Source organism: Lycorma delicatula, chromosome 10 (assembly GCF_047948215.1).
Source record: "Lycorma delicatula isolate Av1 chromosome 10, ASM4794821v1, whole genome shotgun sequence".
Classification (NCBI taxonomy): domain Eukaryota; kingdom Metazoa; phylum Arthropoda; class Insecta; order Hemiptera; family Fulgoridae; genus Lycorma; species Lycorma delicatula.
Window position 1 is genome coordinate 37466111 of NC_134464.1, and position 134853 is coordinate 37600963.

Sequence of the window (134853 nt, forward strand, 5' to 3'; positions counted from 1 at the left end):
TCCCGTTAACTCGGTACATTTGGATTAAGGAGAAACAATAGCTTCTTTCTTCTTTTAAATATTGCAATAGTAGTACCCAAATTGTGTACCGTACTACGCAAAGACGCCCCCATAACTAGTTAGAAGTTTTATGATCACTGAGATTCTTTTATTAATTTTGCTCTACTACTACTGTTCTGCTACTTAGATTTATGTTAACATATCTAAATTTAAAATTTTTAAATTACTATTTCTTCTTTTTTTAATTTTGTTTTTATCTGTTTTAATTTACGAGTATTTTTCGTTATCTATATAAATAAAAATGTAAATCTTCATTTGTTCAAAATCTTAAATCTCCGTAAGTTCTTCACCGATTGTTTTAAAATTTTGACAGAACGTTGCACTCGAATACGCGCGTATTTTATATACCTAAGTTTTCACACCTGTGACAGGTAAAAACATTCTTTTTTTTTTAAACAGCGCTATCTGTTGGACATAAAAGCAACACACGCTATACTAAATATTTTACGATTCCATTTCAGTGTTTCCGATATATGTGTCCGCTATAGACTAAAAAACTACTGGTCCGATTTACGCGCGGGGAAAAATCAAAAAAGGTAAAAAGGGAAGAAGGGGAAAATTAAAATAATAAAAAAGGGAAAACGGGGGCAAATAAATACCGGAAAAGGAGATGGAAATGGAAAGGAGCAAAAAGAAAAAGGGAAAGGTGAAAAGAGGAAAGGGGAAAAGGAAATAGAAATTGGGGAAGGAACGGGAAATAGGAATAAAAGGGGAAATCTGGAAAGGTAAAGATAATGTGGTAAAAATTAAAATGGGAAAAGGGAAAAGGGGCAGGGAGTAAGGAGAAAGGGTAAAAGGAAATGTTAAATTTTGTGAAGTTCCGTAATGTTCATTTTGTTAATGTTTCATCAAACTTTCAATTGTGTTCATTTAATTTATATATATACTCAAATTTAACAATAGCGAAGCATTGCCGGGTCTGCTAGTAGTACTATGAAATTAATTTTAATAAACAGAAAGAGACGTGGAAAATTTCATTATTAGGCGTGAACTTGTGACCCTGCGCCTCACCAATACGATTCAGATGGTCTCCACCAATAGATAAATTCTGGTTCGCACCGGAAACTCGTTGCCTAAGTAACAATAGTACCGCCTATAGAGCGCTAGCCAATTAGCGTTCACCTTAAATTTTCTAAAATAATTCGGCTGTTCTAGGTTTTTAATCTTCTAAAACTCTGGGATATTGTATATAAAACTCTGATTAGCTGACTTTCTTTGTCCAGTCGGATAGCAAGAAGCAATTAAGAGCTATTAAATAGCTCCAGGGTTGAAATCCCGGTTACGTAAGGCATTTTTCAAACGCTACAAAATTCCATTTCCAAATCCAACGCACAAGCTTCTAACTTATGTGACGATATCATCAAGCAAACAAAGACAAAAAAAATATATATTCCCTTAATATTTTTTTAAATTATAGTAATAAAATAAAATAAGTACATAAATAAATATGTAGATAGGAGGAGAGCCGCGAATCTGAAAAGTCTGGAATACATTGCGTTACAAAACGATCCTGAAACATTCAAGTGGAGAATAAGTAATGTCTTTTCCAGTGGTTTGTAGTAATTTTAGCACTTTATACGAGATTGCCTATATTAACATAGTTCCCTTAACATATATATTCAACCAGGATACGACAGCCACTTGCTCATATATCCTTTTTTTTAACCTCTGGGACTACCGTTAGGTATTGCTTCAGAGGATGAGATGAATGATTTTTAGCGTGTGAAAATGTTATGCTTGATCGGGATTCGAACCCGGGACCTCCGGATACTCATACATTCTAGATTCGCTTTCTTCTTACAGCTAATATCTTACCCTAAGGAACACAAAAAAGACCCTAAAATGGACTCTTTCTCTAAGCAAATAGTAAATAATAACATTTCTTGTCACGACTGTATGCCACACAGCCAATATCGAAATCAATCAATTTTCGATTGTTTTTAATTTTTATCTCCATTTACCAAGTAAAGGAAGTATTTTGATCGCGAAATATGTCGGTTTTCAGATTTCAACGGAAATATCCATTTTTACCATTCCCGAATCCATTTTGTCTAGTTTCGGCTTGACGTCTGTTCGTATCTCGCATAACTCAAAAATGATTAGTCGTAGGATTTTTAAATTTTGGATCTGTTTAACATCTAGTTGTACACTTCCCTCTTGACTGCAATCGACTGAACCAAAAGTATCCAAAAAAAAACCAAAATCAAAAGAAATTGGATTTTGGACATTTTCTTAACTGCAGTAATCAGCCCTCATTGAGAGATTTTCAACGATATATCATAAGTGGTACTTATTTTCATTGGTTTCAGATTTATAGCCGAATAAAATTTGTATTAATGAAATATTTGGATCGTACAAGGGCACATCGGTTCGAATCCGACTTCATATTCTTTTTTTTTTTTAATTTAAATATATTGATTTATTAACAATTATTAACCTCTGATTGTAAAAAAAAAAATGAGGATATGTAATTTAATAGGTGGAGAAGGAAGTCATATGGTGTCCACATCAGATTTTTAATATTGTTAATATTAAAACAATATTTAATAATTATTAAAAGAATGTTATTTTGATATCGAAAACAATCATTTTTAAAATCGTATAAAATTTGGTTAAAAATTGTACAAATTCAAAAATTCATTTAGATTAACATAAAAAAATTAAATCAAAAGCGTCTTAGTTTTGCCTATTAAATCTAGAAATAGTTTCTTGCAAGATTGAACTTTAAATTGGAGATTTTCTGATCAATAGCATTTATCTAACTGGTCTTTTTGTATATTTTAAACAATGGCCATTCTCCTATTAGGAAAATCACTTTTACATTTTCATCTTTTTGTTCATATAAGTTCATAAATTTAAAAAAAGTTTAAAAACTTTTTAAAAATCTAAAACGATCATTTTTAATAAAACAAACTCTTTCTTTGTATTCTCTACTCATTTTTTTTGTGTTAGAAGTTTTTAAAAAATGAAAAAAAAAATGTATTTTAAAATGTATAACTTTTATATAAAAAGTTAGTAATCCGAGCAATACAATATTTAGTAAATCAACAAAAATAAAATAGGACGCTGATTTTTTGTACCTTTTTGTAGTCTAAAAGTAAACTCAATTTTATCTTATTAGTGATACAGGACTGTGAGATCAAAAACAAAGTTCTATTCTCAGTTTTATTAAATTTTCTATATGATCATTACATTAAAATATATAATTTAAGTAGCTAGGTAAGATGTTACTAAACTAAAAGCAAAAAAAGAGAAAAATGAGAAACAAACATTGTTAATAGAGAAGTTTTATATTAAATCAAATACAAAATTGTGTTAAGAAAAGTAAAGTAAAAATGTATAAACGAATAACCTGTAACATTTTTAATTTTCTTTGAAAATAATGGAATAAAATAACAAACAGGATTTTATTAACTTTAAAATAATTTTATAAAATTGCTTCGCGTAATCTTATTTTTCTTTAAATTTTTATATGCAGACAAGTAATATAAATTCAAAAAATTCTTCTAAGATACATATAAAATCACTTCTGTTTGTGTGTACATGCACGCAAACACGCGCGGCACCCGTAAAGAAAAAAAAACAATATGTGGATAAAATCGTCAATTTTTTTTCTCCTAATGTTTACGTTGCAATCTGTTCAACTAGTGTACAATAAGCAACCCCCCCCCCCCGGGCCAATGAGTTGAGAATGATATGTATAACATATAAATGAGGTGTCATGTACAGACTCAGGATGACCATTCCTGAGATGTGTGGTTAATTGAACCCCAACCATCAAAGTACACAGGTATCCATTGTCTAGAGGTTCAAATAAAATAAACTAACTTTTACTAGGATTTGAACCTTAGAAGTTTCGACTTCGAAAATTAGCTGTTAAACAACTGGATGCGACAACGAACGAATCCGGTGGGCTAAAATCCCCAAGTAACATAACAAGAGGTAAGGCGCATATATATATATATATTCTGATACCCGTAATTTTGGCCAATCGTTATATTTTCCCTTTTATAGTTGTGCTACTGCACCAGCACCAAAACTACCCAGGGAAGTAAGCATTACATAGATTTTCAGTTTAAAAAATGAATCTATGCTATTTTATAATTCAATTCTCAAAATTTAAAGGTAAAACGATGAAGATATTGTCCAACTCCATGTTCAACAATTAACTTATTCATAAACTAAAAAAAAAAGATTAAATAGTAATTACAAAATGTAATTCTTGATTCATGTTTATTAATCAAATACAGCCTGAACTGTGTATATATATATATTTAGAGTGTCCAAATAGGCAAAATTTTTGTCGAAAAACGTGCACCCCCCTGATTTAAAAGTACTCTCAAAAACAAAATTTTTGACGCGTTGATGAACCCTTTCCGTTCGAAAAAAGTCATCCCCCACTCCACTTGAATTTTAAAGGGGATTTAACATGGGTTTTAGGTTATTTTCAAGTCGTGACGATATAGCGCTAGCATGTTTCATCACAAAACTTCAAAAATAACGTATATAAGGGTTTTTGGGGTCGGAGAACACGAATTTGAAGTCAAAAACTTATTTTGACACATTGTAACTGTCAAAATCGCTGTCAATCAATTGACAACTAGCGTTCATATGAAGGAAAATCAATGTTTGACATTACAGACAACGTTAATAAGTGTTTTTGGTGTCAGAGAACACGAATTTGAAGTCAGAAAACTCATTGAGTTTGAGTTGGAGGATATAATACTTTCGGTTTGCGTGAAATTGGGATATTCTGCCATGGGAAGGAATTCATCCGCAAGTCTGCGATATCCTCACCACTTCCACAGGTGTCACTCATGTTACCGATGACATCACTGATATTGTCTACAGTGTTGTCCCTTATAAACTTGCGCCGCGAAAATTTTCTAGAATCCCTGTCCGAACACATTAAAGGTCCTCTTTTCTTGTTTGTTTGAACACTTTTACTCGAATTTATCAATATATCGTTGTCTTTACTTGAATCACCAGACAGCTAATCAATAACAGCTCCCAAACAGAGTAATTATAGGTTAGCTTTCTTTTTCCTGTTTCTCCGGGAATAACCGTACACGTATTACTTCAGAGGATGATATGTATGAGTGTAAATGAAGTATAGTCTTGTACATTCTCAGTTCGACCATTCCTGAGATATGTAGTTAATTGAAACTCAACTCCAAAGAACACCGGTATCCACGATCTAGCATTAGCATTCAAGTCCGTATAAGAGTAATTTGCCTTTATTAGGACTTCAATACTGGAATTCTCGACTTCCTAATCAGTTGATTTGGGAAGATGAGGTCACCGCTAGACCAACCCGGTGGATTAATTATAAGCTAGCTAGGTTAACCTATTGAATATGATTTAGTTTAATTTAAAAAATAAAGTCTTAACAGTAAAAAAGTATTATAATTATCGTACCTTCTGATTTCAAAATTACGGAACCTTAATCATTAAAATATAATTCAATAAATAATATTAAATGACAGCAAAAAAACAAAAGAATTCATATATTATCAGCTGACCTCATTAAATAATATAGATACATAAATATTTCATATACTCAAATCTACACACGAAAATTCTTTCATATTATACGTTAATGTATAACTGGGTAAAGAATAAAATTAAAAGCAATTTTTTAAATACCGTACAGTAAATTAGATGATTGACAATGTTAAAAATTTGGCAAATTAATGCATGTGTATCCCGGTTGTCTTATATGTAAGCCGAAAGTTTGTTTGTCTACCTGTCTGCCCACCTGCGAGAGAAGCGAGTTCTGCGACACTGGAGTAGGCGCTATGGCTCCGAAAGGCGCCGGAGTCAGCCCCGGAAGCCCTGGATCTTCTTCGGGGTTCGCCTGGGCCTCGGAGTTTTCGGGAGCGGACCCTCCTAGTTAGTCAGTCGGGTGAGCGAAGTGAGCCTGACCGGCTAACTAGTTAATATTTTTTTAACTATTTATAACAAAAATTAAAAAAGTTAGAACCAAAAAACAAAATATATATTTATTGAAGATGGGAAATCAATTTTAAGAAAATCTTTTCTAAAAATATTCATATATAGGTTAAGCTTAACAAATTTGCTTAAGTAAAGATTTTTCTAATAACAGTAACAACCTCTTCAATAAAGATTAATAAACAATAACAAATTTTCAAAGAACTTTTCTGCATCTTTGTTCCAGGGTCTATAATTTAAAAAAGATTGTTGACATTTCATGATATCGCTGTATATGAAGTACAAAATACTAAAATATTTTTTGAAAAATATTTAAATCGAAGGAAGATAGGACCAAAAGAGCAAAAAACATACATTTCAATTTTAATAGGTGGGGATTGATTTTTTGAAGAAAACCTTTAGATAATTTATACTAGTATATGTAAAGTAGGTTTGTAATATTTGTAGATATAAAATGTAGAATTTACCAAAGTTTTTTTTCTAAAGAACCCTGAAGAAAATCAAAATTAGTATTTTCATGATACCCACACCTCCTTATAGAATTTCGAAAAGAAATTTATCAGATCAGTTCCACATACATATTTGAGCCAAATTTGAAGAAAATCTATTCATTCAATCCTGAGATATATGGCCAAAAGCAAGAATTACGACAACACACACACACATACACGCATATTAAAATTTTATTTTGTATTAGTACACTTCAAAAAAATCAAATGTAATAAAAAGCCCACCGGGCTGGTCTAGTGGTTAACTCGTCATGACAAATCAGCTGACTTCGAAGTCAAGCGTACCAAGGTTCAAATCGTAGTAGACAGTTACTTTTATACGGATTTCAATACTAGACCGTGGATACCGGTATTCGGTATTCGAACCCGGGACCTCCGGATGAAAGGCCGAGACGCTACCACTCGTGCCACGGAGGCCGACGTTCTTTTTGGTTGGGTTTCAATTAACCACACTTCTCAGGAATGGTCGACATGCAACTGTACAAGTCGTACACGCTTCATTTACATTCATATATATCATCCTCATTCAACCTTTGAATTAATACCTTACGTTGGTTCCGGAAGCTAAACAGAAAAAGAAAGAAAATATGTACAAAAAAAAAAAAAGACAACGATAGTTTGAAATGTAACTTTTGATGTCTTTTGATTGTATTAGTAAACCATAATATCATTTCAGATAAAAGAATCGTTTTTATTTAAATACAATTAATTATTAGATTCTTTTATCTGAAATAATATTATGGTTTACTAATACATATGTTGATACGTATCAGATTTAAATATTTATATTTAAAATAAGTCAACCATACACATACAATAATAACAGACACACACAACTTAACTTAACTTCTTAACACTGCAGTGGTCGCGCGGTTCAGCAGTACGCGGTTGGTCGCGCGAAGTACTATTGAAATCCATGAGGATTTTTTTTAGTCCTAAATTCTTTTAAAATGAACTTTAACGGAGTTGGTATTGTGTAAAACAAAGTAAAACACAAATCTTAATATAACTTTTAATTATAATATAAAATATAATTGAAAATTATAATAATTATTAGCAAAAAACAAAATATATGTTGGTTATAAAACAACTGTACTTGTAAATTCCAAAATCGATTAAATATTTAGAACACAAAATAATAATACATATTACACATTTAGAATATAAAATAAATGACAAACACTGTTACTTACATATTTACAACAAAAAAAAACAGATCTATGAGAAAAACAGTTTGCTGTCTTAATTTTTATGTAAGTTGAAAATATTATAATTTATTAAAAAATAAAATTTATGGTATTTACAAAAAAACTTCAAAATAGATTACTCATTTAGAACACAAAGTGACAAACAACTCTATTATATATTTAGAATAAAAATAAAAATCTCTGACGAAAAATACTTCGCTGTCATAATTTATATAAGTTTAAAACATTTATCTTGAAAATATTATAATTATTACTAAAAACCAAAAGCAAGTATAATAGTGAAACGTGGTGTTCGTGATGTAGGTGGCACCTGAGTTTCTAAATATCAGCGATTTGGTTCTGAATTATTTCCCTACCAATATAGAACTCACGTTTATTAAGGTGAGATTGAGAACTTTGCTCTTTTACAGGAGTACTTTCTTCTTCTACTTCTATATTTTGAGTTACCTCATGATCGTTCTCAGAGTCACTATCCTGAACTATTTCTTCAAAAACATCTTCCTCAACTTCGTTTGGATCTTCGATACCAATTACACTTTCACTCTCACTTTCGGCCCCTTCCAACGATTGTCGCGTCTCTGATAATTTTCTGACATTTTCAATACAAGTACAACATTATTTCTACAAAAAAAAAAAAAACGAAAAATTGACAATAACTTATTTCTAAAACCGAGATTCGGTTATTCGGTTGTATTCGCGTTCGCGCGAAGTACAATGGTAATCCAATGGCAAACAAAAACACTCAATACATACACAATGTTAGCATGAACGCTGAAACTGTACTCGCACATCCGGTGAGTAGCGACGGAAAGGTATATTACCGCTCAAGGTCATACATACTGCCAACTTCTCATGGCGACTAAAAAAAAATACATGGATTATAATAGTAATCCGCGTGACCACTTCAATGTTAAACAAATGCTTGCAGATTTAAAAAAAAAAAATCATGATGTGGCATATGCTTCAGAACAACAAGCAAAACAATACACAGTATAAAATTACCAATAAAATACAATGGAATATATTAAACTGAACTGTTTTGATTACATTTACTGAAATGTTCTAAATTTATCAAACGGGATGCAGCTTCAAACAAAGATTCAATAAACACTTAAAAGCTCTCCATAACGTCAACAGTTGCTAATCATATCGTAAGTGGCTTATAAACAGGGAAAGTAAAATGCGATAGTAGTGTCGATAAGAAGTGGCTGCTATAACTTTCTGTCTACTACTTATCCAGTCCATAGAGGTACTTTCCTTTGAGAAGGAAAGTATTAAGTGGCGGCGAATAACATTGAACAACTTTTGTGGTAATTGAGAAGACAAGTAAGGAATCACGTGACCTACTTGCGGTTCCAGGGTAGTATCCCTGTTTTAGTAACCACTTACTTCGCCAATGCGAAGTTCGCCGCTGTGTAGTTGTCCTTCGACTCAGTATTGCTCTCTATTAAAGGCCTGACTTGTAACGATCTGAAAACATAAGATCTTAAACTTAAACGAGTACTAAATTGATACAGCAGTAGCAACAAGGTAAGATTTTACAGAAGTTTATTTAAAACTATTAACCATTATGGATTACTGCCATAGAAATTACATAGATAAAAAAAATTAAAAACAAATACCTCGGTGACTTTCAGTTTATTGAGTTAATAAATTAGCGCCCATAAAATTTCATGTACATATGTAAATAGGCGGACTTTCGGGTATCAATTAGAAGCCATTTCTTACGCCACTACTTTCCCTGGATATAAACCCGTTTAGATACAAATTATAACTTCACAATAACCTTGATACAAAAAAAAAACTGACAACACAATTGTAGAAGCTTCCCATCACGCGGCTAAATCCGCGTCTCGGAAAAGTCCTATTACTATGGGTTGTTTCTGATGCACGGCTTACACACACAACTTAATTTAAAATATTTATAATTTTATTTAAATATAAATTTTTTTCGTTTATTTAATTCAATGATTCTTACTAAAACGCGCGGCGAGCATACCGTATTTAATTCGCGCGTTATGGCGGTACTAACGGCGACGGTCGGCGCTAACTAAACTAATGTAATTTCATAACTTACATGGAACGAATTTCGCTTGTACCGTCGGCAGACTGGTGTAGCCGCGAGGCTTAACGCACCAGGTACCAAGTCAGTCGTACAACTGAGTTCGAGACCCACCCAGACCAAGTTACTTTTTTACACTTTAAATACTATTAGTTTATTTAATTCTACCGCTCACCTGTGATATCACAATATAGCAAACGACTTCAACAGCATTTTTTTGGATGGGGGTACAATTTTGTAAATATTGTTATTTTTTAATCGCTAACAAATGTCTAAGAAAAATATAACCTTAATTAGGTGAAATCTCGAGTTACTGAGGGTGATCTTGTTCTACAGCCCTTGTCCTTTTGATTTGAAACCTTAATGGAATCAATGCCCCATATATAGAAGTAATCTGACCAAGTTTGGTCAAAATCGGCCCAGTAGTTCTGGATATATAAGTTGATTTAGAGGCTAACACTGAACACACGTACATACGGACATTAACATCCTGAAAATTTCCATCTCGTTTTTTGGGTTCCTTAGGTGTCAAAATGTCAAGATCCGATGAAAACCGCATATGCCCAAATTGAACCGATCACAATACTTTCCCTTCTAGAGCTAAAGCTCTGATGTAGCGCTATCTAGACGGGAAATTAAAGAATTATATCTTAGCATGCTTGATCATTAAAGAAATATATAAACATACAAGAGTTACATAATACATAGACGTAGTTCAAATCTATATATCCGTCAGCCTAATTAAAAAAAAAAAATCGTTAGTATTAACATCAGCTGATTACCAACCAGTCATTAAAAATGGTCGCAGCAACGACTGAAAAAGTACTAAAGTTATTAAAAATGTTTTATTATGAAATTTGGTTAGGTTTGCAGTTAAAAAAAAGTTTATACTTTTAAATAATCATTATGCTTCGAAGAAACGAAGAAACATTATGATTTATTTATCATAACATTCTTTTTACAATCACAAGGGCAATTTTTAAAATTTTCGATTCTGGCCGTGCAAGAGGATTTTTAAATCTGCTGAACTATTGAGATAGAAACTCTTTAATTGATCGAGTTGATGAATAGTGATTGGGCAGAAAACGACTTCTCTGATTAGTTGTCGTGAGTCAAAACAACAAATGTTCCAGCTCGCTGCTTCATTAAAGCTAGTAGACAGTAATTTAATAATACTCGCAGCCTTACCAATACCCCACCTTGAACTGAGTTGCCAATCTCAATCAAAGCCGACCATTCATTATTGGATCCGCCTAACTTCAAGACGGGCTTTCTTATTTGCCTTCGAAAGATCTTAGTTACCATACGGTTTGTTCTAAGGAGTGAAGCTTATGTGATTCTTCCTCTTTACAGTTTTCAGTAAATTATTAAAGTTTTCTGTACAATTTTTCAGATGCCCATTTCATGAAACTGTTGTTGACGCTGTCGTGAGAGTCTCCGCTTTTTGAACTCGTTGTACAAGTTAACATCGCGTTGTTTTCCTCCAGCATGTATTTTGATTAACCGATCACCTTTATTAATCGGCCCATTTACTTCTGCACGACTGTTATTCGGATGTCTTCTTTCTTGTTTAAAAGTTTCCTGTTATTTTACACCACGAAGCGTAACTCTTTCACGATAGTGTAATTCAAGAACCTTTAAATTGAACACTCTTTTAAAGTTCTTCGCGTAATTTATTTAATGTAAGCAGTTCTTTATGTTTTGCGTGAAACTCGTTAACTGTTCTTAAAATGGCTTAATCAAAAATGTCTTATCAACTAGTTTTGAACGTTGTTTATACTTTTTTGGTGTGTTGAATAAGTACGACTGTGATTTAGATTTAAAAAGATCCTGCTTTTCTTTTCGGTGTTTTTGAACTTGTGATTTTAAAATACCACAAGCTGCAGCTGCAGCGGTTTTTTCTTCACATTTTTGAATGCATAATCTATGTTTATTGTCTTCCAATTTTCCTAACTTTATAGTTTCTTTCTTCATGAAATCGTGTACATTATTAACTATTTCACGTGCTTGACGAAAAACTACATATTATTAACTTGTGATGTTGATGTCGATGTCGATGATGTTGATGTTGAGCATTTTACTCTCGTCGTTAAAAATACGTACAATAAATATCACCTTAAATTTGTTCATGGCTTCCACCCACCCTCCTTTGCTTTTAAAGCGGCACATGGTGCAATACCGTGACAAACATAAGTTCCTCCAGTCATCGCTGGTAAATATATACGCGATCGCATCTGCTTGAATTCGAGGTGGTGAAAGTATCGAATATTCGTAGCAATTTGCCACCCGCCATGAAGCGGTTCGTTTCGATTTTTCACTTTTATTGCGGTGCCAGTGACGTATTAATGTGGCGTCGTAGCTGATAACATACAGGTGACGTCATGGTTTATTTCTTTGTAACGTCACATGACCTTCGGTAAAAAGAAACCGTGGTTATTATTTTTTGCCGTGGTCAAAGATCAAGGTTGCACCAGAAGGAACATATACTAACTACTCACTAACATCGGGAAACCCTAGACGTCCTTCCGTTCCTTGGTAGAATTATGATTGCCGAAACGCTATTAGCAAACGACGACAAGCACTGGGCAAATTTAACCGCAGGCTTACAAATAAACATCTAGATTTTTGCCGGAAGAATAGAGCGGTATGTCGTCGGCTATTTCTGGTAGTTAAGAGGAACACATGGACGAAATATATGGAACTATCTCACGCACTACCGCCACGTCTACTGTGTGGAAAAAGATTGATGCAATTTATGGATCACCGAAACAATTTATTCTCGAACTCATTCATGAAGGAGAACTCTTTTCATCACCTTCTGCAGTGGCAAGTTTGGCAGATTTTTACCGTTTGGTATCTCACTTCATCTTACACTTATGAATTTCAGAGGTACAAGATACAGATGAAAATATTATCGCTAAATTCGGTCGGTGAATTAAATGCTCCATTTGCGTTCAATGCCTTGTCACACACACTAAAAAATTCACGTGACAACTTCCCTGGACCTGGACAACATCCATCTTGGTACGCTGTCACACCTTCCTAATTTGGCGCTATAACACCTATTGAGTATTTATAATTGTTTATTTTCTGCACAACTCTTTCCACCCCTCTAGTTAGAAGTTATTGTCGTACCAGTACTTTAGATGAAATAAATTTTATTATGGATGTCATATATATTTTTTGTAGTTCACGGGGTGCGCCTACTCACTTTAGCAAATATATGACAAGTGAGCGGTTGGGACACAACCGCTATGTGGCACCGCGCTTAGTCTGCTCACACTGTTAGGTTAGCTCTAGGAGCTAACTTAGGATACTGATCGCTAAACTGTTCGAGGCTCAGTTGCTGTTTGTGGCACAGACATTCAGTCTTATGCTTTAGGGTGACCGAATGGGGTGGTGGCAGGAGAAATGCCAAGCAAACCAAAATATCGTGGTTCACAATGCATGAACATATTAAAAATAGACTTAGTTTGAAATAGCCATAAGTTAATCTTTTTAAGAAACTTTTGAGAATGCGGGTGAAGACAGCGAGCATGTTGCAGCCTGCCTGTGTTTTATTAACACGATTTTTATTGAATAATTTATTCCCATAATTCCAGAAGAAGAGAAATACATCCACTAAGGGGATTAACAGCATTCCCTATCTGAACTAGTAAAATATAAACAAAATACTAAATTTATTACTCTCCAACAACTGTATTTTGTCCACTACTTCTTTTTTATAAAAATCTGTACCTAGTCATACACCTTGAAGAATTCAGTAATAAACATCAGGTAAACTTTACGTACACCAATAATACCTACATGTCAACAATGATCAATAAAAATTACCAAATTTTGAATTTACTTCAATCTGAATGCAATTTCCCATACTCACATACATACAGATCTTCCTCTTATGAGCAAACCAAAATAGTATAGCAAATTTCATTCATACAGTCCCCACATGATACATCATTAACAGTTCTTGTTTTCCCTAACCAAGTTTTGTATTTTAATATCCACTGTATTAACTATGGTCTATGGCCATATATCATAAATATATTAGATTCCACATGGTTAAAGATGACCTCATGTGTGACAAAAGTCACTTCCAGACCTAAGCAGCCATTCTCAGGAACACAATAACTCAAGAGGTGGAGGAACCCCATTTACAGGTGCCTAGGCAGTATCAGTCTCACTATTAAGTGCATATGTATACCTGCGCATTACCAACTAAACCTCCACCCCTAGCTTCCCACCCTTCTTGGAACAGATTAGGGTTGCTTTTCATCAAGAAGGGGGGTGATACATCCTCACACAAAGTCATACACCATTCATGCACAGAGCAAGGAAAAACAAAAATCACATTACATCAAGCCACAAGCTCACCACAATAGATCATCAAACACGCATCATACACATCAAGCACACAAGTCTTTCACACTACTTACCGAAGGCTGCCACTGAGTACACGGACAAAGTAACTCCAGCCTCATTGCATCCAGGCGATCCCCACATGCATGGGAAACCCCCTAGGTGCTCAGCTGAGGTGCCCCAGGTGCTCAGGCTGAGGGGCCTGTGTGCCCCTGCACCCTCCAATGTCTTGTTCCTGAGTGAAACTCTTTTTAGGTCCTTAGTTCTTCCATGACCTTGTTTGTAAATCCAGACATAGCCTTCCAGTTACTCTCCGATTCAAGTAGCACAGCCTGGATCTCCTCAGGCATGAACATAGTCTCTCTATGGATATTACTCAGCAATTCCACTCTTGCATCTTCAAATGTGGGGCAGGAACACAATAATCCTAGAGCAAGCTTACAAGGAAAAATGAGTAGTAAAGTGGATTTTTGTTTCCTTTATCATTAAGGTGAGTGTACTATAATAGCATACTAAAATCATCAAAGTGTTGTAAATTTTCAGCCTGAAAAATGTACTGTCATTCTGTTCACAGTAGGGACTGATTGTGCAGTGAACACCATTAATTACTCTTACGGAAAGTAACTCAAAGACAATCAACCTACAGTCAGACTGCCTTCATAGATTAGGATAGTTTATAGTGTTGCCCATTTTCTAAATCTAAATGTACGCTTTACAAAGCAACTTTTGTGTAGAAGTTTCATAATTAAACTAATCATTATAGTATCTGTAGGTTCTTTCCAAGAAGTAATACAAATGCAATATTATTAAAATCCAAAAGCTTTACTGGATTTTATTCTGTTTGTGCAAGAAGTTTTATTTAGTAAGTTGTAAGTGGTATCAGTGCTATTGTTGTTATTAATAAATACCAAAAAGATTCCGGGAAATTACATCCTATTTTATTAACTTGAGTGAAAGAGTTTATTCTATTTGGCTTTTACTATTGATTTATAAGTAAACTTGTTAATTAACCTTAGCAAGGTTAATAAACAATGACACAGCAAATACATAGTCTTCAATTTATAGGAGACTGCTCCCAGAGATATCTCAGGTCCTGCAAAATCATCAGATTTGTTAAGAAAACAGTTTACTCTTTTTTCCATAAACTGATAGAAAGTAAAATAGACTGCAGTATTATGTCAAATTATATAACCTTAATAATACATGGAAGGAAATCAATCAAAGCACAAAAATTTTATGTAACAATATGAACTTAATTTGATTGCATATTCTTTCTTTCATCATTACTGATTCTTGCTTTGAATATAAGACTGTTGATTCAAAAAAAACATTTTGTGTTGAAATTTATACAATACAAGATGTTATAAGATGTTTCAGGGGTTTGTGTGTGTGTGTGTGTGTGTGTGTGTGTGTGTGTGTGTGTGTGTGTGTGTGTGTGTGTGTGTGTGTGTGTGTATATATATATATATGTGTGTGTGTGTACATACACACACAAACCCCAATATATATATATATATATACACACAAAGTAATATATATAGGGAAAGTAATATACATATATTAATTTCCTGGTGAATACGTATGTGTTGCACTGTTTTTGGCCTTATATCTCAGGTCTGACCAAACCGATATTCTTCAAACTTGGCACAGATATTTCTATATATTAATTAAAATCACATTATTTTTTTTAAATTATAGGGCCATTGATCATATTAATGTTTTTTTAAATTTATTCAGGGGTGAGTATATCACAAAAAAAACAATTTTGATTTTCTTCAGTCACTTAAGGAAAAAATTTATTTGGCAGATTTGTTACGTACATTGCATATATAAACAATCCAAAATGTTTTTAAAAAATCAATCCCCACCTCTTAAAATTGTAATATATGTTTTTCTGTTTCTTTTTTCTCTGTATCTCCCTTCAGTTTTAATAATTTAAAAAAATTTTTTTGTTATTTCATACATCATATATAGTGCTATCAAGAAATGTCCACAATTTCCCAAAATTATAAATCCTGGACAAAAAACCACACACAAATTTTTTTGAAAATTTTTACATTTTTGTTTTTGCCTTTGTATGTTGTTACATTTAGAGAAAAGTTACTTAAGCAACTGTTAAACTTAACCTATATATTAATATTTCTTGAAAACATTTCTTAAAATTTATTCCCACCTATAAAAAAATATATATTCTGTTTTTTTTTTGTTTTTTTTTCGGGGGTCTCTTAATAATAACTCTTAATTTTTATTATTAAAAAAAAAAATAAGTTACTTTCTCACTTTAAAGGCAAATTAAAATTTTAGTAGTTTAGGCCTCTACCTACATATATCTTGGATGCAAAATAAGGTGCATTTTTTCCATTACTATCATAAAAGTTATACTTTATTTTTTCAATATTTTTAAACAATTTTTTTGAGGATCTCTTCTTTACAAAAAAATTTTTACTTAATTGTAACCTCAGAGTAAGGAAGCCGCCAAAATCAAAAATTTTTTATTTAAAATTTGGAATCTTTTATACTTAAATGTTATTTTGGTAATCATTATAATCAATAAAAATATCCCCATTGATATAAGGCTCCATAATTTTTTTAAAAATTCAGAAAATCTTTTTTTGTTACTTATATTTAAATGTATATTATGAAAATAAAAATAACACTTCTATTGATTGAATTGCAAAGACCTTCCAGCAAAGCCAGAAAGGTTTTGCCATGATAAAGCTGCAAGGTTTAACCTGCATAGTCGGGAAGCATAAAAAACAGAAGTATCTTACAAGATTTTATTTTACTTTAAAATAAAATTGAACATTTTTCACATCTGCTCATTCAAATAATAGCAATTAATACTGCTAATTCTTTCTTGGTCTCAGAAAGAATTGTTTAGTCAGTCACAGATGAGTTCATCATTGTCTGCTTTATTAGTAATAAACATTACACTACTCTGTTACCTTATAATCAGTGCTCTTAAAGAAAGAATTTTTTTTAATTTTTTTTATTTTTAAACAATCTAATTATTTGTTTTATTTCATAATATTCTTTTATTTTAAGCTAGTGTAAAAAAAAAGTAACTATAAAAAACATTAATTATTTTCCACTATTTTAAAATTAATATAAATTGTATTGAAAAAAAATTAAGGAACAAGAGCTTTACAAGTATACATCTAAGCTAATAGTTTAATAGTTAGCTTTTTGTTGACCTCTTGAATAGTTCTATATGAAAAAAAGAAGGTTTCTACCTCAGTGAGTCTCAATAAAAAATAACAACTGCCTAAATATTTTTTTAAAAAAATGATTAATTATAAAATATTCTTTCTTATCAATTCTACCAGCTGTTATAAGGTAGAACCTGGGCAGTAGCTAACCCATTCTTTCTGATACTCTTTTAAAAAATTAAATAAAAGATAAGCAAAGAAGAAAGTATAGAAAGTACATGACCGCACACAGAGAGACTGCCTCTGGCCATGACAGATTGGAATACCCACACAAATTTCACATAATTTACTTATATTGTTCTTAAAAAGAATATTTATTATTAACATAATAATTTAAAAGTTAAATCTTCTAAAAAAAGGTAATTTGTTCTTGTAAACAAGATTTTAGATCAACCTGAGGATTGGTCTTGTTATTGTAAATTAGCTGATTTCAAAGTCGAGAGTTCCCAGGTTCAAATCCTAACAAAAATAGTTGCTTTTATTTGGATTTGAATACTAGATTGTGGATACTGATATTCTTTGGTGGTTGGATTTCATTTAATCACAAGTCTCAGAAATGGTTGGCCTGAGTTTGTTCCAGACTGGAACATTACATAACACTGGTAAATCACTAATGACTTTAATTGTTGATGCAACTATAAATAAAAATATTAAAAATGTAAGCTTTTAAATTATTGCAGTTTAATAAAATTTAAACAGACACTGTCATCTCTGTAACAGAGTGGTAATGTTTGTCTTTCATTCAGATGGTTTTGGGTTTGATTTGGACAGGCTTGAAATTTTTCACAAGTTAATTTTCTGATCCTAAAAAACAGAGCAGTGTAACTGAATTTATGTTGTTACCACATTCATAAATAAGTATTTACTCAGCACATAATTAGAATATATTTTTTTAATCTGAATTTACAAAACAACTTGTCCTGACTGACTGGCTCATCAACTCCTAACAAAAGTTACTGAAGTTAAATTGATGGGAATTTTTATATAAATTTTTCTTACTGTTTAAATACACTAAGAAAAGATTTTTTAAATTCTGAGTTTAAAGGGTTAAAATGGAGTAACAATGAAATTTACAATTTTTTTTTAATTTCTCAGAAGCAAATGAAGTTATCAACTTTATTTTTGGTATGTGCAATCTTCATGTAAGTATCTAAAATCCAATTACTATATTTTTTTTAAATTCCAAGTTTAAAGGATTAGAATGGGGTAAAATTAAATTTTGAATTTTTTCTTTAAATTTCTCTATAGCTAATGAAGATATCAACTTGATTTTGTATGTGTAATTTTTATGTGAATATGTCAATTTCTAGATGTTTTGAAATACGATCTTGTATGGGTTGATGAAAGGTAAAAGATTCAAATTCTTTATTTTCACTAAAATTCACATGTACAATATTATACATTATTCTACAACTAGTATTCATAAATAAAAATATACAATATAATGCTAAAAATTCACAATTTAAATACAAAAAAACTACTTTTAGTCATGTACATTGGTGAAAAAAACTGGTTAGGTACTTCATGTATTAAAAAAATTGTGTTGGATCACCTTCAGAACAATTCAAAGAACAAGTAAAAAGAGGTGAAAAAAAATACTAAAAGAAATCATTAATAAAGTGAGTATTACTCCATAATTTATTACAAAATTTAGTTCCTGGCCACCACGTAATGTATTTCCTGTATTCCTTAATTCAGCTCAAGCCTGCGACAAGAAAGCTTCATTATCAAATATAAAATACCAAACTTTAAGCTCCTTCAAAGATCCCTTCAAATTAGCTAAATTTGTAATGTACAAGGGCAGTTTATTGAAAACGCTGGATGCAGTATATGTAAAAAATCTTTTATAAGCCTCAAAATTTGCTTGTGACACAACTAAGATTTTCAAATGATTGCAAATCTTCCCCATTTCCAACTATCCTAAGTGAGATATTCATTCAATTTGAACTTACAAATACTCTTCAGATAAATATCTAACAACCATTTTGGATTTTTTGAATTTTAATAATTTAAAAGGTAAAAAACTTAATTGTTTTTTATATTTTTGCCTTTTTACCACTACCACAATTGAATCAATCTTTAGAACATTGGTAACATTGTAATGGTAATTTATGTTTCTAATTCATTATGTATTTTGTGAGTGAAGTTGCAATGGGAAATTTAAAAACCAATTAGTACAACCAAACTGCTGTTCTGAAGAAATTACAATACACTGATAGTTTTTATAAATTGAACAGGCTTTAATTTTTATTTATCATTATTGTTCTCACAAATATGAGTTTAATGAACACAGAGGTGTACAGAGGATAGATCCCTGACTGGTTAAACATCCCCTGACCATTACAAGAAGCACAAGTAACCATATAGGGTAGAGGAAGCCATGATGGGGATGCTGGTATTAAATAGATTCTTCACAAATATACAAAACTCAACAGAGAAACAGATAAGAAATAAAAAAAGTGTACTATCTAATAAATTAAAAAAAAAATTAATTTAAAATTACATACTTCAAAAAATTGAAGAATAAGCAAACCAAAATAAAATTAAGGTCTTTGATTGTGCATGAGTGCAGTGCTCACTTACAGAACAGTCTATGTGGAGTGAGTCTAACTCAATTTGACACAATTCTCACAAAGAAACGCCAACATTTCCTACTCTTCAACCAGCAATTGAATAATGTCACCAGCTAGAAGAACAATTTCTAATTTAAAAGTATGGAATTTAGTTTGAAATTGAATGTAACATCATCTGAAATTTTAATGGAATGTTAAAATTAATAAAAGATTAACCACTAACAAATCTGAGGCCATTATCCATGACTTACAAAAACATAAGATTAAGGATTTTACCCCTGGTATATGAGATTCCATCATATTTTAGAAGCCTCTTCTATAGTTCTTAAAAAAATTTAACAAAAATTAGATGAAAAACTAGACAATTTAAATAATTCTTTAGCTGGAGTGGGCTTGATAAGTCCATCAACTACATACTGTTGAACTTGCATGTCAAGTGCATGTTCACCAACAGTCACATGGGGCAAGAAATCTTTGGCATTCAATACTCTGGCCTACCTACCAAATGCACCAAGCATTGCAAGAAGTTACTGTCACCAGCTAGCAAAACTCTGACCTATTCTGATGACGACATTCAGGCAGAGGCTTCAATGCCGAATATGCAATAGGGGTAACCGCTTGATTTTGCTACAAATCGATCACTACCTTGGTTAAAATGCTCGCATACTATAAATTTCCTGTTACCTATGTCTTGAAATGATATTGTTCATTTTGTTTGATGTATTAATTTTGCTGTGACTGATTGCAAGATTGCTTTCAGTCACTGTTTGATTTGCCACTGTTCATTTTGGAATCAGCTTGCATGTTAGCATACAAGTGACTGTTATCCAAGAGCCATTCAAGCGCCTTTTTTTATTTTATTAGCATCGACGCAAATAGAGTTTGCCACTTAATGGTCAAAATCAAAAATGCTGGATGGTTTTTAAAATTTGCATTTACTTTTCAAATGAGTGCATTCTGAGCATGTTAGAGCGGGTGAACCCATCGGGTTGGTCTAGTGGTTAACGCATCTTCCCAAATCAGCTGATTTGGAAAGTCGAGAGTTACAGCGTTCAAGTCCTAGTAAAGCCAGTTATTTTTACACGGATTTGAATACTAGATCGTGGATACCGGTGTTCTTTGGTGGCTGGGTTTCAATTAATCACACATCTCAGGAATGGTCGAACTGAGAATGTACAAGACTACACTTCATTTACACTCATACATATCATCCTCAATCATCCTCTAAAGAATTATCTAAACGGTAGTTACCGGAGGCTAAACAGGAAAAAAAAGAGAAGAGGTGAGCGGTTGAACCTACCGGGATGGTCTTGTGCTGAATACGTCTTCTCAAATCAGCTGATTTGGAAGTTCAGCGTTCCAGCATTCAAGTCCTAGTAAAGTCAGTTATTTTTACATGGATTTGAATACTAGATCATTGATACCGGTGTTCTTTGGTGGTTGGGTTTCAATTAACCACACATCTCACGAATAGTCAAATTGGGACTGTACAAGACTACACTTCATGTACACTCATACAACATTCATACATATCATCCTCATTCATCCTCTGAAGTTAAATCTGAACAGTAATTACCAGACAGGAAAAAAAAAGAAAGGTGTTCGGGTGACAAACATTGGTCTTTAATATAAGATAATTAAAGAATGTGTGGGTGACAATTTTGTTATACATAATTTTTTTTTAATTTTGTAAATTTATTTAAATATATATATATATATATATATATAGCCTATGGTACTGCCAGTAATGTAAGGATTCCAACGTGGGGTAACACATCTAGATCAGTTCAGCCATTGAGCTGATATAGTGGAACAAACTAATATACATACATACACCCTAAATACATTACACGCCTTTTTGGAGATTCGTGTAATTATTAAAGGAAAAAAATTATTTAAATGAGCAAAGAAACAATTTGTTTCAAACTCTGAATTTTTTTAAGACCTTGAAACTGTTTTCTGTATTTATTGCATAGATAATACATTTTAATTATTGAATTGGTTAAATTTTCAGGTTAATTTTATTTAATGGAATAGGAAACATAAAGAAAGCCAAAATACATTTATATGTATATGAACCAATATTTTAATAAAGATCATTTTTTATCATTTCCTTCTTTTATTTGTTATTTCCATTAAATGTTTTCACAAACATTTCTGGTATTAGAACACATTTTTTTTGTGCTATGTGATTGAAAACAATTTAAAATGTTAAACGATAGTAATATATTTTTTGTTATCTCACTGACTGAAATAAAATATATTTTTGTAAATAAAAACTACTCTTTACAAAAATAAAATTCTGATAAAACAGAAATCTTTGTTAAAGTATTTATCAAAGATAACAATTAAAAAGCAGTTAGAGAAAGTGGTTCATTTTTTAATTTTTTTGCTAGGATTCAATTTGCTATGATGTTAACATATGAAAACACTAGGAGTTTTTTTTTAATAAATGCTGTTTTTTTAAAGAAACAATATACCTAATATGAAATATTGTGAATCATTAAATCCAGGATAAAGAGATGCCTTTTAAGTAAAAGTTTTACTCATAAAAGAGAATAAAAACTGAGAGTTTTTTATGTAAAAATTTAAATATAAGACCGTTTTTATACCCCATAAAAAGTATTTAATTATGACTAGAATCATGAAAAAAATGCATATGTTAATAAGTTGCATTGTTTATGCAATTTGCATGTGCATTGTTGCAATGCATATATGTGTTAATTCTTTCATTTTCTTTGGATTTGAAGGCAACAATGGTACTTATGTATTAACGCCACCGCAGCTACAGCTTTATTTAAAAAAGTGAGTGTAGGTTAAGTTTGGTTATATATTTATATAAATAAATATAAATAACCATTTATTAAAATTAATAAAGAGACTGTTTTGAATCTATGTTAAACTCTATATCGCCCCATTTTCCACCAAAATCCGATTGACTAGTTTGTTTTTAAATAAAGCTGTAGCTGCGGTGGCGTTAATACGTAAGTACCGCAACAATTATAGAAGGCATTAAGCAGATATATATATCTGCTATGTAGTTTCTTCCCTGTTATTCTCAAAAGCACACAACTCACTTGCATGCACTCTTAACATACTTGTTCACTTATTCATTTATCCATGTTAATTCATTTATACTTGATGGAATAAATTAGACACTATTAATTTCTTTTCATATTTATGTTAAATATTTTTATTAAGATTTATAGTTAAAATCACTTTACACAAAGTTTAAAAGACCTTATGCAGTGTAGGACACAAACAAACATGTAAATATGTATGAATATGTTCACTCACATGTTTTTATGTATGTGTGTGCATGCGTGCATATATATATATATATATATATATATATATATATATATATATATGTGTGTGTGTGTGTGTGTGTGTGTGTGTGTGTGTGTGTGTGTGTGTGTGTGTGTGTGTGTGTGTGTGTGTGTGTGTGTGTGTGTGTGTGTGTTAAAAGAGTTGCAAAATTGCAACTCTTTGCACAGCAATTTCAATTTTGCACAGCATAATGCTGTATCTTAAAGTCTTATCGTAAGTGTGATGCTTAACATTTTTCAGATTAATTCTCATTAGAAATAAGGTTTGAAAAGTTTTTACTTAAATATAATATTTCTTAAATGTTACAAATTATTTTTATTTTTCTAAAAAGAGTGAGTCATATGATATTCTTACTGTGATTAGGATATCTGTTCTAGTTTTATTTAATTGAAAACTTTATATACCTTGGTTATATATTAGCTTTTAACAGGCTAGCTAATGCTCAAGTCAATGAATGCTTATCTATTGCCAATAAATTGATCAAAATAACATCCTCTTTTAATATTATTCAACATTCCATAGAAACGTCATTCAGACTAGTAAGTCTTAATTAAAAAAACTGATAAACCAATTAACCAGAAAAACCAATATACCAGTTATCAAAGAAATGTTGCTTTCTGTTCTTCCTGCCACTCATCGAACAAAAGAGCAGAAGCATCTCTCTTTCCCTTGCCTTCATAGATGCGTTTTCTTCTGCGGGCTTGTAGCTGCAGTGGTGAGACCCCCAGCAAGGACTCTCGCTGCTGCAGCGGAGACAATCTTGTATGCTGACACCACCTGTAGGTTCATTCTCCGCTGCAGGGAACCCAGCTTATCAGCCATACCCTTCGCCTGCCTACCACTGCAAGCGTTTGTCTTCCTTGGGGTGAAGGACATGTTGCTGGCCTGCAGTCACTCACTCATCTGGTCAATGGCTTGGTTCGCAGCCTCATCCACTTCTTCCTCTGTCAGCCCCGACACTAGCATCGCAAGATCATTGGCGTACGCCATTAAGGAAACTCCTGCTGGAAAACCAACATATCAGTTATTAAAGAAACCAAAAAACTGAATTAGTCAACTTTTAATTTATTTCTATCCATCACACAAAAATGGTGTAATTACATTTTTACAGATCTTATAGAATGAGTTTATGTTAATCTTGATTGAAATCCAAGTTATGTAGCTTTTTATTAATATATCCACAACAATGGGCAATTCAAAATGGTAGAATTTGTAGCTATTAGAATCTACATGAGGAAATCACTTATGAGTGAAATACTGTGAACTGTATTAAGTAAACTGTGTAACTTCAATGAATGAGTAAACTGCATGAGGAAATCACTGTTCTCCATAAGGAATCACTTAATTCTGTGAAAATTTGAGTTTGGTGTCCTACATCTGCTAGTGGAATTATTAATCAAAATGTTTTTCTCATACAAAATGGCATTTCAATGTTACTAACAATTATCATAAATTCTGTAGACTTACTAAAACCTCATGAACCATAATTAATTTTGTTAAACAGGTTTATGACATTCATACATATTGCCACACAAATTCAAATAATAGTTGCAAATTAAAATAAAGCAAATGTCACTTGGCATTCATTTGTTCTGAAATGCAAAAATAAGATGAAAATTTAATGCATCTCATTGACATGCATAGACAATTGCACTACAAAACAGAGGTAGCATTTGTTATAAAAAAATCATGCCATTTGCCTACCGATGAAAATCACATCTTTATGATTTGTGTAGCAGGAATTAAAGTATAATCTTATTAAAAATAAGATATTTTAAAAATAAAGATATTTTAAAAATATAGATATTTTATAAGCTATTTGTTATGTTTAATTGGATATTGTTTTTAACCATATAAAATATCTAAATAAAACTTAATGTAAACTTATAGGATAGAAGCTCTGTTAAAAATTTATCCCATTAACATTATTTTATTTAATTTTGCTTAAGGAATACATTAAATGATAACATTTATCTTCAATTAAATAAATTATTTAAAAAGAAATAAAGCTGACTTCAAAAATTTACAATAAAAACTAATACTTTTTCAATTGTTATTCAAATAGTGTTTCTACCTTACATCTAAAAAGTTCAGGATTCAAATCCCAGTCTGACTTATTTTTTTATATGCAATAAAATTCATCAAACATCAAGAAATTGTAATTTGGCAACAGTCTGTGGTTTACGGAATAAATAAATAAATTTTGACTTCAAGAAGTTGGCATCAAATTAACAACTTACTAACTTATTAACCCATAGTTTAACATCTTTGAAAATTTACTTTTGTTTAATATTAACAAGAAATAACATTCAGAGATTTTTTAAAATCAAGCAGAAAGTCATATATATTATTACACCTATTATAAATATATTACTTGCAGAATTAGGAGTAGATTGCAAATTATGAAAAAATATTATGCAAATTATGAAAAAATATCTTTTACATTTTTCCTAAAATAATTTAAAAAATTAATTTAATTTAACAAGAAAATTATTGTCTTCAAAGATATGAAAAGTTTTTTTTAGAACATATATAAATTAAACTTTTTATTACAATTAGTTGGCAACAATGCTTTTCTTTTTATTTATGTTAGTAATTAATGTAAACAACATTTTTATTGCATGTAGTTGGATAGTTTTTTGCCAGTTTTTTAAAGATAACATTTATTTACTTTATTTTTATGTAGGAATAATCTTTCTTTAGCATTATAATATATTTTTAATACAAAAATATTATCTATTTTTTACATACAAATTACATTGTATGTATATTTTTTGTTAATTTTTTTTTATATTTTAACAAGTATATAATAATTATTTTGAGGTACTGCTGTAATGAAAGTATTATGATTAAATTTCTACAGAACTCATGGTCAATAGTAAAACCAGTTCATTTAAATGAAATCATTAAATCATCAAGAAATTATCATCGTCTTGAAGAAATCGGTGAAATGGTATTAAATAGAGCTAACAGTAAATATTCATCAGGGCAGTGTTTTATAAATAAGTCATTTGCATATAGAGGAATAATTATATGTCCTTGGAGAGCTATAATATTTAACAAAAATGATAAAGATAAAAAACCTAAAACAGAATTATATTATCAGGTGTTAATTGATGAACGTGATTTACCGTATATAAAAATACAAACAGACTTTGATACAAATAAACTTAGCAAAACAAACCTAATGTTTTCATTGAACGGTTTAGATCATATATCTTACAATGACATTATACCTTATAAGTCAACAAATTATTATCCAATTAAACATATACTATTTCATAAATTATTTCAAGTTTTAATAAGTCAAAAAAGTAATTATAAACTGATAAATATTGTACCGAAATTAAAATTGTATGAATGGAGAAGAAAATATTCACCTTGGTTAAATACAACACAAGTACACAGATTTATGAAAGATAATATAAGAATTACAGCAATGTCATTTTACATGGGTAAAAAAATTTCATTACATTGGTGGTTATTAAATATTAAAATTGAAAATTTAAGTAATGATATTGTTATTTTACAAGGACAAGAATGGGAAGTTTATGATAAAGTTGATGATGACAATGAATTACGTATTGAAACAATTAAATTTAAAGGATTAAATTTAATGCGTCATGAAACGGTACTATCTCCAAAATCACCAGTGATACAATATAATAATTATATTAATTTATTAAATCCATCTGGTCGAGTATGGAGCAATTATCAAATTAAAAGATTAAATGAATACACACCATTTTTATCTCCGACCGTTTTATTTGCACTTAATAGTGAAATCACAGACTATAATTTAAGTGAAAATATTAGTATTGACATTGAAATTGTTGATAAAAATCAATAACAAACAACAGAATTTTAGACTCAAAGTATTGATTATAATATTATATAATACTGCAAAAAAATTTTATGTAATTTTTTTTATATTGATTTCTTTTTGTTATTTACTTTATTTAATATTAACAATTACTGACACATTTAAAAATATAAACTTTTGTAACAACAAACTGAACCAAATTTTGTAATAAATGTTTTTAATTATTTATTTCAAAACTTTTTTCCAGCATTAGCAGTTAATGCAGGCAGTTTTTTTTTTAATTAAGTGAACATGTATTTAGAATGCAGTTAAGAATTGTATCAATTCAATTAGTGTTTTGCAATTTGTAGATGTTTTTATAAATTTCATAACATGTAATTATATAAATATGTGGTCCTTTTTTGTGTATACATAGGATACCAAGTTTATTGTCATATGTTTGTGGATTTATAATGTATCTATGAGATGGTTTTTTGAACATTGAATCTATATTATTCTGAACAATTTTCACTTGAAAAATATCTATGACATATAAATGAATTAAATTATATTTTAGAAATTTTTATTTTCACATTAAAATTGCAACTGTTACAAATTATAAAAGGAAATCGCACTGTAGAAATAACACCAAATATTTTCTCCATTTGCACTCCAAATGGAGTGTTTGCCTCCATTTGCAAGAATTTATCTGTAATAATTTATGTTCAGAACATAAAAATCATGTTCAATCATTAAAATCAATTGTGGTCTCATACTACATGCAGAGAATTTTTTTATTAGCCTAACAAATGACATAATCTTATACTTTCAGTATTACAATACTGCTCAGATTAAAGCCAAATTTTAAATAACTCAGAAAATATCATTGTTATCTGAATCAACATTACTAGTCTGCATACATAAACTGATTTTTGAACAAATTTTTGATTAATACATAAATTTGTATAAATGAAGGACTGCAATTCATTTTTATTAGACAGAATTACAACCAGTTTGTTTCATGATTACAAACAATACAATATAATATTGCCACTTAGAATATGGGGTGAAATTCTATGTGGCTATACTGTTTCCAAATCTCAGTCCTATTTGAGCTAGGTATGTATGTAAATGTATGGAAACAATTACAAAGTGCAACTATTAATTAGCATAAGTGTATGTTCATTCTTCAATAAAAAAAAGTAAAAGTCATTTGAGAAGGAAAAATAAAAAAACCGATAATGTGGAAGCAGTACATAATGAATAAAATACTATGTTGACCATGTAATGGAAAAATGTTATTTGTGGCCATGTAAACTATAGATTCAGTTGTTTTCTATCAATGTCCTAAAATGGTATTCATCAGTAACTTACAAAAAAGTATTATTTTTAAAAGTCAATCTTCATAGATGTAAATTTATTTAAAAATGGATAGTTTTAGAAGATGAAGTTTTAGAAAAAATAGATAGTTTTATGGATAGATGTAAATCTTAACATCAAACTTGTGGATGATTCACTGATGTGGCAGTTAAAATTAATTACATTGTAGTTTTAAGAATGTGTACTATTCTGTTAACAACATAATGAAAACAAATTTATGTGGTACATTATAATATTGGCTGCCTTGAACATTTTATCGTAAGTTGAAGAACTGTGTAATAAATAAAATAATGTATAATTATATGCTTTAAGATGTTAAGTAAACTGTATCCTTTTACTGACACCTTGTTTAATTAACATTAATGCAAGCAATCAAGTTGGGTTCAACTAGGATGAATGTGGTAAAAAGATCTGGTTTTTACTTCGACTTTGTTTTACATTTACGTTAACTGGTTAAAATAACTTGTTATTTCAACAATAAAATAAAAATTTGTTATTTTTGAGATGGACAGAACCGAATTTGAAATTAATGGTATTTTTTAACTTAAACGTTTTAAATGAAATCTGTTTTGTTATTTTTAAAATATTTGATATGTTTATGCACAGCTATATTTTTAATTTGAGTATGATTTTTTTTGTGATAATAACAGTCAATTTTAACGAGAATAATCTTCTGCGATCAGATTTTTATATCATAATGTTAAGTCAAAGCTTGCTGGTACAAGTACCGGCGAAACTTAAAAGGACACCGTGGAAGATAACACAGCGGATGACGTATTTATAATCAATGATGACAGTTATTACGTTTGGCAGTACTTTCAAATCCTGATTGTTATGTTAATCTCTACTGTGAAAAATTAATCATCAATTCCATACTGTTACAATAAAAATTATGAAAGTTTGTTTAATTAAAGAAATGAAAATTTAAAACAAATTTAGGGTACGAATAATGCAGGGCCAAAACCTATTTTTTAAACTCATCTATTGACGTTTTTGAATGTTGGCAACACTGGATTAGCTTTAACGTTAATAAATTTGTGTTTCGTGCATACAATAACGGTAGTATTTTAATTGTGTGATTGTGGCTGAGCATTTTTAATTATTATTGAACTTCCAGTTTTTAACTTATTTATATTTTTACTAAATGTAATTGTGCTACGTCGTCTTATTTCTTCAGTGTTATTTAATTAGGTAATGTAGTTAGGTATTTTGTTTCGTCTGTTCTAAGTAAATAGATATATTAGTTCTTACCAAAACTGCGGATACGATGGTTGGGTTTTAATTTAAATTAAATCTCACTGATTTACTATAATTTTACGAAGATTATTCGTGTTGTTGTGTACAAAGGATGTTGGTTAAAATGGCGAAAAGTAGGTTATATTTTCTGTATAAAATGTCTGATGATATTGATTTAATTAGCTTCATTTAATTTACTTTGCTTATCTAAGAATTATTACCCTTTTTATAACCTATTTACTAGCTTTGATATCAAATAATTCTATGAAAGAAACATTCGTGTGTGTTAATACAATATTACGGAGAAAGATATTTTAATTTCTGTGATTACTTCTGCTGTTAGTTATTATTTATTTAAGGAAAATTAAGTAATTTATCTGCTTTATTAAAAATTACGATTTCGATTATTTATTTTAACATAACGTTACGTACCTAAACAAGCTATTTATCCAGCAAGGTGCATACAATATATTATATTTGTTCTTGCTATTTAAAAAGTCATATTTGAAACTCTTTCCAAAATTTGTTTATTGTATTGTATGCTTACTTTATTTATAGTTATAATAGTCATTTTTATTTTTATGGTGCTAAAAAATGTGGGCCATTATAATTTTTTGAACATTATTTCTGGTATAATATTACACCCAATAACTGTTTTTATATTCAAGTTTGAGCAAAATTAGAAGTCATTTTATCAAAGTAGACCAGTTTATTCATGTAATTTGTGTAAAATACACTTATTTAATATATAATTCTATATTTAAGTAAAGGAAGTTTATACTTTAATTGAGTACAGGCTATCACTATACCATTCGTAGCTGTATTCTTGTGTAATATAAAATTTAAAATTAAAATGTAAAAAAAAATTATGTAAAAAATGATTTATTTTATTGGAAATAATTCATAGTGTGGGATCCATTTTTAAAGAACAACTGAGTATCAAATCAAAATAAAATTGTTCATGGTGACATACCTTACATATGCATTCAAAACTAACATTTTCTTCATTATATACAGAATAAAACCTAACAATATTTTACAATGCTTGGGTTCATATGTATTGTGTTTTTGTTGCCCAATATAATTAAAAAATTGTTTACAGTTTTTTTTTATACTTCAGTTAGGTTTAATTGTTTCAGTGGAATCTTTTAAGAGATTTAGTCATTGTGTTGTCAGAACAGCTTTTAAATAATAAATAAAACTTAATGAACTGTACACTTGTTTGATATATGCCTATATTGTTTTTTTTTTTTTTTGTATAATTTATATTTAAAATTCTTTTATGTAGTATGAGTGATTTTTGTAGTATGAGTCTGTAGTTATAGTTGTGCATTATAAATTAACATTTTTAAATCTTTTAAATAGTTTATTAGTTAACTGAAATATACTGATAAAAATTAATCCTAAGCAAATTTTTTATTTAACAGTTGATTTCTGAAATTTATAAACAATTATAAGAATTGTTTATAACATATAATGTTAAGCAAAGTGTGGTTAATTTTGATCAGTTAGATAGTTTTTTCTAACATGGTCATTACTGGAGCTAGTTAATTTGAAATTGTCTAATAAAAACAGATTTAAAATTTTAGTCTTGTTCATATTTTCTTTATTGTATGTATTTGCCATGTTGGATGTTGAATGAAAGTGTTTCTACATTGGAATACCTTGTTTATTAACAAATTAAATAAATATTACCAAATTCACTGCTAACATTTCTGATTCTGTAAAAAAAAATGTATGACACCTTCAAAAAAATATCCAAAAATATCATAACAATATAAAATTTACAGAAATAATAAATTTCATAAAAACAACATAAATAAAAAAAAAACAACATAGATAAAATGCAATTATTTGACTACCGAGCTAGCTCATATTTGAAATCTGATCACTAGCGTTACGTAAATTGTATTATTGCGTGAAAGTAAATTTTTAAAGACTTTTTTAATGGCCTATTCTACAGCTACAAGAGAAGAAACACTTTTTTTAAGTATTTTTTCAAACATTTTTATGGTCTCTATCTTTGACGATTGAGGATGTTTTTGTTAATGTTCATTTTTTGCATAAATAAGGTATTTACTGTTTAGGAATTTCCTCTGCCAGTAATAATGATTAGATATTTTTATAAAGCCCATGTAATTACTAATGGGTCATATGCTGTCTTAACTAAATGCAGTTTTTAAATTGGGTTGATTTAATCATGTAAAATGGAGATTATTTGCCTCTTATTATATAATTATGAAGCTGGTCATTGCTCTCTCTAACATATAAAAATTATATTTCCTGATCATTCATAAAATTATAAAAGCATTGCCAGTTGATAAAAAGATTCCTTTTGTCAATTATTTTTAGGTAATTTTTTTTTAATGTTATATAATCTTGCAACTCTTTTAGTTGTTTTTTTAACCATTGTGTACTCTTATGTCCACATAAATTGTAGCCCTTACTAACCTAGAAATATTATACCTAAGACATATAAAAATATGTAAATCATACTTTTATGTTATAATATTAATTCTTTTATAATATTTTTGAAAGTAAATGTTAGATCAAAAAAATCTACTTAAAGTTTTTGTAATTAATTAAATGGGAAAAGGGAAGGAAGCATTATGGCAATTTATCAATGATTTTTTCCTAAATATTTTTATGGGGGCCATAATCCTGATGGTTGATTGTGATGCAATATGAAGTCATTCTCAAAATGGTATTACTGCATGTTAGAATGGTGTTATTCAAAATGGTGTCTTTCATTCAAAAGGTACCAGGTTCACTTGCTGATCAGATGTTAGGCTTACCTCATGTTAGGCTTGCTAATGAAAGTGAGGAATGAAGTGGTTTATTGTTTCCTTTAAGGAATTTATCTCTTTATTTATAGATTTGTTTATTTCTAGTTAGGTAGAGATACAGATTTGCCCAATAGTTTTCCCTCCTATTTTCTACATTCTTCAATGTAAAATTGAAAACAATCTAACAAAATATTTTGTTGCAACATTTTATAAGAGTTAGAACATTTTGATTTACCTAAAGTTTTTTTTTTTTATTTTCATAGTCTTATTATAATTTTTACACCTGATCTTTTAACAGAATTGACAATCACCATTTTTTTTTTAATCCTTATACTATTCAAATTTTTATGCCAGTTAGTTCAATTTTGCTTTTATGTCTGTAAATGTGTGATGAATCCATAAATCATTATCCAAACTTTCAATTATTAGTTCAGTGTAAACTAATTTCAATTATTTAGAATAAAGTAAATTTTTTTCATAAAAAAAAAATAACATATTAATAAATAAATAAAAAAATGTTTGCTTTGTAAACTGTCAAATGTTAAATAATTTTTTTTCTAATAACTAGTAATATGAGTAATGTTTAAATTTGATTAAAGTATTCCTAATTTATAATGTATTTAGAGGAATCGGGTGTTTAGATAAGATAATTAATGATAATTTATAACATTAATTGATGATTACATTCTAGATTTGCTTGCCAAATCATGAAAACCTAGGTGCATATATATTTATAAATTTAAAAATTTTATCCCTTTATTATTAAAAAGTGATTAAAGTTACTTAGTTATCATTAAATGTGGAGTATAAGTTTAATTATATAATTAGTTATTATATATTTTGTTAAAGTCTTTTTTTGTGCTTATTATTGTTCGGTTGTAAAATAAAATTATTACAAGTAAATCTGACGAAGTGTATTTTGAATGTGTGAAAATAAACATAGCTGATAACAAAAAGCAAGGGAACTTTGAATTTATTAACTATAGATTATATAAAATTGTAATTTAAACGACTTTGTGATGATATTTTCTAAATGTGTTTGTCTAAGTAAGTTTTATTTTTTTATTGAATGCAATAAACTATGATAATTCATATATATTTTAAATAAACATAACAAATTAATAAAACTTATGAAAAATGTACAGAATGTTGTAAAATTAAAAATCCGTATGAAAAGTTAAAGAAATAATCCTTCTTCAATGTTTATTTAAAAATAGTGTTTTTTTTCTCTTTAGTCTATGAAACCTTCGTAAGGTATCACTTTAGAGAATGATTGAGGATGATATGTATGAATCTAAATAAAGTATAGTCTTGTATAGCCTCAGGTTAACCACTCCTGAGATGTGTGGTTAATTGAAACCCAACCACCAAAGAACACGAGTATCCACGATCTAGTATTCAATTCTGTATAAGAGTAGTCTGTGCAAAATTGAAATCTACAAAACTACTAACCTACCTAACCTGCTAACTCTTAATTTGACTCCAAAAAGGCAAAATTTAAAAAATAGAATTTTAGTATGATGTTAGTTTTTAGTATTTTTTTTTTAAACAATGCCTGCATGAAAAAAATTGTAATGAACAAGATGAGAAGCTGGTTTGATAAAAAAAAATCAATGCAGAGAAACAGAAATGAGATAATTACTAAAGTGAACTAAGGCTGTGGAATGTAGTGGAGAAACGTATTTTCCCCTTATGTTTTCCAAATAATTTTCTTTAATTTTTATTGCAAAACAATTTAAGTATCATAAGACATCAATATATTTCATTGTACTGCATAACTGTAGTGATGTAGGCGACTAGCATGTCAGATGATGCTTCCAAAAATGATAAGCTATCATCAAGATTGAAGCACGCTACTAAGTAGGGAACGTGAACAGTGAGGTGATTTTCCATTTCCTTAAACATTTTTAACTATTTGTTATCTGTGTAAGGTAAAACAATAATAATTTTTTATTACTCTTTTTATGATATACAAAATATTTATATATTTATAATATTATATGTATAGTTTTTATATTTAATAATTTTTTATATTTAATTTCTAATCTTTTTTTTCTGTGTATCTTAATTTCCATTGTGAAGTAACGTGCATGTGCCGTACAATAAATAAATAAAACAATTATCCAAATAAATCAGATCAAGGCTATTTTGAACGTATAAAAATAAATAGTAATTAAAAAAAAAAAAATAGTGATGTTGAATAGACTAACCTAGACTATATAAAATGACAAATTAAATTAATGTGTAACAAAATTTTTTTTAAATGTGCTTATCTAAGTCTATTTTATTTATTTATTTTTTTTGTTTTTAGTTAAGACTTTTACTGTATGTTAAAAGGTTAACAAAAAATTTTTAAGTAGTTAAATTTGGCATATTCAGCCCTTTCTTTCCGATGTACATACATTTTTTAACATTGTTTTATTTTTCAGCATTAAAAACAAAAATGTTACACTTTCTGAATTTTATGAACACCAAGTTTTTAGAAATATTTATAAAATCAGTTCTTAGAAACCAAGGAGACTGCTGTTTTGTTATATCAGCTACGATGCCATCATCCTTTTATCTATCTTCTTCTGTTCAGAATTGATATCAAGGAAAGAACAAGAAAAAATCAGCTGGTGCCAAATCAAGAAAGTATGGTGAATGCTCCAGAGAGATGTTATACTGTGTCATAGAAGATACTGTTCTAATATCATGGATGATGACCATTTTTGAAACAGTATGTTGACAAGATGATTTGTATTTAGATCATGGTGACATTGTGAAAAGTTAACACGAATGCTCAATAATGTAAAATAAATCCATGAAAGGTTTGTGCTTGCTAAAAAACATTACCAGAAACAGTAACTTGATCCTCACATTTATGCTTGTGCTACTCATAAGTTTTTGTCATTGCTATTTAAGCTTATACTTTTTTAAGCTACTTTTAACATCTTTTATGGGGAGTAGTTGAAATATACTAGAACGGTATTTTTAACTGTGTATAGATCTCGTCTAGATTACATAAACACACAGCTGTTCATGTTGCTAGAAAGGATAGAAAGAATGTAACACAGGCCATATGGCTATATGAAAACTACAACTTATCAAACTATAATATGCCTTGTATAAATTAAATTTCCACTTACCAACAATGTTAATAAGTGGAAATTTAATTGTATAAATACCAGTGGTGCTAAATGCTTAATAAATTAATTATAATCTGCTGTCACAATTATTACTATTTCCAAAAGGTGTTCGTACAAGTAAACTTTTGAAGCTACTTCATTCATCTGCTAAATTAGAAAATAAATTTTTTTAATTGTTGGCATTTATTATGTAATTTTATTAACCATTTCATTTTTTAAATTCAATCTCTTCATTTCGGTCTTATCCTTATTTTAAAATATTGTTGTTTGTTTATTGAAGAGTTCAGCCATGTTATTGCACCTGATAGAATCGGATGTTATATTTCTATCAAATATTAACTTCCCAGGTCATGGGCGTCATCTAGTTTGACTGGTTGTATTACAGATGTGGGTTAAATGTTTTCTTTTTTATTAGTAATTACAGTGTTGATGCATTGGTCTTTTTAATTATATTTTTTTTTTATACAGAATGGAAACAAAAAAATTGGCACCAAGAATGAAAGCTATACCTCTGCCAAAGAAAAAAAGGAAAAGTATTGTAAACAGTAGTAATCTACGCAGAAAGTATCAGAGTAAAGTTTTAAAGAGAAATAATAATACTTATAAAAATTTTAAAATTATAATTTCTTTCCAAAGAAGGAGAATAAGTCATATGAAAAAACGCTATTCTCTTAAATTGGGTATGTTCATTTCAGTTGGTGTATTACTTTGTTTATTTTAAAATACATATTTAAGTTATCCTATATTAAATTTTATTTAAAAGCTCTTCAACAGAAAAATTTGTTTTTTGAAAGAAAAATTTTAATCTTTTTTTAAAAATAAATTGATTGGAAAGTCTTTTAGATCAAGAGATAATAATTAAAATTAGAAACAAATGCAATAGGTCCTTTTTCATTGGCCTAAATATTACTTTTAAATTAAGAACATATTACTTAGTTTTAATCTGTATCCTTTAAATTAACGTAAACCTTAATGAACATTAAGCTAAATTATACGTGTAATGTGTTTAAAATTAAATTTTAGTACTACATTAATAACTAAAGTAGTAAAATAAATCATTAATTAATTAAATGAATATTCCTACATTTATTTGATAATCCAACACCTCTATGGCGTGATGGCCTCTTAATACACTAAGAGGCAAGATTCTTAAGTGAACTTTAGTCTTCTGGGCTGGATTATAACGATATAGGAAATATTCAACATAATCATTCATGAATTTGTATCAGTTTGACTGCTTCTTAGTAGTCATAACGTAACATCTTTATTCTATCTATATGTAACTATAAACTAATCTTCAAACTTTCGTTTATTATGCCAGACTTAGTAAAGTAACTATTAAACTATTATTATAAGCATGACTACCGAATCAGGAAATATACATTTCCACTTATTGAAATAAAGAGAAACGACAGTAATAATTTCATCTGTAACTAGAATAAAAATGTTTGTCATATGACACAACTTAAACTTATAGTGAATAATCTTCTAATATCAGTTATTAAGAATTTGTTTTGCCAGTCTTACGTTAGAGTCTCATTTTGAAAACTATAATTTTAATATACATTGTGCTGTAATACAAAACCTGACTACCATCTGAATTCTTTAACGTTACTTATTTCAAACTGCCCAAAAATTCATTTCTAGCCCATCCAAGTTTTTCAACATTCCATCCGAAATTATTTTAATTAGTATCCAATTCTATCTTGATCTCATAAAATCAAATAAATTCATACGCAGTTATCAATATTCGATAATCAAAGAAACAAGATTATGTTATATACAAGCTGGAAACTTGCTTGTTAACTATCAGTTCAACAAGCTAACTTCAATATTCTACGCTTCAAGACACGATTCTGCTTGCTCATCTCATTGAAAGGTTCTGGGTTGTTGAAGAGTGTAGTGTGCCTTATAAGTTACATGAAAATCACATTTGTGAATTTCATTTTTTTTAAAATACTTGTTGAAATGATCGTGGAAGGTTCAGTGTTACATTCTCACATAAACCTGAGACAAACTAGGTGTTTCTCTAAATATTGTGAATAAAAATTTTTAAATGTAGAAAACAAGCTGAATGAAGACCCTTCTGATATTTCAAAGAAGTTACACTGATTTCATAAAACTTGGTCATATGTCTGTACTTAACTTACATAATTGATTAATTAAAGAACCAAATGTATTTTACTTAAGGATTTAAGCTTAACAATCATTATCGAGTTCCGAGTTGTTTTTGATGGTTGTAAATCTTCAAACAACTCATCTCTTGGTGATACATTACATGTTGATCCTATTATTCAGCAAAATCTCTTTTTTAAAATCCTTAAATTCAGGTTCCATAGTTATGTTATTACATCTGACGTAAAGAAATGTGTAGACAAATTTTAGTTACGCCAGAAGACAGTAAACTACTAAAGATCGTATGGCAAGAGTCTGCCGACAAAGAATTAAAACACTATGCGTTGTAAACTGTGACTTATCTTTCCTAGCTACTAGATGTCTTATGTGATAGTTGCAAATTAACAAAGATCAGTTTTCTTCGACTTGTAAAACTATATTAATGACTTGTATGTCTACAACCTTATAACGGGATGTGACAACTTAAACATATTAAAGGGATTAAAGTCAGAAATAACCTATTTGTTAAATCATTGTGGATTTTCATTACACAGGTTGTACACCAATGTTCCAAATATAATTCTGTTAAAAATGATAACTGTAATATTTTGTTAAATAAAGATGAAAACATTCACACATTAGGTATATTATAGAATAATGGCTAAGAAACATGGACATCCCAGTTTAATAATGCATTAACTAAGAGAAATGTTTTATATATTATTGCTGGTATTTATGATTTGAGTTTGGTTGGACGGATATTATTCTTAAACACTTCATGCAACAATTGTGGGAAATTATAAGTCAATTTAACATATAATTTTTTGATATATTACCTGATTACTTATCATAATGGAGAGATCTATTTACTCACTTAAGTTCAATTAACAACATTACTATTTATGGATCAGTTAAAAAATAATTCTGTAAAATCTTTCTAATTCATGGATTTGCAGATGTACCGCTGAAAGGTTATCCAATTTTTATGCGTCAGAATCTTTTTTATAATGGAAAGATTTTTTCCAACCTACTTTGTTCCAAGTCTAGGGTTTCACCACTCAAACAGATTTCTCTGCCAAGACTTGAATTATATTCTTATTCACTACTAATGCGTTTGATTAAACAAGTACTTAATTTTTAAAAAATCCCATCAATGAAATTCATTTATATTCCTATTCCGTGATTGGACCTTGCATTCTTGGTGATTCATCAAGGTGGAAAATATTTATTTCTAATTGAGTTTCGGAAATTCAACAGTTTAATTCTAATGCCAAATGGTGTCACATTAGTTCATCTGAAAATCCTGTTGACATCTTGTCGTAAGGTTGTTTCCCTGAAAGGTTTCAAAAATTTAATTTATGGTGTTATTGTTGGTTCTCTTTGATTGTTACAAGATTCAGACCGTGGGAAAATAATAATTTTTTTTCTTATGACTACTTTTTCATCTCAGTGTGATATTGAAGAGTACAAAGTAATTCAAATCTTGTTTACTACTACTACATTACTTAAAGATATTACTGACGATTTTTTTTTAACCGTCTAGTTTGTATTTGTTAGCATTATAAGAAAATGATAAGTGCTTTTGATAATTTTTCTCTTGCTGTCTATATTGAAGGTATCTGTTTAAGATAATACATTCTTATCTATTTCTTCCAATCCATTGTTGATATCCACTAGCGATTACTTATGTAGGATATCCATACAAGCGACTACCATCTAAGAGATCTGTTGGTACAATGATTATAAACTAATTTTTCTACCTGTACAAGCGATTGCTTCCAACCTCTATCAGATTTACCTATTAAGAAATCCACGTATTCAAGAAATTCATTCTATTAAAAATATATATTCAAGATGTCTGTCTAATTGGTAAATTCTTTTCTGGCTTAGCTCGATCCATTGCAGATATCTAGTTATAAAGGCAATTTGCTTATTAGGAAGTTAGCCAGCTCTATTTCATATTGCCTAAATTAGAAACACAAAAAAAAAATATTTGTAGTCTGCTACCCTTAATAGTAATTTTCATATATAGTTATACATTTGTAATTATTTTTATCAAGATATTCATACAAGACTGTTTCCACTATTCTCTCAAGGGTATTTTGCGTTACTCAATTATTGATTTCAAGATCAAGTTTACATTCGAGGTTACTTATGCCATGTACTTATTCAACCTCAAATTTGTGTCTATTCAGTGCTCATTTTGCTATGCACCTATTTATTTAACTACTAAATTTTTTTGAGGCCTGTCTATTCCATGCACTTATTCAATCAAGAATTATGCTACTCAGAGCTTACTTATTCCTCAGATGGTTATTGCATCTATTCTACAGTTGATGGTTACACACTCAATTAATTCACTGTTGATCTAATGCAAGCATTATTTGTTCTAAGCACTAATCTGATTTAGAATTTGCTTTTTGAAAAACTTAACTGTTATTCAAATTATTACTCAAGAACTATTGTGACTTGTGCTTAATTTACTACCTGTGCATGTGTTCAATTATTATTATTCATTATGTATATAAAAATTAAAAAAAAATCATATTTTTGGCATGCTGTATGTGCAATCATAGAAGCATGTTATTTCTTCTTATTTAATTAGTTTGTTATAAATTGCTTCTTAATTGTTACATTTAAATTAAGAATATATTGCCTAGTTAGTTCAAATTTGTATTCCTTGAAATTAACATAAAACTAAATGGAAATTATGTATGTAAATTGTTTAAAATTAAATACTATGCGTAATACTAAATAATTAAAATAGTAAAATAAATCATTAACTAAATTATATGAATATTTCTACATTTATTTGATAATTCGGCAACTCTATGGTATAAAATATCTTTTTGCGGGGTATAAAAACAACTTCTGTACAGAAGTACAGCATTAAATTCTTCATTAGTAACCTCTGCTCGGATCTCTCCTTGTACTGGTTCTGTGTCATCATTGCCTTTTCTCCTGCTTTCTGCCTCAATTTTCTTTCTCATGTTTTTTTTATGTCCTTGAAATATTACACTTCTATCTCTTCTGTTATGTACATATAACAACTTTTTCTATAGCTTTTCAGAGTCATTTGAAAAAGATTTTCAATATAAATACCAATGAGACAGGTTCTGTAGGCTTGTAATAAGCTGCCCTTCTTTATTTTATTATAATTTGAATTTCACAGAAAAAAAGTTAAAACAGAATTTGTTCATTATCTGTTAAAAAATCTGGTTTAATATTGCTTATTTATAAAAAATAATTTTATTAAATATTTCAGAAATTTGCGTGTTACTGATAATATTATTTTCATTATTTTTTTGCAGATAGATTAAAGAAGTCAAATAGTGAAATAATTCACAACCTACAAGAAGTAAGACATACTAATACTACATTAAAAAAGGATTTTGAAGAACAAAGAAATGCTTATGTTCAATTATTAATGGAAACTAATGCAATCAAGGTTTGTTTAATTTTGTTTGTAATTAATAGTGTTTAAAAGTTTTGTGTTTGTTTAAAAGTGTTTCCTTTTTTTCTTTGTTTATAAGATATTAAGATGCAGATCTAAATGTTACTTCTATTACAAAATTGAAATATTGAATAAAAACTTATTAAATTTTATATGACAATGTTAATAATAATCATTATTATTATTATTTTTTAAAATAATCATCAGGTGTAAAAAAAATTATCATGTAGAAATATTACTGCCCTTAATGGAGATTCATATTGCAGATGACTTAAGGTTACAAGGTAGAAATAGATTTGGTTGTAAGATACATCAATGTTAATCGGGAAAGAATAGTTTTTATTTAATGGAGTTTTGTATAAGTGGGTATCTCAACTTATATACTGTAAAATTTAGTTATTACATTTTTCTCTAATATAAAGAAAAATACTTTGCAAGTGGCAAATTCTTTTAAGTGAAATGTAAGAATAGGTATTTTTGGGCTTCTTAATGTACAAAATCTAATCTTAATTTTTCCTTAACTTCTACATGGAAAAATATAAAAATAAAACAGTACATATTGCTTTTATTGGGATCATATTGTTTTCATTACTCTGTCAGTTCTGTGTTGTATTAACTAACTATGAATAATTTAGATATTTACAAATTTTAACTTTAATCCTGTGACTTTCAACTTTTGATTTTAATCCTTTGATATTTTTTCATATATTAAAACATTGTGAAAGATTGATTAAGAACAATTTTTTTTATGGGATCTCAATTAATTTGAGATTGATTTTTGTACAAGAATCTCTCTACTACATCCTATATCACTAAGTGTCTCAGATTAAATTAATGGTTATTTTTGTAAAACCTTCATGAATTGATCTCTCTATAACTCGCTTATCTAATAAGTAAAGATCCACAGATATATTTGAAAGTTAAACCAAATATAAATATTTTTAATGTGAAATTGTTGATATGCTTGTAATTGCTTCAGCTTATGTTTAATCCATGTATAGCAACTTTTATATTTATCTTATTTTAAAAAAATGTGTAAGCATGTGAAAAAATAGTTTATTTTCTTCTCTGAATCTCTTGTGAGTTAATAATATGAAATATTATACCAGCATGTTGTTAATACATGCTGGTACATTCGGTATACCCCTTACATCCTGCATCCCTAACAATTTGTTTTAAATATTCCAAACGTTGCCTGCCTGGACAATTTTTCCCAACTACCTGTTCCTCCAATATTAAACTATTTCAGTATGTGGTCTGTAAATCTGTCTCTTTTAACTATATTTTTCCAAATGCTTCTTTCTTCATCAAGATATATTATCATATGTGTGTGTATATATATATATATATATATATATATATATATATATATATATATAGTAAAATATTAGTTTTATTTGTCATCTAAATATTAGTATTATTATTAATTAACAGAATGTAATAATATCAAAGTGGTGACTTTTACTTCAGTAACTTTGGTAGTAAACGAATATCTATTATTTTTATGGTTTTAATTGTTTTCTTATAATAAAATTTGTTCTTAGGAAGTATCTTTCTCCGTGAAAATTCTTAGCATTGATAACAAAAGTAATAAGTAAAAATAATTCCATTCTGCTGATAGTCTGCAATTTATTCCGCTTTTATTTTTTAACATTATTATGATTTCTTTCTCGTAGGAAAAACTGAACTACTACGAAAACACCTTCTTTGCTTTAAATAGAAAAATTGATGATCTTTTTCCTCCAGCATTGAGATTTACAGAAGTATTAGGTGAAAGTAAAAATATTCTAAAGGAATGTTTAAATAAAACAAAAAGATCTATTAAAAATGCATGTTTTGGTAAGTTAACTGTTAATTTATTTCTGTATATACTGAATTTGTATGTTTTCTATATCACTTTAACTGTTAAAAATGAGTTGTCTGTTTGTTCAGTTTTTAAATAGAAATTGAATTTACGTTAGTAAATAGTAAACACTAGTATTTACAACTTGAATGCTGGTATATTAAACAATTGATTTTTAAGAAAAAGATTATTATTTTCATGGCTTAATATTAAAAATTATATTGTTTTGTGTTGTTGGCCCTTTTGAGGAGGGGATGCAGAAGTTGTATCCTCATTTCGTACCTGAATCTCAGCAGTTGCTATTGATGGTTCTGTGTTTACAACTGGTGGACACCCAAGATCACAGCATAAAATATCTCTGTAATTTTCATCATAGTAGCAATGAATTTATCAAAACGACATTTTTTTTAAAGAAAATCCTGTTAAGGGAACAGCTCCAGGGAAGTCCACTTGAGTCTCAATCTCAGTTGTCACGTTGTGTTTTACAGGAGAAGATTCTACTTACTTCTTTATAAAAATAACTCTTTTTTTTCTGTTTAGTCTCTGGAACCACTGTAAGGTATTACTATAAAGGATGAATGAGGATGTTATGTATCAATGTAAATGAAGTGTAGTCTTGTAAAGTCTCAGGTCAACCATTCCTGAGATGGGTGGTTAATTGAAACCCAACCATTAAAAAAAAACTGATCCATGATCTAGTATTCAAATCCGTATAAAAGTAACTACTGCCTTTACTAGGATTTGAACCTTAGAACTCTTGCCTTCGAAATCAGCTGATTTGTGATTACGTGTTCACCATTAGACCAGTCCAGTGGGTTTAGAAAATACTCCTTTGTTTTCATAAGAAAAACAGAAATGGCTGAACTGTTTGATAATTTTTATTCATTATTTGTAAAATATGTAAGTTAGTCGTAAACTCTAACAAAAATATCTCTGCTTTCACTTCCTGTGATCACAGGATGGTTTAAACCGGATGTAGTAGAATTTTATACAATTTCTGCCAGCTGCGTCAGTGAAGTAAATTTTCCTTTACGACCTTTTATTATCTTCACATATGTAAATCATATGAGTGAAGTTAAGGTCCCTTTTGTGTTTGGTAGAAGTGTTCACAATAATAACATTTCACGCTATCTAACGTTGTAATTATGAAATAAATGAGATTTTAGTTGTTTAGAATGAATGTATGTTGTGGTTTTACAATAACCTAAAACCACATTTTTTTACCTAACTTAGTAAAAACAGCTGTACTGAGAATTCTACCTGGTGATAATTTTTTTTTTAAGTTTATTAGTAGATGATAATTAAAAATCTTGAATTGAAGTCCTAATACAAAGGCTAGCCAGTATGTATAGTTTTCAGCTGTTAAGACTTAATCCTTGACTAAATTCCCTACAAGGATTTGGCAAATTATTTTTGCATTTTCATCCTTGATATATCTGTACTAATAAAATTGAAGTAATTATCTCTAAATTGACATTTCAAAGAATTTAATAATTTTCCTTTTTAGTCTTATGCCATAGGGATGTTTTCCATAATTTTTCTATGCCTGTGTAACTCCTTTATTTGAAGGACTTATTGGCTTGATTTTAATGAAACTTTTCACTGATGGAAATTGATTATTAGAAGAAGTTACAGACTATATAGCATTTAAAAAATCCCTTTCGGCACGCCGGAAGGTTTCACTGGTGCCAAGTTGGGGAGAAAAAGGATTTGCACCTTAAAGTTAAAAAAAAACTTTAAATTTTCATAACAGTGGTTGCATGTGAAAAAAAGTTTCACATGTTTAGCATATGAACCCAATCTTCTTACACTTCCAGCAACATTTTGGTTATCCCGTTCCGTAAGGGTTGTCATATCAAAAATTGTTTCAGACAAAAGTTTTAGGTAATGTTTGAAGGACTAATGACCACTTTAAACCGATTTGATACTGTACCTATTAAGGGAAACCCCAGTTTTTCCACTCCCTGGGCCAGTGGTTGGTGATATCAAAAACCTTTTCTTAGATTAGTTTTAGGCACTTATCCAAAGAATATTAGGAACTTTAAACGAATTCGTTATTTTACTTAATAAGAAAGTTATAGTGATATTTTGCTTTTCAAAAAAAAGAATCCCCATTTCCACCCCCATGATCTGATTTTGCCCATTAACGAACTCAAGCGAGATTTTGGGCCATTATATTCTATGTAAAATTGAATAGTGGATTAATTAAATTAATATTATGTATTAGAAATAAATATTATGCAGAGTTGAGGTTTTGGTAAATATTTTTGAATTGGACCATCAATTTTCATAATGTATACATCAAAATGAAGATGATATATGTATGTATTTCAAAAAACGAAAGTTTAAAAATCCACACTTGAAAATTAAATAAAAACAACTAGAAAACAAAACATATACAAAACCTAATAGAATAACAAAAATTAAAACAAAATAAAAACTTAAAGTAGAAATTAACAACAAAATGCAAACAAACTAAAATATTCAAAACATTTTGTTTAAGGTTGTTGACTAGGTATTTGAGTTTATCTGTGATTGTTATTTCTTTTGTTGCTTTTTGATAATCGTCATTCTTGATTAGTTGGGTAGGTTCTATTTTTCTTTTAGTTTTAGGGGCTTGGTTTTGGTTGCTTTCTTTTGGGGAGTAAATTTAATATTAATATTGACTTGGTAGTAGTCTGAGCCTGTCTTCACCTTGGAGGACTTTTATGTTGTAGATCTGTTTGTGGTGGTGTCTATGAAGACATGATTTAGTACACATTCTCCTTTAGTATAGTTAGGATGTTTCCAGGTTTTGAGTTTTTAAGGTTACCTCTTGAAGTATGTAGACTTTGAGATTAGGTTGTGGTTTCTGCAGAGATCAATGAGACTGTCCGTTTTGATTTGTTCTCTTTTGGGCAGCCCATTTTCTGATGTCATGGTATCTCTATCTGCCTAATTGAGCTGAAAGTTTCCAGTTAGTTGTTTAATGTGATCTTTGGGGGGTGTTATTTATGATCTGGTTGAGTAGATTCCAGAACTTTTCTGTTTCTTTACAGTCTTTGAAGATTTGTTTTTATTATTAGTGTGAAAGATCATGGTGTTTGGGTTTATTATGGTGTAGATTTGATTAGATCTTTTAGCATGATATTCTTGGGGGTTGTGACTTGAATTCTTGTACAGAGGTTATTATTTTAAGGCTGACCAAAAAACCTGTTCTAAAGTGTGGTACACTTTTCATCACTCTCTTCCCAGGTGTACCTTTGTAGAGCGTATGTCCTTGAGATTCCATGGCATCCAGGTCGGTGTTTCTTATTTGCTGCAGTCCCATGATGAGAATTTTCTGTTGGTCCATTAGATTAATTATAATTTTTAGTTTAGGAGTCTGCATGAGTGAGTTTACATTGTACATGGATCCATTTAAAGTACCATCGTTTATTTGTGCATATAGTATCAGGATTACACCCACTTACAGGTGGATACCAATGGATGATAATGAATTTTTTGTAGCATCTGACCAGGATTTGAACCTGGAACCTCCAGATGAAAGGCCAAGATGCTGCTGCATAATGATTAATGACTAAAAATTTAAAATGGATTTGTTATGAAATCTCATGTGCTATCGGCAAAAGTAAAGCCTTTAAAATTTGTGCTCTAAAAACTCTTTTAAAAGAAAATCCAGTTTTCAGACAGTGTGAACATTTTTTACAGAATCAAAATATTTAGAATTTAAAAGGCTAAGTTTTGATGTGTATTTTATTAAAGTTTGATTATTTACTATTATTACTTGATTACTCATAAAATTTGATTGGATAGATTTTTCTTACAAATCATTTCATTGAAAAAATTCAATATTGTAACATTAATCAACATATCTTTTCTTTAGTAAATTTTATAAATTGTTTATATACATATGTATGTTTGTATTTTTCCTTTTGATTTTTTACATTACTTTTGACACAAATAAAATGGTTAATTTATAAGTATTTATTTCACTGAATTTTTTTACAAAGAATACAAGGAGCCAAAATATTAAAATATTTGTTATCTTATTATGATTTTTGTCTAGTAAATTTTAAGTTATTTAGCCAACAAAAATCAAATATTTTAATTTTGAACTAAATAAAATAATTCGTTGAATAGTATAACAAAATTCAGTTACACTTTAAAATAAAATGTACTAAATGATTCATCTTCAAATTAATGAAACTTTTTCTTTGTAAGTTCTTTTCTAGCTAATTATGACTTCTGTAGTAGAGTATTCAGTAGCCAGCATTGTTAATGGTATCTGTATTAAAGTTATTTGGAAATTTTTAATTTGTGATGATAAAAAATTCAATCTTTGTTGTATTAGTGCATTTAATGTGGTTTTGTATAATAATAATTCAAGCATGTTTAGATCTTTGTTATTATATTCCAAGATGTTTGATTATGTTACACATGTTTGGTTACTTCTATACATTTCTTAATTATTGGAAATTATTAAATTTAAAAAGAGAGATTAGTTTGTTTTATTATTAAAGTGTCTATCTTCTGTGATTAAAAGTAGCCATATTTCCATATTTTCTATTTTATCAAAAACTTTGCAATAAAAAAAGTAAAATCTATAAGATTTGTTTTGTTTAAAGTATTTTGATGTTTCAGATTAGGATGCCTTGTACTTATGAAAAGTGGTTTGTTGTCAGTTTATTGCTTAAAAAAATTTACAACAGAAATTAACGGTTGTTACATTTTTTAACATTTTTAACACTTTTTTTAGGCGGGAGGTTTATAACTTGTCTTTGATGAATTTTTTATCATCTTATGTAGAAATTATTTAATGTTTTCACAGGTAAAAATTAACGCATTATTTTATATTTCCACTAGAATTATCATAATAGATTTGAATGTTGTTTTCTGCCCTTCCTAGCATTGTTGTTCAACATTCGTAGTTGACTTGTTTCGGTGTATCCCCATTCTTTTAGCACATGAATGCCAAAACTAGTTTGAGATTGGAAGTACTCCAAAACGTGTCAACTATGATTGTTAGAGTGACGATGCTAGGAAGGGCAGAAAACAACACTTAAATCAATTATTCACAGGTAATATCATTTCATCCAGGACCCAATCATTTGCTTACTAAAAAGAAGAAAGTATTTTATTTATGCTCAGACAGTTTATGTTTCATGCTACTATTACTAATTTTACTTTTCTAATGAAAAAAAAATCATAATTATTTATGAACAAAATTGTCTTGTGAAGTTTGCACAAATTAAAGCTATGATAAATTTGTGATGAAAGAAGACAACAATATTTTGCACTGGGATATGAATTAAGAAGTGGAATGATGGGCAGCAAGATGCATGTTCCAAAAATGATGATTAAGCACTCTTGTCATTTTTTTTTTAGTTATACTCGGTAGGTTGATGACTTCATGTAGGCATAGTATTAATAGATTATGTTTTGAATTCTGTGAAGATAGATAATTTTGCTATGTGGGAATTATTTAGGCTGCAATATTTTACTTCTTTTTTTTTAACTAATGAATAATTTTTTTTTTTTTTATAGATTTATTTTTCTTAAAGTACAATATTCATAAACTGTTGCAGTGGCAGTGGACTTAGAAAGAAGTCATAATTTAAATATCAAGGAAAACGTTTCAATTTTTAGAGTATTTGAAAAGTTATTCTAAAGCTGGCATAAGTTAACAAGTTAGATTGTAGTAGTAGTCATAAATCAAGTGCAATATAATCCACATCATAGTGGCTGTGAATAAGATGTTGATTTCTTGTATTCTATGTATTTACTTATATGTTTTCTGTACTTGCCATGTTTATAATTGCCAAAAAATGTTTTTAAAGATTTTTAACAGTTTTTTTTTTATTCTTTAAATTTATTGTAATATAATCATTTTATATATCTTTTGTTGTTTCAGATATCAAATCAGTTCCAAGGAATTCTTGTAAGTTTGGGATTAAATTTTATGAAGTACTATAATTTCTATAATTTTAATATTTTAATTTTTAATTTTTTTTTTTCTATTTTTTTCTATAATTTTAATTTCTATAATTTTTATGAATACTATAATTATTCTGTATACAATATCAATATCAATACCATAGTATTGAATTAGTTCAATACCTATGAATTGGAATATACAAAATTGTTCTTTTTTTTTCTTCATATAATTCAGAAGTTAGTTTACCATGTTTTTAAACAAATTTCTTCCTAATTTCATGAATCACTTGTTTATTTAGGTGATTTACTACACTATGTGGCTATCTTGCTGAGTCTAGGAGTTTTTCAACTATCTTTCATAATGTTATCTTTATTGTTAGATATATGTAAAGATAAAGATATGTGACTGTGGTCATAATAATAAAACGAAAGAGAGAAAAAAACATAGTCAAAAAATACCGTTAATAAAATCTCAGCTGTTTAAAATATCAATACTATTCTGTAATGTTGGTAATTAGACATGCTATTAAACATAGCTGTTAAATTAATAGTTACATTTCAACACTATGCTCGATACAGTTGATTAGTAACATATTACTGCTCGTTTCTTATACTAATCATTAATCTAACATTGCAGGTCTAGATAAATCTTTAGTAAGAGTTACAAAAATCACTTGCTTATATCTTCCTAAAAACTAGTAAATTGTGTTCTTAAAAAGTAATATTTATAAGTTTAAAAAAATAAAATCTTGTCTTTAGCTTTCTATTATATTTAACATACTGGGAATGACAATTAATAACTGATAACTTCCATTTATGATACTTTTTCATTTTACACCATCCACTTTTTCACATAAAAATTACTTTCATGTTTTATAACCGAATAAAACATTACAGAAAACGCACTGACAACCTGTTTTATGCTGTCATTTTTAACATATTACATATTAGTCAAGGTTAGTAGGTTAAGTTTGGTTAGATTATATTTATAAATATAAGCAGTAATGTTTATATTTTTAATATATAAAATATATTAATATACAGAATGTTTAAAATGACAAAATTGTATAAAACAGCATGTTATTGTGTTTTCTCTAATTTATTATTGAGTTATAGGGTTACTGCGGTATTTCTGTAATGTTTTATTCATCAATTATTCTAAAACCTGCTATATTAATTTTTATGTTATATTTTTTAATTCATTTTTATGTGAAAAGATGAAAAAAAAGTGGGGTCATAAAGTGAAAAAGTACCCCATTTATTTCCAAAAAACTACTTCTTGGTTAAGTATTTTAAAATACAGTACATTCTGCTTATTTGGGCTAGTTAATCAGAGCAGCTGGTTAAGTGGGGCAAATTTTGAAAAAACAGAAACAAATTGTCAAATTAAATGATGATTTACTTTGCTTTTGTGGGGCAATGTGCTGGTTATTTGGTCCAAATTTTGCAAATATTTTTAGGCAGAGATCATTTGTAATCATAATAAGTTTGTTGCCAATGCGATGAAGAGATTGGGATGTCAAGAGGGAATAATGAGAATGGGCGGCTAATAAATGACACATGAGTTGTGGCAGGTTACGAGTCATCATGACTTGCCACCTGCTAATGAACATACATTTTTTTGTTTGTCTGTATTATATTGTCACCATTGTATTAAAGGAGTAAAGTAGCTTTTATAATTTTACTCTATTGATTCATATTTTTTATTTATTGTGCGTGCTATTTTCATACCATTTTGTAGTGCATTTTAGAGCAAGCTGGACTGTTTATTAATGGTTTGTTTTGTGTTCGTACATATTTTTATTTTAAAGTTTGTTTTTTTTTTACTATAACTCTTAATATGAAATGCAAAAATCTGATAGCTGAAAAAGTTTCTTTGCTAAAAAAAAAATCAACAGTTACTTCTAAATACAGATAAAATTCAATGAGAAGAGTGGGCTTTAAAAGAAGGAGAACCAGTGGGTAGGTAAGGATCCAAAAGTTAAGGAAACACTTACTGAGTGGTTGCCAAGAAGAAACTGAGGGTAGTCCATTGCAAGTATTAGATGACTGCTGATTTTGTTAATGAACAATCATTTAAAAATTAAGGCAGTTGAAATTGGATGACTTTTTCAGAAAAATTCAGTAGCATATAAGTAAATTTTTCTATTGACTGTTTTAATGTTAAAAATTTGGGCGTATATATTATACACCCATACGTGCGTATTTGTATGTACATATGGGCATGTTTGAAGCTTAAAAACTTTTAGCTGGATGAACCAATGTTGATGAAATTGAGACTTGTATTAGGGGGCAATTTGTTAGAAAAATTTTTTTGGGTCAGTATCTCCAGGGTTGGTTTAGTGGGGGGTCAATTTTCTCTAAATTTGTCAAACTTAATCCCACTTTATATTAAGCTCAGTACATGTGTGCATAATAATCTTACCATTTTTTTTAAATTTCCCCAAAATCCCTGCTTTTCAAAAATCTAAAAACATTCTTTATTTACTGCATATTTTTTAACCAAATTTCTTTTAATATCTTCCTAGGCAAAATTGTAGTGCAAGCGTCCCAAAAAAAAAAATAAATTATAGGTGGGGGAGAGCCTATAAAAGTTTAATAGTACTGATTTTTTTTAAATTTTTCAAATTTGTTAGGATTCAATTCTTTAATTGTATTAAAAATTTAAATAATAAACTTTTAGTAATAATATTACAGTTTAATTTCATCATAATGCACTCCCCATCCTTAAAAAAGAAGTCGTAGGAAACTTTATATTTTTTTAATCTTTTTTTATTTCTTCCATTTAACATAGTAAACATAGGAAAATCAAAAACATTTCTTGGAAGATGATCTTGGAGGTGAAGGAACAGAAAAAATACCATATAAAATATAATGATAATTTTACAATGAAATTTCATCCTAAATTATCCCCACCCTAAAAAATAAATCTTGGGTAACTCTTTTTCATGTATCATTATTTTTCCACTATATGAGAATAAAAAACCAGTGCCAGGAGATGTTTACTGGCAGATTTTTTTTTTAAATTATAGTTTATTATTGTACTGAGAATAATATTTTCTATATAAACTTATTTTAATTGTTCTATTGCAGATGGACTGAATAAAGTAAATCAAGTTGTTCCAATGATACAAGGAATTAGCATCCATAGGCCTGTAATTACATTAAAAAGATTCAACCACTGTAATTTACAAGGTGAGTACCATATGTAGTTTATATTTTAGTACTTGTAACTATATTACATTTTATATTTTTTCATTATTTATTACTAGAATTGAAAGAATGTTTGTTATTAAATACAGTTAATAGTTATGGACTTTCCCAGTTTTACAACTGTTCAGAAGTAAACTAACTGAAAAATATATTTAAAAATGAAAAGTACTTGAACTTGAAAAGCTTTACTATTGTGACATGAATGTGATGTATGGGTATTGACAGACATATTTAATTTTTTTAAGATAAGATATGAAAGTAAATTCTGAAAGGAATCTTTACATAAAAGGAAAAATAAGGTAACTGGTCCATTATCTTATACTTAGGCGTGTAGGATAAGGATGATATTACTTATTTTATGACTGTTGTTGCTTCTTTGAATGTTATATAAATAAAGAACCACAAAAATGATTTCAATATCCTCAAAACATACAATTTAAGCCAAATAGGTCAAACATGGTAGATGAAAGCTAAAACCAAAAATCTTAAGGTCTACCCAACAAAAAATACTAGGCAGATATGTTTTAATCAAATTCAATGATGAACTGCTGCAACCTAATTGTAAAATGAAAAAGAAAATATTTCCTTGTGTATTAAAAAAATAAACTAATAAAGATAAAAAGAAAAATGTAAATGGTTGTGATAAAAAGGAGAAACATTTTTCAAAATAAATGTACTCTTGTATAATTGTTGTGAATATATAAAGTGTCCTAATTTTTATTATTCCAAGTTATAATTCTTTACTCCAAGTTAAGAAAATCCAATTTGTAACAGTATTTCAGTAATTGACTGTATGTATTACTTAAAACAAAATAATAATGGATTTTTTATTAAAAGTTTAACAAAGTAATTATAGAATGTGTTCAACTCTCTTCCCCATTCTTATGTCTCTCTGAATATAGTCTCATAAATAAAAAATTGTAATAAGCCAATTGAACCACAATTTCATAAAAAATGTTGAGGTTGAACATGAACAGATGTTGAGATAGCTTGAAGTAGCTTTCTTTGTTGTATTACAGGGTGATTCAAAGAAACTTTGAAAGTTGTGTTGGTAGCTGTGTACGATTGGTACCACTTGATAAGTGGCACCAGCCTCTCTAACCTAACCTGCCATTTAGTTGTCATGGATCCTTGGAGTGGTGCGCAACGTGCATTTGCTATCAAAGCGTTTTACAAAAACAATGACAGTGTGGAGGGAGTGTGTAGAGAATTTCACCGTCATTTTAATCTGGGACGGCACGACCGTGTTCCATCAGCACATGCAATTAAAACATGGATATCTAATTTTGAGGAAACTGGTTCGGCAGTGAAAAAGAAACCTCCAGGCCGTGAGCGAACCGTCTGTACACCACAGAATGTTCAAGCTTTACAAGATGCTGTCACACGAAGTCCACATCGGTCAATCCGTCGTCTCTCAGCATCTTTACAATTGCATAGTTCAAGTGTTCGAAGAATGTTAGTGAAGGACTTGCTATTCCATCCATACAAGTTGCAGATCGTCCAGGAACTGAAACCGAACAACGCAGTTGTGCGAGCACAATTCTGTAATGTAATGCTTCAGAAGATAAATGATAACGAAGAGTTTGTTCACGAACTGTAGATGTCAGACAAAGCGCATTTCCACCTCAGTGGATTTGTTAACAAGCAAAATTTCAGATACTGGGCACAAGAAAATCCTACGCAGCTACATCAGCGTCCGTTGCACAGCCAGAAAGTGACTGTGTGGTGTGTTATGTCATCTTATGGTGTTATAGGCCTTTATTTTTTTGAGGATGACAACGGTCTTGCGATTACAATGACGTCGGCTCGTTACGTAGCCATGCTTGAAACCTTTGTTGTGGAACAACAAAAGAGATTTTCACCAATTCTTAACACAGCCTGGTTTCAACAAGACGGAGCAACTTCACATACTGCATGAATATCGATGGCAGCTGTACGCTGATTGTTTGGACAACGTGTCATTTCATGAAATGGTGACATTAGATGGCCGCCCAGATCGCCTGATCTCTCAGCTTGCGATTACTTTTTGTGGGGTCACCTTAAAAGCAAAGTGTTCCACAGTAGACCTGCTACAACGGAAGAACTGAAGGCAAAGATCCGAGAACCAATTGCGGAAATTCCAGTTGAGATGTTACGTCAAACCATGAACAATTTAACAAAGAGACTTTGTGAGTGTTTACGTAGAAGAGGAAGTCACCTGCAAGATGTCATCTTTAAAAAATAAACTAAAATGTATGTATCCTAAAATGGCAACATTTGTACAATTACATGAAATAAAATTCATTTTCTAAAAAAAATATTTCATTAACGTTATTGAATTTTTTTAATTTCCCGTTTCTTTGAATTACCCTGTATTAAGATGAGCATTGTGCCTTCAGTTATAATCATAAATTAGACATTCTACGTTGATGAACTGATAGTTATAATTATTCTAAATGGGGAAAATTGAATTTTTAATAAAATTGCTATGAAAATTTCACATTTATATAATAAAAAATAAAGAAAAAGTGATCCCAAATGATATCTGAAGATAGCGTTAGCTCTGGGTATAATACAAATCCTTGAAGAATTATCCCAACCTGATACAATTCCCGTTTAGCATATCAAGAGGATGAACTAAATGTTAGTATCTGGGAATAGTTAATTTGCTAACCACTGGTCCTGTTACCATAGCAAGTTAGTGGAAAGAGAAAAATGAGGCACAGTTCAATAGAAAATTCTACAAGGTATAAGAGTACAAAAACCCAATTGTTGTGTAAAAGCACTTCCATTATTTTTAACAAAGGAATCCTAACTCATGCATGCATTATACCTATTTACAGATTTCAGCAATGTAAAAAAATAAAAGTGCATCCAATATGAATAAATAAAAAATATATATATTTATTAAACAAACAATGAAATGTAAGCCCTCCAAAAAAAAATTCATCTGATCAAGGAATGTAGTTTTTTCAGAAATTCAGATTTCTTAGAAAAACTCAGTAAACTCCACTGTAATAAGAGTTGAACCTTTTTATTGGGATAAGTTAACATTCTCTAACTCGGTCTAACCCTTCAAAAACTGCAATAAATACCCGAAGACTGTTATTGCAGGCATGGGCGTAGCAAACAGAGTTACCTTACCAACAGGTTTGTGAGCATAGCTCAGCTGTATTGAGAGGGGGTGGATTATTATGTTTTAAAAAATTATCTGACAATCACAACTGAATAAGAAATTGGATGGTAGTTATTCCAAAAAGATTTGAAAGCATATTTTATCAGATATTTAGGTAGGGAGTCTTATTTTCAATTGTTTTTTTTTTAAGTTTAAACCATGTTTATCGTGGTAAATTAAAAATCAGTTGTTTATTTAATGATTTTTTGACAGTAGAGTATAATACTGCATGTATCTATTTATTACAAACCTTAGAGAAACATAATTGATATGATATATAAGGAAGGTCATTTAAATATAAACGAGAATTTGCTTATATAACTTTTTATGTTAGATAAAATTACAAGTAAATTACTATATTTTTCTACATAGTTTCCTTCAACAGAAATACATTTTTTCTACTGGGTAGGTAGCTTCCTGATATAGTCTTCAAAAAAAAATCAAGGTGAGTGCCCCAACAACCAATTGTGTACATAATGCTTGACTGCGGCATCATGCTCAAATCTTTCCCTTTCTAAAGCTTCTTTCAGCAAACCAAACATATGGAAATCACATAATGACAAGTCTGGATTGTGTGGTGGGTGTTCAAGAGGTCCAATGAATTTTGGTGAGTCGGAGCTGCTGAATGCAGCCATGCATTGTCATGGTGTAGGAGGATGTTGCGAATTGATTGCCAATATTGTTTGTTACATTAAGCAACATCATTCAACTACTTACAGTAGTATTTGCATTTACCATCCTTGGTTTGTGCAGGAAATAAACCAGCAGAGCACACCTTTTAAGTCAACAATGTTGCCACAACTTTTCCAGCTGACAAGCATTTCTTGGTCTTGCTTCGTGCCACCTCCTCACTTTTCCTCCACATCATACTTGTTCTCTTGCTTTCTGTAGTGTAATGGTGAACCCAAGTTTCATCACAGGACACAGTACAGTCCAAATGTCCAAGAGTGTCTAACAACATTGTACACACACTCCCAACACTTTATGCCCATCTCTGATGCAATTTCAACGATGGTTATGCATCAGTCACCTTCTACAAGGCCAAGAACAGCCTGACTTGTCATAATTGACACTGGTCTGCAGACAATGTTTGTGATTTTCATTCTTCACTGAATCATAACCAGTTCAACATTTTTTGCCCCAATTGAACACTTGAGTTTTTGACAGGGTAGCATCTCCGAACTGTGCTTGGAGTTGAATAAAAATTTTAGCAGATTTGACACCTTCTTTGGTGAGAAATCGATTTTAATTTGGTGGATGATTATACCTCCCTGTCAGACATTCTGCTACTGATATGGGAATGTGACCTATGGGCATGGCTGGCTGTTTGATCTCTTTCATACATATCCAACTAACTACCCATAGATCCCCAACAGTGTCACTTCCTCAGTCCGCATGACAAAATTCCGGTTTATATTTGAATGAGCAACCCTCATTGTGTAGTTTTTCATACTTCAACCAGCAAACATCTCTTAATTAATCTCATATTCGTTCATGTTGAGTGTGTAATTTTTTTAAATTATCAAACCAAAGTTTTATAATTAATGTTGAAAATGTTCTCCACCTATCTGTAGACAAGCTTTTACTTAAGAATTTTTGGATACCTTTTATAATGTTCCATTGATTTTATTTTTTCAGTTTTATATTTTATATAGGTTTTTGGTTCTTCAATTGTGCAAAGGTGTTAATAAGTCCAAAGAAAAATCTGATGTGAATCAAGTTACTTAGGGGACCTGCAATCCTTTTGAAATTTAGATATTATAAAAAATTATTGGTTTCACCTGTATTTGCTGTGATATCTTGTTGGTATCTAACTTCGGAATAAAAAAAAAATTTAATTTGGTAATAATCCCTTGGTAAATATGTTATGCTATGGCTTTTAAAAAATTTGTTCAATACTTTTCTTTTGGATAGTGGTACACCATATGCCAGTACTTTCATTTTCTAAAGACAATTTCTGAACTGTTTGTTTATTTTACTGCTTCAGGTTACTTATTCTGTGAGCTAATATAGGTACTTCAATGAAATCACTATTAATTCTGTGTATTCAGTAAATGATTGAAGTAACTTACAATTCATTTACCTCTATTTGGGGTTTCCTTGAACAATACTACTTTTATCAGATTTTAACTTTTAAGAGTTGTGTTGCTCTTAAAATTGTTCTGAAATGAAGAGGTAGTAGCTTACAATAACTTTCCAATGAATGCAGTTGTTGGTTTTTTAAATGTCAGTGACTTGAACAATTAGCACTGGAGGATGACCAAAGTGCTCATTATCTCTTCTGCCATCATTTTTACAAAAATGTTTGAGATATTGTTTTGTTCAGTTTATTCAGCACATGGGTATCCGGAAACATATTCTGAAATAATTTTTGTGTTTGTAATTATAGTCTAAAAATAAAAATTTGAGGAAATTGGAGAAAAAGAGTTTACAGCTCTACATGACCTAAATTTAAAAATGCTATTTGTTACCAATGGGCCAACAATAATTCATATATATGTAAATTCTGGCCTATGTGATTTTTAGACAACTTTTTTAAATTTCAGTAGGTTTAATGATTTGTCCTTTAAATTGTTAGTAAGTACTTTAAATAATATTATGTAATTAACAAAACTATTAACTTGTAGCTCTTACAGAAATTTCATTTATATAATTATTTATCTTTTTATTTGTTTATTTTTCTTTTTTTAGAAATTGCCCAGAATATACTTTCACCAGTAACTGAAGAAAGTGGAAATGTAAGTACAAGTACTTGTTCTATTTTTAATTATGCACGTGTCTTAAAAATATTACTATTCTGTAGCTTACCTCAAAACTCTAAATGTGGTCTCTTAAGTATATGTAAGTGTGTATTTTTTATTTTGGATAAGTCTTTGTGGAATATTGATAAAATAAAAGATGAAAGTCCTATAGAAAAGTGAATTTTGTATTTAGAAATATTGTTAAATAATTGTGTTGATTTGTAATAAAGCTCCACTTTCCATAAAAATCAGGTATTCCAAATAAACAATATAGAGCACTTGTAAAACATTCATTTAAGAAAGATGTTATTTTACAAAAGAATTTCTTTCTGTCTGTCTGTTCTGATTGAACTCGTGTTAATTTTAATGTCATTGTATATGTTGTATCTTAAGAGGATATGGAAGATCAAAGAATAGCTTAGTAGAACATAGCAAGGCTTCTGATCATGAAGTTGACAGTTGATCTTATACTTGTGATTTGGCAACTTCAAGAAAGGCTCTATATGAAACAAATTTTCCTTTACAAAATTAAAATGCTATACAATAGCATGGATACAAAGAAAGAATTGAAGGTACAAAAGAAAAGGAAATGGAGATGAGGTGAACAGATTTGTGAAGAAATTCTTAACTGTTTAAAAACAGGAGAAGATAAAGTAGGATAATGGTCAGAAACAAAGCAGCACATACTCTTTCTATTCATTTTAGTGATGGATGATGATGAGGTAAGAGCAAAAAGGTTTGGAGAATGAGTGATTTAGATCAATTGTGTTTTTAAAGATTATCGTTTGATGTTGATACATCTTCCTGTCCATGTTCTACAAGTTGAGTGATTGTTGAACAGTTAATATATACAGTTCCAAGATGCCATTAAATGTCGTGGAACTGTACTAGAGGAGGGTGTAGGAAATAGGAAGTAGATCAGCGAGAGGAATGTACAACCAGTCTTCTTTTAAAAAGTGTGGGGAATCCGAATGTGAGTTTCCAAAATTACTCCAAAAAAAGTTAGGTGTTGTACTAGGCTTACTACATCGTACCAATCTTATATGACATTGATGTGGATTATGAAAAGAAGTGAAATAAGAAAAATGCTGGCTTGCTAAATGAAGTTTCTCTTGAGTAGTATGGAAATCGCAAGGATAAACAGGGTAAGGAAGGAAAGGGTCAGAGATATGATTAAGGAGGAAGTCTTAGAAAATTAAGAGATCATGATGAAGTGTCGTGGATTTATAAAAAGAATGTTTGCATTGGGTGGAAGTGTTAGGGATCCTAGCTGGTTGAAGGGAGTGGAAGACATGTTACAGAAAAGGGGAGAAGAATGGAAGTTCATGGGCAGAGGTTGCAATATAGGAAGAAGTGGAGAAATTTATGGTTTTTAGCATTTCGCAATTGGGGAAACTGCATGTGGTGATTGTTTTTTTAATGTATATATATATTTTTTTTTATTGATGTTATACAAGACGTTTTGCTACTACCTACCTTTAAGATTCTCTTTTCTGTATGGTATCTGGTATAAAATTAATAAATTTAAAAAAAAGCTAGACAAATATGACACCATTATAAAAGAAATTTCAGAATTTTACTTGATTGATGATTTTTTCTTTCCCATAAAAAAGGATGGTGCGTGGGTTTGTTTGTTTGCTGTATATTCTCACATTTTTATTTTATTTGTTATTGGCATAGAACAGACCATGTGGTGTGCCGGGTGGCTGCACGCAGCACACAAACAATTCATACTTCTTGACACGAATGATTTATTTAAAATTATGAGGCGTGGCTGATAAATTTTGCACACCAGCATGCTACACGGAGACAAAAAATAATATCGAGTTGGCTGTGGCAGCACATGATAGCTAAAATCCTCCTCTACAAACCTGCGGTAATGCGTTGAAATCCGTTCACCAGTTTGTTTTCAGTAGCAGTTAAAATAGAGTTGAGTACCACCAATATGTCAACACGGTTAAAACAGTGCACAGTGATCAAATTTTTAAAACAGTGCACAGTGATCAAATTTTTAACAGGATAATTCATAGAATTTAATTTTAAATCATTAAAAAGCAGTTTACAGTAGTGAAACTGCTGTTTACTGTGAATAGGTGGGCGTTGAAATTTCACGAATGTGAAGCTGGTACGCGACAATTGAGGATGCAGCTCACAGCGGATTTCAGTTTCTCGTCAGTTTCTCTAACTGACGAGAAACATCGAAAGGAGGTGGACGATTTGCTTCAAAGTGACCAGTGAATCATCCGGCAATGCATTGCTCCTATTCAGTTAGGCATATCTAAAGAATGAGTAGGCCATATTGTCAAGCAGTTAGGTTATTGTAAAATCTGTGCACAATGAGTACCGCACAAACACTGATGGCTCCCTGTAAGCTGAACGTTTGAGCTTATTCTGCATCTGCCATACTCGCCAGATTTGGCTCTGTGCTCCTTCCACTTTTCCCTCATCTCAAGAGGGACCACCGACGATGAGCTGAAGGAAGTTGTGGCTACTTGGTTCCGAGGAAGAGCGCCAGAATTTTTAAGTGACGGAATGCAAAAACTTGTCAAACATTGGGAAAGTGTAAATGGGGATTATATTGAAAAATAAATACTGCATTTTGTAGCTAATGTATTATTGTACCTTTATTCAGTTTTTATTTCATTCTAATATCTCGTTTCATTCCCATGTTACGCATATATGTGCAAAATTTATCAGCCGAGCTTCGTTTATTTGTGTTTTCGGTATAAAAAAGAAAAACATTGGGGTTAGAGCTGTATTAAAAAAAAATCACAACTCAAGAAACAGCTAAAAATGTTCAGGATTATGAAGCTTTTTGTTATAAAAGTTTTTGTTGCTGTTAGTACGCTAAATTCATGAATTTTATTTAGTTACAGTTGGCATAAACATTTAACAAAATCATGTGTAATGAAACGTAAACCATGTAACATTTTCGCTGCCATATGCCTGCTCTAATAGTCTTATTATAATGACAATGAGTTATAACAGTAGTATTTTGATTCATAAAAAGCATATTTTTCAAGTCTGCTAGTAATTTCATCAAAAGGTTTTGCTGCACCTTAAAAACTGCATTACACTTTATGGTTACACTCTGACCACAACTGGTTTCAAAAGAATTATTCTAATTTATCATTTTCTTACGAATGGGATTAATGTTTATTTTGTTAACAATTTTTTTTTTCTCTGTATATATTAGTTAAAACTTGTTACTTCTTATTAATGCTTCTTATTTTCTGCCTAGGGTACTAGATATTGTAGAAGCAGATTAGGAAGATCAAGGCTTAATCAAGTAGCCAAACTTCCAGGTAAGTTTGACATACAATTATGAATAATATTGTTTTAGTTGAGTTAGTTTTATATTTCTACTGATGTGTTGAAATTTTCCACAATACAGTTGTGTGTACAATTTTACATCCACATCTGATGGGGATGTATTGTAATTTTTTTTTATCTTGTAACAAACTTAAATTAGTGCTGCTGATAAATCAGATTTGTTTTTTGTGATGTGTAGTTCAGCAATAATTGTTAATCTTCAGTATCAACGTGTTTTAATTTTATAATCAAATTTCATCCTGTGTTACATATAGAATTATGTGTGTTGTGTGAGTTATGTAAACATTATGCTGACTATGACATTAAGTCTTTCATTTAATAAATAAATGAGATATTAAAATTGAATTAGTTACTACCTGTTTTTTCTTTTTTTTGTTTTGTTTTTCCAGACAATAGAGGTGCTTATTTTATCATACTTTTTTCTTGCTATTAAAAGTCGCTGCTTTTAAATCTTCCAAGCTTTTCAGTTAATTAATTTTCGGAGAAGGATTTCATTTTACACTGCTGATTGATTTACACCAATGTCTGAAAAAATAGATTTTTAACATTTTTTTATCAAAGGCCATGCATTAGTTTGTTGCTTTTGTTCTAGAACAGAGGTTGAAGTTTTAAGAAATTCTGCCTCCAGGAGTTCTGTAACAAACTTGTTTAATTTTTTGTAGCTGTCTATTCACCAATGTAAAAATAGAAGATTGTATCAATCTTTTCTGTATTAAAGATAAATTTCATTTATATAATAATTCAAATCAAAATTTGATTTTTGGGAAAACTATCTGCCCAGTTACTACTCTGCTACATACGTGTAAAATTTTTCTTGGAATTTTAGAATATCAAACAGAACGTTAATATCAAACAATATCCAACAAGTAATTTTGCGTTAATTAGTTATTAAGTATTGATATTTATGTAAATTGCTAATGAAGAATGCAGCTTTATATTATTTTTATTAATTTTATGCATTATTTGGACAACTTTAAAACCTTTATTTATAAACCATCCATGCTACAGAAATTTACCTGAAAAAAAGGGTCAAGAATCAAAACTTATTACAGTTATAGTGAATAACTTAGAAGTTCTGAATATATTTTTAATGTTTCTCATATTTAATGTTTACCATTATATATACTAAATTATAAAGAATAAATGAGTTCTAGTAGATTCACACTCTTACTGATGTATAAGGTCTTATTTTAGTATTTGTGTTCCAGAGCATAATTACAAATCAATTGATATCTTTGCTTTTTCTTTATGTGTACGTTATTTCAATAACTCATTTTAAAAAATACTTCCAATTCTTGAACTCAGTAAACCTTTCTTTAAAATGGGCAGTTTAATTTTCAGGGGGGATTTAGCATAAAATTTGCTTTCAATCATTCAATGTCTTTAATCTACTCCATTATCAAAATTATTGGAAATGTAAAGTTTTTGGATATTTTCTATATACAGAAAGAAGAATTGATTGATTACCAGTCATAAAATTTTTAAATTGTAGAGAATGTGTTTAATCTGTTTGCCCATATTTAAAGGTTAGGAAGCAACATGTTGGTAGAGGAAATTCTATAGTAAAGTTGGGAAGAATTAAATGTGGTGTATCCCAAGGCTCTGTGCTGGGTTCCATTTTATTTTTTATATTTATTTCTTTATTTTATTTTCTTATATTTGATAATTTTCACATCTATATTAATGATTTTCTCACACATTTATTTAATATATGTGAAATTTAATTTATATATATAAATTAAATAAACGTAAACCATAAATATATATATATATATATGTTTATGGTTTTCACATATACGAGAGATGTTCAATAATTAATGAGACAAATTGATGTACAGAAAAAAGATCTATTCAATGACAGTGGAACTTGCATTACTTTTCAACATAGTTTCCAGCAACATTTAGACGCTTGTCCCACCATTCTGTGAGCTTTCTGATTCACGTGGAGTAGGTCTTTATCTTGCTGTTAGAACAATTCTTGTCCCCCTGTTTTGACCACTTTGTTGTTGTCAAACTTCTTACTGCATAAAAGAGGTCTGAACTGTAATAAGGATGTGACAACACCTCAACAACCCAATTTTTCCCATTCTCCAAGCGATGCGGGGATGCGCATTGTCATGCAAGAGTCACACCTTTTGAGTGCTGTGACATTTTCGTGTGATTGCTGGTTTCACTTTCTGTTGGAGAATATTAGAATAGTACTCACTGTTAATGGTTCATTGATCTTCTAAATAGTCATAAAAATTGGGCCTTGTGAGTCACAGAAGACCATCAACATCACTTTACCATCTGACTCAAAACTTTGCCATCTGGATTCAAGTTCAAAATGGTATATGTTTCGTCTCCAACCATGTTTCGTCTCAGGTTATTATACAATCTAAAAACCTTTCGCTTCAAACCATGTGAATTTGAGTTCTTTGAGTGCGAATCCGGTTGTCTTTATGGGTGTTAAGTCAACTGTCTTGGAACCCATCTCGAACACATTTTGTGATAATTCAGCTCACCATGAATGAATGCGTGGTTCCAACACTAATATTACACAAAGTAGCAATTTGGGAAATTTTGACTTGCCTGTATTTGCAAATGAAATTATTTATGCGATTTTGCAGTGTAGTAGTCAAAACTTCAACTGATCTTCCAAAGCAGTGGAGATAGTAACACTTGTTCTGCCTGAATTAAGCTATTCCATCCATTTATACACATTACCCCCCCTGCGGTTTAAACAATTTTCACTGAACTGTTTCAACATTCTTGAGTAAATTTCTGCCGGTTTCACACCTTCTGATAGCAAAAATCTTATCACTTAATGTTGCTCTTCCAGTGTACACATTTCAAGCATAGCAACATTCTGAAATCAATAAAAGAGGTTTTAAACTAGATTTGTTTTCAGATTAACTTTATGAGCTTGATACATCATTTGATGATGTCAAGAGTCAATGTATTCTGACACTAGTTGTTTACGCTAATGCGTAAATTTGTTTTTATTTTCAATAATGTTTTTGTCATTATTTTTTATCTGCTGTGGTCGCAATGTTTCATAAAAGCAATTTCCATTTAACCACATCAGCATTAGCTGTTTTTTGTTATCTCTATTTTTTAATGTTGTCAAGTTCCTAGAAATATACTGTTCTTTGTCTGCGACCACGTCATATCCTCTGCTCGTTCGTATTCAACAATTTTTATCTGTCTTACGTAACTCTTTTAATGGTCTGCTTGCTTATAATATTAATTTTCGATATGTTCTTTCTTACCCAAACTTCCTGTCTATGCTAATTTCTTTGTCTTACCAATACCAGCACACTAGCTCTTGTTGTAAACACACACACTCTCTCGTCGGTTTATTGCCTTCTTTGTTTCCCCCTCTTCTCATCACGCCATTATTTCTTCTGTCCAGAGTAGACTTTCTTGGTGTGCGGACCATGGACTCAGTCACTTCTTTACTTTGTACAGTTGCAATTCAGACCAGGCTTCGATGTTCTCTCTCTCTCGCTTAATGTTAATACTTTCATTGTCTTCGTACTCCCATAAACGTTGTTGTGGTATTTCTCCGTCTAAATATTCTCTAGTTCTACTCGTCAGCGTTTCATGATTTCACTGATCTCTATGTTCGTTCTTGCCTCGTTTCTTTGTTAAGATAACCTTCAAATTCAATATTTTACGTCTCTCTTGAAAGTGCTTCAATCGCTACAAACTGCCAATTCTATCGACGCCGAATCTTCTCGAGCTGCTGATTATATTTTCATCGATGCAGAATCTCCAAACTCGTTGCTACATATCTGAGATGCTACGTATTAGTCTACCTCTAAACCACGTCTTACCCCTGTATTCCTGATACACTACTGCGGACTACGCCCAGGATTACTGTATGTATTCATTTACCTTCATTCACGAGTTTGTCTCTTGCTAATATTTGTGTGCTACAGGCAAGTTCAATTTTCATTATTTATTACGTTCAACAGTAATTTTATCATTAAAATTTGTGGAACATTCAGTTCATCATACCTTATGCCTTTCAAGTTTAGTTTAAAAAACTATTTATTCACTTAAGTACAGTCACGACAGGTGACTTATATAAGGTTTTGTCATTGTTCAGCTGCAACCTATTTTACGTGCTTTATTATTGCAATTTATTGTCATGGTAATTAACTCTATAATTTAATCTTGTAACTTGTTAATCGCCGAGATTAATCCTTTTCTACTCATGAACTGTATCCATAATACTTCTCGTAAATTAACCTAAAGCAAATTACTCCTGATGTGCAGTTATGTTTTAGGACTTTGTAATTTTATATTTTCAAGAATGCTTATTTACCAAAATGAACTGTATTTATATGTTATTACTTATTTTAATGTGATTATATTGTAATTAACTCTTTTTTATACTGAAATTATTGTAATTTATTTTTCTAAGTTAAGGACATCTGTTCATTGCTAATTTTCATATTACAATATATGTCAGTAGTGCAACTGTTTTCCAGTTACACTTTTCTATGGATGTTATGTTTTAAGTATCTAATTGAAAATAAGGTATTTTATGTTCTCTTGTTTTCAGGCTTTGCTAAATTGTGTATTTAAAAAATGTATATTCATGTATTTTCTCTTTTAATATTATTATTACTGATATGCTGATTTCAGTTGATATTTCTTATGTGAAATTAAGTTATGTTAATTTCATAATTTCTTTTTAGTTTTTAAGGTTATGATTTAACATAAGTTCAGTTGTTTTCTTTCTCATTAAAGTCCAATTTCTTTTGGCAAATACGAGCTGTGTGTTTTTGTTAACTTTACCCAACCCTAGTGTAAAAGAGTTGTAAACCATGATCTGATTGATTTGCCTTTCTATTTGTATGTAATAGAATGTGTTTATTTATACTAAGACAAAGGATTAAATTTTTAGTCTACCTGATTTGTTTTTCATTGTTCAGTATGGTACCACTTGTGTTGGGTTATGAATTACAATACTGTAATTTTAAGATTTTTTTTCTAAACCTGACACATTAAAACACCTTGAAATATTTTTAACCATCAAAACAGTTTACTTCATGCCATCAGTTAGGTATACTTTGTATATTTATAATTATCTACAATTTCTCTGACAGTCTCAACCAAAGTTTTGGTTGAGATATTTTGCATTTTTTTTTAACCATAACTACATTATGGGATTGCATGTTGGAAAGCAAAATATCTTAATTTGGCTTCCATTTTTGCATACTCCCTCAACATACAGGATTATTTTTCTATTAATTTTCCTGTTATTTATTTTTTATTTGTTGTACATTTCCATGTTGTAATAATACTACTACATTATTTTGTTACATCAAGGCAGTAATTACACTTTTATCATTCTTCAGTTGTTTTAATGTATAATTTAAAGAAATAGACTTTAAAATGTCATTTTCAAAAGTAAAGTTATTTACTGGCTCACTTCTCTTTGAATCCTGATCTCTAGTACTTTTTCAAAGATCTTTGCTGAATATAATAGAATATGACCAGAATATTGTATTGGCATTTAAGTATTTACCTGAGCCAGTTACAATTTCATATAAAATATATTTGCAACTGGCCAGCTGTAGTTTAATATCAGTGTTATTCCTATGAAGTCTATATACCTAATAGTTTTAATACAGTTCCAATTTTAATAAGCAGTTTATTGTACCAGGTCATGCATCATTTTGAATGAGCATGCAAATGAGCATCATTTTTCCCCTTCTTACTGCTCATAATATTCTGGTTCTATAATTTAAATATTATCTTCATATATTCTCTATATTTAAATATTATGTTCATAACACAGTCGTCGATTGTTTGTATCGCCTCTTTACATGCAGAAGGATTTTGTTTTGTTTTCTAGTTTGGGTTGGAATTTTTTTGATTTAATGAAGCAGTAAGTTTTAATTTCATCAACATTAGTGTACTTGGTAAAATGGAATCGTTAGGCTTTTGTATATGTTCAAGCACGCCATGCACCATTCTGTTTCAAATTGTGATCAAAATATATCCTTTAAGTTACTTCCAAATTTTTCATTAAAAAAATTAATTTCTCACCCTATCACTGCAAAAAAAAAAAAACTGCATTTGTACAACGTACTATACTTTGCTATGGATATCAGTACATAATTATAATGAGTTTTGATAATCAATTTTATAATAATTCCTCTTCCAGTCAGCTGGTAATTTTTTCCCTTTACATCCCATTATCTCTTTCAAGACTAAGCTTATGCCCCTGTTTTAATCGTCCATACTGACGTTTTTAACTTTTTTAAAAAAATTATACCAAATTTACTTTTTTTTAACCTTTATGTAATATTTTTATATTAAATTAAAGCCCAGAACTTTGTGTTTCTACTAAAATAATATTTACTGTGTCTTAGGTTTTATGTTTTTCAAAATTATTTATTGAATGAATGTTTTCCCTAATGTTTATTTTCCATGTTTTCCCTATTTTGAAAAATGTTTATGTGAACTAGTAAGGAAAAGATTATATTACAAGACTTATATTAATTTAGCTTAACATGTTTATAATGAAGATAAAATTATATAACCAAAATTCATATATACAAAAAAGGGTTTTATATGTTAAGCTAGTATTGCTATAAACTGAAATAAGTTTCTTTGAAAACTAATGTTTAGCCGTAGAGATTGATGATTTCCCACATAGAGAACATGTTCTCTTAAACAGAACTAACAACTAGTTACACCAATGGAAAGAAAATGAACTGTATTGGTTGATACTAAAGTCAGCAAACATATAGCATATGGGAAAAGATATTTAGAACAATGGAATCCCAGCACTATATCTCATCTGGTTACCGACTGACTGACTAAAAAATCATGCTATTCACATATGGCTGTTGACAGGAAATTATAAACAATTTATAGTCTGCTACTGCAGATGTATCACATCTTTTATTTTAATTATCTTTCTTGATAGTCAATAATCTCTTAATTTTTTCCTTAAACTTTGTCCTTAGTTCTTCATACACACTAATAAATATTTTAGAAAATACATTATTTTATTATATATATATATATATATATATATATATATATATATATATATATACATACATATATACATCTTTATTTTTTTATTTCATTTTCAGAGAGGAGTAGTGGAAGTTGTACACCAAGAAGTACTACTAATACTGTTTTCAATGGAGAGAATGAATCATTAACTCCTCCTGGTATGAATACTGAGATAATGTCTACAGCTGCTACAGCTACCCCTACTGCTACTAAAAGTAATAATATTGACATCTCATCACCATCACATTTAGCTGCTGCAACTGCAGTAACATCTGTTGTAGTTGAACGTTTACATTTGCCTCTGACAAAAAATGAGGTATTTTTTTTTTATGTATTTGTTTTTTATGTTTAGTTTTTTCCCACCCTTATTTGATCGAAGTGTAACTGCCAATTTCACCAGTGTTCCATAGCTGGTAAATGAAATCATCTGCAACTGATGTGCATAAGTTAATCAATGTATTTGCCAATCTGTATGAAACTACGCGAAATTAAATTCTCTTCTTTTACATACATCAAAATTTTTCATTCATTCTTTGTGCTACTTATCATGAACTAAATAATGAATATTGTTTCCAGTGACCAATCAATAGTATTTATTTTCTTTGTTAGGCTAGGTTTGTGCGATCCCTTTTTTATGTTTTCTTAAAATAGTTATGTTAACATATACAAGTATTTCATGGGGAAACAAATATGCTACTTTTAAATAATAGGTGGATAAAAAACAAAATAATTTTAATCTTTATTAAAATAGAGAATAATTGTTATTTTTATTCTTCTATAAGCAATTATTTATTGTCCTCTTCAAAGTGCCCCCCCCCCCCCCCAAAGATATGCAACACAGTTATACCAGCATTTCTTCTAATCCTTGAAACATCTGTGGAAAGCATTTATTAACCTTAAGTTCATTTAGCAATTTTTTCCCTTATTTCACAAATCGTTTTTTAATGGTCTCAGTGGGAACGACACAAAGTTGCAAGGTGCCACATCTGGAGGAAATGAAGGCTTTGGCATCAATATGGTTATTATTTTTTGCTAAATAATCGTGAATTAATAAAGTGTTATAGTTAATTATAATAGAATTATGAACCTGCAGCATTATCGTGATGCAAAATCCAATAATCGTTGGATCACCTTTATGATCTTTTCTTCAGATTGCCTCATGTAAATGGTATAATAACTGCTAAGTAATGTAATATTGTTTACTGATTGTACAACCTTATGGTAAGAATTCATGCAATGTAATTAAAGAAAAAAAGATTTGAGGAGAACCTTAGTATTTGATCGAATTTGAAATGATTTTTTTTGGAAAAAATTATTTCATTTGGAATGTCTTTGTTCTTCAGGAAGCTTCCATTGGGATTATTAGACCTTTGTTTCATCATCATAACTGCAGAATCATGTCTCATTACCTGTTATAAAATGTTTAAGTAATTCCGAGTCATCAGTGATGTTTTTGTAATGTTGCTTTTGTTGAAAATTCAACAGGTTTTGAATAATTGTTGCTGTTATTCGATTCATATCCAAAATATCAGTCAAAATTGTTTCATGTAAGCCATAAGAAATTCCCACCTCTTCAGTAGCTTCTTTAATAGTGATTCAATAATTATTGATCACAATGTCTTTTATTTTGTTGATATTTTCATCTGTTGTTAATATTTTAATACATTCAACTATTTTGTCATTTACACAGCCTTCTCCTGTTTGAATCGCTCATTAATGCTTGATGATGATATAGTATCCTTGTCGAAAGCCTTCTGTAACATCTTCATCCCTTCATTACATTTTATTTAATTTGTAACGCAAAATTTAATGCAAGTACTTTGTTCCTTCATTTTCAAACAAAATAAATCTCCATTCATAATAAAATATATCCTAATTACTTGGCTACCAAATTTGAACTAAGCGTTTAATATAGCTGAAAATATTGATGTATATTTTTGTGACCTAGTGCAGTTGCAAGGGAAAACACAGTCATTTGGAAAGACATAGTGCACAGAATTAAAGAATTTTCGTTACTGTTTTTATCTCATCTTGTAAACTTTATTAAATTTCTAACAAGATTTTTCAAAAAATTAAGCAAAATCTGTAGAAAATTTCAAATTAACAAAACAAATAAATAATAAATAACTTTCATTGAAAAGTTAACATAAGAGCTAAGAAGAAATTTTTCTGATACTAAAATAAAAATTGTACTTATTGACATTTTAAATTATTAAAGCATCATCCAAGTAATTTTAGCAAATGGTTTTTGCAGATTTTGCAAAATCTATAGAAAAGAGAAGATCCATATGTATAAAATGTTTTATCTTTTGATTTCTCATCAATAGAGTGTTCAGATTTTGAAACTCATTTTATGAATTGCATTTATTTTTTTGAAAATCTTTAGTTTGAATCTGTGTTGATATTTTAATAAAATATATTTGAAAACTACATATTTAAAAATACTTAAATTGCATCTTTTAACAAGTTAAAATTCATATAAAAAAAATCAATTTTTAAGATTTTTTTTCTAGGAAGTAAGAAATAACATGATTTTTTCCCTTGTTGAAAGAACTGCTTAGATATTACAAGAAAAAAAATATTTTTCATTCTCCTTTCAGAAATTTCCATTTCAAATATATTTTTTTCAAATTCATGTTTTTAACCCTTGATATCTAGAAAAGGGGACCAAAAGAAATGTCAAAATTTAAAATGATGACCTTCATGTAAGGTTAGGCTCTGAAAGTTTATTGAGACTCCTTGGTGAAATTTCAATTAAAAAAAATAAAACAGTTTAGATTGTCCCAAAAAATGTCAGTTACACTATGCATTGAAGAAGAAACATATTTTCTAATTTATAAGTAACATGCAATTTGTAATATTTAATAAATATATATTTTAATACTAAAATGTTATTTATAGATTACCTCATGTAAATATCTTTCTCTAGATGAATAATTCATTTGCACATCTGAATTTGTGGTATAACAAGCTAATAAAAAACTTCTTAAAATAATTTCTTTAGAAATAGCTTCATGAATAAAACTTAATGGAATAAATGGACCAACAGTAGAGAAATTATTAATATTCACGTTTACACAATAATAATTTTATTGTTAATCTCAACAATAGTAGCAACTACTATAACAATAACATAAAAGAATAAAATATCAAATAACATATTGACAGAGACAAATAACGGAAATAATCTGAACCACAATACTAGCAATTACATTAGTATTTATTTCAATTCTATCAATTAAAATTTTATGTATAATAGAAGAAATTATTAATTCATCAGTTACTATTAAAGCAATTTGACATCAATGATGATCCTATGAATACTCGACTCAAAAAAAAAATAAATAAATAAATAAATTTAAAAAATAGAATTTGATCATATATAATCAACCGAGAAAAAAAGTCATTTCAATTAATTGAAGTAGACAATGGAATAAAAGTCCCATTTCTAACTCAACTGCGAATTATTGCTTCATCATCAGATGAAATTCACTCATGAACAATTCCCATAAATATAAAGTTGTTTCCCATAAGATTGTTTTTTAGGTTGGTTTTTTACATCGTACATTATTATATCCATGATGTAATAGAAAGGTGAGACTGTGAGTAGGTCTTGGCTTATGTAAAATGCTACTGAAACAGAAATGTTCTGTCTATTCTAGTATATTTTTATAGGTTGTAACAGATTTTTTTTGATAGTGTAATTTTTAAAAAATTAGTGTTGATGTTTTGAACACCAACAGGAGGAAAATTTGAGAAATTTAACAAATTATGTAACCTTATGTGTAGATTTTCATAGTCAAATTTTATGTAAAAATCTGAAGAGATCATGCAACAGATTAATTCAGAATTTACTGATTTCTCTGGAATGACCCAAATCAAATATTACCTAATTCAATTTATCTTATCCAGAACCTAATACAGAGTACAGTATCAAATGAAGTTAACAGTGTCACGGTTATTCTTAACATTCAGAATTCTAGTGATTAATTCTTTTGAATCAACTTTTTTTTAATTATAACATAGCATCAATGGGAGTATTATTCAAAACAAATGTGAGTTTGTTAATGTTATTTATTTGAAACATTGATAGATATCATAGATTTGCGTTTTGGTGATTTGACAATCTTCTTGTGCCATCTACATAATTCTGTTCAATTATTTGAAAGTTGTACCCATAGGAAATTACTCTGACTTCTCTTTGTGCTCTAGTGGTGTTCTGTGCCCTTTTGAAGTATTATTCAAAATGCCTATGCTGTGCGATTGCATCATTTCTTTGGGCTAACTGTATAATTTAAAGTTTGCCAAGGATTTCCTGAATCTGATGTTAACTTTTGATTTATCTTGGTATAATTAGTGAAAGTTCAGATGCATCTATGCATGTTCACAAACAGTAATTTGTAACTTTGCAAATTTGAACTTTAATTATGTCTGTTGACAGATACATTTACAACCAGCAGTTTAATTTTTTTTTTCACCTATGCATAGGGTAGGATAAGTCGTCATCATTTAATCATATTAACAAACAAGAGGAAATGTCACATATACAGTAATACTTTAATAATCTGTATATAGTAAATGAAACTAGTAATAGTCTTCTGAACATTTACTCATCCAGTATTAGTAATTTATTGATCCTGTAGTTAGCATTTATTATAAAGCTTTTTTTATGTAATTTTTATTTTAAACTTAAAATCACCCTTAATAGAAATGATACTCTAAGACATTTTGATAATTTTAAACCTCTATCAGAGGGTTTATTCTCAAAAACCCAGATATTGTGACACTGGCAAACCCATAATATAAAAATGATTTCTATTAATATTAATTGTTATTAATACATTTTATCAAATTACTTAATTGATTCTGTTGTAAAAAAGAAAAGCTATTAGTGAATTGTTACTAATAAAGTTATGACATGTTTGTCTGTAACTTAGATTGTCAATATAATCAGCCATTTGTTTTTAATTTTAAAAATTTATCAAAATTTTATTTAGGTGAATATCCCATTATAGAATTTGATATAATTTCCCCTCTTAAGTAATATCTCCTCCTTGAAATTGTAAGCTGGATTTAGCAAGTTTATTTCTTCGGTTTTGAATTTTACTAACAGTGATCCTGAAAATTTAACAAATTCATTTGTAATTTAATAAAATTATCTTTTTCCAATTATTTGTCATTCCCCATATATTAATATACTGAATAATTTGATTTATCAAACGTAATTCTAGCTCTATCTATTCATTTTTAGTTTAAAACCTTTAACATACATATATATTACCTGTTCTTTAAATGGCTCAGTAATATGCCAATATTAATTTAAAAAACAGGAAGGACCATGGCCATTTATTGATCTTTGTGGTACCTATGATTTTATTATTAAGAGAGCACATTTAATATCAGTAGATTTTCCTTCAATTGTTGACAGATTTCAACAAATTATTCTCAACAGGATTTATATTGTATAAAATTATATGCATTTATTTTTTATTTTTAACAAGATAATTTTTTTTTAGGAAAATTTAGCAGGTGATAAAAGCGTTAGACTGAGTAATAATAGTCCTCTTTCATCATCATCATCTACTGCATCTTCACCATCTTCAGTATCTAACATTAGTATTTTATGTGGAAATGAAAATGACACTAATTGTGACAATAGTAATAAGCGTAAAATCGATAATGATGTAAGTTATTTGAAAAAGAAAAAGTGTGTTTCATCAGAACATGAAGATCCATTAGAAGGTTGTAGTTGGATGTATCCTGTGTATATTACTAATAACAATAATATTAACAGTAATAATATTAGTAATACAACTAACTCTATAAGTGAAATTAGTGGTGCATCTGTTAGTGAGTTATCTAGTGTTACTGTAAGAAAAAAAGGTAAATTAATTTCAAACGGCAACAATTGTAACAATTCCAGTAGTGTAACTTTATCTAATGAAGTTGTTTGTAATAATCATCTCACTGATGAAAGTGATTTAGTCGGTCAGGAGTCTGTTTCATCAAACACATCTGCACTACTCCCTAGTGATAATCAGCAAACAGATAATAGTGTTCATACTGATCATGAAGTTTGCAATACAGTTGTAATACAAATACATGATGGAATCCAAAGTAATCATGTTGGGAATAGTGATGATAGTGAAACCGTTAATAACGACAATGATGCAATTAACATAGAAGGATCAATTAGGTATGTATTATATTATTAACTATATGTCAATTATATGAATTTGTATAGCCATTAGAATGATATATGTAGTATTAATTGTTACTATACTAGAGTTCAGTTCCTGGTAAGTCTAGAAATTAGAAAAAATCCATTCACGGTGAATTGTCTAAAGGGTTGGATACCTGTGGTGAGTGAATTTAAGTAATCACTTTGTTTATGGAAATCCAAAATCCTTTTAAATAAAAAAGGAGAATAAATATTTTACTCGATAGGTATTGATTCTCATTTGTGGACGATTGGAATGAAGTATCATCTGCCATTGCTAAACGTGAGGTATCATTGAATTATAATTATATTCAAATAATATGGTGCTGTGACCAAAGAATTTGTTTGAATGGCTACTTGAAATTCTACACCTGCTATTCATTCATTCATGTCTACAAATAAAATGCACAATTTATTTTTCAGCCCTTGCAGACATCAATATTATACATTAATATTATGATGAGTTTTGATTTATGTAAACTGTTAATACGTTCTTTTTAATTTTATTCCTTAGTACTAATTATGTTATTTCTTGTTGCTTTTTTAGTTTGTCATATTCAGTCGTATATTTTTCACTTTATTTCAGATATATGTAATTTTTTTCTATAATTTCAAAAACTTCTTAAAAATGTCCTGACTGGAAGTAAATTGCAAAAACAAGAATGATGAAAAAAGTGGTATTAACACTTTGAATCCTAAGCCATTATACACTACCCGGTACCAGAATCCTGGGCGGTTTAGGTATATTTTGAAAAACTTATTACAACCTGCATTATAAACATAAATTAATAAATTGTACATGCTTTGAATCATCACAATCTGTAGTTTAATAATCTAAAAAACAATTTTATTTTCCTTAACAAAAAAGTTACGATAGCTTGAATTTGGTGAAAAAATTGACCGAAAAAAATTATAATGTTTATATGATATTTGTTCTCATAATAATATTTTTAAATGTTATAATTATAAGCAGAGGACACAAGTTTGATTTTATTAGTAAAGAAAAATCACTTCCTAATTAATTAATAGAATATTAGTCAATATAATAAAAAAAAATGTTTGTTTTTTTTTAAGTGTAATTAGCTCTAGGTAGTATGATACAGTTTTCAACCCACCGGGTTGGTCTAGTGGTTAACGCATCTTCCCAAATCAGCTGATTTGGAAGTCGAGAGTTACAGCGTTCAAGTCCTAGTAAAGCCAGCTATTTTTACACGGACTTGAATACTAGATCGTGGTTACCGGTGTGTTCTTTGGTTGTTGAGTTTCAATTAACCACACATCTCAGGTATGGTCGAACTGAGAATGTACAAGACTACATACACTTCATTCACACTCATACATATCATCCTCATTCATCCTCTGAAGTATTATCTAAACGGTAGTTACCGGAGGCTAAACAGGAAAAAGAAAGTATGATACAGTTTGAAGCAGTATGGTAAACATAAAACAACCCCACAAAAGGGGCTGATTTTCATCAAACAACCAACCCAGCATCTCATCTGATTGCTTTGCAGATCCACTATTTCTCTTTCTCCTGGTATTTTTATTGGCCTCATCCTACCCTGATCAGGAAAACTTTGGATAATGTTAGACCTATTATCGACACTACCATCACTGTTGAATAAATCTGACCCTATTTCAAAATCTGCATCTTTTTCCTCATTGTCAATTTCTCCTTCGGATCCAGAATTTCAGAATGACTTTTGAATTAATATTATCAGCAGAATCTGAATTTGACAGAAGATTGTTTATCAGGTCTATTGTTTTTTTGATTATCTACGCAATAATGTTAACTTATATTGCGAAAAATATTTACCTAGATCAAATATATTAAAATAAAACAATAAACGCACCTGGAAAAATCAAAAAACATCAACTACATTAAAAAAAGTAATAGCTCATAAAGCACAAAGTAAACAACACTACTGGCATAAAACACAAATATTTTAGAAAACTAACTTACTAAAAATAACAAAAGAACACAGTAATTCTTTCACTAATAAAACTTAAAAATATTATATTGATATCTTTATGAAATATCAATATATATTTTATATCAATATCAAAAACACATCAAACATTGCCTCAAACGAAGTAGCCATAACCTAGCTTTTCACGTCAAGAAACGCATGCTGAATAAAGTTATGTAGTTTCCAAAATAGTCTAACAGTTCGCAGTAAGAGCTACTTAGAACTGTTCAAAATGAATTAAAGAATCATTGTATGTATCGTATTCACGAAAATAGCCCGCATGCCGGTTGTAATAGAATTAAATGTAGGCCGCAGGCAGGCTGTACATGGGCCTCAGTCATCTGACTGCATTAATCTACACAGGCTACACTAGGTATAGGTTTTAAAGCGATAAAACATGGCTTTTGTTGTTTTTTTTCATCCAGTGGTTTGTTATGTATAACTTTCTAAAGAATAATTAATGTTTTCCTTCAAAGATTTTTTAAAAATATTTTTTAACTTGTAATCCTGTTTATCCTGTTTAATTTTTAAATTGTTATTTTTTATGAAAAAAATGTATTTTGACAAAGAAAAAACTTAACTGTACCAGATGTAGTTAATATAAAATTATCTATTCAAGTTTATTTTATGTGCTATTTACTTGTTGCCCAGAGATAGCTCTTTTTTTTATATATATACACACATAAACCAGTAGTATTTAAATTTGAAAGTGATGTGAGATTTTTTTCAATAACCATGATTTGTAATTAACTTTTTCAATAACTCACAAATGTATTGCATAATTTTAAAGGTCTTTCCAAGAGGAAGGCGCTAAAAACTAATCTAAAAATAATTTAGATTAGAGGAAATTTTTAAAGTTTAATTTGATAAGACACAATATGCTGGCAGACTGCTTAACCTGCAATATTGATCTGCTGACTATCATAACAAAATCATATCTTTATAATGACATTTATTTTTTTTAAATTGCGTTTATAGAGTGCATTATTTAGCAAAAAGACTACTACTTTATGAGAAAGACAATATACATTGTCTTTCTCATAAAAATATTAAAAGTTAAGTCAGATTTAATTTTTAACTTACCATTAATAATTAGTTTTAAATATGTTATTCTTATTTCATCAACACTGCTGGAAAAAGTAACTAGTAAACCAATAATCAATATATAATTATTGTTCATATATTAATGAAGATAAATAAATACACAGGATAAAAAAAGAGGGAAGGTGTAAATAGATTTTAGCTTTAAAGCTTTCCCCATTATCCTTGGGGTAAAATATTTATGATTCATGATTATTTTATCGGTAATTAAATCTTTGTTACAACTATTATTTTTATTGTACAAAATGGGAAGGTTTAATTATTTAATGTTTCAATGCCTTTTTGTAATTTTTAAATTTGAATAAAAATTACTGATATTGAGGATACAAATTTTCTTCCAGTCTGACTGTCCTTTCATTTATGCATAATGTGCAGATTTGTTAGAACAGATTCAAAGGCACTAAAACTGAAATAATGCAAGTGTAAGTCAAAAAGTAAAAGGAAATTTTGATTTCCCACCCAGTCACTTGTATGGCAGAAATGATGTTCTGCTGTAACCCATAATCTCTTATCAGCTATTCATTGAAAGTATTGTTTCATTGTTAGCTATATGTGATTCTGTTTAAAATGAGTGCTTCTTTGTCTGATTGCACCAAGGAAGAAATGCTAGCAGTGTTATATTTCCTCAGTTCAGAAGGGGTGAAACCAGCAGAGATTATTCATTGAGTGCAGCAGCAATATGGAGAGAGTTGTTTGATTGGAAACAAGATCTATGAATTGATTGTTTGCTTTAAAAATTATAGGATTTCTCTGTGATGAACAGCAAGGTAGGCCTTCCACTTCAAAAACTAATGATGACATTGTGAGTTGAATATAAGCCGTGGCTCAGCATTTTCAATCCTTTAAACATTTCCATGATCCTTTAAACTTTCAAAATGCTCGCTGGGTTCCACATCATGACTGTAATCCACAAAAAGAACTGTTTGAAAATTTCCCAGAAGGTTTTGAAACGTTATGAAGATGATACTCATTTCTTAAGCAAATAATAATTGTTGATGGGGCATGGGTCCATCACTTAAAACTTGAGAGTAAGCGACCAATTTTAGTGTTGAAACATCCTTCATCTTGCACACCAAAAAAATTCAAAACTCAGATGTTTGCAGGAAAGGTGATAATGACGATATTCTGGGATATTCAAGGTTCACTTTTGGTTTACTTCACACCTAAAGATCAATCAATAAACAGTGACAACTACTGTGAGATACTGCATTTACTGAAGCAAAAAATCACATCCAAAAGACATGGTAAACTTTCTAAAGGTGTGATTTTGCTTCAGGATAATGCTCGACCTCATACGGCCAAAAAAACAGTCCTTTGCCTTCAATATCTTGGTTTTGAGCTGCTGGACCACCCTCCATACAGTCTGGATCTGGCTCCAAGCAATTTTCATTGTTTTGGCTTATTAAAAGAAGAGTTGCCAGGGAATCATTATTGATCTGATGAAGAGGCCATAGAAACATTTTCCGCATACCAGACCGTAAACTTTCTTCCAGGAAGAAATTCAAAAGCTCATTAAAAAGATGGACTAAGTGCATTGAAGTAGGAGGGGATTACGTTGAAAAATAATGCATGTATCATAAAAGTAAGTACAAATAAATATATTAATTTTTTAAATTTCACTTTACTTTTTGACTTGCCCTCGTAATTTAAAAATTCCAATATTAATATTAAATTGAAATTGTTTATTAAACGATTAAATGAAAATAAGAATTATTGTCATATAATACAGTTTTTTGAATAATAATAAAAACAATTTTGCTACTGCCAGATTTTATTTTTTTTATTCTCTAAATACTAATGTAATAATACAGTCATTTTCAATACATGTTGCTTTTGTTTGAAATAGATTATTTTTCTCATAGTGCTTCTTCAGTGTCCTATAAATAAAGAACTCTTTGAAATAATTTCTGTTTCCTAAAAATTAAAATACAGTTTAACCATATAGGTCATTGCTTGTTTGAAGAAAGGGAAGATCTTGTATTGATAGAGCTTATCCTTAAAAAAAAAATAAGTGAATATTTTTTATTCAGATGTTCAAGAAAGATTAATTGTCACATAATTCATGAATACAAACAATATTTCCTTATAAAATAAGATTGTGCTTGTACACTGCTTACAGTAAATAGTTTAGTATTTTAATAACCATTAGCGTAGCTATTTATTTAATATTTCCTTGACATAAAAATCAGAAAATACTTCTTTGAAAACTCATGAATCCCTAACGAAGAAAACGTTTTTATCTACTGGTTAGTTTTAAGAAGGTATATGACAAAGAAAAGGATGACCTGCTTTTTAAAACAAACCAACACAAGCATAAAGTTGTTAAGAATGCACTAACCACCTCATTTTCATTCTTACATAATTGTATTTCTAAAAAAAATCTTAAAATTAATTTATATTTATATTGCCACAAAAGAATTTATACCTTTTCTAACCTGCTACAGCTGGTGAAACTAAAAATACCAGAGTGCAGATATGTGGGGGCATAGTAAACTGGAAACAACCAGTTCATCTGTAGTTCTGCAGGTATAGCAGTAAATATGCAATTACTAAAGGTTATAAAAATAGTAAAACATTTAAAAACAAAAACATTCTTGACTTTTGTAAGAGTCTTATGTCATCAGATTTTCTTCATTTGGTTTACTACATGTGAAGAGGTAAATTGATATTTTAACGTTTTATTTTTTTTTTAAGATTTCTTAGTTATGCTTTGATGTACATTTTTTATTTATGTACATTCATCTTTGTTTTCTTTTTTTCAGCAATACTAAAGAAAAAATAAAACCTTGTTTTGTGCCCCTGAATTCTGTTCCTATACTCTGTTCCACTTCTGGTAAGAAATTTTTTTATTAAGTTTCAGTTACATTGTTTTTATAAAAATCTTGTTGCATTGTTGTTTATTGAAATCCATATAATTTTAAGTGAAAATGGATTAGCCTTTCCATATTCTGTTCTTAGATCTGCTTTATAAAGTAGGGTTTTGATATATACTTTAGCTATTTCTTCAATATTACTACATAAATCACAATTAGTTAACTTAAGAGTTTTGAACTGTTTGAAACTTTTAGCAAAATAGTCATGGTTGATGACTGATCTAACTGAGAAAACATAGACTTCCTTGAAACACCTGGATTAATTCCTGGGTGTTGTAACAAGATCTTTTTGTCCCTTTTATCATTCAACTAATCACTAATATTCTTACCCTAGTACCTTGATAGTGCTAAATAACATGTTAATTGATGAAAATGACACTGGCTGAGCACTGTCTTGTTGGGAATCACTAATCTTTATTCACAACAAGGGCTGTCTGAAGTTGGAAGATTATTTAAGGGGTTATTCCATCTTAAATCAGCAAGGCCCTCAGCCTGACCAACTGGGATTTTCGTGAAATTTGGTATGAATTATCTGTTAATAGAGTTTTGAAAAAAATATTGAATTTCAGATCTCTATTATAAGCCGTTTAGTTTTCAGAACCCTTCAATTTACTGGAAAATGGCAAATTTTGACTTGCGAAAGTAGTCATAGATCAACATAACTCTTATTTATTAAGGTAGAATGATAAAATATGGTCTCATTTAAAGTTTATCTGATGCTCTTTCATACGTTATACAAGCCCATATTTACATAAATTTTTATTTCAAGGTCACACCACCTTTGACCTTGAATTTTTTAAAAACAAGTCTTCAATTTTTAATAAAAAATATATGTTATCATTATGCTATGAAGCAGTTAAGAAAATTTGAAACTGGGACTGCTTTGGTATCAGGAGAAAAAATAAAATGTGTATCAATGTTTTAACAAAATTTACTTTTTTAAAAATTTCTATTTAGTTTTATAATAAGACAGTAATGAAACTCAAAATGAGGTTGAAAATTACACTTTTTGCTTAAAAGTGAAATTAAGTTAATAATTTTAAGTAAAATCATACAGTTTTAAATGTTCTAAAAAACTGAAGTGTAAAACATAATTTATACAGAACTATGTATTATTTTTACATAATATAATTCTCAAGACTCACTTCTCCTAATTCAAGATGCTACAGTAATATAGATAATAATTGTACAACTAATAATTAAAATGTAATAATGCTTGTCTTAAATAATTACAATTATGTCATTTATGATTTGAACATTTTGACAGTCTTAAAATCTTACATAGTATACAAAAAGTAAGGTAAATCAATAAATTTCAAATGAAAGTTTTATACATTGTTAAATTAACTGTTTCATTACAGTAGTTGTTACTTTAAATAAATATTTTAATTTGTTAATTTAACAATAGTCTGATGAAATACATCAACAGCACTTATGTATTGATTACTATTAATGTACTGATTAAGAGTATATGCTTATTTTAAATATTGATTATTTCACTGTCAGTTTTTCATTTGCCTGAGTAGTTTCCTTTTCAGATAATGTATATATATGTCCAGTTGCAGTTTTTGGATTAACTTTCATTAGTATTTACTGTCAAGGTAATATAATATCACTGTGTGCTGGAAAAACATAAAAAGGAGATGGACCTTTAGGGTGAAGAAAACTTACTTCTTCTGTCGATTCATTTGCAGATAATACACTAGCTAACCACCAAATACCATTATATTATAAATGCACGTTAAAAAACCTTTTATATCAGAAATTTCAAGAAAACCAACTTCTGTTTCATGAAAAACTATGTTGTTCATATTCTTCATTTTCAGAAATAATTTTTGTTTTAAGAAGTCCTTTCCTGAATGGTAAAAAAATATGCAACTTTTGATTACCTAGGATTGTCATCGCTTTTGCTAAACGAGGTGCTAAATACTTTTCTTCTTTCTGATATTCTTCATTTGAAACAGATATGAAGTTGATATTTTTAATATTTTATCAAGCCTAATCATAAAGCTGAGTGACTGTTATTTGATCTTGGTATGAGCGTTTTAAACTTGCTTCTGATGCTACTCTTTTAAGAGTACCAGCAAGACAATCACATGCACTCTTGCCATATGATTGGGCAAAGTGTCTTGATGCCTCGACACCAAAGTCATCCTTATGGTATTTAAATTCACAAAATTTTTACAATTTAATATTGTGCTGCTGAGCCATCTGAGAAGTGAATTAGTTTTTTTCTGAAAAAGGTTAACTGATATTGTGTAATGCTTAACACGTTCAGTGCTAGTAATGTATCAAGAAACCAATCAATGTGGCTGATATTATTTTTTTTAATTCACATCTTTAAGACCTTTATCAATGCCAGTATTTATTATTTTTTTTTTATAATTTAGTAATGCATTTTGGCCAGAAACTGATGAAATATTTAAGACGCCACAGTGACGTCGCTTGCCACAGAATATAGACCTAACACATCATCTCTGACTAAATGTCATCCATTCTTCTGCTATACAGTCTTGCTATTATTTGTAAATAATGAAATATTTATCGCATCGAAATAATTTATATTCTTTATCTAAATATAGGCTTCGGGTTATTTCGTAAAACATGACAAGTAGCAAACAGAATAATTATTGTGTTATATTTTCATTAGTTTTATTAATACTGCGTAATCTACAGTAATAGAAGCATATTAAATATTATAAACTTTACAGACAGAACAGACTGTAAATTGTTATACTGGGTGAGACATAAAATAAAAACACGTATCAGAATTGATAATTATTCATTTTGTTATAATAATCAAACAAAATGTTAATATTTTATCAAATACAATCATAAAACAGTACAGTTCTGAAAAAAATAGTTCAAAGGAATAACATAAACAGTGGTAAATATAATACAATACTAAAATGGAAATAATAGCAATAAAAAACTTACTAAATGTGAACTAGCCTAAATGGTAGATTTCAAAACAAAAAGACAAAGAGTTGGTTGCAAAGAACACAACGAACAATAAATAAATATTGGGATTTTGTTCTAACTTTTTTTTTAGTGCATACTCTGCATTTCCTTCATGGTTTACCAGATTCACTCCTTTCCATTTGCCATGGAATATAAATTTGGGTTTAGCCAATGCCTCTATAAACTGCTGGTTCCATGCTTATTTTTTGTTTGTTAATGTAGATTAATTTTTCAATAACATGTCCTGAAATTTTAACAATATCATTTTTTTTTAATCCTATATGTCTTTTAAAGTAGATATGTGTTATTCATAATCATATGAAATATATAAATAGCATCACAAAGTTTTTCTTTCTGTGGAGTAGTAAGCCATGAGTTGATCTGCTCAAACAATTCCACCCATACTTTCAGTCATATTTTGTGATGGCCTCGAGCTTATATTTTTCTTTTTCAGATCTGATTTTGACTGTTATCATTTGTGCACTGAATTAAGAAGAAATTGTTATTATCTGGCATTTGTCAAACCACTTAAATATACAGATACTTTTCTTGTTGTAATCTTTTAACCTTGCACAATTTCTCCCCTTGAAATTCTTTTATTAATAATATAGACTGGATTTTCTTTATGGTTTGCTTTCAGGGTCCCCGTTACATAAGGTTTTCTTCCCAACAATTCATCAGTCAGAGGTACATTTATAAAAATGATCCATATATACACTGTGTCCTTCGTCACATGAAATTTGCCATTTTCCAGCAAATTTGGAAGGCTCTAAAAGCAAAATGGTTAATGATAGAGATCTGAAATTCAGTATTTTCTAATAGCTATCAACAGTTAATTCATACCAAATTTCATGAAAATTCCAGTTGGGGTCGGGTTGTGAATGCTATAATCTTGTTGATTTGACACGGAATGACCCTTTGTGTCATTCAGTTGGAATGTTAAATGCATTCATTTCATGTTAAATGCAGTTGGAATATTAATTGCATTTGTTTTTATTTAGTTAGGCTTTGATTGTAACTGTTGACAAAGAATCTTTGGATAAAGAACTTCAATAAACATATGAATATTCTTCAACATCCATGATCAATAGGTTTTCGAATAGTTCAATTTATTTAAAATTTTTGATCTCCAAATTGTGCTACAAAATAAATATGCAATTAATTATAAAATAAAAATAGAATTGCTTAAAGTTCATATTAATAATTATTAAATACATGAAATAATAAAAATTGGATATGTGAAGATACTAAAATAAGTAAAATAATTACATACTAAATAATTCAAAGAAGCTGGTAGCGAATTGTATAACTTTCACCCTTTGGTGATTGGATTTCAATTAACCATAGATCTCAGGAATGGTTGAACTGAGTCTGTACAAGATTACACTTCATTTGTACTCTTACATATCATCCTCTGAAGTAATACCTGAACGGTAATTCCCAGAGGCTATAAACAGGAAAAGGAAAGAAGTAAAGAAATTTCAAGTTTTCTAACTTGAAATTAATTTTAATTATTTTACACCAATACGAGGGTAGGCTGATGTTTCCAGCCTGATAAAGAAAGCAAGATTTTTTGGTTTTATTTTTAAATATAACCTCTACAAAGACTAATACATTTGTCTTACTGGTGCTGTAATTTAGTTATACCATTTTTATAATGCGGTTTGTCAAGCTCCTCAACTTCTTTATTGTAACTTTAAGAGAAACTTCCTCATTGTTCTTAAATCGTTGTCCTTCAAGCCATTTTTTGAGATTAGGAAATAGGTGGTAGTTGCTGGGTGCTAAATCTGGCAAATGAGACAGATGAGCAAGCAATTCAAATTTTGGTTTGTTGATTTTAGCCATTGCTATGACTGACGAATGTGGTGGTGCATTGTCATGGTGAAAAAGATTTTTTTTTTGCTATAAGTGGTCATTTTTTTCTTGGGTATCTCCCACACTTTTAATCTACGGTTTTTCAGCATGACTTTATGGAACTTTTCTATCATTTTCGTCGTCGCCTCAATGGGACATCTGGAGCATGGTTTGTTCTCAGTACTCTTATGACCTTTAATAAATTCAGAAACCCACTGTTTTATCATTGAATATGATGGAAAAATGTTGAATCCATTTCTTGTTTGATTTGAAACGATGTCAAACCTTTCAAAAGGAAGTATTTTATAACTACATTTTTCTAATTTTTCCATTTTCATGAAAGTAACAAAGATGTCCTACTATAAACACTGTCAAATGTATACTAACCAAGCCAATAACTTGGTTAGAATACTAACCAATTGTACTTTGGAATACCAAATATATTAGACCTGCTCATACGATCTCTATCAGGCCAGAGATTTATCAGCCCATTCTTTACAAGTTGATTTGTAACTTTGGAATAGTCTTTTAAAATGTATGAATACATCTCTTCTTCATAAAAGGAGTCTAGTTCCCCCCATTTTAACAGCACAAACATGTGTTCCCATAAGTAATAATTTAGAATAATAAAAGGAATAATCTAACTATATTAAAATTTTTTAAATTTAAAAACATAAAATTTTGAAGAATTGTGAGACATACTTTGTAAATATTATACGTAACTGTAAATATAGGCGGTAGATATAATATATGTAATAGTAAAAATAAGTATTATGATTCTGTTTTTTCTCTTCATACTTAAAAAGCATTTAACATATAAGTTTCTAAAGTTGAATATACACATGTTTAAAAGAACATATATGAAAATTAAGAATTTTTTTATTGTGTTGAAGTTTATAAATGATTTTTGTAATTATTTATAAAAAAATTTTTGCTGCTTCTATTTTTACTCCTTAAAATATAGCGTAGTATTATACTACATTTTAGTAAATCTTGTTTTGTTTTGATACACATTTTTTACTTTATCAATTATAATAGCGGGTGAATAGGTTGGATATGAATAGAGCACTTGTTCAAAATTTAAGGAGTGCCCATTGCAGAGCATTAATTATATGCACTGATGTTTTTAAAACAATCAAAATTTTAAAATCAAAAGGTTTTTAAAACAATCAATAAGGCTCGCCATATTGGGGAAGGCTCTCTCAATTGATTTAGTGGTGAAAGTTTGGGCAGCCATGTGGAGATTGCAAAGAGGCAGGGAGCAACGAGTGAGTCAATGCGGCAAGAGCCGCACTGTCAGATCATGTGGGAGGTTCTTGATGTGGTTGCTGTGTTCAACCGACATCAGTAGTTTACTTAAGGGAAAGACTCCTAACGTTTTGCTGAGGGAAGTTAACCTTGAGATATATGGCTGACCACCAGCCAATTAGGGCTCCAAACGCTTTAATATGGTGGACAGGTACTTGCTGGCATTCAGTGACCTAGGCATGGCAGCGAATTGCTGTATAAACAAAGTAAATTTTAACTTATGAATGTCATATATATTTTTAGTAGTTGACAGGGTGCGCCTACCGATTTTAGTAAATATATGACAAGTGAGTGGTTGGGAAATGTAAGCCGGTGGTGTATGAACCGCACTTAGTCCGCTCATGCTGTTAGGTAAGCTCTAGGAGCTACTTAGGACAGTGGTTGTTAAACTGTTTCGAGGCTCAGTAGCTGTTTGTGGCACAGACATTTGATCTTATGCTTTAGGGAGACAGAATTGGGTGGTGGCGGGAGAAATGCTAAGCAAACCAATTACCACTTATAGCAATGTACGATGGTATAGCTGTAATGGGAAAATATGTAAATCAGTCAAAAAATCTAAAAAAATTGCTCTTTTTTAAAGTTTTGTGCCTTGAGGAGACATTAAAAAAAATCTTTTAAACAAAAAAAATAAAATGTAAATAATCTGAATAAAACAATCCAGTGCTTCCCAAGTCCACAAAATATTTTTTTTTAGACATATGTTGGTTGACCTGTATTTGGTGTTATAATTCTGGACCCCCTTGACCAAAATTAATTATTCATACCAAATCTAATATTATAAGTATACATCAGGTTATAAGTTATATTAAATAACAGAAAATGGAATTTACTGAAGGATTTTTGTTTGTGAAGTATTTCTTACACTTATAAAATTTTAATAATCTATAAAATAATTCGAGAAAAATGTATCATATATTAATGAGAACCCACATTACATTAAATAAATAAACAAACCAATAAATTTATATAGATTTATATTTTTTTTTTATGTTAATGAAAATTAACATCTGACAGAGAAATATAAAATCCACAAACAAATTGCACTGTACAAAAATTTATCCTTTCCAATTACTATATTGAGTCAAATTCAATAACTTGATCGCTTTTGCAGTTGATGAAGTGACTAAACTGTGTAATATTGCAGTAGATATAGTAACCATGAAGGATCCATCTTGCTCACAGATCTGTTAATGTAGTAACTTTTTTGGTTTTTTTTTTTTTTTTTTGTTTTTACTGTTCTAGTTGATGTCTTTTTCTGTACTCTATGTAAGCTTGAATTTGGCCAATTTTTTTTTTATTACTTTTTAGGGAATATAATCAAGCAGAATTCATTTGAAGCAAAAGAAAGAGGCGATAGTGATGCTGATAGTACTTCCATTCACCAAAGTTTTAAAGTTCCTCCTAAAAAGAAACTCTGTCCAAGAAGAGCAAAAATAGAGTGGTAAGATACTTCTTTAGATCCTGTAATTCAATATTTTACATTTGTTAATAACTATTTCATACATATTACTTTTTTATGATCACAGTATACGTTAAAAAAAAAGAAGCTTATTTTTGAAGAATTTTATTCAGCTAACTATTTGATGGAAAAATTAAGTTTTATAGTGTAAAAAAAATCAGTTCACTTCTGTGTGAGTAGTATGAGTTCTCCAGGTGGTCTGAAGAAAACTTATAGGAAGTACTGAAATTCGCCTACCATAATTTTCCTGGTTTACAAATAGTACAATTTTAGCATTCCACAATTTTGTTGTGGGATTGTATAACAAGCAGACAAATTCATTCATAACTTGATATATCTCTTTCACAGTAAATGAAATGAGTTAACTGTGGTATTAATGATATAGTAAGCATAAAGGATCCCCAACTTGCCCACAGAGGTGTGGATGTAGTATCTACATTAAATAGTTTAAAAAATTATCATTTTTTGTCATTACTATTATATATGATTGTCTTTGTATATAGAAAAAAGTTTTTATCAAAATTTTATAATAGTCTGTTATAGTCTTATGCAATTTAGTATTTAAAATGTTTTTCTGATGATCACTTGCATATGATGATAAATTCTTATTTAATGTAAGATAGCATTGCTCAATCTATCAGTTAGGTCTGCATTAGAAAAGTTTGGTGTTCAAGGGCTACTAGAGAAAGACATCGTAAGCAGTAAGATCAAATGAATGCTAACCAGTATTTTTGTTGCTATAGTGAAATGTGATGCTTTTGAAATATTAGATGAATTTGAGGACACTCTCACCTTGTGAGACCTGGCATCATTGTGTTGAAGTTTTGCGCTTGATTATTTTTTTCACAAGGATATTCCATATATTTCTACATAACGGTTACTAATTGTGCCGTGGATAATTCCAAAGCCTACACTTTGTTGTTTATTAATATTTGAACACTGTAAGACCTGCTTGATGATTTATTTTTTAAAGCTGATCTTGTGGCTTTGAAATTTAATTTTGCTTCCCAGAATCCTTGCATTTCAATTTAACCTACATTAAATCACAAAGTTTCTGCAGTACAATTGAAATTTATTAAAAGTAAGTCTCTGTTCCAAAAGCTCACCATTTAAGGTTTGACTGTGGTTGGAAAGTGGTATTTGAGGATATAGTTTCCTCCACTTATCATTATCATTACTTAGTAGAGGCTGTTCAGATTCAGTTTCATTTCATGTTATTAAAAATTATTAAAAAGTACTTTGAAATATAAAGGTCTTTCGATCAGCTGCACACAGCTCCTTTCAGATGCACTGAGCTCCGAATGGCTCACACAGTTCCAGCAGCTTCACTCTGCTCCTTCCTACTATAGAAATGAGCTATTGTTCTAATGTAAGTCGGTCTTTTGCTAGCCTTCATGGAGTCAACATAATATTACATAAAAGGTTCAATTATAAGTTCAGTGGTATTATATACAAATTGACAAGTACAATAATATTATATATATTTATATATACACTTTACATATCCAATAAAAATAATTAAATATAAACTACAAAGGCTTTATTTATTCATGAACCAGCAATAATAAAGGATTAGAATAATTACATCTAATCAAGGTATGACACCAAGATGACTGTTATTTGACAGAGGCATTTCCTATATAAATTATTTTATTTTTTAAATTGTTTTCTCCTAAAAATATTTTTTTCCTTCAACTTTACATTACTTCTTCAAACACATAATATAGTTTGACATTAATAATACTAGTAATTGTTTATTTTATTTTTTTTTTTCAGTGAAAATTTCATACATGCAATTACAGCTTCACCTCGAAGAGGTTTAATGTCACAGAAAAAAAGTACTAAAGGTAACTTCTAACTGTAAAAGTATGTAATAGTTAATATCCAGTAAATCTTTAGTTAAATGAATCTCTGTTGTCTGAACTATTTTTGTAATTTGTGTATTATTAATATATTATATTCTTATTTTATTTTCTGTGGAGCCAGTTTGCTCCACATTGAAAAAAATGGGATAAAGGTAATTGCAAATTCCTTCTCTATTGCACTGGTTTCAATCATCTTTAAATTAACAATAGTCCAAGTATTACAATATTTAAAGTATTGTTCTTTTTTAAAAATGTACAGTTCTTCAAATCCATTCCCAAGTTGTAAACTTTTATACAAGCATATGATGTACTATAGTAGATATCTTAGCTACTAAATTACAGCAGTGTTCAATAAATTTTATTCTGCAGTAAGAACACTTCAAAAATATTTTATGTGAACTTTGTGTTTTATAAAAAATATATTTGAGAAGCAAATATTGCACAAACCATTTTATCATATAGCATTTAATAAAAGAAAGTAAAGTATCAGTTCTTTAAAAATTATAAATAAAGTTGTAGAAATTGTTTGTTACAAAGATTCACCTCCTCTATAGCCTGCTTAGTTAAATATTGAATCGATTTTAATAAATGGTGTTCATCAATTTGTTATGAATGTAATGGTTTTTTTTTTCTTGCTTCATGCTTCAAATGTAAAAGTTGTTGAACCAACTGATAAAACTTTCTCAGAGTTTTGAATCCCTTGATCAGAATGCTTGATGATTAAATTCACTTCATAAGCTTGAAACTTATGTAACAGAATATTGAACGGTAATTTTTTGTAAAAAAATTGAAACACTTAACATTCTACCTGAAAAAATGTATTTTTTTAAATTCACTTTCATTGAGAGGAGGATTATTAAAACAATGCTGGAAACATTTATTTGTCAATAATTTTCTAATTTTTCCTTTCAATAAATCTGTTAAATAGTGTTTGAAATGTAGACTAATTACAATTTTTCAACGGATCAGTTTATCAGCTCTGGTTCACATCATTTTTTTGCATTTAATTAGTTTTTTAAAATTTGCCACTTGCCCTATCTTTATTTTTTAAGGTTTTGAGGCCTCTCCTCCTCTGCACCACAACACTGGAGATGTTGGATATTGGGTAAAAAGGATAGTTATTATGGTTGGAGTAAATATATGAAAATTAACATTTTTCATCTTCAGCCATTAAAAAATTAGGAGGAGTTTAAAGGTGTATCACTGAATAATTAATACTGAAAAAAGATGAAATGATATTATCTACATTGATCAGAGAGTCGGTGAAACATTAACAAATAATTGTGTAATTTTTATTCATATTTTGTGTGTTCTTATATTAGGAACTGAGTTCCTGTTTAGTGAATTGTGGACAACCTCAGATTATTATATTTTGAATTAGATATCCTCTGAGAAATTTTGTGACTATTTATCAGAGTAAGCAAAGGGAATGATGGCTAACTAAATAGTTGAAAGTTACTAAATATAAGTTATGCAGAGACTTTTATTTATGAAGTTAAATAAACAGAGATATTCTAATTTTTTTAAATAAATAATAGTTTTAGTTTGTTTATCTTTTTACAGGAAGATCTGGTAAGCTTCGAGATTTTCAGAAAGAAAATTTGCCTGCAGAAATTGCTCCAAGCAGCACTACTAAACAGAAGAAAAGTAGGAATACATCCAGCATTACAGACAGTCGTTCAGACAATAACAACAGTAAAAGGTTAATTCTGATAGTTAATTTGTTTTAATTTGATACTTTTTCTGGCTTTATCGCCGTACTTAGTATTATATCCAGTTAATTACATGTATCTTATGTTACTGTTGTATTATCTTTTTTTTCTGGAGCTTCCTTTATTTAAGGAGCATGAATTTACTTATGTGTAAATCTTCTAAAATTCTTTTCAATATATTTTAAAATTGCATTGTATGCACTTACCCATAAAAATCTTATGTTTGATGTCTTTATCTACAACATTCCTGCTTACTTGCATGATTTTATCTGCCTATTTTGTGCTTGTGTGATTTACTTATTAATGCTTCGTGTTTCACTGCAAATTAATTTGATTTTAATTATAATTACTTGGCAAAACTATGATTATTTATTCAAAACTATTTCACATTCTATTTAATGTGATTAGTGTATTGGTAACACAGGTTGACATCTTACAATTTTTATGTAATATTTTATTTTTTTTTTTGCTTAAAGAATAGTTCAACCATGAACTCGTAGTCGAGCATGAGAATACATAAATTGAAGTTCTGTAGTGTATGAAAAATGTTATGCTCGACTGGGATTTGAACCCAGAATCTTTGGGTGGAAGGCTGAGATGCTATCATTTTGCCATAGAGATCAGTGAATTATATACATTACATCTGTGCTTTTTTTTTGGGGTCATGGAGAAATTTTTGTTGCCATCAACATATTTATCTTTGTTATGTGGACCATCCTGACCGTAATTATGTTATTACCAGACTAAATGACATAATGTGAGAATTGGTCACAGACTAAAACTATAAGCGTAAATTATTATTCAATTTTTATTAACATCTTGTGTTAATTACTATTAAAAAAATATTTATCAAATGATTATAATAAAATAACATTTCTCTTTAATGACACGTTCTACATGGAAGAAGTTCCATTTAAAAGGTTGCAGCTTCTAACCTTATCAGACCATTGAATAATTTCTACAGACTGGTGAATTTTAGAAAATATTAAAATAAGTAAAGGATATATTTTAATATTGATTGACTTCATTCCCGGACAAGACAGCAAATAACTTCAATGAATTTCTCACTATTTACTCCTTTTCCTTTTCTTGATTCCTTCCTTCCCATTTTTGGTTTTGTAAACATGAGTTTTACTTTGCTAGATCCTTCATGCTGACAATGCTGAGACTTTAATAGCAGAACCAGTCAATTCTTGATATTAGCTAAGAGGGAGTATCAGAACTACAGAATATGAAGGGAGGGCTCATCAATTTGATATTAGTTGTACCATTTTGTTCCAAGACCCCTCACTATTACCTCTCCGTTGGGACATTAGTATGATTCAATTTTGTATGCCTTAACTCATTTCCATGGTTCCACTTATTTCCATATGATTTTATTTGACTGACTGAATTTTTATATTTAGAGATTTTATTAGGCATATTTGTTTTATTTTTAAATTATTTACCATCTGCTCTGTTGTGCAGATTAGTGGTAGAGTTGATTGATACATTTTTTAAACTATTTTTTTTTTTTTTTTGCTGTTTTGTTTCATTCAAAAACAAGTTACTGTCAAATTAATTTTCATAACACTTATTCAGTATTTATCATTTTATGTTATATGTTTCAGATTTTCTTAATGCGTATTTTTGTAATAAGCATTTGTTTAGTGGGTTTAAAAATGGTAAATATTCCCTTTATAATACTGCTGTTGTAGTACACCTTACCTTTCTTATTGATATTGTGGGAAATCAAATATAAATGGAAGAATAGTATTATCTATACAAATTATGCCTTAATTTTTTTTAGTACTCATTTTGACAGCATAAAAATCATGAAAATGACAAACATTTTTATGCCTTCCAGAAAAACTTAATTTTTGATTATAATGTTGTACTGTCTTAGTTATTTGGCTTTCTTTTTCTGACATGTTACCTAAACAATATCATTTCAACTAGAAATATAAAGGTTGCAAAATTTTTTGAGACAATGTATGCACTTTACAATTTAGAAAAACGATTTCACTTAAGACGGCAGCAAGTAATGAACGACAAGAATAATCGGATATACTATTTGTGATCTTTAGTAAAACAATGTTTGCATTTTTAATAACTTCATTACAGGGATTATTCATAGAGTAAAAGCAATTTATATAAATAATAACCAAGAAACATAATGACTAGTCAATTTTGTTAGAAATGTTAGAGGCAGCTTTGCAGACTAATTGTTGGTCTTGAGCATTTTTATGATCATCCTAGCCCACAGTTTATTTTTTATTTAATACAGACATCGTTTTCTGTATAATAAGCTTCTAAATTTATTAAAAAAGTAAACATTCATGTACTTTATTTTAATGCTGATGAGAGTTGATGTTTCAGTTATGATAAAATGACAATAAACAGAAATAATAGTAATAAAATAAGATACTTCAGTAAAAGAAATGTGTTAAACATGCACAGTGATTCCAAATTTAATGTTTTACCAGAACAGTTAATCACACTATTTATTCAATAAGTATTTTAATACTTTGAAATGAAAAATATTTTTTCTCTATGCTCAGTATAAGGTCATATGAAAAACATCAGCTATTTCATTATTACTGATTAGTTAAGTAAATAGAGAATATTTTATATATAAGTAATTTGTATAGTGTGCATACTCATATTTACGTGTTTTCACCATTTTATTATAAAAGTGTTATTATATGTATGTAAGTTATATTAAAAAATTATCTACTTGCTGTACATTTAGCGGATTATATAGGCCTATTCGGAATGTTTTGAATCACCTTATTCATCTGTTACCAGTCCAGTGAATGAACAGTGACTGATGAAGTATATTCCACTTATGAAGTTCTTCAGTTTCATGAAAAGGTGGACATTTTCACGAGCTAAGTTTATGAGATAGGCAACATGCTAAAAAAATTCTCATTTTAAAGTTTCAAAGAGTTAGATTGTCTGGAAAAATTATAAGTCAGGTTTTGTGGATGATGATCACACCAGTTACATTACGCAGCCTGTCTTGCAATTCTGCATTCCATATGATCATATTAGTCATTCATAATATGTTTTAGCATATATTGTATCCCTTTCATTATAAACTTAATGAGTGGAACTTTTTGGACCCTTATCTATTCAAGTTAAGTAAGAGCATTTATTTTTTGGATTTTGATGGCAAACAAGGATGATGCTATTTACTTGATGGGCATTTATTTTTCGATATAGCCTGGGAAACCTGTCTTGTTTCTTGTTATATTGTGCATGAGAAATAATATGTCAAAAAATGTAAAGTTCTGTGCACGTGTTGATTCCTAAGCTTATACTGAACCCATCTCACAATGATTTTTGAGTATCCACGATGAACAGTAACACTTTTTTAAAGTATGCCGTAAAGAAATTTTTTATGGATTTCATCTAGTTTTAATGTCACTCCCTCCTTGGAATTTATAAATATGTTAAACAGCAAATCATCTGCAATGGTGAGTATTCAGTATTCAGTTCATTCATCTTCATGAATATGCTCCTCTTCATTAAATTTTTGACACCATCATTGCACTTTTGATTATCCATAACGTCATCTTAAATCTCTTTATCTTTTAATGAAACTCATGATGTGCATGATTTGCATTAAGGAATCTAATAACACGTCTTACTTCTTACATCATAGGATTTTCAATCTTATTTCTACTTTAAAAAGGCACAGAAATAACAAAAGCTTTTAAAGTGATGAAATTCATACTGAGAGAATGACAAAAGTTATTGGAATTAGCTGACCTTTAATTTGTCAGAATTATTGACCAATATCAAATAAATTCATATTAATGCCTTAACACGTATCTCTTTCCTTATGACCTTTGTGGATGTTCAGATTTAATGGCTAGGTAGTCATGACCAATTAGAAACTTTGAACCTTGGAATATTGAGTGACCTTTGATGGTTTTGATTTTATTTTAAATCTGAAAAAAATGAAATGGCAGTGAACTTGTGAATATTTTACAGGTTCTGGTATAGGGAATCTTACCTTCAGAAATCATATTTTACTGTTCCATCTTATACACATACTTTGATAATTTAAATTATAATTTTAATTCTAAACATTTTTCCCCATCTGTGTGGTTTATTAAGTAAAGTAAAATTGAAACTTTGTAATTAAAAATTTATAAATAAAAATACTTAGTTTGAATGCGTAATTTTTGTACCAGCTAATGTAGTATATTAGCTCTTTATTTCTCTCTCATTAAGTTTAATGTATAACGAAACATTGTACATTTATATGCAAATAAAAATAACACAGTATTAAATCTGTTATTCATGATTTTAAAAGTTTGTGTTAACATTGTTGACATGCATATTCTCATTGTCGTACATGTTTTATCTTTTTACTATGGGTGAAATGACAAGAAAAGACTATCATTAGTGAATTGTAGTTCAAATTAGCAATAAAAATTAACAAAAGAGAAAAGGGAACAAGAAACAGCAAATATTCGAGCAAACTAGGAACATGGCAGTATCAAGGAAATAGCGAAATTAAGTACCTTAGACTCTTACTTCTTCCTAAATTTATATAATTCAAATCATTCTGGTGTTCAATAGTGCTTGTGTTTTTAATTAGCAAGCTTTTACTATTCTTAGTTTTTCTCGAAGAATTCTGTTTATAGTATTCATGTATTCTGTTAATAGTATAGTACTGTAAGTTGTAATATTAGATGCAGTTTAAAAAAGTGTTATGGGGAATTTTTGAGCACACCTTTCACATATCTGACCATGAACCCTGTGTCATGTTTTTGATAGAACCTTGCATTTGAAGCTTCTCTTATTGTTTATTAATTGACTAATTTAGACATTTTATTTGCTTACCTACTTATAATTACAATTATTATTTATTTTATTATATATGTTTTCAATTGTCAGATTTCTTAATTTGCGACATTATGCTGCATAATTAATAGTTAAGTCTTAAATAAAATAACCAGATAATTCAGATATGAGGTTCAGTCTTAAGAGTCTGCTTAGACTTTCCTCTATTATCTCCTAGTCTAACCCTGGCTTTTCAGAGGTTGGAATGTGGTTGTTTTTACATATATGATCTAAAAGTATGAAAAGTTTCTTCTCAGTTTGATTTATGGTGTAGGTACATAAAAAAATTATTTGAAATAGAAGTAAATTCTGTAAATTGAGACTACTACAGTTTTTTAATCATGTGTCTGCATGTAGGATTGTGGGATTTTTGAAAATTTGTGTGGCATATATAATTTAAGACCCATGAGAATAGTTCTGAATTTTATGACTTTATTTCCTTTCTTTGTATTTCAAGATCAGTTTGTGCAGTCTGTAACAGTGCCCATTGGCAGCATGATTTTCTCCTAAATTGTATATATATATTGTATATATATATATATATATATATATATAGGCTTGAAATTAGAATATTTGTAAAATGACAATCTCTGTTGGCATTTTACTGAACTCTTGTTATATCATGTTGTGTTAAGGTCATTTACACTCTTTAACAAAATACAAAAATCAATTCAAAAGGCTGTACTGCATACCTTTCATGTGCAGATGTCTCATTCCTATAAACAGTATTGGATCAGAGCTATAATTTTTTAAGTTGGACCACTTTCCTAATTATGATTTGTATGGATCAGGTCATACAAATAAAGTCCAACCTGTGCTTCTATCAATGTCATTCATGCTCATACAATTCATCTTATCCTTTTCAACATTCTTGCTATTCTTTACCTCTAAAGGTTATCATTTTGATATTGACTGGAATTATTTTGAGAATCTAATAAATGGTAGTTATAGAAAGAATATGATTAGTGTATATGCAGTGTTATCAACAGTGAATATGAGTTTCAAAAATAAAACTGTCATATTATCAGCATTTACAATAAACGTTAACATTGTTCAGATCCTAACCTATATTGTAAAACTAAAATTTTATTGTTCAAACCCTTTCTATATCCTTACCTCAGGCCCAGTCCGATTCAGTGGACTATATTCAGGTTGCATAGAGACTATTAGATCAGGTATTGTTCTGTATGGAAACCTGATTCACCCTATTAGGAAATTTAAGTTTGGACAGTGACCAACATTACTGATGATAGCATAAAAGTTCCATTTACAGAACATGATTGAACTGGACTGAATTAGCTTCCTGTTGTGGTTACCTGGTGGATCAGTTATGCATCATGCAGTTGCTGGTTGGTGCCAGGTGATGTACTAAAGTAGAGTTGAATATCTGAAACCAGTAGTGACAGTGACTCCTAAAGGCTAGGTCTACTCCCAAAAAAAGGTCTTTTGTTCTTGGTTTTGAAATCCCACTTGTAAAGTTTTTTTTTTATTTTTTAATCTAACCTATAAAATTATGCCTTGAAAGAGATTAAGCTCTCCTTAATCCTTTTCTTTTTTGTTTATTTTAGCCCTCTTATATGTATTATAATTTCAGTTTTAAGATTAGATAAGTATTTTTTGTTAGTAATATTTTTCTTCCTCAAAATCTTTAATCACTAGATCAAATCCTTTCCTCCTTTTATATTTCCATTTTTGCCTGATGCCTCAAAAGCTGTCTTTCTGATAAAATTCTATAAAGTATTACCTTCTAATAATTTCTTCTATAGAATTCATAGTTACTAGTTTATTTAAATGAACCTCCAATAACTTTTGTAACTTTACAAACTTCTTTAGATATGGATATGTTTACAAGAAGATAACTCATTTTTTCTCACAAAGTAAAATGATTATTCCATAAACCACTAAATAATGATTGAAGAATGTGCATCATAATCTTTGTCTTTTATGTTTCCCAAATTCTGATTTAGTACAGCATAATTGATCAACTATCACCAACCTCTTCCTGCCCAGGTTTATTAATGCGCATCTTTTATTTATTTATTTGTTAACTTATTGCTAGAAACAGCATCTACCAATACCTCAACTATTCTTTTTATCTAATTCAGCATTCTTTAGCTTCTTCCAAAGTGCAAACTTGAGGAATTATTTTATTCCTTACATCAACATTGTAGTGTACAAGAATGATTGTACTGCTTTTTATATTTGTTCAAAAATATCTGATATTTGAAAAATTCTTTTAACTCTTACAGTTACCCTTTCTTTGGACATATACTCCAACCATGCAAAAACTTTTTTCCATCACTCTTGAACCATACAAGTATTCATTCACGTTGTGCTTATTTCTTTCAAGTTGTTATAGTTTTCTTTTCCCTTTTTTATTACTTTATAAATGAGAATATTGTATTTTATATTTCCATGAACAAGATTGTTGGCATGTAGATATTTAATCAAAATCAACTTATATAGAAGCCATTACATATTTCAGTGGTTATTTTAGATATAATGGCCATTCACTAATCTCTCTTGCAGATTTTGATGTGCCTGTAGGACTTTAAGTAAATTCTTTGAAACTATCTTTAGTGGTAAAATGAATGCTATGATGAATGTTTCAAAAGATCATCGATTTGAAGACTTTTAGATGAAATAAAAAAAATAAATCGCCGTGTTAGGTTTGAAATTAACTGGATTTTTAAAGCAGTTCTTGGTAAAATCAGCTATCAAAATTTAGATTATTATAAAAATGAATGGGGATGACAGTGGGACTTTTTACATGCTAAACCAAATACAATAATGATTTTTCAATTTGACTGTTTTTGACAATAAAATGCCCCGGAAAGTTAAAATATTTGCATTAAAAAAAAAGAAAAAGAATATTGTTGTCCAATTGAGAGCAAAAATTTAATTTTTCTTTAACGATTTTATTAATTTTAAAACTATTCTTATTTTGTGCTTTAAAAAGTTAAAACATTTGCTACACCATTATTACTTACTAAAATTAAATAATGAACCATCCCCACCCATAAAAAAGTTGTATACAGGAGCCAGGAAAATGGTGATTTATAAAATATTCAATTTAAGTTAAAGATTTAAACATATATTGCAATGCTACTGTTACAGAAATATTGTGATAATTACTTACAAGAGTCTGTTTATCCCATTTTTTTATATCAAATTGTCATCATTGATCTATTATTTAGGGAATCACACACGTACTGAAATTTGGTAGAGTGCTTTTCTAAAACATCTACAGATGTATTTCAGGTTGTACTCTTTAGTCGCTAACAATCTGTGGAAGAATGAAGTTTAAGTTTAACTTAAATAAGATGAAATAAAATTTAATTTTTCTATCTATTATCTTTGTGTTTATGATAATAACATCATAGAATCTGAAAAAAATATGATAATTTCTCAAATGTAGCAGTATTTTGATTACAGTGTTTTTAAAGAAAAGAAGATTTCTTGAAAACAGAAACATTGCATTACCATTTTTCCATCCACCATGCCACATTTTCATTATTGTTACTTAAATAAAATATATTAAATAGTTTTAATTTTTTTTACCTTTATGTATTTATATTTATTCTTTGTACAGAATACCTGAAAATAAAGAATCTCCTCCGGCGTTCAGGATGGTTTTAAGATCAAGTCGCCTTCGTTAACCTTATCTTCAATATTATATCTTTTATAAATAAAATATGTCATTTTAAACTATTTTTTTTTTTAATTTTATCTATATGTATATATATTATATTAATATATATATAATATATTTATTTTAATAGTTGTAATAAGTTTTATTAGTTATATCAGAATAAAAAATTAGTGTAACTCTTTTAAAATTTGTAATAAATTTTTTTCATGTTTTAGAATCACAGAATTTATTACTGAAATCCAGTCTTTACTTAGTAACTTTTCTATTGACCTTTTATGTACTGATTATATACAGCAGAAACTGTTTAAACAATTATTGAAATGATTTTATTAACTGCCATTCCATTTCTATATCTCTAATCTACCTACTATTAAAATGATGTTGGTTGTTTTTATTGGAAAGAAGATTGGTCAAAAACTAAATAATGAATAAGTCGCTTTTTCTCCCTGTTCTTTATTCTTTTTCCCACTTTACTAGTTTTGATATACTTGACTCTTTTCTATTCTCAGCTTACAAAAAGCCCTAATATTGTATCTTTTTCATTTATTAAAAAAAATTGGATGTGGGCACTACATGACTTCCTTGTATGCGTATTAAATTACATATACACGTTTAATTTTTAAATTAAAAGTACATAAAATTTTATTTCATTAATAACTTCTGATATTTTTTCATATATATATATATTTTTTTGTTATTGAATTATTATTTATCATAATTTTTTTTTTTACCATTAGAGGTTAATAAATTATTAAGTCAGTATATCTAAATTAAAAAAAAAAAAAAAGATATGAATTCTGATTCGAAGCGATGTGCCCTCCCATTCCAAGATCCAAATATTTCATTAATTAAAATTTCATTTGGCTATAACTCTGGAACCAATGAAAATAATGTACCACGTATGTTATATCGTTGAAATGATCTCGATGAAGGTTTATTATTGCAGTTAAGAAAAAAAAATTTTTTTTTTTTGGATTTTGGGCTTATTTTTATATGTTTTATATCAATTGCAATCAAAAACGGAGGTACACAAGTAGATTTTATAACAGTCCTAAATCCAAAATTTCAACATCCTAAGACTAATTGTTTTTGAGTTATGCGAGATACATACATACATATGTACATACAAATGTCACGCTGAAACTAGTCAAAATAAATTCAGAGGTGGTCAAAATGGATATTTTTTTCATTGAAATCTGAAAACCAAAATTTTCACAATCATTATACTTTCTTTACTTCGTACAAGGAAATAAAAAAGGCCAATAAAAGTATTAAAGGGGGTATTAAAAGTATTAAAGTAAAGTATTAAGGGGGTTTTAATACATTTTTAAAATACTATCATAATTTTTTTTAGTCTTATAAATAATATTTATGTTTGAAATAAAAAATCTTTTACATTCTTCTGTTGTTATAGAAAGAAAAAATAGCTATACACATTTTGTGATTTAGAAAAAAAAATGGGAGTGATAAGAATTTTGATATTTATAAAAATATTTACTTTTGTGGGGAAAAAAGTTATATAAAAATTTAACTTACAATTGCAATAAATCAATTTTTTTTTTTAAACTATATTTTATAATATTGCTTTTTGATGAAAATGTTTCTTTATGCATTTTTGAAACTTTTAAAATTATCTTTAATGTGGACACTTTTTTATTACCATGTAAATTTATTTTGTACATGTTTTTCTTTCGTCTTTAGAAAAATGATTTGCACTTGATTTTCATTATAACAAATTACCCATTGAAAAATATTTCTATATTACTTATCGTTAATTAATTTTTTTCACTTTAAAACACTGATAATTCTTTGAATAAAGGTGAAAAATGTATTCTTATAAAGATAAAAAATTATCACTTAGCAGAAAATGGCACATTTCAATGAAAATTTATATAAATGTTTTTTTTAGATAATTAAGATGTTAGAGTTTGACAGTTGACTGCTCAACAATCTTGACATCAGTTTAATAGAGGAATGTAGTTTGTATATAAATCCTTAGGTTATATGTCTATGAATAGGAATTTAATTTCAGATGTTTGACGTAATTAGCTATGAATACTTTTTTAAAAAGTGGAAGAAATTCTGTTTGATAATCATCAAATAATAACTTTGTCTGCTTATGAAAAATTCACCTTTTTTAAATGTCTTAAAGTAATGAAAATTTAGGTTCAGCTCCTGTCTCTTCAAAAATGTACATTTTGTATTATTTTCTTTATTACAAAATTGATGTAGCAAGTGTTGGACAATTTTAACAAATTGATGGCATCAAAACAAAACCAATATTGTGGAGTGATATTTTATAGGATAATGTTGAATTAGGATTCTCTATTTTTCATTTATCCTTCATCTTTGTTTGTCACTTTACCAAAAATATTCTAATTTTTATTTTCATGACTCTCATTGAATTAATTATTAACTAATGCTAAGTGTTGTAGTACATACCTCACTAGTATAGTTTATGTAAGATTTTGTTGGAAACTTCTTTTTCTATTTTCATCAAACTATTCTGAATTATTAACTCACCTAGGTTAGAATTAATATGTAATTTATCTTGAAAAAAGTCCTGTATTTTTACTAACTTGTATAAAGTAAAGTAAGAATTGTGATCATGAAAAATTTCGGTTTTCAGATTTCAACGGAAATATCCATTTTGACTAATTTTGGCGACAGAACGTACATACGTATGTATCTCATAACTCAAAAATGATTAGCTGTAGGATGTTAAAATTTAGGATTTAGGACTGCTGTAACATCTAGTTGTGTATCTCCCCTTTTGATTACAATCGACCAGACCAAAAGTGTCCAAAAAAGCCTAAAATCAACAAAATTTGGATTTTGGACTTTTTCTTAACTGCAGTAATAAGTCCTCAACCCAGCCGGGTTGGTCTAGTGGTGAACGCGTCTTTCCAAACCAGCTGATTTGGAAGTCAAGAGTTCCAGTGGTCAAGTCCTAGTAAAGCCAGTTATTTTTACAAGGATTTGAATACTAGATCGTGGATACCGGTGTTCTTTGGTGGTTGGGTTTCATTTAACCACACACCTCAAGAATGGTCGAACTGAGACTGTACAAGATTACACTTCATTTATACTCATACATATCATCCTCATTCATCCCCTGAAGTATTATCTGAAAGGTAATTACTGGAGGCTAAACATGAAAAAGAAAGAAAGTAATAAGTCCTCTTTGAGTGAGAGCTTTTCAACAGTATATCATAAGTGGTACTTATTTTCATTGGTTCCAATGTTATAGCCAAATAAAATTTTAATTAATGAAATATTTGGATCTTGCAAGGGGAACACACTTCAGTTTGAATCCAACTTCATCTCATTTTTTTAACTTAAATATATTGATTTATTAATAATTATTCACCTCTGATTGTAAAAAAAAACTTTTACAATAAATAATAATTTAATAATAACAATAAAAAAAATATATAAAAAAATATCAGAAATTATTAATGAAATAAAATGTAATGTACATTCTATTTTTAAAAAAAATGTGTATATGTAATTTAATAGGCATGCAAGGAAGTCATGTAGTGTCCACATCAGATTTTTATAATTTTAATATTAGTAAAATATTATACAGAGAGTCAAACCATGGAAACCATTCAACAACTTTAAAAACATCCCAGATAGAATACTGTAACTTTCAGGATAAGGTATCAGTCAACTACTTTACCTTTTGATGAGAAATAGAATATCAACCCCTTTTTGGGGGTGTGCCAGAGGTTGTAACTTAAATAAGTTAAATGGTAATACCCTTTGTGTGATAATACATCATTTTAAAGGTCTCCTTAAGACAAAAAAAAATGGTGTAAATTTCCTGTTTTATTTATATCATTTTTATTGTTTTAAAATGGATGGTACCTTTTTCCATTTTGGTACGATGTCTGTACCCAAAACGGCGGCAGGAAAAGTTTGAATATTGAAAAAATTACATTGATAATTAAAGGAGGAACTGTTTTTACAAATAAATAAATTTATAAAAATTTGATTAAATTAATATTATTGAATAAATTTATTAAGTATAACATTTGCTTATTTACTTACATTTCATTTTAATAAATGTTGAAAATGTCCTTCTGTTGTTTGACAGTGTGCCAGTTGGTTGTAAAAGGATGATACTGCATTATTCAATGATTCCCTAGTGATATTTTGTGCTGATTCTGAAAATTTATTTTGTAAATTATTGATATTTTGGGGCTTATTTTGATAAACAATACTTTTTAAGCAGCCCCATAGAAAGTAACCCAGTGGTGACAAGTCAGATGATCTTGCTGGCCATTCTATTTCACCCCTTTGGTTCATCCATCTTCCTGGAAAAATGTATTTAAAATTTCACTTATCTGAAGACTGAAGTAAGGTAGATTACCATCTTGTTGAAACAAATATGTGGAAGTTGAGGCCAACAATGTTTGAATGTATAGAATGCTATGGTCGAGAAGCAAAGCCTCATATTTCACTGCGTTTAATTTTCTATCAGTAAATATAGGCCTTATCAATTGTCCACCAACAAAACCTGCCCATACACTTATTTTAACTGAATACTGGGTATGTGCCTCACGATGCCAGTGTGGATTAATATCAGTCCATTATTGACAATTATGGCGATTTACATTACCATTTTTTTTAAATATGGCCTCATTAAAAGCTAGGTTATTTAATAAATTAGGATCTGAACAAATATTGTTCATCGTAATTTTGCACAACTCATCATTAAAAGTGGGACAAAGTGTGTCCTTTTCACTAAGTGACATCTTGATAGCAGGTAGCACAAAAAAATTAATTCACTAAAAAACAATTAACAAAAGATGTAAACAAAAGTGGTTTAAAAATTAGGTAGGTAGATCAAATCGGTTAGCCTATCAATCATAATATAAGTTCTCATAAAAAACTAAGTGTAGTTTATGAAATACTATAAATGAAATTGCACAAAAATTAAAATAAGCTTCATTTTTGCAATATTGTTAAGACAAATGCTGATCAATGATCAACATGAGTAGGTGACAATATTTTTATTTATTTACTCATTAAATTGGAACCTAAAAGTTTTTTTGTGTTAAAAAATAAGATTTTTTTAAATATTTAACTTTTAAAATAAATTTTAATTAAATTAGATTATAGTTTAACTTATTTTTATTTCATTTTATTACTTGAACTTACTGATTTTAGTAATTTTCAAAATCCACACTTTATCCCATCACCATTTTGGGTACAGACATATCAACTTTTTATTTATATCATTTTTCTTGTCTCAAAAAAACCTTTAAAATGATGTCACACAAAGGGTGTTACTGTTTAAATTATTTGAGTTAAATTCTACTTCTCGTCAAAAGTAAAATAGTTGATCGATATCTTATCCAGAAAGTAACAGTATTCTATTTGGAACAGTTTTAAAGTTGAGGGGTTTCCATACTTTTGACTCGCACAGTATAAAAATCCACCCTAGGAGCAGAATAAGATAATAAATTTCTTAAATTAGTTACAAAGTTGCTATCGTATTTTGTATCTCCTGTTGTGGGTGCTTTCCTCAGTACATTACCTCTTAATCAAATAGCAGTTTAATTCAATTTTTTTTTTGTAATTATGAAATAAAAATTATTTTAGATGAAGAAAAAATGTTATCTTTTAATCAGTTAAAAATATGTTGAACTGATTAATACTATTGCACTAAATGCTTACAACAGAAAAGAAGAAGATCCAAATATAATAACAATTTTAAAATTTATTTTAAATTAAATTTCATCATTTGTTTCATATGAATGAAAATCTTTTTCTGTTAGGAAGTGCTGTTTGCATGTGATAATCTGCTTTTAATAACATTTTTTGCATTATTAATCTATTTATTGGTTTTGATAATGAATGATTAACACTTTAAAATTACACAAAAGTTATTGTTATTTCATAATAATAACTTTTTCTATTAAACTTTTACAGCGGAAATTAACAGCATCATTGCTGTTAATGGCGCCCATCTTAAAAGTTTAGAAAACCCCTTTAGCAAATAGCGAATAATTTATACTGGCTGTATATGCATTTGTTTATTTAATATGCTGTTTTTAAATTTTATACTCAAGCTTAATAAAATCTTGATTTTTATGTGCTACATGTAAACTTGCATGTTATGGTTATCTTTACCTTTTTGTTGTTTCTGGTATTTAGGAAGTTATCTGCAGAAGTGTGATTTTATTGCCGCATAGTATTATTTGCATGTGCTGTTTGTATGTACAAAACTTAACACCCTTAATGGTATGAAATTTACCACACCAAATGTGGCAAAAATAACATAATACAAAAACAATGAAAATCTTTCTTTCAGTAATGCACTTTAAAATGCCATTCCATCAATAAATTTAAGAAATGCTTCTGATAGCTCCATTTATATAACGGATGCTTCATCGGATTTTTACTAAATTAAATTGTAGGTATGAGCCAGTTATTTTAGATGAAGAAAAAATATACAGAAAATTTACTTATAAAAAATATAAATTTTAATGATCAAACAATCAGATTCTTTTATTTTTAAAATTTTCATTTTTTAAAAGTCAATCTACATTTTTTATGTACTCTGAGATCTGACAGTATTGATTTACATATTCTGTCTATAGAAGGAAATTTCATGACCCCTTTTGGATTGTTTTTGACCCATTATCTGTAATTCTGTTCATTTATATAGCCTAATAAATAAAAGAGATTTCGGGATTATCATGCAACAGTTGAAACATTACAAAATTCAAGTCTTTAAGGTAAATCATTTGATTGTAGTATTCGACAAGTGGAATTTATACAGACAAAACCACAAATCCTTGCACAATCATTTGTGACAAGTTCCCATCACCAAACCCTCTGATTAATGGAAGTGGTCTCATTTGTCAAAACCCATTGGAAAAATGCTACATAATTAGCTCCAAAAGTAAAAAGTCTTGTATTTCCATTAATCAATTGGAAAATTCTTCAACTTCTGGTTTGAAGAGTAATTAAAAAGAAAACATGACTATAATCATAATGATGTTACTATAACCAATATAATGAGGTTACTAACCATAAATGTTGTGTCTTAATCTTTTTATCTTTGATTCGGCCTGTAAAATTTTTATTTTATTCATTGAAATGGGCAATAAGCAGCTAGTAAATTATAACTAATCTAATAGATATTAGTTGGCATCCAGGTTTATTCAAGCCTTTTTAGTTTTAATTGTAAACGACAATTTATTGATGTGATTCCCTTTTTAAGAATATTCTTATTTTAGACTGCATTTTATTTGTTTAGTTCATAGTATTTTTATTTTACTTATAATAAAATTAAGTTAAAATTATAATTTTAAAAATATTAAATAGATTATTAAAAAAAAACATCATGTAAATAGCATAGACATTAAAATAATTTTCTGTTAATCTAAACGTATTATAATTGAATAACTTTCAGTTCTGTATTACTTTATGAAGTATAGCATTTACGAGGTCTGTTCAGAAAATTAACAAACTTTATTTTTTTAATCTTTATTGTTAATTTTATAGGTTGCAGGTCCTTCTCCCCTTCAAAGTACTCCCCTTCGCTATTCACACACTTTTCCCAGTGGTGTTTCCACTTCATAAAACAGTCCTGGATAGCATCAGTTGAAATGGCCTTTAAGGTCTGTGACAAATTTGCTTTAATGTCTTCAATAGTCTCAAAACAGTGTCCTTTCATCACTGATTTTAATTTCAGAAATAAGAAAAAATCGCAAGGAGCCAGGTCTGGCGAGCAGGGAAGCTGAGGGACACTCAGCACAAAGCTGATTGTATGGGTGCATTGTCATGGTGAGGGAACCGTGAGTTGTCTCGCCACAACTTTGGTCTCTTTTTGCAGATATTTTCACATACTGTTGTAAAACACCTAGACAGTACTCACGGTTCACTGTGTCACCTTGAGGCAAGAATCCAAAATGCACAAATTTCATTAAAATCGAAAAAACAGAGAGCATCACTCTGACATTGGATCAAGACTGACGTACTTTCTTGGGACGTGAAGTTCCTTTGTCAATCATGATTGAATTTTTGTCTCATTATTGTAGCTGTAAACCCAGCTTTTGTCTCTTGTTATGATCCTTTGCATGAATGTTTCGTCATCATTGGCTTGTTCAAGAAGTTGCCGTCAAATGTCCACTCGATGTTCTTTCTGCTGTTAGGCGCTACAACTCAATGCATTTACAGTTTTTCAGTCAAAATATCATAACATGATGCAATTGAGATGCTAACCCCTTCTGCAGGTTCTCTGATAGTCTATGGGTACACCAGATTTTGATTTTGATTTTCTGAACGCAAGTATCATCAGTTGAAGTCTAAGGCCTTCCTGGTCAAGGGACTGACAACCACTTTTAAATCATGAAACTCACTTGTAACATTGCGTACGACTCAGAGCATCATCTCCATAAGCTTGTTTCAAAAGTTGAATTGTTTCTGTGAAAGTTTTCTCCAGTTTCAGACAAAAATTTACGTTGTATCATTGCTCCTGAAAATTGCACGTTATGAAAATTGCTAATAATACTCAAATATCAATAACACGAAAACTGAACAAGATATCAACAATCCAAGAATGTATGGTTACAGAGGATTGTTATGAAGAACACAATGCTGTCAACCACACGTTACTCAATACTTGTGTTGGCGCATAATTAAAAATGTTCAGTTGTTTTCTAAACAGACCTCGTACTAAAATAAATTTCACAGATTTGAAATGTATGGAGCTCAGACATTACTAAAATGTATCTGACCACACTATTTATTATTTATTACTGACCACTGTTTAATAAATTGTCGGTGACCATAGCTGCAATATTTGAAATTGTCTTTATATGTGGAATTCAACAGAGGCTAAGTTGAACCAGTTAAAGCTTAAAGCTAATGATTACTTAAAGTAATTTTTTTATTTACATTGAATCGTTATAGGTAATCCTTTAAAATTAACTGTCATTTAGTTTTTCATAATATTAATATTTCATAAAATGAATTTACTTTGAGGAATGTTGTTGCATGAAGAATCAGTGGACTGATTGTGAGTAAATTTTTAATTTTTTAATTATTTGAAAAGTTTGTTTAGATGAAAAAATATTACGTAATTTAAGCAAATTTAATTAATATTTTTAAAATTTCATTTGCTGTTGCTGACATTCTTTAGTGACACTACAATTTTAAAAAGTTATAAGAGCATTTGAAAGGTCTGTGATGTATTTTAAATCATCTTGCCTTAATTCAGTGAAAAATTAGCTATTTTATGTAATTTTCTTGTCAGCCATCATGGACGTCATACATTTCAAATTCATTGATCAGGAAGGTGAAATGTGGTTAAATCTAAAACATAGACATAATAAAACTCGCTGTCTAGTTTTATGGAAATATGCTATAGAAAATATTTCTGGAGCTGTAGTACAACTCCTTCATTCACATTGTTGTAGATGATGGATGTTGATGTCACTTTTTTATGTGCTCAAAGAATTATACCTACTTTTTTAATTTTTTCATATTTTTAAAGTGTATTGAAAGAATGCCTGTTATGTTTAGTTTATAAAAAACATATACAAATTATACAGAACCAGTCTTGCTGATTACCTTACAGTCACATGTTTAAATATAAATCACAGAATGCTTATTTCACACATACACATAAAACTCCTGAGCTCACTGTGCACTCTAACAATATAAAATTTATACACTCTAAAGAGATCACGTATACTTTTTGACAATGGCATTTCATGTCGTGGCAGTGAAAAATTAATAATTTTTTTAAAGTTTAAATTTAATTTTAGAACTAATATAAGATATTTAACCTAATACGTTAATGTCTAGCCTGATTTTATTTATTGTGTATAATGAGTTCCGTCCTTCAAATTTGCAAACATATTTGCATTGTTAACAGTGATATCAAGATGAAAATGATTTTGATTTATTCATTAGGTGCTTTCCATATGAAATTTTTGATAAATTTATACATCATTTTATTATGTTACACAAAATAAGTTTTGATTTATTTTAAACAGGGATCATTAGGAACATAACTAATGAAATATTCAGTGTTATTTATAACAGCTTATTTTAGAATATAACCATTTTCAGAAAAATTCAGTAAAAAAAATCTCATTACTTATTTTTATATCATAACTTCAAACAAAGTTGAGAAACATAATTTTGTCTTGGAACGTTAATTAATGTTTTTCTGCTTCTTAAAAACATTTGATAGTCTAGTAAAACATTACTAGAACTTTATTTTTGTAAATTTAATTCTTTTCTGATTTTCATGGTGTTCAGTTGTTATTAAAAGTTGTGTTAGAAGCATCATAATTTTTACAATTGTGACAGTTGATGCATCATTATATAAGTTAGCTTATTACTATACAATGTGCTGTAAGGAAACTCAGTATTTTCATCAGTTTCATCCTGTTATAATTGATTTAAACTTGGTACTACAATGAAAACTATGCATTTTCACCATTTCTCTGATAAGACACCAAGCGTTAGGATGATATTAGTAATATTAAGTTCTTAATATTCATACATGCGTGGTTTACTGCAGTAATCAATGGAATTGATTAGTGAAGTCTGTTGACATTTTTTTAATGATTGCACATTATATCACAATTGTATTTTCTTTATCATTGATTTAAAATGTTTGTAATTTACTTATTTTGAAAATGTTTTGTTGATAGACTTTTAACTTCCAATGACAATGATGACAATCCACCAGATAAACATGAAGAGTCAACTATGTATGCTGATACATCAGGTAAAACCAAATAAATTTGTATTATGTCGCATAATGTATATGTGTATAAAATTAAATTAATTAAGTAAATCTGTATGTGTCGCATTATAAAAAAATACAATAGAATTTTTTTTTAATTTCAAAAAATATTGATCAGAAAAATATATTAATTTCTAGATTTTATAGATGTTTACAGTATGAACATTAGTCACTACAAAAAGCCTTAGGAGCACTAGAAAGGTACATTAGTTATAAATTAACAGTTACTGCTTCCTTATAAATGTATATTAATTATAAACTTTGATATATTAGCCAGGAAAGTTAGTATTTCAGATTTATTAATCTGATAAATTCATGCTTATTGTCATATTAACTCTATATCTTATTTATTTATAAGTTTAACCCATCACTACCAACAAAAACCTAGAGTGAAATTTACCCTCTGTCACCAGAGGGCAATAGCTTCCACATTCCTCAGATTTGCCTAATTGTGATTTTAACTTTATGGCTATTTGTATACTATACAACAACCAGAAAAATAATATTAAAATATATATTTTTTTTTAATTTAGTTTTTGTTTTTGCGACCTCCCATTAGGAATATTAATAAAATTCTAAGAAGAATTTCTGATGGTCCAGAAAAATCTATATGTAAGTTATCACAGCAAATTGGTGTAAAATACATATCTTGCCGTAAGATTCTTCATGATTTATATTTGAAACTATATTGTGTAACAACTGTTCAACAACTTATAAGTAAATCTGTATGTGTCGCATTATAAAAAAATACAATAGAATTTTTTTTTTCATTTCAAAAAATATTGTTCAGAAAAATATATTAATTTCTAGATTTTATAGATCTTTACAGTATGAACATTAGTCACTACAAAAAGCCTTAGGAGCACTAGAAAGGTACATTAGTTATAAATTAACAGTTACTGCTTCCTTATAAATGTATATTAATTATAAACTTTGATATATTAGCCAGGAAAGTTAGTATTTCAGATTTATTAATCTGATAAATGCATGCTTATTGTCATATTAACTCTATATCTTATTTATTTATAAGTTTAACCCATCACTACCAACAAAAACCTAGAGTGAAATTTACCCTCTGTCACCAGAGGGCAATAGCTTCCACATTCCTCAGATTTGCCTAATTGTGATTTTAACTTTATGGCTATTTGTATACTATACAACAACCAGAAAAATAATATTAAAATATATTTTTTTTTTAATTTAGTTTTTGTTTTTGCGACCTCCCATTAGGAATATTAATAAAATTCTAAGAAGAATTTCTGATGGTCCAGAAAAATCTATATGTAAGTTATCACAGCAAATTGGTGTAAAATACATATCTTGCCGTAAGATTCTTCATGATTTATATTTGAAACTATATTGTGTAACAACTGTTCAACAACTTAAAATAGACAAAGTAAAAATGTCGTAATTATTGCAACTAGCTTCTCAGAAATACTGTCTATGAACAGGTAGACCCTAGGCTTATTTCATGTGACATAAGCCACAGTTTTATTTATCTGGGCATGTTAATTTGCCCAACACCAGGCATTAGATGACTGAAAATCCTTACTAGATGTTTAAGCGTCCACATCACAATAAAAATATAGTGTGCTGTGATGTAATGTCCACATTACAGTGTGTGGTATGGTGTTTCTGAGGCCAGTATGTTTTGACACCACACTCAGTACAGAAGTATACTGTACAATTTTTTAAGAATTCTATGCTCAGTTAACAGATTATGAAAAAGAAAATGCCTTTTTCCAACAAGTTGGAGCAGTGTGTTACATATCAAATGACTCACTAGCATGCATTCATGCAGTTTTAAAGAAGAATAAACTGTCACCAGGGGACGTGGAATAGCTTCCACGTTCCTCAGATTTGCCTAATTGTGATTTTAACTTTATGGCTATTTGAAGGATAGTTTATGAATCAAATCCAAACAGTATAAAATTTTAGACATTAGTAGTACTCTTTATTTCTGGTTTTACCCAATAAAATTTAAATTTAACTTTTGGTAAAGAAACTCTCTGTGATAAAAGTTCACTACATATTCAGTAGTATATACTAATTCTCTTTTTGCTTATAAATATAAAGAAAGACTTCAATTTTTGTTGTACTGTATTTCTATTTTAAAATAATATTTCCCTAATTTCAGAGTTAGAAGTATCACAAAGTATGACTACAAGACGATGTTTAAGGAATCGTGAAAAAGACAGACATTACAAAGAGCCAAACCTGTAAGATTTTTTTAATATTATTCATTGAGATTAGAAATATAAGCATATTATTTATAATCTCACCTTTTATGTTGTATGGAGTATATAACCTGTCGGTTGGAAGATTGATTAAGGTTATCATTGATGCTACAAAATCATGGTTTTGATGTAGTTATCTCTCACATATTAAATTTAAGTTTTTAGATATTAGATTTACATTCAATGTTCTGAAAATATATAATTATCATGCCCCTCTTTCTTTATCCGATATTCTTTATTACGTGATTTTATAACCCAAAAACAGCGTTTTTGGGTTAAGTACTGTACTCCTGTGTACTTTTCTGTTAGGAGCTGCTTCCTTGGTTGGTATGTGACTCCAGCTATGGATTTAAACCAGGCTTTTCAACCCTGGAATTTTACAAAAACACCAACTAGTTAGTGATTGATAGGCACATAATGTAAAGCTAGCTTTCACTCTGTAATTAAACAAAAAAGAAGGAAATGTATAGTCACTGTTAAATTGATTTGCATGTCTGATTTATTAATTGGTTTGTATGTTATTGACAACTAGTTGGGTAATGTTCAGCATATTGGCATCTAAATGATCTATACTCAGCTTCAATTTCTTGCAAAAATTTAATTTTTGTTTACACATATCATTTCTTCTATCCTATTTTGATAAAACGCAGTCTTCAAAAAAATGATCGTCACTTAGTGTTTAAATAATTTGATGACATGATGTCTCTAAAAGTAAGGGCATAGTATATGTAGTGTGTATAAATTTATGTCTGCTGTTGGTGTTCAGTGTAAGTTTATAGAGACAAATGTAAGCTATAATATTTTCAGTAGTTGTTATGAATCTGTATAGCTGCTAAATTTTGGGATAAATATCTCTTGAGATGATCTGAAAGTGCATGTTTGGTGTAGACATATTTACTGAAATACTATAGGGGCATTTATATTTGCAGAGAAAACCATCATAGTTACTGACTATCTAGACAAGCTTCAGCTATTTACTTTCCTGAAAACTGATGAAATTGAGAACATAGGTGTAAAAATGGCATGAAATACTGCTATGGTTCAGGTTGGAAGTTAGAAGTGAGTTATAACAAAAATTTCCCAGTTGGTGGATTGATAGAAAAGGCCTATTTCACAGCTCATAAAGTCTAGATCTCATGCTGTTGTTTTTTTTTTCTTGGAATCTTATAAACAGTTTCATTTATTCTAAGTTTGTGATTTAAATGACTTTCGTGAAAGGATAGTTTTTACAATTACACCAGAATTAATTCAACACAAACATTAGCATTTAACACAAACATTTTGAAGTTATCAGTTATATAAATGATGCTCATCTGAAAACTTATTTATTATTACAGGAAATAAAACTGGTGCATTTATTTAAAATTTTAAAAATAAAGTTTCTACATCCATTAAAGAAAATGTTACCGACACCGGACTTTTTCTTCTTTTCTTATAGTCTATTAAGTTTTAATAAACATAATACATAAATAGTGAAACAATTTACTACTTTATCTGAAGCGATTTACTATGCATAACTAACAGAACAGAACAGAAGAATAACAACCCTGTCTAGTAGCATTAAATTATTATAAATGCTCTAATCTTGATACAACATCATTTATTTCTGTACTCGCCAATAGATCTTTTCAAAAAATATTCCTTTACAATTTTTTAAATAATCACATTCATTTACTATGTGCTCTCAGCACATAGTAAATCCACCTTACAAATGACATCTAGATGAAGGATATATATTTATCCTTTATGTATTTATATTTATAATTTAATCGGTTACGTTACTTTTTTGGAGTTAGAATTCAGAGCTTTATTGACTAACAACCTGTGATATGAGACATTATCAAGAATTACCACTGACTTTGGAAGAAGATTAGGAATTTGTTTCAGACGCCCCCTAGATAAAATAGTTTGGAGTAAAAAGTTATGTCACTTGAGAGAAAAACATTGTTTTAGTAAAATATAGCACAAAACTAGAGTCTGTCTGATGTTTTACTTCCTGTGAATATTACTGTTGAGAACAGTGAGAGAGACTGTAAATACTACCACTTCAGAACTAGGTGTTAATAGGAACATTATTATTCTTAGTAACTGTTTTATAATTAAGAAAAAAATAATTATAAAGAGTTGTTACAATTTTATGAGAGTGTGAGAGTGAAACATTGCCAATAACAGGAACTTATGAGGTTGAAAGTAAGCCTAAATCTAATTTGGTACAAATAGAATTGTCAGCAAAAGTGTTAGGAATTTCAGAAGAAAAAGTAAGTGGAGTAAAGTGTATTAGGCCTAGAAGTAGAATCATTGGAAATAATATCACTTACCAAAGGTTCAGTTAAATAAATAACTTTTTATATTTTTGAATGTCGGTTGATAATAATCAACATCTGATGAATATAAATCACAATCACAAATAACCAGATCTTCATATGTCGGGTCCCTATTTTCATCATCTAGTTCCCCTTCAGAACCACTATCAAAATTAATCACTAATTTGTTCACATTCAATAGACACAACCTCAATTTCTTTGTCAGAATCAGAATTATTTTTTCCATCACTATCATCCAGGATATTGTACAACAATTTGATTAGTTTAGGGTCATAAGTATCATTCATTTTGCTAATTTTTAAACAAAAATAATTGTGTCAATAGAATAAACAGAAAATAAATCAACATGCACACAAACAAACTTCCCTCACAAATTTAATCTACACAGTGCCTCACAAATATCATTTCACTGAAACTAACACAGTTCAAAAATTATCCAATAGGTAGAAAAAACAACTTGATGTTTGAATTCAGTAAGAAACACTGAACATCTAAAATCAATGGAAGATGATCTGGAGTCATTCTAATAAAAGGTATAGAATTTTAAACATAAGGATGACGAATACTCGTCCATCTTTCAACTGAGCAAAGATGATTGGACAAGTTATACTCATCCATCATATACAATGTGTTAATGAAAAGTATCATTATTAATTAACATTTATAAGTCCTTCTTCGCTATCATTGCATCATGTATTTCTTATTGAATGTGAAAAAAATTTATATTATTTGTCCAAACGAACAAATTGTTTTGTGTAATTAATAAAATTCCCTTTAAATGTTCATTTATTTTTATTTGAAATTTTTTTTGGAGTTTAGATGAAATTACAAAAGCATGTGATGTTAAACAACAAAATTAATAAAAATTACTGTGCATCTCTGATGGTCTTGTTGTAGCTGTAGTATCATCTTTCAGTGTGTTTTTAACTAGCATGAATGTTAACATAGACTGAAATGTTTGGTAATCATTATTATTAATTTTTTTTCTGATTTTATTTTTTTCATTGTGATTAAAGTAGCAAGTTAAACTTTTTGTGTAAATTAGTCATAAAAAATAAATATTTGTAAATTTCTTTTCTAATTTTTATTTATACACTGCTTGTCATTTTTCTACTTCTTGATAATGCTTTTACTTCCTTGTACAAAGTACAAAAAATCATAGTTTTTAGATTTTAACAGAAATATCCATTTTGACCATCCATGAATCCATTTTGACTAGTTTCAGCGACGTCTGTATGTATGTATGTATCGTGCGTAACTCAAAACCGATTAGCCGTAGGTTGTTGGAATTTTGGATTTAGGACTGTTGTAGCATCTAGTTGTGCACCTCCCCTTTTTATTGCAATCGACTGGACCAAAAGTGTCCAAAAAAAAGCCTAAAATAAAAAAAAAAAATTTGGATTTTGGACTTTTTCTTAACTGCAGTAATGTCCTCATTGAGAACTTTTCAACAATATATCATAAGTGGTACTTATTTTCATTGGTTCCAATGTTATAACCAAATAAAATTTTAATTAATGAAATATTTGGATCTTACAAGGGGAAGGTACTCCAATTTCATCTCCTTTTTTTAACTTACATTGATTATATATTGATTATTTGATTATTGAATATATTGATTTATTAATAATTATTAATCTATGATTGTAAAAAACATTTACAATAAGTAATTCAATAAAAACAATTTAAAAAAAAAAATCAAAATTATGAAAAAATATCGAAAGTTATTAATGAAATATATTTTTATGTACTTTTCATTTCAAAAACATCTGTATATTTAATTTAATAGGCGTAAAGGTGATCATGTAGTGTCCACATCATATTTTTTGATGTGTTTTGATACCAATTTCGAAATGTCGAAATTGAGAAAAGCAATGATTAAGAATTAATCTCCTTTTTGTATTTTACTTTTTTATTACTTTCTTTTTGAAAATGAATTGTCAATTTTGGATTTTTCATTTAACAGATTTGTTTTTTCCCTGTGGTAAATGACAGCTAAGTTTTAGAACATAAAACCATTAGATACTGTTATAGAATAATTGAATAGTACCATATACCAAACCCTCTTATTATTATTGTACATACAGTGTAAATTTGCAATATATAATAAAAAAAAATATAACTCCAGTACCATATTTTTTCTAGGTAGGCCTACTTAAGGGTGTAAGGAGAAAAGGAATAATTTTCAAGTTTAATGATATTATGATGCAAATTTGCATAGAAGAATTTTTTACTTTGCTATTATTTTATAAAATGAGTATGAACCTTTTATAAAAATCATTTTAAAAATATTAAAGACAATTGTGTTTTCAATATTAATTTGTAGATAATGTAGTGTGAGTTATCATTTGATTATTGTTAAAAAAATTAAATTTGACATTTTAGTTAATATTAAATTAATTTAAGAAAACATTATTTTTGCTCATAGATGCACTATTATCATTATTTTGTATTGTGTGTATATATATATAAAGGAAAAATGTTAATCATTTTCTGTTTGTTAAATTTAATATTTTGTTTTTACTTACAGGAAAGATAAGAAAAGAAGAGAGTGATAAAAAATTTAGAAAAAAAAGAAGAAAAATAGTGTATAAATGAATAAACTATTTAATTTTTAGTATTTATTACTACTATTTATTTATTTTATTTATGTTGATGTGTTGACCTTAGCTGTGATTTGGTGATTGTTTTTTCATTCATCATGGAACTTGTCCGAGTGATAAATTAATATTTAATGTTTTGTTTTATTGGTAAACTAACTCCTTAATTTTTTTTTTTATATTTATATAACAGTAGATGCCATTTATTAGAATATTTTTTGAACATAACAAAAGTAAGTCAGTAAAGCAGCTGATTCAATTAAGTGTCCAAGATCATTTTCCTGTATGCTTATAAACATAATATAATTTTACATAAAAAGGTGATAAAAATAATGCATACAGTTTATTTACTATATGTATTACGTTCATTATTTATTTAGTTAAATAAAATGATACATTAAAACAAACTAATGTTATATATTTTTTTTAAATCTTTCTTTACTGTCATGTGTTTTTTAGTCAATTCTATTAAATAAAGATAAAATGATACAGTACAAAATCTAAGAAATACTGTAAAATATAAATTTATTATTTGTTCATGTTTAACAGACACAACCTCAATTTCTTTGTCAGAATCAGAATTATTTTTTCCATCACTATAATCCAAGATATTGTACAACATTTTTATTAATTTAGGGTCATAAATATCATTCATTTTGCTAATTTTTAATCAATAATAACAAAAATAATTGTGTCAATACAATAAACATAGAAAATAAATCAACACGCAATTGCATAAAAACATTTAATGCAATTAATTAAGAATTGCATAAAACAAATTTCAGTTATTCTGTGAAACCGCTTATCTTTTGTTGAAGTAATTTTTTTATGCTGTTCCAAGGCATCCATTTTCCACTATTAAAATCATGGAACTGTTCTGGTCTTCTTTTGTGTAATTGAAAATTTTTCCATAGAACTGATAGCACATTGGTTATTTCTTTTAATCCTAGAATCACAACACTATAAAAGCGTACACTAATCACAACGCATAGTCTCTCTGACTATTCTGATGTAAAAGTCAATAAATTGAGATTATTTAAAAATCAATCATTGTATTATATAATAGTAGTTGTTTACAAACGTAAAATGTGTTCTAATTACAATTTTATTGTTTGGTTCAGTCAACACATTTGCATCTCTTAGTGTTCCATACAGATATGCTTTCTGCATTTTGTGCAAACAAAACTAGTCATCCTTTGATTTTTTGAAGGACAATTAATTTCTTTGGAGTAATCAACTTAAACATTAAACACAGGTAATACAATAAAGCATAAACATACTGCAGTCCAATAAACATAAATAATCCATTTTGTGTTGTAGCAAATAAATGTAAAATATTAAAATCTTGATTCAGTAAGTTGAGTCTTGATTTTATTATACAAACTTTCTGTATTTGGTTTGGGGTTTAGAAAAATAATTCAGTTACCTAGTGGGGTTCTAATAAGCAGCATCTACTGTATATAAATGAAACTATGTTTATTAATTCATAAATGAAAGTATGTCTGTTAATTCATCTTAAGTGAGTGAATGATTTAACTAATTATACTGAAATTTGGCAAAAACCAAATCAGTCTGTAAGTCCAAACAAACCTATTAGTTTGTATAGTATTTTAAAAAATATGCCAGAAGACATATTCACTATTGTTCTTGATCAAATTTTTTAGCCATTTTTTTTTTTTTTTTTTCATTTGAAGTAAATAATAATAATAATTAATATCTTAATAAACTTTAACAACCAAAATTGTAAAACATTTTTTCTTTCTTGTAATTATCCTATTTTCAGCAAAAGTGTACACAAAAAATAATCTGACATTCTGATTGTCAATATGATTGATAATAGAGAAGTAAATGAAATTTTTGTTAAAAAAATTATGATTTTCATGGTAGAATTTTTCTAGATTAGAATCTTCATATTTGTTAAATGTTTTCAATACTGATTAAGTTGATAAATATAATTATTCCCTTATAATTAAATGGTTCTGCAGCATCTGGTATATCTTAGGAAGTAGCATCATGGAAATTGAAAGGTATATTCTTTTATTATTTTTTTTTGTAGAATTCTAAAAGTCTTGATTCAAATTTATTTTAAATTACTTTTTTTATGAAACCAAGTAATCTGAAAGCATAAGAAAATGAGATTGAAATTATTTTATTTATTCTCACTCAAGTAAGTGTATGTACCAGTGTTTGTGAGAAATTAATTTTGTAGCATGTGTAAATCCTAATAGTTTAAATATATATAAAAACTATATTAAAATCTTTTTGTTTTACTTTATTTTATTATAAACCAGTTTTTAACCTATTGGTTGTCACATTTTTTGGCAAACTTTTCTAGCTGGACCAGGTTTTTTATGAAAAGATTATTCCTCAAAAAGGAACTTCACTATTATAATGTACCTTAAACAAAGATTATAAAAAAATTAAAATGTGTGATAAAATTGTTAACTTACATGTCAAAAATTTAATATTTAATTGTAAATTTTAAAGCACAATGCGACAAATACTGCTATACAGTCATGTCTTTATTCTTTCCTCTTCTTTTCTGTTGGCAGAACTACAGATGGAGAGTCTCTTGGTGTTAGTCTATGCTTTTGAAGGGCCACTTCTTTTTCATTTATGAGTTAGCGAATTAAATTTTTTGTAGTAGCTGGTGTATCATTCTAGCTGGAAGTCAGCAGGGCTTGACTGTTTTCCAGTTTCTGTTTTATAAAGAGAAAATGAATTTAGGAGAACACGATAAAAAAAAATGCTATGCTAATTTTTTATATCACTTCATGGATTTCCTCGTAAATTTAAGAAGCATATCTGTCTTGTCTATAGTCTCCGTATTATTATATTCATGAATACAAATTGACATTATAAATGGTAATTCTAAATTTCTTTTATTGTCAATTTTAGTACAGGTTTCAATGTGCATTGTGGTCAGTATATGAACTTTTTTGTCCATCTACTTCAGAGCTAACATAGTGTTTGTATGACTTGACTGAATTCTACCCTCTTGTAATTTTTCGTTTAGATTTTCTTTTCTGGTTAACCATGCCGCAAGTATTGTCTGTAACTCATGAAGCTTTTTGAATAGTGTGGGATTGGTGTGCAAGTTATCCAAAAAGATTGAATGATTTTTTTTTTTATTAAAATAATATTTTAATAATGTTGTCACTACTGACCCTGACATACCAGTACCATATATTTCAGAACCAGTGCCAATGTAACCAATTGCTATCAAGTATTTAATCAGTTTTTACATCACAAAGAACAAAGTTCGATAGCAAATTTGTTTTTTTTTTGGGGGGGGTTTGAAGCTAAACTTTCTAGGGATTCTGAAATGGACTGAAACTGTTTTTAAAACTGTTACAGGTAGAATAAATAAAATATTACAGATAGGATAAATGTCTTCTTTTGTGCAACTTATCGTTAGGTGTATTTTGTGTACTACATAAATGAAATATACTTTTAGATACCTGTTATGTGCAGTTGTTTGTATAATTATTGATGGTGAAATGAGATCGATGGTTTATTTATTAATATTCATTTATTTTAAGTTTTTTCTGGTCATTAGCGTAATAAGGGCCAAAAAACATACAGTTCTTAAGTCATAAGTTAGGAGTTATTGTGATTTCATTAGCAATAAATTCAAGAAACTGTAATGATAACAATATTAGAAAAAAATCTACTTCAGGAGAATCATCAGAATATGTATAATGTTATTCCAATTTTGCGAAGTAGCAAAATCAGAAAAAACGGGAATAAATTTGAACACTACAGAACTACAAACAGTATCAGTGGAACTACGAATTTCTTCATCAGTTTCATTATTTACACCTTAATTTGCATTACTAATATTGCTTTTCTTTCTTTTACGAGGTTGTGTTTCTTCAAAAGTATCGCATCACTAATACTAAAACTTAATTCTATATCCCTTTCATCTAATTCTGATTTGAACGATAACAAAAAAAATAAATTTCACTTTCAGAGTAAAATTTACTACAGCTAGAACGATTTGATGCCATAGTAAACAATTATAAACATAACATAATGAATGTAACATAGAAGCAATGGAAAACACAAGATAGAACATTTGTTCACAGATCACTTGATTTCTTGTTTTTATAAAAGGTTTCAGACAATGTAACTACAAAACAATATTGACAACACTGCAAGGTGCATATTCAAAATATTAACAAGCACTATTAAGCATATTTACAGGGCTAAACAGTGGGTTTGAAATTGAAATTGTAAATATACAGATATGGTCAAATATGAGACCATCATGTATCTATAGCAATACAGATTTGGCATATGATAGGTTAAACAAGAATTGACTGCATTTTCAAATGCAATTAAAAAATTTAATTGTCTATAATATCAAATTAAAATAGAATTTATTAGGAAATTCAAAAAGATATTTTCACAACATTTGTGTAGATTTCAGTGGTTTTTCAAGTGGAGGAGTGAATTGAGTACAATAGAAAAGAATTTAAATTACAGTCTAATACTACAAACTTCATCAGTCAAAAGCAGTTAATCACCTATTGTTTGTAATCATAATTATTTTCCTTTTAAAAATGTAGCTTAAAATTTCATTCAATAGCCTATAGAAAATTTAAGACCACATTTTACCTATCACATTATTTGTTCTGTAATGTCAAAAACTGAAACATAATTTAAGTGTACTCTTTTTTTATTAACAATTTACTGTAGCAGAATTTGCTATAGTAAATTTACACAGGTGTTAGAATTATGATTTGTTTGAGATTTTACCTATTACAGATCTTGTATTTTTCTATTTAATGTTCTTTTAATTAAATTAAAGATTTTTTTTATATTTAAATATTAGGACAGTTAAATTATGCATTATTTTTAAGCATGTATTTTCTTAATAATATATGAACAATAATACTACAGCAAACTCAATATTATGTTTGCAAAGTAATTTCAAACATATTACTGCATCTATTTTATTAAAAGTTACATGAATAAAAACATTAAATTGTTCATATAATAAAAATGTATTCAATCAATATAAGGTAGAATTAAACAAATAAACATAAAACTGCTGCTATGCTGTATTTAATCACATAATGCTTGCCATTGTATTTCAGCATTTTTGAGCCATGTTATTAAGCTGCATAGTAATTTATATTATGTTGTAATTGCAGTAAAATTGTAAACTACAATACAACATGCTTTTGCAATGAAATCCTTTCACAAAGGGTGTGATTGCTCAAGTTCAAGATTTTCAAAGACGGTGGTTCAATATTCATTGAAATCATCAACACTCATTACTTCATGTTCTTAAGAATTGGGTTTAGAATATTGAAGCTATTGGCTACATTGGTTAATTCATAACTACAAAATGACTGTGTTACAGTGTTTGGAATTATCTGATCATAAATTTCATTAGAGGGCTGTAACTGCTGTAAAAGAGCTTTATATCTAAAAAATATTACATACATTTTTAGTTGATGAACTCCCAACCACCAGTAAATAAGGAAAATCTTTTTCCAACAAGATGAAGGTATGGCCATATCTTCATCCTACATGTATTTTTAATAGTGACTAAAAATTACTTGAAAATAATAGTAAAATTATGATAGCGATAAAAGAAAACTAAATAACACAAAGAAATAATAAAACTAACACATATGCAAGGAAGTTTTGCAGATTTTTTTTTTAATATGGGAAGATCACGTGACTAACCATGAGACATGCATTTTTTTGTTCCTCCAGGGTTATTTGAAAACCTAGATATTCAGTTCATCAGCACCTAACCTAATTTTGTAATTGTAAAATCAAATCCAATAAAAATTAAATCAAATTTGCTACGAAGATATGTAACACACTTACATATCTACGAAGATATGTAAGTGTGATAAGAGAGATCCACAACACACTTTCCAAGTCCCTATTCCAAAATGGTCATCTAAAGGATGTTTTTAAGAAACAGTTAATATAATTAAATGAAGTTTAAATTCTTTGATATATTAAAAACAAATTGTTCATAGGTTTAACCCCTTTATGGTTCTTTATTTTAGCAGAAAATCATATTATTATGCCTTTTTTGGTTTCACTAAACCTTTGTTATTTTGCCTATTATTTTTTGTTTTACATATTTTTTATCTGTACAATGAAATATGACAAAAATCTAATTTAAGGACCTATTTATGTACTTTTCTCATCATGCAATGTAATAAATAATATTTAAAAGTTCAATTGTATCACTATCATTTATACATGATGAAAGGCCATTTTGTACTAATAATTATCGCTTAAAATACCTAATTGTCATATCAGTAATATTGTAAAACACTAGTAAGTAATTCAACCACTGGATTGGTCTAGTGGTGAACGCGTTTTCCCAAATCAGCTGATTTGGAAGTCGAGAGTTCCAGCGTTGAAGTCCTAGTAAAGCCAGTTATTTTTACACGGATTTGAATAATACTAGATCATAGATACCGGTGTTCTTTGGTGGTTGGGTTTCAATTAACCACACATCATAGAAATGGTCAAACTGAGAATGTACAAGACTACACTTCATTTACACTCATACATATCATCGTCATTCATCCTCTGAAGTATTATCTGAACGGTAGTTACCGGAGGCTAAACAGGAAAAGAAAGAAAGTAAGTAAGTAATTCAAATTAATCACATGAAGATTGTCTACGCACATAACAGATTAATTAGGTTGTAGTAAACAACCCTGTTATTTCTTATTTACATACGGTCACAAACAGTTGGAATTAAAAATATGACTAAAAATTACTTGAAAATATAGTAAAATTATGAAAGCGATAAAAGAAAACTAAATAACACAAAGAAATAATAAAACTAACACATATGCAACTTAAGAAATTATTAAAACAATGAAAACAAACGTATGGTATCAGCAGTTCAGATGGATAAGAAACAAAACATATATAAAGTAGAGAATATGATACTAGCACTTCATCATTAAATTAGAGTAAAAATGGAACTAGACTTGCACACATTGCAGTAACTCATAAAAAAAAAAAAAACAGAATAGAACAGTTCAGTTCATAATGACGAATTATTTCCTCAGAGGCACTTTACAGCAAAAAAATGGATGGCGAGTTATCTTGTCAAAAACCAGTAAAGATTTAAAAATTAAGTAAATGGAATAATTGTAACATTTTTAGAATTCCTTGATTCACTGAAGCACTCTTCTGTATTACCTAATATGTATAGTAAAAAAGTCAATGATTTTAAAAAGTGTTTTCAAAACTGATTTTTTTATACAAATAATTTTATATAAAAATATGTGTTCAATCTCATTAGTTTCTCTTTTTTGTAAACTTTCAGATTTTTAAATAACATTCAATGTATTTTGGATGGGGGCCTTCCACCCCACCAACTTAATACCTCCACATCCCTAATGCTACAGTTCAACCATTTCTGTTTTTCTTCTCTTCTATTTAGTTTAATCTATAAATAATACCTTTTTATGTTAAAGTTCTATCAGATATTTTTAAATTAGTGCTTTTTTCTTTAGTTTGTGATGTTTTAAATAAACTTTTCTGCTTGATTTTATTCTGGAACAATCTTTTCTCGGGAACAAATCTCTTCTTGGTTCTAGTAAATTTTTTGTAGTTAAAATTTTTAGCTGTTTTCTTTAAAAGATGTCTTTAATCATTTTCTTTTCCTTTAAAAGAAAACCTTAGTTTTCAATTAAACCTCGTAAGTTTTAGTTCTAGAGCAAAATTTAAAAGATGTACTTCCACCACATGTTTCAACAGAAGTAATCTTTAAATATGTCAGTTGCTAAGTTTCTAATTAAACATTGATAAACATTTTTGTTCATCTGTATATTTTATTTTATCCTTACCATATAAGCAAATTAATATTGTACAGCTGAATGCCTGTCTAACTACAGAATGCTATGTGATACTGTTGTTTATCTAAACATACAATTTACATTTTAATCATAGTATTTTTAGTTTTGAGAATTTAATTGTAGAGATGTTAGGTTTTTATTTATTGTTTACAAGCAATTTTGTAAATTATGCTAAATATATTTTATCACGTTATCTGTCACTTATCAAGTTTTAATGTTATTCTTCTATTACCCTCTGTTGTATTTATCTTTTAACATCAAATTAGTGTACGTTCTCAGTAATGCATTGTTTATATGCTTGTCTTTGCCTTCATGTTGCTTGTGTCTATCATGGCTATATAAAGAAAATAAAGTTTGTTTATTAAAGGATTTATTTAATATTTATGTTATTCTCATTTAACTCTAAGAATCTGAATTTTACATTATTTTCCAGCACTTTTTTCCAATGTTGATGACTTAAAAGTTTTATACCTTTATAAAATTACAACTTATTCATATTATATTAATTAATTTTAACTTGTACTAACTAATTATAAAGGCAAAATAAATGACAAAAAATGCAGGATGCACACTGCTGTTTTGGCTTTGATTTTCTTCTTCCTCATCCAAAGTAATTATAATTATTGCTAAATCTTCCATAGATACATTTTTTATTAATATAACAACACCAAAAATCAAACTGGCGATTTTTTTTCTGGAAAGCTGCATGTTTAATTGCTCCATTATATTTGGACTTTTAGTCATCATATAAATGATGACTGAAGGTCAAACACAAGCTTGTGTGAGAGTAAAAATGAAATTTTTGTTACATAGAAAATTCCATATCTGATCAGGATTTGAACCCAGGACTTCAATCAAATGTAATTTTCCATAGAGTAATATGAAATAAGTTAATTATTAATAAAAATTATGTATACTATATTAAAAACAGCTATTTATAAAGAAATAAAGTTATTTTGTGCAGTGAATAAAAGAGACGATAGTTGATGTAATTATTTATAGTTGATTGTAGGTAGTTATAATTTTATGATTGGAAACTGACTGTACTTTCTTTATATGAGGTATGTTCAGAAAATAACACAACTTATTTTTTTAAACTTTGTTGTTAATTTTACAGATTATTGGTCCTTGTCCCCTTGAAAGTATTTCCCTCCCTTATGCACATACTTTCCATTAAATATATATATATATATATATATATATTGTTTTTCTAGGCAATAAATTTGTCTATTATTTTTATATTATTTTCTGTTCTGGTTATTTTGGGTCTATTATTTTTTTTAATTCGATGTTTGAAATTGTTAGTTTCTGTTCATATATGATCTGTAATGTAGAAATTTTTTAAATGATATGTTTGTGCTTTTATTATACAAATGTTATATTTTATAAGGGCAGGGCTATTTTCTAAGTATGGTTTGTTTTTTAATACAAACAAAACTAGTGAAGATATTGTCAGATAATTTATTTTTATTTCACTCTACATTTTATGCTACTTTTCTACATAGTTACCTTGTTTGTTTAAACATTTACCTTAGTGTTTTACTAAATTTTTTATGCCCAAATCATAGAAATCAGCCATCTGTGAAGATAACCTCTTCTTGACCCCATAGGGAAGGAACCTGCCTCATAACGGGTCCAACTGTTACACCACACCCTTCATACCTAGTCCTTAGGGGCTTTACTAGGGGTCATCTTCAATAAGCCTGAAAACATCTTTCAGTTTGACCTCGGTCAAGATGCCACCGATACAAATGACATTCCCATCGATGTTCTGACGGAATATTCCCAGAACTATTAATCCACCTTGGGGGAAAAGCTAAGGAAACCCTACTCAGCACTATAAACTTTACATGGCAAAATCATGTTCTACAGCAATGGTGAAAGGCAAAAATTATCCCCATTTAAAAAATTGTAAGGACGCCAGTCTAGCTGAAAACTACAGGCCTATATCCCTAACAAGCTCTTGTTGTAAAGTGGCAGAGAAGATTGTTAGTTATCATCCGTCTAAACCAGTTTATCGAAACACGGAATTGTAGACAATGCTCAAGCTGGCTTCCGCAGATATCGAAGCCTAATGCACCATGTTGTTTACTTCACGCAAGTCAGATGGATATCATAGAATAATATCTACACTAGTGGTTTTAGTCGATATAAAAGCAGCATATGATACCTACCATCTGGCAACGCATGCTCATTCACAAGCGGGCCACGTAAATGTGTTGGAAGAATGCCTCAATAAGGCATTGCTGAAATTTGAAATCTGGGCAACACGCAACACTATGACTTAATACCACAAAAACTACATTCCAACTTTTCACGCTTTCCAAAAAATTACTGACAAAAAGTCTGTCCTACAGGAGTCAAGCACTGGAAGTAATGTTTCTAAGTATTTAGAATATTTAGCAGATTGCTGCTATTCAAGCAGCTGCCACCCAACTTGAAATCCTTTCCATGCAGAAGATAGAGTTCTTTGTCAATTCGCAAGCAGCCATCCAGAACTCGTGATGTAACACTATAAGTGACTGCACAAACACTTTGGAGTGCAGGAAGACCTTAAACGAACTGGGATGTTAAGGCTGGCAGTTGAAATTCCAATGGGTTCCCAGCCTTGGTCTAGTTGTAATAACAACACTGGCACATCCAAGGACTATTTTTCTAGTCATTTTACTGTTATTTTAGCCTGTTTTCTTCTTTTCTTTACAGTTACCTATTTTAAAATTGAACATAAAGATGCAATTTCAGTTGGTTTGAACTCAAAGAAGTCTTCAGAAAAAAATAACATCAGTCATAACTATTTTTTGATGAACTGTCAGTTATGTGTCAATTAAGCAATTAACAAAACTTCATTTGAATTGTCTGAATCATCTAGAGTAAAAAAAATAAATAAAAATGCAAAAATATTGCATCACACCCACCATGGTTTTTTATATACAGCAATGATTGACTTGATGTAAGGACATAAGGAGTACTTGTAACAATAGGCTATATGGATAATTAAGTTGTCACATACATGCATAAAGACGAATGAAAAATGTGACAATATAATTTAATTTTTAATTAATTTTCTTTAATCATTTTCAAAAAATTGATCAATGATTCTTTATGCATTTATGGAACATGTTTAAAAAAAAGCAGTGTTAAGTACTGGTATAAAAAGTAGACAAAAGAGTGAGAAACATTTATTCTTATAAATTTTTATGAAGTAGTAATTTATCACATTAAATATTTGTTTCCAGGTAAAAAGTAACACACGTGATACATACATCAGATTATTAAAATTCTTCAGTGTTAAACTGTGTATAACCTGCATAAGTAATGTAAATAAGCTTTAAGCAGTATAGGAAGATGTCAATTATAACAGTAAGGTTTTATGATGACTTTTTCTTTGTCCTTTCTCGTCTTTCTGTAACATTAAATAATTAATCTAACAATAAAATGTAACAGCAAAGAAACGGATTTTATTATAGACTAATCCTTCTAGAGCAGAAATGATGAATATTTTATAAATCTGCATAGCTTAGGAAAGTACAAATCAAGTTTTCTCGTCGCTAGTTAAACATTTTTGGACAGAATAAAGTTTTTTTCACACCTTAACTATAATACAAACTTCTGGCCATATTAAAAATGAATTAACAACTCATTTATGATTACATTTACAAGTAGTTGTAACATCCTCTTAACACCTAGCGAGTAAAAAACAAAGAATTTTTATTTTATTTTTTTTAATATATGTTATGAAAAATTGAGGAAGAAATACCATGAATATTTCCACAGAGACTAAACAAAAATAATATAGACTGTTGATTAATATCCTAGTCATTCAGAGAACAAGACTGGACAGTCTTGATTGCGCTCCAGTACTCAATTTTATTTGTTTTAATATATGTTAACTGATTTTGATCATTTTTTTTTAAATCGAAGATTATACTTTTGCAGTAATTCCATATTAATTGTAACCAAATCTAATGATAACCTTAGAAAAATAATAAAAAGCTGAATGGCTCGACATCCTTCGCCACTGACCGCGCGCACCGAACTGGAGCGCAATCAAGACTGTCCAGTCTTGTTCACTGAATGACTAGGATATTAATCAACAGTCTATATTATTTTTGTTTAGTCTCTGTGGAAATATTCATGGTATTTCTTCCTCAATTTTTCTTCCTTAAAGATTCTTTTTTTTCTTGGTACTTTCCTCAAAAAATCCATGTAAATAGTAAACCTACCTTTAATATGTATGTATAAAATGGTGAAAAAGTGTATTATTGCTAATTGCAAAATTATAATATTTGTGTTATGCAATAATAAATTCTTATTTTGCAGTATTCAATAAATAGTCATACAACAAGCTCCTAACATCGTTTAGTAGGCCTACCCATATTTTAATGATATAATAATATATATATTAAATACAGCGTGAGCAACATAAAACCGAACCCATAATGAAACCGCTACTCAACTATACATACTACAAAGTTACAAATAATTATATTTTTATTTATTAACTAATGTAAAAGTATGTACAACAAATAACTATTTTTGAATTCGGTTCCAGCCAACGCAACTTAAAAAAAACCTATGATATATAATACAAATCCTCCTACTTGAAACAATGCAAAATTGATAATAGCAGTTTTACTACAATAAAATTAGATCTACAAACATATAATATAAGAGAATAAAATGCGACATACAAAAAATATTATATCAAAAATACATGAATATGAAAAATAATTAATATGAATAGATGCTTAGAGATATATTATCACTAGAGACCGGATTATATGCAACATAAAAAGGCTGAAATATGTATGAAAAATACTTAAATTATACCTGAAAAGTGTCAAAATATGCAACTTTGAATAATAAAAAAAGTAGTAATTTTTAGTTATTTCAACATCAGCATACTATTAGTAAGTATAACATATCGATAAATTCGATAATTAACAATTATTTAACATTTTGTTACTTTTGTAATCGTAAACAACCAGGTACTGTTTCAAATGTTCGGTAATAAGATTGTGTTTTCGATCACTCAAAATATTTTTATAGGTGGAAAGGATCGTTCCATGAACAGTATTTGAATTTGGGTGCTGTGTTAGCATTTCTTGTTTCTGGCAAAAGTTCATTCGTCTCACTAATAAAACTATCGATTTGACACAAAGAATTTCAATAATTACTTTTAGTCACGATTAAAAATTTCTTTCAAAGTCACCAAAAACCTCTGAAATAAAGTGTCACGTCTGAAAATTTTTTAAATAATGAACAAACTGAACATATGCTTGCTTTTATGTTTAATTTATGAAAATCTGATATTCCATTTTCAAATTTGACTGCAGATAAAATTTGATTAGTTTTCTGTTAGTTATTACCTCAGCATTTTTTTTATTGTCTTGGAAACATTTAGTAAATTTATATGCCTTATCACATTTATTTTCACCTTCTGAAAAAACAAGAAAATACTATTAATGATCCACTTTTACTAATTTCCTTTTGTCAATAAACAGTTTAGTATAATGACAAGAAAATAATCAAATATAAAATAGATATAATTTTAACTTTATTACTTTTCGATTAAACATGACATTTTCCATATTTTAATAAGATGTAGGTCTGTTGTTAACAAAAAAAAGCACTTAAAACTAAAAAGTAAAAACAATAGTTTTTAATTTCTGGGCTGATTTCAAATAAGAAGATTAAAATTAAAAGGATATTTGAAAGAGTACCATTTTTTATTTTTTGCGTTTTACTTTTCATAAACTTATTTTTATTTAAAAAACATGGACAAGATCTATACAGCCAGTGTCCTTTTAGAATTTCGCGCGCGAAACATTGCTGGTACTACCTGCTGCCGCTAGATGTGGCTAACAGTACTCTTTGTGAATCAGTGTTCCAACAGCTGTGACGGTGAGAGGCTGCATTGTTGACTTTTATGTGGTTGTGTAACGTTGTGTTTTACTGCTTCGGCGAAGTTCTAAATGGCAAATTTTAAAGAGCAAAGAACCTGCATCAAATTTTGCTTCTTGCTTAAAAAAACTGGTGCACAAACCCATCGCATGCTTGTGGAAGCATTTGGTGACAATGCTATGAGAAAAAGTAAAACCTTTTTGTGGTACAAACGATTCAAAGATGGAGGACGAACGACAGTCGATGACGATGAGCGCTCAGGAAGACCATCAACAAGCGCAACACCGTAAAACATCGTGAAAGTGCGAGAGGCCTTTGTTGCAGATCGTAGACAATCAATCCATGATGTTTGTACAATCGTACAAGTATCATATGGGTCCGTGCAACGCATCTTGTCGGACAATTTGATCATGAGACGCATTGCTGCAAAATCCCTACCGAAACTGTTGAACAGCGACTAGAAACAAAATCGCGTAGCTGTCTGTAGTGAATTGAAAAATTCAGCAAGAGATGACCCTAACTTCATCTCCAACATCATAACCGGTGATGAGAGATGGGTGTACGGGTATGACCCTGAAACTAAGCAGCAGTCGTCGCAGTGGAAGTCGCCAAGTTCACCGCGGCCAAAAATAGCACGCTAAGTTCGTAGCAACGTGAAGTCCATGATGATTGTTTTTTTGGAAATCAAAGGCATTATCCATAAGGAATTTGTTCCTCTTGGTCAAACTGTCAATGAGATGTTTTATTGTGAAGTTTTGAAGCGGTTACGTGAAAGCATTTGGTGCAAACATTCAGATCTGTGGAGTAACAACAGCTGGGTTCTGCACCATGGCAACGCGCCCGCGCACACATCGCTAGCCGTTCGGAATTTCTCGGCTTCCAAAAAGACTGTAGTGATTCCCCACCCACCCTATTATGCATGATTTTGCATAATTCACAACCACAAGAAAGACTGGTTAAAATGTAAATCGAACAAACCTTCTGTTACGTAACATTATACACACTGCTTCATTGTGATAAAGGAACTTGTTGTAGCAAATATTGTTGTAGCTTGTATTGTCAAACAGTATTACGTACATCATTTGCAATAAGAAAATAATTTAGAACAAATATACATTTGAAAATATACATTAATTAAAAAGTATAATATTCAACCAACCTTTTTTGATGCAATTTTCTAAATTTGTTGTAATAATATTAACAAAACGAGATTTAGGCATTGAGTTTGTAATATTTTGAAACTTCTGTTTGTTATAATTGGCATTTTCATCCATCTGAAAATATTTTAATTCAATGAATTTTGATAAATTTTTTTTTTACTAACTTCATTAACAAACAAAGACAAAAAAATGAAAATGCCTTCAGTATTATTTCTAAACTAGCATAAACAGGTGAGAAAGGTTACAACAACCCATAAGGGTAAAAAATATGAAAAAATTATTAAATGTTAATAGAGAATAAATATTGTTAAATAATTTCATTAGTAATAGTAATTTTGTTATAATAAGTATTCAGAATGCACTTCATTTGCAAGTATAGAAGCATAAATGTATTTTTCCATGTTACCAACCACTGTATTCATGCTTGCCATTACTAATATTGAATATTTTTATTTTAATGTTTCATTCGAGTTGATTACTTGTATAAGGCTTATTTCTGAACATGTTTTCTTTTAAATAATTCCAAAAAAAAACTCCTTGGATGATAAATATGGCAACTAGGTGACCAAAGAACTTGTTTAGTTACTTGTTATTTGGGCTATTGCAACTAGCAGTTTTATTAATCTTGTAGCATTGTTATGATGTCAGTTATAATCTGCTGGCAGCATTCGGATGTTATGTTTGTGAAAAATATTGTACCCACTATTCTCAAGTAAGATATTGTACACCAAACTCCGATCTTTTCTGAATATAATGTAGTCTCATGAAAAACATGAGAATTTTCTACACTGCAATATGTTTAAATAGCCACTTAGATGAAAACATGGTTCGTTACTACAGAAACTTTTATCCAAGAACTGGATATTGTGAACAAAACGCATGAATCATTTGTAATAATTGAGTCTTTTTCCATAATCAAGTAATTGCAATTTGCACGATGTGATTATGAACAGTATGGATTTCGATCTGCTGAGCCTACTTCTTGACTTTTGAAGTGATCATTGAAAGGATGTATTGACATGTTCTAAAGATTTATTATTTAAAACTGTTGGTTGGCAGAACTGTTTTCATTCATCTACAATAAAATGAGTGATTACGGGTAAAATGGTTAACTTATTGGGGGTATTTGATCAAGTAAAAGCTATACCAATGATTCCTATGATTACCAATGATTGAAGAAAGTAAGCAAGTGCTATACTTCTATAGAAGAAAATAATTTCTTGGAATGTAGAAAACATTTTAATAGAATGGATTAACCAAATTAGCTTATGTAGTTCTTTTCAGAAAACTATCACTGCAGATGTATTTGCAACTTTTCAATTATAAAGCAACAGTTAGATGAAACTGAAGGTGTGTTAGCTAGCAAAGGATGGTTTGATTGATTTAACTGAGTCAGTTTGTACAGCATTAAGTACTTAGTAATAGATTTTTCAGTCACTGAAAACCATACTTATATCCCAGTTAAAGTAACAGATGAAAGTGAATACTCAGCTTCTTTGATATTCAGTGTTGAAGAAACAGGCCTTCACTAGCATCATGCAGCCACAGAATAAAACAAAATCTCTGGTTCCAACACCATGAGAGATTGTGCAACCATGTTTTTATGCAACACAGATCAATCAATTTGTCTATATAAAGTACTGTAATTTAATTTCATCATGAAAATTCATTGAATGACAAAGTTTCTGTAATCATGAATGTAATGCTAAAAGTTATATGAGTAATAGTAAGTTATGTATGTAATAGTTTTATGAGTAATTAATTCTTTTACTTTTACATTTTTTAATATATTTCA

General features: G+C 29.0%; 1 protein-coding gene across 5 annotated transcripts; it reads left to right on the forward strand.

The window, feature by feature from the left end:
• Positions 1–29458: 29458 nt before the first annotated feature.
• Positions 29459–120382, forward strand: LOC142331241 (uncharacterized). 5 transcript variants are annotated; one of them, XM_075376998.1, is made up of 18 exons: positions 29459–29635; positions 34896–35185; positions 36063–36274; positions 41021–41157; positions 42840–43002; positions 48900–48926; positions 52016–52117; positions 57981–58027; positions 61272–61335; positions 68467–68705; positions 73906–74585; positions 80443–80513; positions 87985–88117; positions 89912–89982; positions 91564–91702; positions 110886–110962; positions 113118–113199; positions 118072–120382. In XM_075376998.1, the coding sequence occupies exons 3-18, from the start codon at positions 36064–36066 to the stop codon at positions 118094–118096; spliced, it is 2268 nt and encodes a 755-aa protein (XP_075233113.1). In that variant the 5' UTR covers positions 29459–29635; positions 34896–35185; position 36063; the 3' UTR covers positions 118097–120382. The 5 variants fall into 5 exon arrangements, with proteins under 5 accessions (XP_075233113.1, XP_075233111.1, XP_075233115.1 ...); XM_075376996.1 differs by lacking the exon at positions 34896–35185; XM_075376997.1 differs by lacking the exons at positions 29459–29635; positions 34896–35185 and adding an exon at positions 29661–29814.
• Positions 120383–134853: the final 14471 nt, after the last annotated feature.

What these genes read in the sequence shown, in the direction of transcription:
- LOC142331241 (XM_075376998.1), top strand. Translation starts at nt 36,064, where the DNA reads ATGGAAACAAAAAAATTGGCACCAAGAATGAAAGCTATACCTCTGCCA. An exon ending in TATTAAAAATGCATGTTTTG is followed by an intron (nt 43,003 to 48,899) that starts GTAAGTTAACTG and finishes TTGTTGTTTCAG; the next exon opens with ATATCAAATCAGTTCCAAGG. An exon ending in TGCCTCTGACAAAAAATGAG is followed by an intron (nt 68,706 to 73,905) that starts GTATTTTTTTTT and finishes ATTTTTTTTTAG; the next exon opens with GAAAATTTAGCAGGTGATAA.